Source organism: Brassica napus, chromosome C8, assembly GCF_020379485.1.
Source record: "Brassica napus cultivar Da-Ae chromosome C8, Da-Ae, whole genome shotgun sequence".
NCBI classification, from domain to species: domain Eukaryota; kingdom Viridiplantae; phylum Streptophyta; class Magnoliopsida; order Brassicales; family Brassicaceae; genus Brassica; species Brassica napus.
This window is the reverse complement of record NC_063451.1, coordinates 13,584,985-13,728,329: the sequence shown is the minus strand read 5'-3', so window position 1 is coordinate 13,728,329 and position 143,345 is coordinate 13,584,985. Positions and strand designations below refer to the sequence as shown.

The 143,345-nt window shown below is 38.5% G+C and overlaps 9 protein-coding genes, 1 long non-coding RNA gene, 2 other non-coding genes and 3 pseudogenes across 16 annotated transcripts; 4 read left to right on the top strand and 11 right to left on the bottom strand.

Moving 5' to 3' along the window:
• The first annotated feature begins 1,790 nt into the window (after window positions 1-1,790).
• Window positions 1,791-10,124, top strand: LOC111213238 (protein DETOXIFICATION 21). Its single transcript, XM_048765483.1, has 8 exons — window positions 1,791-2,245; window positions 7,744-8,285; window positions 8,717-8,803; window positions 8,969-9,025; window positions 9,117-9,355; window positions 9,447-9,565; window positions 9,655-9,741; window positions 9,874-10,124. The coding sequence occupies exons 1-8, from the start codon at window positions 1,976-1,978 to the stop codon at window positions 9,955-9,957; spliced, it is 1,485 nt and encodes a 494-aa protein (XP_048621440.1). The 5' UTR covers window positions 1,791-1,975; the 3' UTR covers window positions 9,958-10,124.
• A 6,036-nt stretch (window positions 10,125-16,160) lies between these two features.
• On the top strand, window positions 16,161-18,947 carry LOC106411362 (probable methyltransferase PMT18). Its single transcript, XM_013852113.3, has 5 exons — window positions 16,161-17,130; window positions 17,233-17,443; window positions 17,526-17,826; window positions 17,969-18,436; window positions 18,600-18,947. Exons 1-5 carry the CDS (start codon window positions 16,402-16,404, stop codon window positions 18,811-18,813), a joined length of 1,923 nt encoding a protein of 640 aa, XP_013707567.1. The 5' UTR covers window positions 16,161-16,401; the 3' UTR covers window positions 18,814-18,947.
• Window positions 18,948-26,165: 7,218 nt separating this feature from the next.
• On the bottom strand, window positions 26,166-39,092 carry LOC125591864. Its single transcript, XM_048766752.1, has 3 exons — window positions 38,158-39,092; window positions 37,284-38,047; window positions 26,166-26,293 (listed from the first exon to the last, which is right to left on the bottom strand). Exons 1-3 carry the CDS (start codon window positions 39,090-39,092, stop codon window positions 26,166-26,168), a joined length of 1,827 nt encoding a protein of 608 aa, XP_048622709.1.
• A 9,302-nt stretch (window positions 39,093-48,394) lies between these two features.
• On the bottom strand, window positions 48,395-50,531 carry LOC125591748. 2 transcript variants are annotated; one of them, XR_007327862.1, is made up of 3 exons: window positions 49,357-49,939; window positions 48,847-49,247; window positions 48,395-48,723 (listed from the first exon to the last, which is right to left on the bottom strand). It is a non-coding gene; the product is annotated as an uncharacterized LOC125591748 (long non-coding RNA). The 2 variants fall into 2 exon arrangements; XR_007327861.1 differs by having other exon boundaries at window positions 48,395-49,247; window positions 49,357-50,531.
• A 1,548-nt stretch (window positions 50,532-52,079) lies between these two features.
• LOC106411543 (transmembrane protein 120 homolog) lies at window positions 52,080-54,912 on the top strand. 2 transcript variants are annotated; one of them, XM_013852330.3, is made up of 10 exons: window positions 52,080-52,393; window positions 52,479-52,557; window positions 52,637-52,731; window positions 52,826-52,930; window positions 52,997-53,076; window positions 53,587-53,677; window positions 53,745-53,852; window positions 53,943-54,029; window positions 54,256-54,329; window positions 54,545-54,912. In XM_013852330.3, exons 1-9 carry the CDS (start codon window positions 52,196-52,198, stop codon window positions 54,304-54,306), a joined length of 894 nt encoding a protein of 297 aa, XP_013707784.1. In that variant the 5' UTR covers window positions 52,080-52,195; the 3' UTR covers window positions 54,307-54,329; window positions 54,545-54,912. The 2 variants fall into 2 exon arrangements, with proteins under 2 accessions (XP_013707784.1, XP_013707783.1); XM_013852329.3 differs by having other exon boundaries at window positions 52,082-52,393; window positions 54,261-54,329.
• Window positions 54,913-55,974: 1,062 nt separating this feature from the next.
• Window positions 55,975-57,454, bottom strand: LOC106408236. Its single transcript, XM_013849046.2, has 3 exons — window positions 57,436-57,454; window positions 57,017-57,065; window positions 55,975-56,914 (listed from the first exon to the last, which is right to left on the bottom strand). Exons 1-3 carry the CDS (start codon window positions 57,452-57,454, stop codon window positions 55,975-55,977), a joined length of 1,008 nt encoding a protein of 335 aa, XP_013704500.2.
• A 2,316-nt stretch (window positions 57,455-59,770) lies between these two features.
• Window positions 59,771-62,934, bottom strand: LOC106410311 (trihelix transcription factor GTL1-like). Of its 2 annotated transcripts, none has more exons than XM_013850806.3 (3): window positions 62,385-62,934; window positions 60,584-62,012; window positions 59,771-60,500 (listed from the first exon to the last, which is right to left on the bottom strand). In XM_013850806.3, exons 1-3 carry the CDS (start codon window positions 62,657-62,659, stop codon window positions 60,261-60,263), a joined length of 1,944 nt encoding a protein of 647 aa, XP_013706260.2. In that variant the 5' UTR covers window positions 62,660-62,934; the 3' UTR covers window positions 59,771-60,260. The 2 variants fall into 2 exon arrangements, with proteins under 2 accessions (XP_013706260.2, XP_013706261.2); XM_013850807.3 differs by having other exon boundaries at window positions 59,771-60,496.
• A 510-nt stretch (window positions 62,935-63,444) lies between these two features.
• On the top strand, window positions 63,445-71,836 carry LOC125591651 (glutathione S-transferase T3-like). The gene is made up of 2 exons (XM_048766226.1): window positions 63,445-71,381; window positions 71,466-71,836. The coding sequence occupies exon 1, from the start codon at window positions 66,879-66,881 to the stop codon at window positions 67,767-67,769; it is 891 nt and encodes a 296-aa protein (XP_048622183.1). The 5' UTR covers window positions 63,445-66,878; the 3' UTR covers window positions 67,770-71,381; window positions 71,466-71,836.
• A 2,833-nt stretch (window positions 71,837-74,669) lies between these two features.
• LOC106408238 lies at window positions 74,670-86,568 on the bottom strand (annotated as a pseudogene).
• A 14,975-nt stretch (window positions 86,569-101,543) lies between these two features.
• Window positions 101,544-105,756, bottom strand: LOC106408240 (annotated as a pseudogene).
• Window positions 105,757-107,776: 2,020 nt separating this feature from the next.
• On the bottom strand, window positions 107,777-111,887 carry LOC106409937. 2 transcript variants are annotated; one of them, XR_007327881.1, is made up of 5 exons: window positions 110,010-111,887; window positions 109,764-109,901; window positions 108,443-109,509; window positions 108,280-108,354; window positions 107,777-108,187 (listed from the first exon to the last, which is right to left on the bottom strand). It is a non-coding gene; the product is annotated as an uncharacterized LOC106409937 (transcript). The 2 variants fall into 2 exon arrangements; XR_007327880.1 differs by having other exon boundaries at window positions 109,764-111,887.
• Window positions 111,888-116,542: 4,655 nt separating this feature from the next.
• Window positions 116,543-118,825, bottom strand: LOC106411195 (patatin-like phospholipase domain-containing protein 4). Its single transcript, XM_013851905.2, has 7 exons — window positions 118,153-118,825; window positions 117,942-118,085; window positions 117,717-117,789; window positions 117,526-117,631; window positions 117,347-117,443; window positions 116,968-117,063; window positions 116,543-116,877 (listed from the first exon to the last, which is right to left on the bottom strand). Exons 1-7 carry the CDS (start codon window positions 118,591-118,593, stop codon window positions 116,722-116,724), a joined length of 1,113 nt encoding a protein of 370 aa, XP_013707359.1. The 5' UTR covers window positions 118,594-118,825; the 3' UTR covers window positions 116,543-116,721.
• Window positions 118,826-119,062: 237 nt separating this feature from the next.
• On the bottom strand, window positions 119,063-121,226 carry LOC111198446 (annotated as a pseudogene).
• Window positions 121,227-125,699: 4,473 nt separating this feature from the next.
• On the bottom strand, window positions 125,700-126,296 carry LOC106408241 (glutathione S-transferase T3-like). The gene has a single exon (XM_022708573.1). It carries the CDS (start codon window positions 126,294-126,296, stop codon window positions 125,700-125,702), a length of 597 nt encoding a protein of 198 aa, XP_022564294.1.
• Window positions 126,297-141,656: 15,360 nt separating this feature from the next.
• On the bottom strand, window positions 141,657-141,764 carry LOC125592178. The gene has a single exon (XR_007328025.1). It is a non-coding gene; the product is annotated as a small nucleolar RNA R71 (small nucleolar RNA).
• Between the last annotated feature and the right edge of the window lie 1,581 nt (window positions 141,765-143,345).

Sequence of the window (143,345 nt, the reverse complement as noted above, 5' to 3'; positions counted from 1 at the left end):
CGTTTATATGTTTTTCAATCTCGATTTAATTGTGTTTCATGTATGGATGTTTCTGTTACAGGTTGGTCTGTTCAAGTATGCAAGTTGTGGTGTTTGAAAGTGCAGTATTGCCTTGTCTCGTATGGTTTTTTCTTCTAAAAACAATCAACTTTGTTTTCATTTTGATTGTTATACTTTGGATAATTCTTGTATGGTTATTTTCTCAGTTTCATTGTTATATATTGACATTATTTTCTCATCACTTCTCTATCTCTCTGTTTGTTTAGTTATGTTATGTTCAACTATGCTTTTGAGTTTGAGTTTGAGTTTGAATTTGAGTTTGAGTTTGTTTGACAATAGCTGCTGCCCGATTTTTCAACAAGGAAGGTGGATTGTAAGAACAGAACACTGAGCAAAAAATATAAAGAACCACTAGACTGGTTAAGTCGACACAAACAATGTAACAACAAAACAGAAGTTGAAGCCAATACTAAGAACCAGTAGACTCGTAAAGACAACAAGAAAACACTAAGAAGAAGATACTTAGAACCAGTATACTGATTTCACTCATTCTTGGCTTCTTAATCTTCCAAAAAGCCATAGAATGCTTCCTAAGCAACCTAATTCGAGTGAATTTTTCTTCTTCCTAACTTCTTCTTCTATTGTCTGTGTGATACTACTTTTCAGATCTTCAATCTCTTCGACAATTCTCCCTTGCTCAGCCTCTACCCTTCGAATCTCATCAAGCAGGGCGTCATCAACCCACTTAAATAAATGATTTTCCTTCTTTCGCTACATAGAAACGAAAATCAAGTTAGCAGAAACAAAATGGAATGAAAAAACAGCATGTTTATCCTACACAATCGAATATCAAATCAGACAAAAAAAGAACATAACAAATCAAAAATCGAATCAGACTATGAATCTGTGCCCCTATTTCACATCTATAGAACCGTCGGTAAGGATTGTCATCAGTTCTCGAACCAAACCATATCAAACAAAATCAATTCACAAACACATAGACACATCAAACAATAACTGAATCGAGGAACATGAAATGAAGAAAGATAAAGTTCGGACATAATACCTTAGCTCAACACGATTTCAGAGAAAGAGAGTGGCGGAGAGGCGGAGAGAAGTGGAGATGCAGAGAGTAGCGGAGAGGCGGAGAGAAGGGGAGAGGCGGAGAGAAGCGGAGAGGCGGCGAGAGGCGGCGAGAGGCGGAGAGAGGCGGAGACAAGCGGAGAGACGGAGACAAGCGGAGAGACGGAGAGGTGGAGAGAAAAGCACTGAAATCTCCTTTGCGTTTGTCTAGAGAGAAAGAGATCCAGAGAAAAGTATTAGAACAAGAAGGAGAAAGGAACAAACTTTATGACTCAAATTGGATGGAGAACTTTGGTGTTTACCTTCGGTATGTAAAAGAAGAGAAAGGGGTTCCACCGGTGGCTGCAGTCGTCGTTGATTTCACCGGATAAAACACAAAGGAGAAGACAAAATCGCCATCTTGCTCGCCGTGGAAGAAAGAGTCGGAGAGATCGATGTTAGGGTTACGGGAGTTAGGGGAAGTTAAATGTTTAGATCATTTTTTTCTTTTTTTTTAATTTTTTTTCTCTTTTTGGCAACTATATTAAACCAACTTTTTTCCATTTTTTTAAAAAATCCAATTAATTATGTTTAATGTGATTAATCAAAGGAACTTTTGACATTATGGAAAACATTATACTATAGGGACAATTTAAAATTAGATTTATATTATAGAGATAACTATATTGTTTTTTTGTTCGTAGGCGGTTTTCGTTTCCCAATAAAAAGGAAAAATACTTCACTAAAAAAAACATAAATTATAAAGAGAACACGTTCTGCTTCTTACAAACCAAACCAATCCATCAAACTCTGTCCTCTCTCTACCTTCTCTGGTCTTTCTGTCAAGAACCAAATTTGACACTTTCATTTCCTCCTACCTCTCTTGTCCATCACATACAACCGAGATTCCACCATGTCTGGAGGAGCAGCAAATATCACGGTCGCTCTGTTGAATAAGCCGGCGGAGAACGGCAGAGAAGAGGATGAGCTGGGGATGAAGGAGAAGGTTTGGAATGAATCAAAGAAGCTATGGGTTGTGGCAGCGCCAGCGATATTCACGAGATTCTCTACGTTCGGAGTTTCGATGATAAGTCAAGCTTTCATCGGCCATCTTGGCCCTATCGAGTTAGCCGCTTACTCGATCACTTTCACCGTTCTCCTCCGTTTCAGTAATGGTATTTTGGTAAGACTTTTATTACTTCTCCATTTTGTTATATAATCTAGGTAATGATGATGGATTAAAGCATAAAGATTTCTTCCAAAAACACTAAGTTGATAAATCCATCTAGTCGTCGATACTAACCACTAATAAATGAAAACGCGGTTTTGATTCGTCATTAACGATTTATAACCATGAATATGCTTCAAGAGTTCTGATGATAAATTTATACGGATTGGATATCCGGGTTTTTGAAGGTATTTGTGATTTGCTTTATGTGACGGATATCTAATTTTTCGATTTGCTTTGTTTCGAAAAATACGGATATTCGGAAAAACAAATATCCAGAAAATGAATAGATATTTTCGGATATTTACGAATACTTACGAATATCTCATATGTTTTGATTAATACAAATAATTTTAAAATTTTGATACAAATTTGTTTTGTAAAATATTTTTTTGCATGATATATATGATAAAAATTAAAAGAAGTAGTGAATCTACATATTTTGTAAATTTTTCGAAGTTAGTTAACAATTATCATAAATAGATATTTGCGGATATTTACGAATACTTACGAATATATCATATGTTTTGATTAATACAAATAAACTTAAAATTTTGATACAAATTTGTTTTGTAAAATATTTTTTTGCATAATATATATAATAAAAATTTAAAAAAAAAGTAGTGAATCTACATATTTTGTAAAAATTTTAAACTTAGTTAACAATTATAATAACACAAAACTTAGGAAAAAAATTATAATTGTCATAAATGTGTTATCTTTCTTTTAAGTAATATTTTTATATAAGTAATAATGTAAATAGAATTTATCAAATCATATGTTAGAATAATAATTATATAATTGTATACATTAAAAGCTTTAAATATAATCAAGATATACTTGTATTTATATATTACCGGATCGGATATCCGCTTCCCAAAATTTTAATATTTGTGATTTGATTCGATTTTAACGGATATTGATTTTTAGTATTTGCTTTGTTCTGAAAGTTTACGGATATTCGAGATTTTCAGATCGAAACAAATAACGAATCGAATCAAATTTAAAGGATAAAATGTTCAGCCCTGTGATAAAACACTCTAGGCAATGTGTACTATTTTGGTTTTTAGTTTTTGTCATCGTGTTGTACTTTTTCAATAATTGAGATGCATTTTTAAAAATAAATTATTTTTTTCACAGAAAAAAAAAGAAAAAGATTTTGTTGTTTACTATTGAGGAAAAATGGGTTTTCAATTATATATTGTCTGGTCTTACTTGAAGACCAAAATGGTAAGCAGTGATGTCAGCTATTTTGACCCTCTACCTTATGTATAACATGATAATAAGTAGGGAGTATATTATTATTATAACAAATTTTACTATATATAGATGGAGAAGAAAAGATTTTTTTGGTACACTCGCAATTCTGAGAAACCTAAAGAATTCTCTTATTTTTATTTTTTGGTAGTCTAACTGATTTTAGAAAATAAAATATAGTAATGTAATAAAAATATAAATATTGTTTGTCTTTGAAAAAATACTGCACTTTCTAACCTATATGGATGGCCTTAGAAATAAATGTCTTTCAAACAATCACTTTGAATTCTTACCTACTCGCAGTTATGTGTACCAGCCATTTATTCACTAATAAAGTAAAAACGTGATTGACCAAAAAAAAAAAGAAGTAAAAAAACGTGTTTTCTTGTGGACTACTGATATTGTTTTTTGTGACCACCGACTAGGCATGTGACGGATCGGGTATCCGGGCAATTTTAAGGTATCTGGATTCGGATTCTTATCCGGCGGATCCATAATTTTACTATCGTTATTCGGATCCGGGGTTTTCGGATATCCGGATTTCAGATATCATTTTAAAAATTGTAATATCCGGCGGATATCCGTATCCGAATTTGGATCCTTAAATAAATAAAAAATAATATTAATATATATAAAATATTAACAATAATTTAAAAAATAAAAAAATATATAATCTCTTTAATTATTTCTATGTATAATATTACAAAATTTACATAAAATTTATATATACTATTATAAAAAAGAAAATATATTAAATAAAATTAATTTATATATATAGATATTACTATTTTTGAAATATTTATTAATAAAACTTACGGATACGGGTATCCGGACTTAAAAATTAAGATATCCGGATCCGAATCCGGCTTTGACGGATCCAATATTTTACTATCCGAATCTGGATTCGACCCCTCCGGATATCCGGATTTTCGGATCGGATCCGGATCGAATCCGGATCGAATCTCGGATCGAATCCGGATCTCGGATAAAAGTCTCAGGCCTACCACCGACTGCTGATAGTTATTTCCTCTCCCATGGAAATTTTTAAATAGCATAAATAATTTCGTGTTCTATATAATTGTTCTGATAACTTGTCGTAGAATGTGCTGGTTTCTTTTCTTGCGTGTCATTGGGTTGACAATTACATTCCAAAGACGAAAGTAGTATTTTTTTTTATTTTTTTTTTGTAACTTGAGACGAAAGTAGTATTATATTATGATATCCGGTATATTTTATACTAAAATAGAGTATATTTTATATTAAAATAGAATAACTCTATAATAAAGTTGATTCACTATTGCAATGTTTACTAGTTTTGTGTTTTAAAAAAAATATTTTTTATTTTACGAATAAAAAATGTTTTATGTTTACTATTTTTATTTTTGCTTAATTTCATTCATATATTGAAACTAATAATATTTGGATAAGTTTCTTTTGTGAAAACTATATACATATATTATGTCTAGTTTGTCCTATTTGGCTGCTATATTATATCTAGTTTGTTCTATTTCGCTGCTATAAACTAAGTAGTTGGCTTTAGGAGAAATCAAACCGCTAATCTGATGATAGTAACCAAAATATCGATATTATTAAAATTGAAATACATTTTAAAAATAACATGTACTTAACTTTAATATTTACCAATTTGTGCCAATGAATTAATACCTATTAGATTTTTGACCCGTGTATTATTATTTTTTTGAAGGATCACATTAAGTTTGATCATAGTTTTTATTTGTATTTGCGTTGTGTTAATATATTGTCTTAGATATTCAATCAAACAAATTTATATGCATTATTTTAAAAATTGAACCGACCGGTTGGATTCAACCATAACTCCGTCATTAAGTAGAGTTGGGGTTTTTTATAAAATCGGATTTGTGTTGACCCAAAAAGATTGCTAAAAGCTGTTAGAATTGATAACTTGAAAAACTCGGTTTATAAATTTAGTTATATTTCAACGATTTTTCTTTCAGTGGTTGTACATCAAATATTATTTCTTCTCTTTCAATTAGCCTTGATTTAGTTGGATTTATTAATAAATTGGATACAATGATGGATAAAATAAAGAAGAAAAATTATGTGTCAACGAAAATAAAAAAAAGTTAGAAAAATTTATACATGAAAATGTAAGATGAAAATGGAGACGAAGATGAAGAAGAAGCATGAACAGTTAAATATTGCTTTTAGAAAGAAAAAAAACAAGAGAAAATTGTCAAAACGGAACAAAATTCAACATGGTTGTTCTTTTGGTATAATACCATCGTTAAATTGTCCCTTTAGTATAATATTTTTCATAATCCCAAAACTAATTCTTGATTAATCAAATTAATCAAATAAATACATTTTTGAAGTATTTAAATATTAGAAAACGAATTAAAAATTAAAATTAAAATATATTTATATATATATATATATTTTTTAAGTCAATATTTTAGAATATATTAATAAAAATTAATAAAAATAATATATTTAACGTTTTTATATTAATATAGAATTCAAACTAATTATATAAATACATTAATAGAAAGAAATAATTTATTAATAAAACTTTAATCAACATAAAGAGCACACAAAAAAAATCATATTTTTTTATAAATTGTAAATTTAAATTTACAAACAGCTATTTCCATAATACCAATTAAAAGTTTTTAGTCGATATTCAACAATGTTTAGTGTATGTTAACTATTTTATAAATAATTTAAATATCTTACACTTTATTAAATATTTTAAATGTTTAATCATATTGGATAAATAATTTTATACTTTAAAATTTATAATAAGTAACATTTATATACTAATATTTTTATGATACTTGTATACTTAAATTAAATTATTAATTTTAATATATAATGTTAATTAAAATAAAATATTCTCATGCATAGCATTGAAAATAACATTTATATATTCCCCGTGATATACACAATTGAATTTTTAGATAATTCTATAAATAAATATATTAATAAAAATAAATATACATATATAATTTTAGTCGATATATGTTTGTAAATATATAAAAAAAATTGAATATATATATGTTTGTACTTATCAAAAAATCAGAAATGTTTGTAGTGTTTTAAACAAGCACATAGATTACAAATATTTTTAGATTTTTTTTGTGACCAAATATACACGTTTTAGGAAGTTAGAATATTTAAAATATTTTAAGAATATTTTCTTAACTGAAATTTCTTAAATTTTCGCAAAACTCAAGTTTTCTTATCTGTAGAATGCAGTTTCTACACTGCATAGAACAAAAACAAAAATTCCATAAGCAGATTCTACTACATGTAGCCATCAGAGTAATGTCTAGATTTCATATTCCGGAAATTGTAGAATACGTAATAAAAGTCGAAGCTAGCTGCATTTGACAGAAAAGTAGTTATCTTTACAATTAGTAGAATTTAAATTCCCCGTATTTAGAATTTGAAGTAAAAGTAGATTTTTCGTTCTAAAAAAGTAGACGAACTTGTTTAATCTAGAATTTACTTTCTACTAACCCATTTTCCGTAGAAGATGAATTATAATTTTAGTAGAACGTAATTTTAAAATTTAATATATCAAGTTTTTCAACCAAAAAAAATATCAGTTTGTGTATATGGATGTTTTATCAATTATTTCTATTTTTTACAATTTTTTGATTCATAAAACTATTTATTTCATTAAATTTTAGAATTGGAAAGAGTAAAAGAGAAAAAAAGTGGACAAATAATTTTTTTATACCAAAGGAATAATTTTGTTCCGTTTTAGCAATTTTTCCGAAAAAACAATTATTCATTATTATTTAATTTAGAATATTCTAATACTATCAATTGTAGAAAAATAAAATAAAATAGATCGATAATTGTATATATACATATTCAGGTGATATTACCATATATATTATAAAATATTATCATTAAAACCTATTTAAACTGGTTGACTCAAATTATAATTCATCTGGTTTGGTTTTTAAAACGTTTAGGATATGCTATAAAAATCATTTGTTATTCAGTTGAATTATTAAAGTAATATATTTTCTAGTGTATTTATTCATAAAGCATAATATTAATATGCTTTTAAAGGTTAATATATCTATTAAAAATACATGTGGTGATAGTATCGTTTTATAACTCGCTCATTAAATATTATCGTGTAAATTTGTTAAAAATATATATTAATCGTGTAAATTTGTTAAAAACATATTGTAATACAGTTAGGCATGGCCAGTGCACTAGAAACACTATGTGGTCAAGCTTACGGAGCAAAACAAAACCATATGCTCGGAATCTATCTTCAAAGATCATGGATCGTTCTCACAGGTTGTACAATTTGCCTCATGCCTGTTTACATCTTCTCGGGCCCTATTCTCTTAGCCTTAGGACAAGAGGAACGAATCGTCCGTGTGGCTCGGATCATAGCCCTATGGGTCATTGGCGTCAACTTCTCCTTCGTACCATCATTCACTTGCCAAATGTTTCTCCAAGCTCAGAGCAAGAACAAGATCATTGCCTACGTGGCTGCAGTCTCCTTAGCGGTCCACGTGTTCTTGTCATGGCTCCTAATGATTCATTTCGATTTTGGAATCACTGGTGCTATGACATCGACGCTAGTTGCGTTCTGGTTACCTAACATTGCTCAGCTTTTGTTCGTCACTTGCGGTGGGTGTAAGGACACGTGGAGAGGATTCTCTATGTTGGCTTTCAAAGATTTATGGCCCGTCTTCAAACTATCCATGTCTTCCGGTGGAATGCTTTGGTAAGCTTAGTTAGTTATTTATATATATATGAAGGAATGTCTCATCAACCAAACATTTGCATAGAAAAGTTTTACGAGTGATCCATCTAGTAGTTTTGTGGCTGGAAGATGGAGCCCATGTGATTATTAATTAGTTTAGAATTTGATTGAACATATTTGGTTGCAAGAAAACTTCATATAGAATAGCTTTATAGGAAATGAGACAAATGTCCGAAATAGTAAGAGAAAAGTAAAAAATTACAAGCTCTTCTATGAGGAGTGACATTGTCAAATATTATTAACTCAGTTAAAATAAGTCGAGTCTAGTTCTAAACTATAGTTACATTTACGCATTTAACCATAATACATATATATATATATATATACACATATAAATATTGAGAGTTTCGCAAGTTATTGTACTGGTTATTACTATGTGGTTATTTGGGCAGCTTGGAGTTATGGTATAACTCGATCTTGGTACTGCTCACTGGAAATTTGAAAAACGCAGAGGTGGCTCTAGATGCACTTGCAATCTGGTATGTAAACCACAATTAAGCTCTCTTCTCGGTCCATTCCGTTATCTTTTCAAATTTAATACATTTTACTTGATTCTTAAATTAAAACATGATCATGAATATTAATAGATATATAGTAGTATCCAAGCATTTATCGATCGACTCTTCTTTTCCAATTATTTGTAGTATCAACATAAATGGACTGGAGATGATGATAGCACTTGGTTTTCTGGCAGCAGCAAGGTACGTACATATACTTACACAAAATAATTGATGCTAATTTATGTCATCATCTGATTCTTTTCTTTTCTTTTTTTATTTATATATAACATAGTGTAAGAGTGTCCAACGAGCTCGGCAGAGGAAACTCAAAAGGAGCCAAGTTTGCAACATTGAACGCGGTTTTCACGTCTCTATCTATAGGATTTGTCCTATTCTTCGTCTTCTTGTTTTTAAGAGGAAGAGTTTCCTACATTTTCACTACAAGTGAAGCTGTCGCAGCAGAAGTTGCCGATCTTTCTCCACTTTTAGCATTTTCCATCCTCTTGAACAGTGTTCAGCCTGTTCTCTCAGGTATAATTTTGCTGTTTGACCTGTGATGGTTACTAATATCAAACCGATCTTTGAACTAACATGAGTTTTGAACCGTCTTAAACCGGAACAGGAGTTGCTGTTGGAGCAGGATGGCAAGGATATGTTACTTACGTTAACCTTGCTTGTTATTACCTTATCGGAATTCCTTCTGGTGTTATCCTTGGCTATGTCGTCGGTTTGGAAGTCAAAGCAAGTTTTCTTTTTCTTCCTCGATTTTTTCTCAATTTTCATCGATTCTCTTGGAAACATCACATCAGTTTATTTTCTCTAAATTTTAGGGTGTCTGGATCGGAATGCTCTTTGGAGTATTCGTTCAAACTTGCGTGCTTTGTATCATGACTCTGAGAACAGATTGGGATCAACAGGTTAGAAATTGATTACTATAATTTACTACAACATATATTACGAAATTTTTGACAAAAAAAAAAAATCATTCAGCTCCAGCTCGAGCAAAGTTCTGTTTTTGGAGCTTAAACTGTTTGTTACCAAAACTTCAGGTGTCTACATCGTTGAGACGTTTGAACCGGTGGGTTGTACCAGACGAATCTAGTGCCGTAAACAAAACTTCATCAGAGGAGTAATATTTATTTGGATTCTGAAATTCTCATATTCTAAGTTATAACTTAATATAATCAATGCAAACTCTTTAGCACAAGAGTGTAAAAATTATATCCAGCATGGTGTATCGTGGAATAAGAGGATGTCAAATATTATATTTTTCTTTTCCATAAAATTAGCATGCCTTAAACCTGGAATTTCGTAGGATGTTTATGTTAAAAGCGTTTGTTTCAAGGTATAATTCTGAAGCATATGTTTTTGGATCATGGTGTTCTATCACATTTTCACCAAATCATGATCCATCCATATCTTAAGTCTAAAAAACTACCATGTTCCAAGATTATAAGATGTGTGGTTTTGTTGTTTAGATGTAATTGATACTTCGGAAGCTTTTTCTTTGGAATTAGGCCTTTCATGATCTTTTGGAGAATTGGGTTGGTGTCATATATTTTAAAGTGAAGGTGGTGAATAATGACGCACCTACAGGATTTGATGGATAATGGGACAGTGAACGAGGTCCTAACAGACCTACAGGAAACTGAGGAGGATACAGGCAGTGCGGAAGGCAACTGGTTAAATGTTTCACCCTCTAAACAAAGAAGATCAGGCAGTTAGTCATTGGCTAAGCAAGCAACATTCTCCATCAAGGTTTGCGGTATTAACGGAGGATGAAAACAGAGGATGTAACAGAGAACAATGGGAATGTTGAGAAAGTTGAACAAAGCGAGAAGGACAAAGAGGAGGGGGAGATATTAGAAGAATCGCTAGAGCTGTATGATGATGATACAGAAGAGGAAACGGAAGCCGTTGACTCTGGTACTCAAAAGACAGAAGAAACGGAACAGGCTAGGCGAGGAGAGAGAGCCCTTCGTTCAACTATGCCTCAACTGTCAAAAACACAAGTTAAGCAAACAAAGGATGTCTTAGCTCCCAAGGAAGTTCTTCCTAGTGCTACAGGCAGAACAAGAGCAACCAAGAAGAAATAATCATGTCGGGTTTCTCTTGGAATATTAGAAGTTTTTATAAGCCTGTCAAACATACAGTAGTAAGGAAATGGATTCTTAATCATGGTTTTCAGTTTGGTGCTCTATTGGAAATGCGTGTAAAGGAAGGAATGAGTCAGAGAATTGTAACTCTGTTTTTAAAGATTGGTTCATGATATCTAACTATGAACACAATCACTTGGGAAGAATATGGTTCATATGGAGTCCGGAAGTTCGTGTCACTCCATTTTATAAAAGTGATCAACTGATCACAGTCTCAGTGCAGTTGAATAAAAGCGCTGAAGAGTTTTTCTACACTTGTGTTTACGCAAAAAACACAGAGCTGGAGAGGAGGGGAGCTCTGGAGTGATCTAAAAAGTCATAACAACTCGCCTATAATAAGACAACATGCTTGGACTGTTTCTGGAGATTTTAATGAAATTTTAGACGTAGAAGAACACTCGATGCATGAGCAGAGGACCACTGTTTCTCCTGGAATGCATGAGTTTCAAAGTGCAGTTCATCATAGCAATCTCTTAGACATTACGTCCCATGGTCCACTCTTCACATGGACAAACCAGAGAGAAGAAGGAATTATCTCCAAAACAACTGGATCATGTGATGGTTAATGACCAGTGGCTTCGGCTATTTCCTCAGTCGTATAATGTAGTTACAGAACTAGAAGGGTTCCGACCGATGGTAGAGCAGCACTGGCAGGAGACAGAACCTATTTTCTTGTCTACTTCCTCTGTTGAGATTCTCGAAGAAGTTAAAAGCCCTCAAGCCGAAAGTACGGCTGCTTGCAAAGGAAAAATGGGTAACTTGTCTGTTAAAGCAAAGGAGGTCTATGATGATCTTTGCGTAATAACGCAGAAACAGACTATCAGAAATCCATCAACACAAGATCTGTAACAGGAAAGTTTAGCTTATGCACGATGGGAGCATGTTTCTAGATTGGAGGAGGGTTTCTTGAAACAAAAATCCCAGCTGCATTGGTTAAAAGTGGGAGATAAGAACAATAAAACATTCCATAGAGCTGCAACGGCTAGAGAGGTAACTGATGATGACTTGAGGTAGTCATAAGCTGACAAAGGATTACAAACACCTTGGATCAAAGTGATGATCGATCCAACAAGAGGGGTGGTTCTTCTAATCAATCTAATCGACTATAAAACCGGCTGGATTGGAGTGATGATGATGATCTCGAACAGACCAGGGTGTCGACTGATTCCACAATCAACCACGAAGAAGAACAGCCTGATTCCACAAGCAGTCTCAATCGCCAATCACTAAGACAAGTGAATCCACACAAGGCTTGACGATCAAGATAACTCAAAGACACAAAGACTTTGAAGAAAAGAAACTGCAAAGTTTATTTTTTCTTAGGTAAAAGATTCGTGTCTTCCAATGAGGGACCTAATGAGCTTATATAATGCTCAGTACAAAGATTTAGAAAGCTAAACAAAATGGAAACATAATGAAAATATCAAAAACTAGCCGTGAGGCTTAAATGAGAGAATCTCAACCAAAATGGGAAATCTGTTGAGCTGCTTGTATCTGGACAACTTTGGGAAGATCCTAGGAGCCTTGGGGAGCTTCCGGTTGATGAAACAAATCGCCAAATCGCAGCCAAGAGTGTAGAAAACTAGCCGTTGGGATTTAAAGCAAATCGGCTCCAAAAATTGCAAGTTGAGATGGTGAAGAATCTGGCTGATCCAGTGAGGTTTAGTGCATGGTATCAACTATCCAAGTGGTCTTAGATGTAATGAATGATCTCCTGGTTTCCACACGTGAGTTTCAGTTGCACACTCCTTAAGCAAAGAATTACTTTCCTTAAATAGAACCAGTTCGGATGCAGTGTAGATAGTCTGACTTGTAATTGGCATATCTCCTAAACCACTACTCCTTTTGGTATGAAACCAATTCGCTGTGTGCTCTTGTTGAGTGTAGAATCCAGGAAAACCGGTTTCATTGATAAATTCCTCCTGGTTTATAAGATATGGCGTTTTGATTGAACCTATGTCCTGGTTGGCTTCTTTAGCTTTCCTTAGCTTCGTGTTCTTCACTGATTTACTGCTGGTTCCTTTCTCCTTTTCTGATGATGACTTGAGGTCCTCATCAGTAACAAAATCAATAAAATAAATCTTGTGAACTGATGGACGACTGGTAAGAGAGCCAGAAGAGATCAAATGTGAGACAAAATCTTTCTTCCGTGAGTTTCTACAACACAAGCCGGAGGACTTTGAGGGTATTGAGGTAAGCACTCTGCGGTCTCTGCTACCCTTTAGATTCTCCGCACCGGTCCAGACAGAACTGATCAAAGAAGTAACAGGAGATGTGATTACTAAAGTTTTGTTCACCATGCCAAATGATAAATCACCTGGACCTTATCCAGTTGAGTTCTTAAAATCGGCCTGGCCTATTATTGGGATGGAGTTCATTACGTCAATACAATCCTTTTTTGTCAAAGGATTTCTTCCTAAAGGTATCAATACTACCATTTTGGCTCTGATACCAAAGAAAACTGTGTCTCTGGAGATGAACGATTACAGACCGATATATTGCTGCAATTTTATCTACAAAGTGATCTCCAAAATTATTGCTAATAGGCTAAAGACCACACTACCAGAGTTCATAGCTCTCAACCAGTCGGCGTTTGTGAAGGATCGTTTACTGATTGAAAATCTCTTACTCGCTATGGAGCTTGTTAAAGATTACCACAAGGATAGCAAGGGTAGCATCTCATCTAGATGCGCTCTGAAAATCGACATATCAAAACCGTTTGACACTGTGCAGTGGAGTTTTCTTATCAAGATACTGGAAGCAATGGAGTTCCATGTACCTTTTATACATTGGATCTCTCTATGTATAACTACTGCATCATTTTCGGTTCAGGTGAACGGGGAGTTGGCTGGCTATTTTCAAAGTGAAAGAGGGCAGAGACAGGGTTGCGCATTGTCTCCATACCTATTTTTCATCTGTATGAACGTGCTGTCGAAGCTATTGGATAAGTCAGCAATGATAGCACACTGGGTTACCATCCTAAATGCAAAAATATGGGATTAACTCATTTGAATTTTGCGGATGATCTTCTGGTCTTTACTGATGGAAGAATAAGATCAATAGATAGTATCATTGAGGTCTTTAATTATTTTGGAAGAATCTCTGGACTAAAGATTAGTATGGAGAAGACAACCATCTTCTATGCAGGGATGCAAGATAATGTACACCAACAACTTGAACAAAGATTCAGTTTCACGTCAGGAACTTTGCATTTGTGTTATCTCGGGCTGCCTTTGCTCACAGAAAGAATGGGGAAAACAGATTATGGGATCTTGATAGAGAAGATTCGCTCCCGTATTAATCATTGGACAAATCGGTTTTTATCTCTAGCTGGGAGGTATATCAACTTATTTGCTCTGTTTTGGTCAGTATTGTTAGTTTCTGGATGTCTGGTTTCATTTTGCCAGGAGCATGCATCAAAGAAATAAACAATATTTGTTCTGTTTTCCTATGGTCGGGTCCTGCGCTAAACTCATCAAAAGCAAAGGTCGCCTGGACAGTTATCACCCAAGAGAAGAATGAATGAGGCTTAGGTTTTTGATCTTTAGAGGATGTAAACCAAGTCCGCTGTCTCAAGCTTGTATGGAGAATAGTATCATGACCCATCACTATGGGTGAAATGGCTTCAGACCAACATGGTGAAAGAGAGATCATTCTGGTCATTAAAAGAGTCAACAACAGGCTCATGGATGTGGCATAAGCTCCTGAAACTTCGGGATAAAGCTAAAGAATTTCAAAAAATGAAGATAGGAGATGGGAACAAGAGTTCATATTCTGGTATGATTTGTTTGGCTCCGGAGGCTTCATGATTTGTTTGGCTCCTGAGGTTGTATAGACATGGGAATTCCTTCTACCTCAACAGTAGTGATGGCTACAAGAAGACGACGACGGTACAGAGTTGAAATTTTCAACGAGCTAGAAGATATTATTGAGGATGAACGAGGGAAAAAGGTGGACGAGGATGATTTATCCATCTGGAAACAGACAGAAGACAAATACAAGCCGGTCTTTAGAACTAAAACCACATGGGAACTACTACGACAGCAAGCGCCAACAGTCTCCTGGTGGAAAGGAGTTTGGTTTAAACACCACACTCCAAAGTATGATTTCTTTCACTGGATTGTTATTCAGAACAGGCTCGCTACATGAGATAGAATGAGCTTTTGGAACAGAGGAATTAACCCCTCCTGTGTCCTTTGCCATGCACCTCAAGAAACAAGAGATCATTTCTTTTTCGGGTGCCTCCTTATGCGTGGTTTTCTCCAGTCTACATATACAAACAAATGGTCAGAACTTACGTCTATGATACTTGATAACAGCGGGGGTTTCCTCAGAAACTTCCTAGTGCCATACACGCTGCAGGCAACAGTGCATGCTCTGTGAGAGAGGAATGAAAGAAGACATGGTGCAATCGCAAGATTAGCAAGAGACATTGGTAAAAGTTCTGGATCGTCAAGTAAGGAACCGATGTCTTTCTTTACGCCAACTAGGAGAGCATAAGTATGCTGGAGGACTAACTTTCTGGTTAGCCACACGTTGATTAACGAGTTTCACACTTTGTAGTGTTCTTTAAACAATCAAAACATGTCACACTTGTTGTAAAAAAGTTGGGTTTTTAAAAAAAATAAATTTAACATATATTCAAAAACAAAATATTCAAATCATGGCACGTTCTCTTGCCCTCGAGTTAGCCTCTAATGTATCGTTTTCATTAAACACCCACGAACTGTCTCTCGATGTTTTCACATGTTTCTGAGTGTATATAAATATCTTTACTTATTAACTTTATTTGTATGTCACGCACGAAGAATTCTTGTGCCCAGTCGACAATTCTAGCATTGGTTTTGTGGGGCAAGAAAATTCTGACATTGTGCTTGCTTGTCTAGAATAATACCATGTATTACTTTACCATATGTTATCAAAATGGAATAAGAACAAGGGTCCAAAGTTATGGGTGCCACCACGTGAATTTTTTTGTAGTTTTTCTTATCTTGAGATTTTTTTACCTATCTTGAGTTTTTTACCCGTAAAAATTTCACATCTTTGAATATTATTACTTTTAGAAGCAGGGTGTGTATGCTATACATGGCAGAACGAAAAATGAGGCTAGTCATCCTCCAACTTTATCTCAAATTCTAATATATTGTCCTCCTCTTTGGACCACATCTGGGACCACATCTAATAAGTGCGGTTCTTGTCTTTTGCTAAATAATAGATAGCAAATGTCCTTTTTTATACAAACAAATTCAGACAGAGTTGTTTCTTTATCAGTATTTTTCTTGATGGTGGATCCCTTATCCTCGGTGTTTCGAGCTCCACTATAACCATTCGTACATGTTTTAACATTTTATGTTGATGATTAGCTTTTAGCTTTTAAAAAATCATATAAACGTCGCAAGTCTTTTGCTCAGCTCTACAGAAATGACGAAAGAGAACACTAGCCATCACCATGCAGAAGCAAAGAGAAAGAGACTTATTTGGATTCTCTTTGTAAGTGGATTCTGCATATTGTCGTACGTTCTTGGATCTTGGCAAACCAACACGGTCCCGTCTTCTTCCTCCGCGGTCTACAAAAGAATGGGATGTGATGAAACCAAGACTCAGACAAAACTTTCTTCTTCTGCTGATAATGATGATGGTAATCTCTCCTCTTCCTCTTCCTTGTCCTCCTCTTCATCTTCAGAACCAGTCAAGTTAGATTTCGAAAGCCATCACAAACTCGAGCTCAAGCAAAAGAACCAAACCATAAAGTATTTCGAGCCATGTGACATGTCTCTCAGCGAGTACACTCCATGTGAAGATCGAGAGAGAGGAAGAAGATTCGATAGGAACATGATGAAGTACAGAGAGAGACATTGTCCTTCAAAGGATGAGCTTCTCTATTGTCTGATTCCTCCTCCACCAAACTACAAGATTCCATTCAAATGGCCTCAGAGCAGAGACTATGCTTGGTACGATAACATCCCACACAAAGAGTTAAGTATTGAGAAAGCTATCCAGAATTGGATTCAAGTCGAAGGTGAACGGTTTAGATTCCCTGGTGGGGGTACCGGGTTTCCACGTGGTGCTGATGCTTACATTGATGACATCTCTAGACTCATCCCACTTACTGATGGAGCCGTGAGAACAGCTATTGATACAGGATGTGGTGTACGTTTTGCTTTCTACTACCTTTTTAGATGCACCCATCTTTCTTTCGACTTAAAACCGCTCAAGAAATTAATATTTTATATTATCTTAATTGGTTTATAGGTTGCAAGTTTTGGTGCTTACTTGTTGAAGAGGGATATCCTGGCTATGTCTTTTGCTCCAAGAGATACTCATGAAGCTCAGGTCCAGTTTGCGTTGGAACGTGGAGTTCCTGCCATTATAGGGATTATGGGATCTATAAGGCTTCCTTATCCAGCCAGAGCTTTCGATCTTGCTCATTGTTCTCGTTGCTTGATTCCTTGGTTTCAGAACGGTGAGAAAATATTCTGTGTTTTTTTCATTAGGTTTTTTGATTATTATTGGAACTTAACGAAAAACAAATTAGTTGCATATAGATGGTTTGTACTTAACTGAAGTGGACCGGGTTTTAAGACCGGGCGGTTATTGGATCCTCTCCGGCCCACCGATCAACTGGAAGCAACACTGGAAAGGCTGGGAAAGATCACAAGAGGATTTGAAGCAAGAACAAGATTCAATAGAAAATGCAGCAAGGAGCCTCTGTTGGAAGAAAGTTACAGAGAAGGGTGATTTTTCAATTTGGCAAAAGCCAATTAATCACATTGAGTGTAAGAAACTCAAACGAGTTCATAAATCTCCTCCCATATGCACCAAAGCAGTTCAACCTGATTCCGCTTGGTACACAACTCAACCCCTCCTAAAAGCTCAAAATCAATATATCTGAACATTTTGAATCATGAGTTTCCAACTCGAAACCAAAGGCAAATGTCCCGTTCCGGTATGATACACTTTAACATAATTCATGTTGGACCTTTGACAGGTATAAAGAATTAGAATCTTGTGTAATGCCGCTGCCAGAAGCAAAAAGTCCAGATGAATTTGCAGGAGGTGCATTGGAGAATTGGCCGGACCGGGCATTTGCGGTCCCACCTAGGATTATCCAGGGAACTATACTGGAGATCAGTGCTGAAAAATTCAGAGAAGACAATGAGTTTTGGAAGGATAGAGTAGCATATTACAAGCAGATAATGCCAGAGCTTTCAAGGGGAAGGTTCAGGAACATTATGGACATGAATGCATACCTCGGTGGATTTGCTGCAGCAATTGTGAAATATCCATCCTGGGTTATGAATGTGGTTCCTGTAGACGCAGAGAAGCAAACATTAGGTGTGATTTATGAGAGGGGATTTATAGGAACGTATCAAGACTGGTGCGAAGGATTCTCTACGTATCCAAGAACTTATGATCTTATTCACGCTGGTGGATTGTTCAGCATTTACGAGAACAGGTAAACGCCTATTACTAGACACTAATTAAGTTTATATTTTCAAAGTAAATCAACAAAATTAAGCATTTTATGCAAAAGTTGTTTGTTAATCCTAAACGTCAAATACAAAGAGAAAGATAAACACAAATGCAAATACTAATGTTGTTGTTGTTGTTGTTGAAAGGTGTGACGTGACGTTGATACTACTTGAGATGGATAGAATACTGAGACCAGAAGGAACAGTGGTGTTTAGGGACACTGTGGAAATGTTAACGAAGATACAAAGCATAACCAATGGAATGAAGTGGACAAGTCGAATTATGGATCACGAGAAAGGTCCTTTTATCCCTGAGAAGATCCTTCTCGCTGTAAAATCCTACTGGACCGGTCCTTCTTAAGCTAGTTTCAGTTTCCCTTAGACTCTTTACTTTGATCATCTTCATCCTCTGATTCTTTCTCATCTGTGCTTTTTTTCGATTTTTAAGACTACTATGATTATTTGAGAAAATACAGAGACAACTTTTCTGAGGTTTTTTCTTAGCTTTATTTCTTACAAGTGAAATAGCATCTTATATGTTTTCCAGAAAAAAATGTGCATGGAGCGTGGTCCTCTTTAAGAAAATATTCTTTTTTTTTTTTGACAGCTTAAAAAAATATATTATTTGAAAAAGTTTTTTTTGCAAGTCGCGTTCACGTTAATTCTAATGAAGGTTAATAACAATGGTACCATTAATGAATAAAATATATTTAGTCGCTATTACTAAAAATTCTATTTTATTTTATTTCTCTTTTTATTTAGGTTTTTTCCCTTATATTTTTCAAATAACCTTATAATAAATAACATTTATAAAATTTTAAAACGAAAATAGATTTTAAATGAAAAAGAAAAAAATAGATTTTCATAAAAATAAAGTTTACAAAATAATCTTGATATTAAATTAAAGAAGCAATCTTTCGTTTTAAAATCTATCAGTTATGTTTTTTATGCAACTTTATACCGATCATCACTTTATTTTCTAATTTTATTTTAAAAATTAACATATACAAAAATATTAAAAATAAAAATATACTTGCACATCTAAGATAAGAACCAAACTAATATAATGAATACAATTTACTCGATTTAGCAGAAAGAGACTAAAAATAGTTGTACTTTATTTTAAAAGAATATATGTAATACAATATACCCACAAAATTATTAGTTGGACAAGTCCAATTATTTATCTAAAATAAAAAGTTAAACTAAAAATAATATGTTGTTATCTATAGTAATATTTTCTATACATATAAACTATAGAACAACTCAACATATCAATAAATAAATATGAAATTATCAAATAACATTATAGAGATATTAACCAACTACTTCCATTAATTTATTTGCTATAATATATATATGCATGAGGTTTCAAAAAAATATTGTTGTTATATTCATTTTTGTAACTTTAAATCGATCAACTCAGTTTATTTTTATTTTTTTATTCTCAAAAAACTTATATTAAATTATATATAATCTTACGAAATACATTTACAGTCTAGTACAATAATCAAATTAAATGAAAATAAGAAAGTAATCAAAATTTTAATTCATGTAACAAAAATGTTATAGTTGACTTGAAAAATATATATTATCCAATATATCCAAATAATAACCAAACAAACGAGATATTATATATCCAAAATCACATGTATAATTAAAATAACATACTATTATTTAAAATAAATCATACATATTAATTATAATATAAATTACATATTTATTTAAGATTAAATAAATTATTAGTAAATTATTATAATATATTGATTTTATACTTATTTATACATGAGCACGAGAAAATCACCTTGTATGATTCATAAAGCTGAACAAAATAACAAAATTTATTGTAGAAAAACATTACATTTAAGTGATAACATAGTTTTCTTAGTTTCTAGTCTTGCTGCTAAGCTATCAGCTCTTTCATTTGTTTCATTTCTAACTCTTCGAAGAAACTAATTTTAAGAATGTATTACTCACATTTTGTCACCAATATCAAGTTGAGAAAAAAATGTCTGGTAGATTGTTAGAGCATGATTATTGGAGAGTTCTTAGGGTGAAGTTCTTACCGGAATATAAGAATATGTCTTTTAATTTTTAAATAAAAATGTTAAAAATCGGTTCTTATAACTCTTATTTAAGAGCTGGATTTTAACTTTTTTAGTTAAAAATTAAGAGACGAGTTCTTATATTTCACTAAAACCCCTACTTTAAGAACCCTCAATACTCTTAGAGCACAAGTAGCGTAGGTTTCTACCATCAGCTCTCTGCAAAAATATATATTAAATAATTGAAAAATGTAGAAAGATAGTGAATAAATGTAAGAGACGTCTTTTCTTAAAGAATCAATGCATGAGATTTTAGTGCTACATGTCAAAAAATAAGTGGCTCTTTTATTTTTATTTAAATTTAAATACATACCAAAATAATATAGATATTAAATTCACTAGATACTAAGGGGAGAGATTACAGAACTAATGATACTCTTATGACGTATTTAAGATCGATGATGCTAACAATTAGTTTTGATATCAAATGGGTTGACAGTGTAATGAGCTGTGTGTCTCCATTCACTTATTCAGTTTTGATTAGTGATCAACCGCATGGAATGATTGTGTCTCACTAAGGATTGAGACATGGTGACCCGCATCACCCTTCTTATTCATTCTTTATACAGAAGGATTGCTTCACTTTATGTCTAAAGTTGAATATGAAGAAAAGATCACATGAATCAGGTTTGGTGACCAAGGGCTCTCGGTTTCCAACTTTCTCTTCGCTCACGACAGTCTCTTCCTATGTGAAAATCAAAGTACTAACCTATGAAATATTTTAAAAGAATATGGAAATCTCACTGGTCAAACCATTAATGTGCTTAAATCTTTCATCACTTTTGGTGAGAAAGTTGTCTCAGTGATTAAAAGAAAAACCAAAGATATCTTTGGTATCTATGCTGAAAGAGGAGGAAGTACTTACCGAATACGAAAATGTCTCGGTGTGTTAAATGTGGAGCTTTTGAAGTACATAAAAAAAATAATGAAGGATATGATCTATGGTTGGTTTGCAAAGCTCTTATATTAAAGGAAAGAAATTATGATCAAGTCAGTGGCACCTGCAATGCCTATATATGCAATTTCCTGTTTTAAGTTTTCGAGAAACACATGCCGAAATTCAACTTCAGAAATTACCCAATTTAAGTGGAACTCCTCAGATCAGTCTCCCAAAATGAATTGGGTAAGTTGGGAAAGATTATGTCTACCTAAACATCTTGGAGGCTTGGGGTTTAGAGATTTGGAGGTTTTCAACCATGTGCTTCTAGCAAAGCAAGCTTGAAGAATCCTTACCATCTTGACTCTCTCTTTGTTAGACTTGTGAAGAGTAGCAATTTTCCTGAAAGTGATTTCTTGCAAGCTATAATAGGTGAAAGACCATCATTTGCATGGAGAAGTGTTTTGGATGGAAGAGAGTTAATGAAGGAGGGGATTCAACCTGGAATTGGGAATAATTCATCTTTGAAACTATGGATTGATCTTTGGATGGAAGACGATGAAGGGGTTAGAAGACCTCCTTGGAGGAAGAACTATACTTTTGATGTCAATTTAATGGTGTCTGATATTATTGACGTGGAAACATGATCATGGAGAAGAAAAAGGAGGAATGATTTGTTTTACCAGGTGATGTTGCTAACAAATTTATATGCAGGATGACTTCGAGATTTGGAAATATAATAAGAGTTGAGACCTTACAGTGAAGTAAACTTATTGGCTAGCAACTCAAAGAGCCAAATGAGATATACAAACAAAAGCTGAAGCCTTACCATCACTTAACTTATTAAAAGAACATGTGTGGAAGCTAAAAACAGAGCTGAAGATTAGAAGGTTTCTATGCATTGCCCGTGGAAGATTTCTTCAAAAACTAAGGTATGAAATCAGAGGAGATATGCCCAATTTGTGGTGCAGATATAGAAACAATCAACTATGTATTCTTCAAGTGTCATTTTGCAAGACAAGTGTGGGTTCATTTTAAACTCCTCTACAAGTGAATGGTTTTTGATGAGTTTTCTATTTTCTCTAATATCAATGCAATGTTGAGAAATGAAAACTATCAAGATATTGCTTGGCTCAAAGACAAATAGCGCTCTAGATTCTTTGGAATATTTGGAAAGATAGGAACAAATTTATTTTTGAAAGTGTGCCTATTTTGAGTCCGCTAATGGTCTAAAAAACTCGGAGGAAGCAAACAATGATTTTTTTCTCAAGCTTGTGACTTGAATATGTAGAAAGAACATAGGAAGATAGAAAAAGAATGGAAGAGAAGTTAGAATTTCCCTCCCAAAGAATGGCTAAAATGCGAAATCAGTTTCTTCGGGATGAAGAAGAAAAACAAAGTGGGTGTGGCTAAGATTTTAAGAAATGATGAAGGTTTTTTCCCTAATACATAGTAGAGTACCCTTCTCTCTGGTTCCGAATGAGTACATGTCTAAACTAAAAGTTCTTCTTTGGGATGTTGAAAGTAAGCAAGCGCATAGAATGAGTAAGGTGGTTTTAGATTTTTTAGATGTAGCTCTGGTGGAAGCCATAAACCGACCCAGCAAACGCCGTTGGTGGAAGAAAAAACTTTAAGACATCTTTTGTCTCAGAAGCAGGAGATGAAGTTTGTGGTGGAGAGACCTTTGGCTAACATAGGTGTTTTCGCATTGCACAAAGTGTGAGATGTGAGTGTTAGGGGACTTTTGTGTACGATCTTTGTGAGTACTACAGAACGATGGACAAAGATGGTATTCGTATAGATTTGAGAGAAATATACTTGAAGAGATGTTTTATTAGATAGAACAAGCTGGAACTACAATGTATTGAGTAAGAACCCTAGCTCTAGCTGCCTATCTTTAATCTCTAAGTCTTGAAGTGTTAATCCCTTGCTCTAGGGTATAGGCTCCCCTTATATAGTTGTTTTTAGGTCGGCCTTAGTCGGTTTGAGTAGGTTAAACTCTTCCATATTCGGAAATATGGAAGGTTCTCCTTATCGGAAGCTTTCTTTTTTCCGGAGGAAGGGGGTGGTCCCTGGGACCGGACCCGGAATACTTTCTAGCGGGGACCCGGAGCGTCTCCTAGCAGGGACCCAGAGGTCGGTGTCCTGCCTGGGGTCTGGAGGAATTCAATACCTGAGTATTTTTTTCCCCAACAGTTTGCCCCGTATTGCTCGATTCGTCATCGAACTCGGGGAATAACCTGTGCACTCAAGTCAACCGGAGTTGCTCATTCTCAGAAGGCTTCCCTAAGGCAGGACATCGTTCCAGTAATCCTGCTATCCTAGGTTCCTCTCAGGCCGGAGCCACACTCTGAACCTGGGGGAGGACCGATTCCCTTATAACAGACCGGGGTCTGACCCTATCTTCTTGAACCGCTGATTTCTTGTTGAAAATGGAGAAGCTCGGGGCTTTTGGCGATGCTTCAGAGATGGCGGAGCCTGGAGCTCAGGTGATTTCCGAAGAAGAGGCCTGAGCACTTGAGCATGATGCGTAGAGGCAGGTCTGGAGGCTGGTGCGAGACTTTGTCGGAGATTCCGGATGCTTCGAAGGATACTCGGGTTGACTCTTCTTTTGGAGGTACGTATTTTTTCCCGAAACTTCCCTTTTTTAAGGAGGATTTACCTTTCTCTTGCAAGGACCGAGTTTCCTTTTTTAATGCTTGTCGTTCATGCCAGGGACTCTCTGGAATATTTGGAAACATCCTTGTTTCCTTTTCCGGCTGTGCGAGGATGGGTGATCCGGATGTATATAAGAGCTCGCGATATCCTCTAATCGGCCTCAACCCAATTCCATCCCTGACTTCTGGTCGAGAAAGATGAATCCCGAACTGCTTGCATTTCCGACTCGTAGGTGGCCGTCCAAGGCCACGTCGTCTTTTCGCCTACCCTTTCTCATCTCCTATCCCTTCTTGGGGGAGATGTTCCAGAGGCTGACAGTGAGGCTGATCTGATGGCACCCCTGAGACGGCGCTGAGGCGGTTCGTTTTTATTGATGCTTGGTTCTTGCTATCAGATGTGTCTTGTCCGGTTTCCTTTGCTGGAGAAGCGGTATCGAAGCTTATAATGGGAGTTCCTCGGCGATTTCGATGGGTGACTTTTTTGGTGAGCGAGGAAGCCTTGCGTCATAGCCGCGTTTCGGGTAAGCCTTCTCCTTTTAGTTTTCACCCGATAGGACTCCGTTTTCTTACTTCCTACGTTTCTTTTTCCAGGGAACATGGTAAGGCTCACGGTGTCGGCCATCTATGATGAACACCAGAAGGCTAAAAAAACGGAAGGGGCGTCCTTTTTATACCCCTCCGCCAAGATTGGCAAGGGCTGCCTCATTGGCTAATGGCTTATCTTCCACCTCGTCAACAGGTGGTGAAGCCGTACCTAATCATGACCCATTGGTGGATGCTCACCGGAGGTTAATTGGCGAGGTGTTCTTTCTCCGAAGTCAGGCGCAGAACATGATGGCTCGCCGGAATCTGTTGGTTCAGCAGGTGAAGGCATCAGCCAGATGGGAGCTCATGAAGGAATGGCTGGAGAAGCGGGTGGAACATTGGGATCCTGAAGAAGAGTATCGTCGACATCTGTTCCTGTCCGGGGGGATAGACCAGCAGTCGGGGAGTTTCTCCCGGGTCGTCACCCTGAGATCCGTTGTGGGGTCGCGATTCTCGGAGGACCCTTCTTTCTGAATGATTTTCCTTTTTTTTTTGTTTCTGAAACTCTATCTTTTGTTGAATCTCCTTGTTTTGAATAATGGCTCTTCGTAGCCCCCTTTGGTTTTTGGAATAATCGCCTCTTCATAATTTTCTTTTGTGCACTCCTTCATATTGCTTTGCATGTTATGATGGTAGCACTTCAAATTTTCAGGATGATCTTCCCCGCCTGTTTCTCGGTTGAGGTGAGACTCATAGTATATGATCGCTCCTTATCATCCCCGTAGGTTAGATAATGGGATCTTGGGAGTGGATCACTTTTAAGTCTTTTCTTGTGATACGTCGTGAAAATTCGGAGGTTATGCAGAGACCAGAAGGTCGTCTAGGAACCCAGAGGTTACAGCTAGGACCTGAGAGATGGGCTCTGAACTCGGAGGTTTCAAGCTTTCTAGAACATAGACTCTTGGAGTCTGGAGATTGTTTCCGTAACCCAGAGGTCACGTAAGGACATAGAGGTCGTCTGGGAACCCGGAGGTTTCCTAGATCATCAGGTCATATTTGGGACCCGGAGGACGTAGGGGAACCCGGAGGTTCTCCTTTAGATCCTGAGATCGTGTTTGGGACCCGGAGGTCGTAGGGGAACCCGGAGGTTCTCCTTTAGATACTGGGATCATGACTGGAGCCCGAAGGCTGTATGGGAACCCGAAGATTCTTCGTTAGATCCTGAGATCATAGTTAGAACCCAGAAGTTCTTGAGATCATAATTGGACCCTGAGGTCGTTGTGAGAACCTATGATTTTCCCTTAGATCTTATACATAGGACCCAAGATCGTATGGGGAACCGTGGGTTTCCTCTTTAGATCGCGGGCTTGTATATGGGCCTGGAGTTCCCTTGAGAACTAGGAATATTTGTTTTCGCAGGGACCGTACTACCGGTACCTGTTCGGATTTTACATTCTGCAGCTCGGAAGCTGGCCACTATCGAGTTCCTATGATTTATTCTACTTCTGCAGGAAGTCACTGACAGGCTTAGAGGGTGCTGGTGTGGGTATTATGACCCAAGTGCCAGGCTTTGCTGCTTTCCACGTCTAGATAAGCAGAGATTATGAGGTGCTCCCAGACTTTTGCACTTTTTCTCCCTGTATTTCACAGTACTTTTGCAAGTATACCCAGTGTTTCCTGTATTGTATAGCACGTAGTGATTTAACATAGGTACTTTCACATGCGGTACTCTAGGGACCCCGATGCGCCTTAGGCTACACATGGGTTTTAGGTAGTTTTGACAGCATACTCAGGCATGCGCATACCCATTCCCGCTTTATGTCTCATACCCATTTTGATTTTCTGCTCAGACTTGACCATACCCATTCCTGCTTTATGTTTAATACCCATTTTTATTTTTAGTGGACGTGGCACTTTTTGATAAGGGCAGGAACGGAGGTCTCTGGAGACCTGATCCAGCTCGTATGCCCCTTTAAGTATAGTGATTTTCCTACTGTCCTTATAGTCGGAACTATTTTTATTATAAGCTTTGTCCGGAGACGTTTAGCATACATAGGAGTACGAAACCATAATGCCTAAATAGTATATAGTAAGATAGTAGAAATCATGGTTCGGAGACCATATTAAAAATAATAGGCTTTGAGGTGCAGGGCGTTTCAGCAGTTGGGTTGTCACTACAAGAAAACATCAAGGATTCTGAGGGAAAAAATCGTCGGAATTTCGTCGGAATATCGTTATTCCGACGACATACCGACGAAACACGTCGTCGGAAATAATTCCTCGGAATTTCTTTTTTCCTCGGAAATCCCTCGGAATTTTCCGACGGAATTCCGAGGAAATAAATTTCCGAGGAAATTCCGAGGATCACTAGTTTGTCGGAAATGTCCTCGGAATATACCGAGGGAGAACTTCGTCGGTATAATTCCTCGGAAGTTCATCGATCGATTCGTGTTTGGACATATATACATCGATCGATAGGAGTATACCGACGGACCTTTTCCTCGGTTTATTCCGAGGAACTTTTCCCTCGGTATATTCCGAGGGACCAGTTCCTCGGAATATACCGAGGGAACAGTTCCTCGGAATAAACAGAGGAACCTGTCCCTCGGTATAGCCCGAACGTTTTTTAAAAAACGCATCGATCGATGCTTTTTTGTTCAAAAACGCATTGATCGATCAAGTGAAAAATATAATTAATTTCCTCGGAATGTAAAAAATATTAATTTTTTTAAAAAAATAAAATTTCTGAAATTTAAATTCGAAAATATGAAATTAAAAGTAAAATTGAAATCATATTAATTAATATTCAAAGTTTCACAAATAAAAATAAAACATTCCGAGTTTGTGGAAAAAAAAAAACTACGGGTCTGGCACGTCTGGGAACACCTCGTTCGGGTACATCCTCTGCATCATCTCCATCATTTGCTGGTTCAGCCTCCTCTGTGCCTCATAGCCCGCCTGTTGAGCCGCCATCTGGGTCTCCAACAAAGATATACGATCATCTTTGTCCTTCAACTGGGCCGTAAGTACTTCTGGATCAACAAAGGGCGGTGGTGCAGAAGAAGAGGGAACCGACCGGGTGCGACGACCCAAACCGACCAAACGTCCCTTCTTCTTTGGAACCGACTGAATAGAAAAAAGCCAAATTTAGAAATTTAAACCAAGAAATTAATGAATTGAACTTTTAAAAACAAAGAACTTACGGATTCAACGATTTCGTTGATTCGAAACCGGGACAAGTTGGTCGAAGCCGTCGAAGCGTCATCCTCGGTTTGAAGCTGAGACACTTCGTCTACCACCTGAGTTTGGACCAGGTCGACCACGTCCCTCACAAGACCGTCATCAATCTGGCCGGTCTTCTTGTTGGTATACGCCCTCCTCATTAGGGCGAGATCATCAACCGGCTCGCCATCATTTTCTTCCGCCTTGAAAAAAAACATAAATTAAAGAAACATTAGAAATTAGAAGAAATGCACAATAAATTTAAATTCTGAAACTCAAATAATTGAAGAAAAAGCGGTTGAACTTACCATGCGATCTCCGAGAGTGGCAATAGATTGAGCACCCAAGTTATGCTTGTAGATGCCCTTCCCTTTACGGTCGCTCCTGCGGTTGGTGGAGTTGGTGGAAGAAGTTTCTTTCGTCTCTTCCTTATCCCAATGCGCACACAACTCCTTCCAGACCGTGTCGTTCATCGACTTTGGGACCTTTTAATAAAAAAAAAAGAAAAAGTTTAATAAATTAAAAAATAGTTTAATAAATTAAAAAATGGTTTAATAAATTAAATCGAACCTTATTGATTTCCCACTTCTTCTTCCACTCGTGGATCTGCTTCCCATAGTTGTCCATTACTTTATGGACGAAGTGGTGATAGATAAAGAGCGTCTCATCGGAATTCCAGTTGAACTCTTGCTGAAAAAAAAACACAATTAGTAGAAAATTTATATTAAAGATTAAAAATATAAGTAAAAAATTAGAATACTTACCGCAAACTGACGAAACCACAGAACCTGCTTGTCGGTTGGGAAGTGAGTGAAAGTCGGATGTCCACTGTCGAGGGCCGAGTACATCATACGGTTGATCCATGCGCTGATCCCGTTCCCGGATCGGTTGAACCTTATTAAAAGAACAAACGGTTAATAATGAATCCAAATTTAAAGAAAAAAAAATGTTTAATTACCATGTTTGACCCCGTCCATGTGGATACGGAGTGAGATACGGAAGATGGTCACGACCGGGCTGTTGAACCAACTCCGCAACACGCATCACTCCCGGAGGACCCGGAGGAACAGGAGCGGATGCAGCAGCGGGAGCGAGAGGAGCAGGAGCGGGTGCAGCAGAGGGAGATGTATGGTTGGAGCTGTGGGGCGAAGGGGAATCCTGAAAATGGCTGGAATCCCGAGACTGGCTCCCCGTACCACCACGACCACGACGCTGTCGAGGCCGGGTCTGATCATCATGAGACCTGTAAATTTAAAAAATATATTTAATAAATACAGAAATATATAAATTAATTTTTTTTAAAAAAAAATCCCAAATAATTTAATCACAAAAAAAGATTTATATATATTAAAATTTTTAATAAATATATAAAAATAGTTCTAATAAACAAAAAATAGTTGTAATAAATAAAAATATTTTAATAATTACAAAAAAATAGTTTTAATAATATATATATTAAAAATATTTTTAAATCCCAAATAATAGTTTTTAATCACAAAAAAAGTTTTATAGATATTTAAAATGTTTTGTAAAATCCAAAAAATCGAATTTATATAGAAAATTTTTTTTTGTAAAGTCCAAAAAATTGAATTTATATAGAAAAATCGTTTTGTAAAATACAAAAATCGATTTTATATACAAAAATCGATTTTATAAATACAAAAAAAAAATTATAAAAAAATTCTAAATCAATTCAACAAAACAAATCATTCAACCAAATCACAATTCTAAACCTATTATACAACCAAATCACAATCCTAACCAATCACCCTAAAAAAATCTATCAAAACCACACAAAAACATAACAAATAGAACCTAAGAGAGTGGGATAGGGTCCTTAAATGATTTGTGTAAAAGAAGAGGGAGATCGCCGGAGATATCGTCGGATTTCAGGGGGAAATCGCCGGAGAGAAGAGAGGATTTGCGCAGAGGAAGAAGAGAGAAATGGGGAAGAAGAAGGGCTCGTGGTTATAAAACCTAGGGTCCGACGGACATTATCCGTCGGAATTCCGTCGGAATTCTAATTTCAATTTTCGCGAAATATTTGCCCGGTAAAATGAAAATATTCCGAGGAAATTCCGACGAATAGTAAAATATCCGTCGGAATTTCCTCGAAATATTCCGAGGAAATACCGAGGAACTAGTGTTTGGGGTTTCAAAACATCAATTTTTTTTGCCGTATTTCATTTCTTATACAATTGTAATGCATACCATTGAGGATTCTTTGTATAGATGAGCATAAACCATGAAATAAAAAATTTTAAAACTAATTGAAAGTATTCCCTTTACCGTTCATTAAAAGGTATAAGTGTTTGTCTTATGTTGCGAGATTTCGTTCATACAATCGGAAAAGTGTTAATTATACGGTAAGGAACAAATTTTTGACTTCATAATGAACGTAAGACACTTAATAAGGGTTATATAGGTGTTATTCAAACGGCAAAACGTTGTTTTCGGTTTAAAAACCCTATTTCCTCGGAATTTCCTCGGATTATTCCGAGGAAACTCCGAGGAAACCCTCTTCTTCCTCGAAATTTCCTCGGAATATTCCGAGGAAATTCCGAGGAACTAGTGTTTGGGGTTTCAAAACGTAATTTTTTTTTAAATAAACGCATCGATCGATGCGTTTTTGAACAAAAACAAATCGATCGATTACTAAGATGGACCGGGCCATAAGATTGTGATCGATCGATGAGAGTATCCCATCGATCGATCGAGAATCTCAATTGTTCCTCGGAATGTCCTCGGAAAATCTTGTATGTTTTTTTAAAAACGCATCGATCGATGCGTTTTGAACAAAAACAAATCGATCGATTACAAAGATGGACCGGGCCGTAAGATTGTGATCGATCGATGAGAGTATCCCATCGATCGATCGAGAATCTCAATTGTTCCTCGGAATGTCCTCGGAAAATCTTGTATGTTTTTTTAAAAACGCATCGATCGATGCGTTTCTGAACAAAAACAAATCGATCGATTACAAAGATGGACCGGGCCGTAAGATTGTGATCGATCGATGAGAGTATCCCATCGATCGATCGAGAATCTCAATTGTTCCTCGGAATGTCCTCGGAAAATCTTGTATGTTTTTTTAAAAACGCATCGATCGATGCGTTATAGAACAAAAATGCATCGATCGATGCGTGTTCGGAAAACAGAATTATAAGGCAAAACCCGACCTTTTCTGGATCTAAACCTTAGAACTCTCATCCCCTCCGATTTCCCCTATAATTCGCCCCCCCCCCTTTCTCTCTCTATAATCATCCGATTTGAACAATTTTGGACTCCATTCCACTTGATTTTTCGAGCTCTACCTGATTCCTACACTCGTCTTCACCCTAAGACAGGTATACTCCGCGAATCTCCACATTCTGAAATCGTGTTCTTGAGCAATTTTTGGGTTTTGTGAATTTCTTATTTCCGTGTTGATTCCTTGATCAAATATGCATGAAACAGATGTTTAAACATGGAATAGAACACAATTGTCTGTGATCAACGAGTTTGGAACAGGATTTGAGATGATTTAGGGATTGAGAATTTTTTTCAATTTGGTTTTTTTTTATCACAACTCGATTTCGCTTTTCATTTTCATGTTGCTTTGAGTTCTTAATTGATTATAACCATGTTGAGAGCAATGATTCTATTTTGTAGAGAATGAAGCGCACGAAAATGTCAGCAAAGAAGAACACACAAGAAGAGGGTTCGTCTCAGCTGGAGAAGCAAAGGCCAAAGAAGTGGGATAAGTCTGATACCACCCACTACAACAACATGAAGAAGGTAGCCGTTCCGGCTACACAACTAGCATGTCCTGAGACGATGACAATATTGGGAATCCAAGCAGACATTGAAGGACTGTTCCAGAACATGGGTCTAGGCCAACTATGCAACCTCAACGAACCCACTTATCCGGAGTTGGTACGCCAGTTCATAGCATCCGCATACGTCACCCGTCCCGATGATAGCCATCAGGAAGGTTTTCTGGCATTCGTAGTGCAGAAAGTATACTATGAGGTATCTTTCACAGACCTCTGCGGACTATTTGGATTGAGTGCAGGGGAGAGGACATCTGGTCTTTATTGGACTTCAGAGCTGTTGAACTTCTGGGAAACGATTGGCACAGGGGTTTATAGATCTTCTCAGGCAAAGGAGTCACTTATCCGGAGCCCAGTACTGAGATATGCCACACGCCTCATTGGCTCATTGCTATACGGGACAACCACAGCCGCATCAGTCACGCAATGGGAGTTGTGCCTCCTGTACCAAGGTGTGAGGCATTTGCTACCGGCATTTGGAAACTCTACATTCCCACCTGCTACTGCCTTCAACATGGGAGCGGTGCTGGCCGCAAACTTAGCAGGATACAAGGGGAAAGTAACCAAATCCAAGAGCAATGCATGTGGATTTGGTGCAGTGATTACTCGGATCCTTAGACATGTGGGTGTAGACTGCAAGAACCAGCAGGTAGCACTGGACAGATCGAACAACATTGCTTGGAACTACCTGGATGTCATTTCTCTAGTAAGTAAGGAGTTCATAGCTGGTCCCCACTCGAGGATCCATCGGGATGGTCCTTACGTCTACGTATTCCAGGACCGAGCGAAGAAAACACTCTACTGCCACCTGCCTCAGATCGGTCTGACTTCTCTACTTTCAGAGGCTGCAGTTGAGTTCCTACCCCCTGCTACCGCACTAGTAGACAAGCCATCCTTCTTCACGCCAAAATATCAGACCAAAGGCAAGGGCGTGGTTGATGAAGAAGGAGAAGATGAGGCTGCACAAGCCATTCCAGATGATTCACAACCCCATCAGCTACTCCCATCAGACTCCAGCCAGTACAAGCTGCAAGAGCTTCCACCGAACGCCACTTCGCGCCAGCAACAACATTGGAGAGATCAGAGCATAAAGACAAACAACGACATGCTACACAAGATCTGGGCTGCCATTTCACGTATCAGGCCGTGTCGTTGCCAAAAGGATGATGTAGTTCATCGGGACAACTCTCCATCCAGCTCTGGTTCGGGTTCGAGTGGTACACACAGGGTAAGAAAGAGGTCCAAGAGACCCAACGATGCAGGAACATCTGGAGCAGGAGACGAGGAGTAGGAGCTATCACCGGCTATTTTATTTTCTTTTCTATTCTAACGTTTTATGGTCTTATTTTCTGTTAATTTTGAACTGAGTTTTTTTTGGGTTTCTTAATTATGAGTTCGTATTTCTTTTACATGGTTTCTTCGTTTTATTTGGTTGTGTTCTGAGTAGTTTTTAATTCGTATTCAGCTTTGCCTTGCTAGATAAACCAAATAACTATTATCCGAGGAAAGAGGTTATATCAAGTGTTCCTCGGAATTTCCTCGGTATTTTTAAAAAAAAAATAATAATAAGTTCAATGGTAGTCTGTTTCCGAGTCATCATCACCAGATGAATCTGAATCTGGATCTTGGTGAAACTCTCCAATCACTGGTTCATCCTCTACGTGAACGACGGCTTCCTCTCCAAAGTCGGTTAAATCGACTACAAGGCCAACTCCAGCTAAATCTTCTGCTACACTTAAGTTGCCGGATGTGCATGGTTGTAGTGGGTCTTCCAGCTCAGAACTTCCCTGAACTCGGCCTCTCGGGTTGAGTCTTGTAACAGTAACCCATGGATCATCTCTGTTCCTTACCCGGGGGTACTTGATATAACAAACCTGTAACATTTAGAAAAATTATAAATTAATACACATGATGATGAATCATTCTGAATAATTAACATTTAATTACCTGATCGGCCTGAGAAGCAAGAATGAAAGGATCATAATATTGCAGCTTTCGCCTCGAATTTACTGATGTAACACCAAATGCATCTGTTCTCACACCTCGATCTGGGGTGTTGTCGTGCCAATCACAATAGAAAACAGTACAGCGCAATCCAACCATGCCCAAATACTTAATTTCCAAAATCTCATGTATGTGTCCGTAGTATACATCATCTCCTGATGCAGAACAAACGCCAGCATCATAAGTCGTACTCGAACGTCTCCTCTTCTGAGTTGTGAATGCATATCCTCGAGTACAAAATCTCGGATATGACTTCACAACAAAGTTTGGTCCAACGACCATCTCACGTATCCAATCGTCAAATGTTTCACCTCTGGCCAAACCAGCAGACACCTATTAATAGCACATATATATATATTATATCAATAAATGTGAATTAGTATAAATATGTGATAAAATATATTTTAATTTGTTTAAAGCACTCACATAAGTAAACATCCATCCACTAAATTCTCTCTGCTTCATTTCTTCTAGTTCGTCCTCTGTGGCGTATCTATACTCGAACCGCTTTTCTGCCATGAAAATCCTGTATATGATGACAATAATGTAATTAATTAAGATTTAAATTTCAACTTGTTAAAATAAAAATTTGTAAGCTCATTTATTTACCTCTCATATTGAAGAACGTCTTCGCAGTTGGTGAGCAAATATGTTTGCAAATGACTGCGCTCCTGCTCAGTAAGTCGACGGTCCTTTGGTTTTCCGCTAAGTCGTCCAACATCTGTGAAAATGTCTGGAACCGTAACATGATATGTTGCCCGTTCGCCTCTATCATCATGCCGAGCAGGTCTTCTGTTTTTGGTCTGAACTTCTGCTGGAAAGTAGTACTCGGCAAAGTTTGAAGTTTCTTCATTGATCATCTGTGCGACTATAGAACCTTCCACCCTACTTAAATTTTTCACCATCTTCTTCAAATGGAACATATACCGCTCATACAGATACATCCATCTATACTGCACAGGACCACCAAGTTCCAATTCTCTTGCCAGGTGAATAACAAGATGCTCCATAACATCAAAAAATGAGGGAGGAAATATCTTCTCAAGGTTGCACTGAATCACGGCTATGTTAGTCTTCAAATTTTCAATACCTTCAAGAGTCACTGATCTCGTGCATAAATCGCGGAAGAAACCACTTATCCCTGCAATTGCTTCATGAACATTTCGTGGTAATAGTTCCTTGAAGGCGAACGGAAGGAGGCGCTGCATCATTACATGGCAATCGTGGCTTTTCAAGCCAGTAAACTTTCCTTCCTTTCTGTCGATACAGTTACGCAAATTTGATGCGTAACCGTCTGGAAATTCCACATCGTTTGAAATCCAATCAAAGAACGCATCTTTTCCCGCTGCATCAAGTCGGTATATGGGAAAAGGAGCCCTACCATTCTCATCAACATGAAGTTCTGAACGAGCACATATATCGACTAAATCCAGTCTTGACTTCAAATTATCCTTTGTTTTACCTTGAACATTAAGGATCGTGTTCATGAGATTGTCAAAAAAGTTCTTCTCAATATGCATGACATCTAAATTATGCCTTAGCAGATGATCCTCCCAGTATGGCAGATCCCAGAAAATACTTTTTTTGTGCCAGTTATGTAGTTCTCCAACAGCATCTACCGGAAAACGCTCATGTCCACCGACTTCTGGCGTCCTTTCTGCACCAAAATCTCTTAGTTGTATCTTCAAATCTTTCCCACAAATTTCCGGAGGTGGACTGTCAAACACCCTCTTGTTCTTCGTAAACAAATTCCTACTCCTACGATATGGATGATCAGGTGGTAGGAATCTCCTGTGACAGTCAAACCAACACGTTTTCCTTCCGTGTTTTAGTTGGAAAGCATCAGTGTTATCTTGACAATATGGACATGATAGCCTTCCATGCGTTGTCCATCCAGACAACATACCATATGCTGGAAAATCACTTATTGTCCACATTAGTACTGCCCGCATTTGAAAGTTTTCTTTACACGAAACATCGTATGTTTCAGCACCTTGAGCCCATAGTTGTTGCAACTCATATATTAGTGGCTGAAGAAACACATCAAGTGATCTCTTAGGATGCTCTGGTCCGGGAACGAGAATCGAGAGAAACAAAAACTCTCGTCGCAAGCACAAGTTTGGGGGGAGGTTGTATGGTGTAAGAATGACGGGCCATAGAGAATACTGTCTTCCACTCTTGCCAAACGGACTGAAACCATCAGTACATAATCCAAGGTAGACATTTCTTCTCTCATACGCAAAGTCGGGATACTTTGATTGGAAATGCTTCCACGCTTTTGCATCTGAAGGATGTCTGATCTCACCATCTGTTGAGTGCTCCGCATGCCATCTCATTGGTTGCGCTGTGCGTTCAGACAGATACAACCTCTGCAACCTTTCCGTCAAAGGTAAATACCACATCCTTTTATATGGCACTGGAACTCTTCCACTCGTATCTTTATAACGAGGCTTTCCACAAAATTTGCATGTAACCCGCTGTTCATCCGCCCTCCAATAAATCATGCAGTTGTCGCTGCATACATCTATTACCTGATACGATAAACCAAGACCAGCTACGAGTTTCTGAACCTCGTAGTATGAACCAGGAGCTACATTATCCTCGGGTAGAATACCTTTTACAAAATCAGCAATCGCATCCACACAGTCTTCAGCCAAATTATAATCTGTTTTAATGCCCATCAATCTTGTAGCAGATGATAAAGCTGAATGACCATCTCTGCAACCTTCGTACAATGGTTGCTTTCCAGCATCCAACATATCATAAAATCTCCTAGCTTCTGCATTGGGTAAATCTTCCCCTCTAAAATGATCATTTACCATCTGCTCAGTACCTACACCATAATCTACATCCGTTCTAATTGGTTCTTCTAATCTAACCGCTGGCTGAGGTTCGCTAGTACTACCATGTTCATAATCAGTTTCCCCATGATGATACCAAATTTTGTAACTTCGTGTAAACCCACTCAAATATAGATGAGTCCAAACATCCCACTCTTTAATAACCTTTCTATTTTTACAATTAGAGCAAGGACATCTTAACATACCTGTTTTTGCTTCCCGTTGTCGGTGAACTAACCCCATGAATTCGGTTATACCTCGTTGGTATTCTTCCGTAAGCAATCTCGTGTTCGGATCCAAATGAGGTCGATCGATCCAAGAACGAAAATAATTTGAAGAAGACATATTTTTTATGAATCAAATTCGTGTGTAAATAGAGTAAGAGGGAGGATGAAGATATGGAGTGAAAGAAGAGGAAGAGGAGTCCTTGTATTTATAGTTTAAATCCTGCCGACATACCGAGGAAATTCCGACGGAATTCTGACGGAAAAGGCTAGTTCGTCGGAATTTCCTCGGAATTTTGTAAAATCCCCCAACGGCTCTCCAACGGCTATAATATTTCCTCGGAATTCATCGGTTTTTTCCGAGGAACACATTGTTCCTCGGAATTTCCTCGGAATATTCCGACGGACTGAGGTTTCCTCGGAATTCCGTCGGTATATTCCGAGGAAATTCCGAGGAACCCCAATTTTGTGTTTCCTCGGAAATTCCTCGGTATATTCCGAGGATTTCATTTTCCGTCGGAATGTCCGTCAGAATACCGCTGTTTTCTTGTAGTGTGTATTTTACCTTTGCCATCTTGTAGCATGTGGGATCCTACTCTCCGCACCCCGATTACCTTATAGGGTCCTTCCCATCCGGGGGTGAGCTTCCCTGTCGTTTTTTCTGCTCGTCGTAGAACCCAATCCCCTTGCTGGAAGGTCCTGGTTCTGACTTTCTTGTTGTATGTCCTGGCGACGTCTTGCTGGTAGGACCAGTTTCTTAGCTGAGCGGCCTCTCTCTTTTCGTCGAGTAGGTCGAGGCTCAGCGTCATCAGCTCATCATTCTCTTCTCGAGAGGTAGAGCCTGAGACTGTTGTTCTCACATGCATCTCCGTGGGTATTATTACCTCAGAGCCGTAGACTAGCGAGTAAAGAGTTTCATGCGTCGCTGTCTTGGGAGTGGTCCTGTAGGCACAGAGAACTCTGTGCAGTTCTTCAGCCCACTTCTCGTGAGAACCCTCCAGTCGCTTTTTAAGCATGTTGACTACGGTCTTGTTCGTGGATTCGGCTTGTCCGTTAGACTGGGGTTGTTGGGGTGTGGTGAAGGTAAGCTTTATGCCCCGGTCCTTGCAGAACTCCTTGAAGTTGTGGCTCGTGAACTGGGGTCCATTGTCGGTGACGATCTCATGGGGGACCTCGAAGCGAGTGATTACGTTTGTGCACAGGAATTTGCGAATCTGGAGGTCTGTTATCCGGCTGAGTGCTTCTGCTTCGACCCATTTGAAGAAGTACTCAGTGACTACCAGAAGGAAGACCTTCTGCCCGGCGCCATAGGGAATTTCCCCACTATGTCTGTGCCCCACTTTCTGAAAGTCCACAGTGAGCTTGTGGACTTCAGGTTTTCTGGAGGGAGCTTAGAATCTGGAGCGTGCCTCTGACGCTGGTCGCAGTGTTTGGCTTGCCGGTTGGCGTCTGCGGCCATCGTGGGCCAATAGTAGCCTGCCCTTCTGCCCCAGAGCACCAGGCTCCTGCCGCTAGAGTGGGATCCACAATCTCGTTCATGTAGTTCTACAAGGATTCTAGCGGCTTCTCGAGGTGTAACACATCTCAAGTACAGGCCTGAGAAGGATCTCCGGTATAGCTTCTCCTTGAAGATATAATATCTTGCGGCTTGCTTCTTAATTTTTCTGGCCTCCTTGCGATCTTCCGGGAGAACGTCATTCTCTAGGTACCGGACTAGGGGGGTCATCCAGGTTTCGCCCTCTTTGATAGCAGAGACCTCTTCGGATTTGGGTTCTTCCAGGGTGGCTGGCTGTTGAAGCACAAGCAAGGGTATGCTCATCTGGCTGTTCGTTTCGAGGGCAGACCCTAGATTAGCCAGGGCATCGGCTTGCGAGTTCTGCTCCCTGGGGATTTGAGTGAGCTTGTAACTCTTGAATTTCTTGATGAGTCGATGGGCGACCGCCAGATACTGGATCATGCTATCGTCCTTTGCTTGGTACTCTCCCTGCACTTGGTTGATTATCCGCTGGGAGTCACCGAAGACCTGGATGTTTTCTGCCCCCATTTGATGGGCGAGTGTTAGCTCTGCAATTTCGGCCTTGTACTCGCTTTCGTTGTTGGTCACTTTGAAGTTGCGAATTGAGGCCCTTGAGGCCGTGTTCCCTGTCGGCGAGGTAAGCACTATTCCTACCCCGGCTCCTCTGATGTTGTTGGATCCATCGACATGCAGGACCCATTCTCCCTCTTTCTTTGTTTCGCTTCGTAGGAGCACTTCTTGCTCCAGAGCTGGGAGCAAGGTAGGGGAGAAGTCGGACACAAATCTGCCAGGACCTGTGACTTTATAGTTATGGGTAGTAAAAAAATCACATCGTATTCCCCTAGTTCCACAGCCCATTTCGCTAGGCGTCTAGAGACTTCAGGCTTGTGGAGGACCAATTTTATGGGGAAGGAGGTGACGACCACGATTGGGTGGGCCTGAAAGTAGAGCCGCAACTTGCGGGCAGCGACTATCAGGGCTAAGGCCAGCTTCTCTAGATGGCTGTAGCGGGTTTCTGCATCCAGGAGAGCCTTACTTACGTAGTAGATTAGTATATGCTTGCTTTTTTCCTTGCGTACTAGGACGGTGCTTACGGCGTGCTCCGAGACTGCTAGATATAGCAGCAGGACCTCACCGAGCAGTGGCTTGGATATGAGAGGAGGAGTGGTGAGATATGCCTTTAGCTTAGCAGGGCTGCCATTCTTCCCGTTAGCTTTCGGACTTCTGTGACGTTCTTCGGGGAAGGGATTGAATGAATGGCCCTAATTTTCTCCGGGTTGGCTTCAATGCTCCGGTGGGTTACAATGTACCCGAGGAACTTGCCGGAACTAACCCCAAATGAGCACTTAGCTGGGTTGAGCTTCATGATGTACTTCCAAAGAGTGGAGAAGGCTTGCTGCAGGTGAGATATGTGGTCTTCAGCCTCTAGGGATTTGACCAGCATGTCGTCGATGTAGACCTCCATGGTTCACCCTATCTGGTCCGCAAACATCATGTTCGCCGGTCGTTAGTAGGTTGATCTCGCGTTCTTTAGGCCAAAGGGCACAACTTTGTAGCAATAGATCCCTCTGGATGTCAGGAAGGATGTCTTCTCCTGGTCTTCCGGATGCATGAGTATTTTATTATCGCGGGAGAACACGTCCATGAAACTCATCAGCTGATGCCCAGGTGTGGCATCGACCAGCTTGTCGATGTGAGGGAGAGGAAAGGGTTCCTTTGGGCAGGACTTGTTGAGGTCTATGAAGTCTATGCAGACTCTCCACTTCCCGTTCTTCTTTTTGACTACGATCACGTTGGCTAGCCATTCTGGGTACTGTACCTCGTGAATGAACTTCGCGCCGAGCAGGCTTTTAACTTCGTCGTTGATGATTACATCCCTTTCGGGGGCAAACTTCCTCCTCTTTTGTCTGCCGGGTTGATGTAGGGGATCCACCTGCAGCTTGTGCATGATGATCTCCGGATCGATCCTGGGCATGTCTGCATGGGACCAAGCGAAGCAGTCAGAGTTAGACCGAAGGAAGTCTATTAACCTCCTCTTTAATTCTTCGGTCAGCTTGGAGCCTACCTTGAGATGTTGGGTCTGGCCCCCTTCGATCAATAGCACGTCATCATTTCTTTGACCTCCGGTTCCTCGGTGTTATGAGCCCGAGATTTGCTCTGTAATTGCTATAAGACCTTGGTCTTTCCCTTCAAAGTAGTCTGGTAGCAGGAGCGGGAATACTCTTGATCCCCTCTGATTCTTCTTATGCCCCAGGGTGTAGGGAATTTCACCATCTGGTGAAGAGTCGAAGGGACGGCTCCCATGCCGTGAATCCAGGGCCGTCCCAGGATCATGTTGTAGGATAAATCACAATTAACGACAAGGAACTTGGTTGACATGTTGATCCTTCAGCGTATACCGGGAGGGTCACCTCCCCGACGGTCTGCTTGACTTCTCCGCTAAATCTTATGAGTGGGGTTATCCTCTGAGTTAGAGCGCTTTCCTCCAGCCCCAGATCCTTGTATGCGGCCTGGAAGATGATGTTGCCGGAGCTTCCATTATCTACCAGTATCCTTTGCACCAGGCAATTCGCTACAGTGAGTGATATGACCAGGGCGTCGTGATGTGGAGTGAGAATTCTTTCATGTTCCTTGGCCGTGAAGCTTATTTCGTCCATACCCAGGAGTAGGCGTTTCGGCTTGGCTGTCTCTAGGCCGTGCTTGGCGTTCCAAGTGCTTTTCTTCACGGCTGCGTGGCTTATACTACTGATTTCCAAACCGCCAGATATGACATGGATCACTCGGTCCTATCGAGGTGGCGAGACGGGAGCAGGTTCAGTGGGCTTTCCCGTTGTCTCCTTGCTTAGATGGCTATTGGCCTTTTCGGAAAGGAACTCCTTGAGGTGTCATTTCTTAAGCAATTCGTTGACCTCGATCTTTACTGCGATGCAGTCCTCCGTTTTGTAACCGTGGTTACGGTGGAAGTCGCACCAGAGACCAGGGTTCTGGAAAGAATCGGGCGCTTTCATCTTCTGAGGCCACTTGTCTTGTTGGCCCATCTGCCTCAGAACATTGATCAGCTCCGGCCTTGAGACGGAGAGGTGAGAAATGTCTGGCCATGTGGACATTGTCATCCCTTCTGCCTTCTCGATCGGCCAGTTCTGGTATCTGCTCCGGTTTCTGTTCCCGGAATCCCTGGCTGGTCTTGAAGAGGGTTTCTCGTCTCAATCGGTTCGGTCTGGTCTGACCGCCTTGGGGTCTTGCTTTAGCTGCGCCTTAGCGCGACTGGCGACATCTTCTTCACATTTTATCTGTGCCCAGGCTCGGGACAGGACGTCTTCCATGGTCTTGCACTGGTACTTGGTCAGCTCCTTATAGAGGTCCCCGTCGGGGAGTAAGCCTCTCTTAAAGGCAGAGATGGCAGTGGGGATGCTGCCTTCGGGAATGGCCACCTTCCTTTGATTGAAGTGGGCTATGTAGCTTCGCAGGGGTTCCGCCCGATGCTGGAGGATTTCGTATTGACCATCAGAGGTTTTCTCCAAGTCTCTGCTGCTGGCGAATTGTTCCACGAACTTGTCGCTGAGGATAGCGAAGGAGGCTATGGACCTAGAGGGTAGGTTGATGTACCATTGCAGAGCGGGTCCGGTCAGGATTGAGCCGAATCCTTTGCACATGGTAGCTTCACGCGACTCCTTTGGGAGTGCTATAGCGAGCATCGTTTGTCTGTATTGGGCTACATGATCGTCCAGACCGCTGGTGCCGTCATACGCCTTTATGTTGGGAAAGGAGAACTTCCTGGGCATCTCGATCAGGGTGATCTCATCCGGGAAAGGAGTATCGGCGTAGGAATCGGGGTTGCTCTTCCGGATGGGGGGAGCTACCCCTGGGAGCCTTTCAACCATGGACTGCATGGCGTCGAGCCTCTTGGAGAACATCTGCTCCAGGTAAGCTACCATGGGAAACTCCGTCTTTGCTGCTCCCTCGAGTGCTTCCTTATCGGGTTCCGGCTCAGATTCAATGTCTTCTACGTCATAGGTCTGAGCACCCTTAGCCTTTTGTGCGTTGCTGCGTCTCCTTCCGACGTCGTAGGCGGGAGAGTCATGCCTGTTTAGGTGTCTCCAGAGTCGGCATGCGTCGGATCAGAGCCCGGAATCGATGCTTTTTGTTACTTGCCGTATTGAGGGCTTGGTTGTCGTCTTGGAGGTTTAGATTCTCTGATTCGAGCTGGCTGAGATTTTCGGTGCTCTGCTCTAGTTGCTTGGAGTGTTCGTCGAGCTTCTCCTTCAAGCTCTGGACTTCTAAGGAGAGCTCGGGATTCTTCGCAACTTCTATTTGTGCTCTGTTTAGCTCGGTTACTTGGCTTTGTATACCGTCGAGTTGCCTTTGGAGCTCTGCTTCTCTTGGAGTAGCTTTGGGTAGCTCGTTCTGCTCATCCCCCGTCATTATCACGCAGTTTAGATTACTCCCCTCCTTCTAGCGCCAAACTGTTAGGGGATTTTTGTGTAGGATCTTTGTGAGTACTACGGAACGATGGACAAAGCTGGTATTCATATAGATTTTGAGAGAAATAGACTTGAAGAGATTTTTTATTAGATAGAATAAGCTGGAACTACAATGTATTGAGTAAGAACCCTGGCTCTAGCCGCCTATCCTTAATCTCTAAGTCTTGAAGTGTCGATCCCCTGCTCTAGGGTTTAGGCTCCCCTTATGTAGTTGTTTTTAGGTCGGCCTTAGTCGTTTTGAGTAGCTTAAACTCTTCCATATTCAAAAATATGGAAGGTTCTCCTTATCAGAAGTTTTCTTTTTTCCCGGAGGAAGGGGGTGGTCCCTGGGACCGGACCCGGAATACTTTCTAGCGGAGACCCGGGGCGTCTCGTAGCGGGGACCCAGAGGCCGGTGTCGTGTCTGGGGTCTGGAGGAACTCAATATCTAAGTATTTTTCTCCAACAGTGAGACTTTCATGCAATCTTATAGCAATCTTATGTTGCAGCTGGTCACCTTTGGCTGCACGAACCGTTTGTCGATGAGAAATATATGGCCTCTTTCTAGTTAACGATTGTGATTTTTGATTATATGTAATCTTTGTGATTCTGTTGTTGGATTTGGTTGTTTTTAGTATGGGTTTTGGTATACAACCATTTTCTTGGTTTTGATATTTAGTCGTTGGTGGTCTTTGCGATTAGGGTTTTTGGTATATGACCATTCTCTTGGGCTTGGTCTTTAGTTGTTGGTGTTCCGACCTATGTAAATATCTGATGTTCAAGAATTTTTTGCCTTGTAGTTGAATGTCATGCGAGGCTTTCATATCTCTACATTCTGAATTTCTGATTTTAATATACATATTCATGTTGACCAAAACAAAAACCATGTGAGAGTACATTTTTTCCACATCTTTTATTTAAGATTTTGAATACACATAGGAACATAATTTTTTTCTTACACACTAGTTGTTCAACAAAAAAACAAACAGAACTTTTGGAAGACCTACTATTACAATTACATGAAAGAAAAAAGCATCATGAAAATCAAATTATTATCCAGTATAATTTATTTTCAAATTTATTGTATTTTTCGTTTTACATCAAAAATATACTCTAGAAAATTAATTTGCTAATGAAATATTGATAGTTTTATCAATTTAACATTAAACTAAACTGTTAACTATTTGTTACATGATAAAATAGAGATCACGATTATTTATCGATGTATCGATTAGTAAAAAAAATTACTATTCAGATTTCTGTTGAATTCTTTTGGGGTCAAAATCGGTTACGACAAAATCAAACTCAGAAACTTCCCGTGAAATGTCTTCTTTGTAAAAGAAGGATAAAATTCAAAAGAGTAGAGAAGTGTGAAAACCTAAAATCAAGTTCGCAACAATTCTGAAAAGGATTCACACGATAAGTCTTCGAGAAAGGTTACTCAAGGCCTCGGACAACGGATCCCAAACAGCGAAACACCCATTGTCCAACTCGTCGAAGGGGCGAGTTGGACCGAATGCACTGACCAGCTCGCCGAACGGGCGAGTTGGATCGAGCAAGCCGTCCAACTCACCGAACGGGCGAGTTGGACCGACAACGCCGTCCAACTTGCCCTTTCGGAGAGATGGAAATCAGCCTGCCTACGTCCCGTCCTCGTAGCTCTCCCCCCCCCCTTTGGGATTAGATCGAGCCTGCTCTTGTTTCATCTCGATCGGAGTCACCGTTGGAACTTTACGATTTAAAAACCGCAAGAACTCGTTCTCTCGAATAACATTAGGATTGATCGTATAAAATGGCAACGGTTAGCTGAACAACTCAAATTGCCAACGCTATACGAGGAATTTGAATGTTTTTTGGAATCGACTTCGTTTCGAAAGCGCTCTTTTTATAAAATCGTAAAAACGCCTAAGTCGGAAAACGGCCCGAACGGGTCCAAAACGCGGCTAAGAGCCCACTTACGATTTTATGTGAAATCAAGCCCAAATCATTACGACGGTTTATCTTTTGTTACCCAGGGGAAGATAAATGTCAAGTTCGGAGGATAAATGTGAAGTTTCCAAAGATAAACACAAAGATCGAAGTAAAATGGAATATTTCTGCAAAGCGATAAACTTGACCGAGGGCAGAAAGGGAAAGAGAAAATCGCCTCTAGAGGAGTATATAAGCATGTCAAGGTCAAAGATGCAGAGGGACACAATTTTCTACTCATAGCAAAACTTAGCACTTAGAGTAATAGGCAACTTTCCGTTTTTGTTATCGAGCTGCGACTCAACTAGGTTTTTGCAGTCTTAGGTTATTAAAATTAGGAAACTCGCCAGCAGCTCATGCAGCCAAGGCTCTTACCTTGTTGTAACGCTCATACGCAGATTCGGAAAATGACATCCTTTGCTTTCTTTTTTGATTCTCATATTTTATTTCGTTTGTGTATTTCATGTTCTGATTGCTTGGCGTGTGGTTTAGCAGATATTCGGGACCTCTGAGAAATTAGGATTTTCCTAACTTTCCTAAATCAACGAAAATCGACAGTGCGAATTTTGGTTCCCACAGTTTCGCACTAGAAGGAGGGGGGGGGGGGGGGGGTACGGATACGGATCAATCTAACTCTCAGCCACCAACGCTCAGTCAAACATGTCAGCTGAAGATCTCAACACCGCAGCGTTCGAGGAGGTCCAAAAGATGTTCTCGACTTTTGAGAAGAAGTCAGCAGAACGGGACAAGGTCATGAGTGTTCTCGCTAAACAGGTCAAAAACCTAACAGCAATAACCATGGTCGTTTTTCTGCACGGAACAACCCGAATCCGTGGAAGAAGACTCGATTTCGCGACTCCTTCGGACCGGTCCGACAACGTGCAGGGAAAACCGTGTGGGAAAAGTTCCGAAGAAATCACTCCCGCGCCAACACGGAAAAACCCGGGAGATCTTCCCCCTATCGCGAAAGAAAAAGGAGAAGGAGAAATCGGGCACATCGACGTGGATTCACCACTGTTAAGATAATCTCCAAGGATGTCTTCGGGAAAGCATTCCCCATTGGCCGCGTCATCATCGGGCACATCGACGCTGGAGCTTTGTACAGAACGAACCCCTCCAGCTCGATTCTTCTCCTTTTTCAACCGGCAAGCCCGGCTGGAATCGAGAACGGTGGAGAGCGACAGCATGACGAACCTGTTTCGGAGTGAACGAAGCCCAATATGATGGACCGCTGTGGAGTAAATCTCTAACGGTGCACAAGCCATCCGGAGTTGGGGAAAAAGGATTAGTCACTGCAAATCAAAAAACAAATGCGTGAAATTCAATATCGTCAAAACTGAAACTAACGTGTAACCAATCGAAAATACATTTCCGACCCCATCTGGTCCTAAGGATAGGAATGCAGCTCTCCTCCACAGATGCATGTCGATTCGGACGAAGAAGAAAAACTTCTTTCAATCATGATAGTTCGACACGAACGCCGCTATAATCGCCATGTGGTTTCGAGGACTCAATCGAACTGTGGCTGAACTTCCCACAGGCGTCACATGCCTTCAAGATGATTAACATCGAGGGTTAATCCCCGTTTGAAACTCAGCACCAGAATCCCAACAACGTGCTGCAAACCAGGCGGACTGATCTGACAGATCGCTAGCCCAAAGCAACTAAAGAGCCGCACAATGGCTTCTTGGAGAGGAAACTATAAGTGGCATTGCATTAGGTACGCTTTGAAATACGTGAAGTAACCATCTGGCGGGAACTCGCCGACTTCTCAAGATACTGGGAGACGAAATTCTACTGACTCTGGAACTCCGCAGAAACTCCGAATGGCGGCAAGCCCATTCAGACAGCTCCTGCTCGGACAATCCTCCCCGAGGTTGGCACGAAACGAGGCAGGATGCCATATCCCGGGTGTCGGGAGCTTTACGTTGCCCATAGCCGCCCAATATGCATTGGCCTCCACAAGATCTACCGAGTGTTCCACAAACTCCACCTTTGACACAACATTGTCGTGTTACGAGCTAGAGCCGTGGGAAAAAACGATCGCGACAGATTTGTTGGAAGTCTTTCTCCTTGATTTCATTATAAAAATAGAAATTCTTTCTTTTTTATCAAAGGGAAAAAGGAGAGGAAATGATATTTCTCTATCCTGAGAGAGAATATGTGGAAGTAAGCAAGTAAAGAATTAGAAAACATACTCCACATGCTTATAGGCAAGAAAATTCACTATTCATCTTTGGATTTTCAGACATTGGATTTCGCCTAACTTACTCGGCATGTCTAAACCGCTCGCAAGAACACCATGGTTCTAACGAGCTGGAGGGCTAACTGTTGGGGCCAAAATCGGTTACGACGAAATCAAAGTCAGAAACTTCCTGTGAAATGTCTTCTTTGTAAAAGAAGGATAAAATTCAAAATAATAGAGAAGTGTGAAAACCTAAAATCAAGTTCGTAACAATTCCGAAAAGGATTCACACGATAAGTCTTCGAGAAAGGTTACTCAAGGCCTCGAACAACAGATCCCGAACAGCAAAACACCCATCGTCCAACTCGCCAAAGGGGGGAGTTAGACCGGATGCACCGACCAACTCGCCCGTTCGGCGAGTTGGATCAGTCCAACTCGCCGAACGGGCGAGTTGGATCGAGCAAGCCGTCCAACTCGCCCGTCGGCGAGTTGGACCGAACGTGCAGTCTAACTCCCCTGTTCAGCGAGTTGGATCAATCAGCCTGCCTTCATCCTATCCTCGTAACTCTCCCCTTCGGGATTAGATTGAGCCTGCTCTTGTTTCATCTCAATCGGAGTCACCATTAGAACTTTACGATTTAAAAACCGCAAGAACTCGTTCTCTCGAATAACATTCGGATTGATCGTATAAAACGGCAATGGTTAGCTGAACACCTCGAATTGCCTACATTATACGAGGAATTTGAATGTTCTTCAGAATCGACGTCGTTTCGAAAGCGCTCTTTTTATAAAATCGTAAAAACGCCTAAGTGGGAAAACAGCCTGAAAGGGCCCAGAACGCAGCTAAGAGCCCACCTACGATTTTATGCGAAATCAAGCCCAAATCATTACGACAGTTTATCTTTTGTTACCCAGTGGAAGATAAATGTCAAGTTCGGAGGATAAATGTGAAGTTTCCAAAGATAAACACAAAGATCGAAGAAAAATGATATATTTCCGCGAAACGATAAACTCGACCGAGGACAGAAAGGGAAATAGCAAACCGCCTCTACAGGAGTATATAAGGATGTCAAGGTCGAAGATGCAGAGGGACCCAATTTTTCTATTCAGAGTAAAACTTAGCACTTAGAGCAATATACAACTTTCTGTTTTTGTTATCGAGCTGCGATTCAACTAGGGTTTTGCAGTCTTACGTTGTTAGAACTAGGAAACTCGCCGGTGGATCTTGCAGTCAAGGCTCTTACCTTGTTGTAACGCTCATACGCAGATTCGGAATAAGACATCCTTTGCTTTCTTTTTCGATTCTCATATTTTATTTCATCTGTGTATTTAGTGTTCTGATTACTTGGCGTGTGGTTTAGCAGATATCCGGGACCTCTGGGAAATTAGGGTTTTCCTAACTTTCCTAAATCAACGGAAATCGTCAGTGCGAATTTCGGTTCCCACAAAATCTACATTGATCCAACTCATCTATCAGTATCTTGGTCTATCCCACTAACTTATTACTTTAATTTTACTCATTTTATGGTTATTCAGTAACCTTTTTGTACACAAAATCTTCAATAATATATTTAAACAACTACATGAACAGTAGAAAATCGTACAAAACAAGATGTGTAAGCATAAAGACTAAATCCCAGACAAATAAGTTAACTAAAAACAAGGATAGAGCCGCAAACATATGGAAATTTGATAAAATTCCATGCAAGATTTTTAAAGTTGTCAACTGCGATCTAATCTATAAAATACTTAAACCACACTTCAAGTTTTTCAAATAACAGATCACTATAACCTATGATGTCACAACACCATCTACAACTTCGATTCTCACCTGGATGAGAATCATTGCATCTACTGACCCCAAGTGGACCTACACCTAAGATAACAAGCAGTTAAGAAACAAATAATTTAGACTGAATAATGAAAGATATCACCTCTTTCAAAGAGGAATTTTGGTGGAATATTTCTCTTTTGAAAAAGAGGAAGTGGAGAAGCATACCTCTTGCGTCTAGCGAAAGGAAATTTGACTAAATTTATCCAACAAGGACAAGTTTAAAGGGTTGTGTGTAATGATTTCTCCCAATAAGAGAAAGTTGCTAAAATTAGCATATCCAACGTCAAAAAAATTGTGCCAAGTGCGCCAGAAACACCAATAATGATGTAGAACTAATGGCAAAGCCAAAACTGACGCCAAGATTGAACATTATTGATCTGAAATTTGTTGGCCTACAAATTTGTGGGCAGAACTAATGGCAAAGCCCACTATATTAACTTTTTGGCCTACTTATGTTGTTGACATCACCGGCATATTTGAGATCGTCAGGATGAAGGGAGGAAACTGTGAGTGTTACGATTGGATGGCAAAGTGGCTTCAGAACTCCACTAGCAGGGTCGCCAGAGCTAATGATCAGGAAACATACCGCATAAGCAGTGTGACATACACTAGGTTTGCTCAACAAATATTTATCGGAGAGAAACATAAACACAGTAGAGACGAAATCCAGCATACCAAGGGGATGGGAGACCAGTAGCAAATTTGGAGAAGAAGATACGAATTGGGTAGGGAAGGGTTGATATGCCGGATCTCGGATCGGGAGGCTCCATAGAATGGAGGAGATTTGGTGAAAAGTCAGAACATGACGATAAGCAGAAGATGCTAGCACACTTGATAGATCTGGTGGCGCTACCCCAGAGAAAGGAGTTGTGGTCATCAAGAACTCATCAACCATGAGGAATCGAGATTAGGGAGAGGGGATCTCGCTGGTAAGACAAAGATCTGGCAGAAAGTGAGTAACGGTTCTTCAGGGGCACTTGGAGTTCCAAGAAAGAGGAGACGACCTGCTTAAATAGGAGGCAAATTGACGATGATGGAGTCCAAAAGAACCATCATGAATTGGGGTCGATAGCGGCTACCTTGATAAGTGTGCCTCGTTTCTCTAGGTCATTCACTAACTATGATCTAATTCTCCTCTTTAATGTGAAAATGGATGTTACATTATTACCATAGATTTTTAGGTTAATTTTGAAAAATATGAATAAATTGATATTTAAGAAAACATTTTCCTAAACGATGTAATAATTGCGAAAGCTCAAGGTCATGTTGCCAATCAATGGATGCATCTACAATATAAGTTTGATAAAACAGGTTGGCATCATTATCCTGCGGGTCCAAGTGAAGTCCTTTACTTATACCGTAGGTCCAAGTGAAGTCCATCCCACCGAAAGCCTAATACTGCGGGACACTTACTCGCGAGGTCCCCTTCTTTTCGAGCCTACAAAATGCCGGCTCAAATCCACCCCAGAGAAATCTTTTACGTGCCAAGTCTGCAGCCCAGGTTAGCAAATTGCTATCTCTATGCGTGGGTGTTATGGGACATAAAAGAGTTATCCTGCATAAGCATGGGAGCTTTCTCCAAGTGGTAGTGGAGGTTGATAAGAACAATAAATAGCTAGTCTTCGAAGAGCGTGCATGAGATTGTATCATCATATCAAAGTTTAGATTGGTTTAGATATTCTAATAAATGTATAAATTGGATGTTCGCTTCTTTTTCTTTGTGTGTCAACAAGTGGATGTTCGCTTTTAATATCTTTGATCGATACACACATAACCATTAACTGAAAATTGAAAATCTATGCATTCTCTAAGATAAGATACGATGCCATCGTCATGCCGACATGAAATAGTAATAGCATGGTTTTATCCTCTATATATTATTTGAGAAGCATTACAACTTCTTTTTGTAACCAAATGTCATCACTAGAATGATTTTTAGAATCATTAGAGAAATATGTTGGTCCATCTAATTATATAATAAATTTTTTATTAAACTACCAATAAATTCATCATTAATGTACTTTATTATTTCCTTAAATAAAATTTACGGAATTGCCTAATGTGGCTAAAGTATATATAGCAATTAATGATTTTGAATAATAAAGATTTGATAAAAAATAATGTATCTTCTATCATTTTTTTTTGTTTTTGTCATCAATGTATCTTCTATCATATTTGTTTAATTTTAAACTATTAAATAAATTAAACAACCACAATAACCATATAATAAAAATTTAGATTTTTATGTATATGTTATATTTTGAATTTTTACAAACGGCTATAAATTAATAAAACAATTAAAAGTCTCACAATCAAATTTTATGATCCATGGTTTAAAATTTTTGTTATGACAAAATACAAATGATTAAAAAAATTAAATAAGTAAAAAGTCTAATTTAATTAATTATTAAGATTAATATATATTTTTTAAAATTAAACTATAAACAATATAAAATACAATATTTTAGTTTAAAATTTTACTTTAAACAATTCTTTTAATAAAAATTTTGAACGATCACTGACAACTTATTTTTTTTAAATTATAAATTACTAAAACTATTAATCGCACAATTAAAAAGTCTAATTTAATTAATTATTAAGATTAATATATATTTTTTAAAATTAAACTATAAACAATATAAAATACAATATTTTAGTTTAAAATTTTACTTTAAACAATTCTTTTAATAAAAATTTTGAACGATCACTGACAACTTATTTTTTTTAAATTATAAATTACTAAAACTATTAATCGCACAATGAAAATTTTGTTATCAGTAATTAAATTTTTTTTCTATAAAATATACAAATGATCAAAAAAACTATAAGAGTAGAAATCATCATTTAATAGACATTAATATTAAAAATATACTAAAATATATTATCTATGTTAATATCATTTAAATTTAATAACATATCCTATCAAATATTAAAAAAAATATTTTTTGGATTGATAAAATTAATTTATATGTTCGCACCAATTTAATTATATATTTAATAGTTACTGATTTTTAATTATTTAATATATATTTATTATATTATAATATGTAAAAATATTTAATACATAAAATAATTTTTATATATAATGTTGATTCCGCGCAAGGCGCAGGTTTTAATCTAATTTATTATTATTTTCTTAGTAATCAAAGTTTAGAAAGAGGAAATTGAAAGAAGCGTGCGATTTGATGGGAATCAGTACTATTAAAAATTTATTGATATAAATGTGGTTTAACTATTTTAAAATAATTATTAAATTTTTTATTAATTATTTAAAATAAATATTATACAAAAAAACATATATACGAATAAAAACATAATTATAAAAATTAAATTTTAACAAAAATGTAAAACAAAAAATATAACATTTGTAAGGACGTCAAAATCTACTTAGACGATTAAACACCTTCTGTGGATTTAATTTAAGAAACACCGAAACAAACCCCAACCTCCTTCTTCTTCTTCTCTATCTCATTCCTTCCTTTATTTTGTCTTCGTGTGCTTCGGAATCGACGCCATGGAGGTTGAAGAAGAAGTGAGACGGATCGTGGAGCAGGTTAAGGAGCTTCACGACTCTGCGACCTCCTTCGTCTCTTCTTCTTCCCACGAAGAGCTCTCCCTCCGCAAGAGATCCTCCCTCGTTGACGCTTCAATCACCCGCCTACACTCCATCCTTCTCTCCGACAAACATCATGATCCCAAGCTTCTCGAAAAGGCATTCTTTTGATCTCTCTCTCTCTCTCTCTCTCTCTCTCTCGTTTTTGGAATCTTATAAATAAAGATTCCATCTTTCGCTGCAGCTAGAGGAGGATCTGCAACGGGCTAGGTGCATGCTTGCAGATGGAGACACTTCCTCTTTTCTCCCCTCCAAACCTCAAGGTTTCTTATTGAATCCAATCCCTGATTAAGTTTTGATTTTTACCCATCGTTGTGTATTGAGTACGATGATTTAACGCAGGACGCTTTGTGAGGATGTTCTTAGGGCCAGTCAATGTTCGAGCCTCGAGGAAAGATATACAGCTTAAAGTCAAAGAAGAATACAATAGCTACAGAGTTAGTATTTCCTCCCCCCCCCATTGATATTATTATTTCTTCAGTGTAGAATTTTTTATCTGTCAAGTAATCTGAGATCTTTCTGTTGAAACAGGATAGAACAGCTCTTCTTTTCCTTGTTTTCCCTGCAATACTTTTGACCCTAAGATCTTATGTATGGGAGGGATGTCTGCCTGCATTCCCTGTTCAGCTCTACCAGGTATTCATTCTACCGTTGCTTTTGAGTTGCTTTTATACTGTTATGAACTCCCTTTTCTTTTATCAGGCTTGGCTTCTGTTCCTTTATGCTGGTTTGGCTATGCGAGAGAACATTTTGAGAGCCAATGGGAGCGATATCCGTTCTTGGTACTCTAATCCCATCCCTTCATACTTGTGTTTGCTATGTCAGCGTTCCAACTTTCAATTTTATCTTAGGTTCATTTTTCATTTTGGTGGTCTTCCATTTGTTTGATTTTGTATGTTGCTGACTCTCCGTGTTTGTCTATCCGCTTTTTCCCTTATGGCTGCCCATGAAAAGTTACTATTAACTTTAAGAGTATAAGCTTTACTGTGCAAGCAACTCATTGAATTACTGGTCACTGGTTAATGTTTTGCCACCCTTGCTATATTGATTGACCACATTGCTAAATGAAGCAGGTTCAAGCTGTTTGATTTTCCTTTATAGTGTCAAGTGTCGAGTATTAGATAGAGAAATGGAATGGTTATTGTTGTGTGATTGAAGAGGTAGCTTATTCTTGTTGTCAAGTAGAAATTGATATGAAGTGAATTTATCGCGTGCGACTCTGATGATCTTATCAACATATCCCCTCGTGGGTTGGAGATGACTTTTATACCTCTGGGCTGATGTGCTTGCAGGTGGCTTTATCATCATTACTGTGCCATGGCTATGGCCCTTGTCAGTCTCACATGGGAGATCAGAGGTCAACCAAATTGCGTTCAGAAGCAGGTAGTGGTCATTTTCATATATGCAGAGTCAAATGTTATGGACCATTCTAAATCTAAATGCCTTTCAGAAAGGAGTCCGTCTTTTCCTCCAGTGGGCTATGATGCAAGGTGTTGCGATGCTTCTGCAAAACAGATATCAGCGCCAAAGATTATACACTCGCATTGCACTAGGAAAGGTACCATAACTATTTACATTTTTTCTCTGGTCGAAATCATATCCATAGCTATGAAATTGCTGTATAAAAGTCATTGTTGGTCACTTTCAGGCTAAGAGGATGGACGTTGTATGGGGAGAAACGGCTGGAGTAGACGGGCAATTATTGCTGTTGTGTCCTATTTTGTTCACTCTACAGGTAACAATTTTACTTATCTTACCGCAATAAATTTCAGAGAAGATTATGCAAAAGCTTGTGTGATTAGATGCTTCTAGCTACTATTCGTATTCATGGCTTCCATGGTCTAAACAATGGAAGACCTTTTCTCACTCAAGACACTCCAAAAGAAACCTCAGATAAATACTAGATCTGTAAGGTCGTTTATGGTATTGTTTGTAATGTATATGTGCTATACTTTGGCAAGCTTAGGGCTTTGAAGCATATGTTGGACTGCAGTTGCTCAGGACAGCACTAACTGGGGTAGTCGGCGAATGGCAGGTATTTAGACTCTCTCTTTTGGCAGCTTTTGTGCATTATCCCCACTGGTCAAGAACCAGCGTGACAAAGAAAACATTAGAATAGTTGAATGTCAATAATTTAAAATATTGAACTGGGTTTGTTTCTCAGTTCCAATCAAGTACATAATCTTAGAAATACCCGTGGAAGTGTTTTATCACAATGGTTTTCTGATGACAATGTGAATCCTTTGACAGGTATTGATTTGTGGAATACTTCTGGTTGTGATGGCAATTGGAAATTTCATAAACACGGTAGAAACGTTGATGGTGAAGTCAAGGTTCAAGGCTAAGATGAAGCGAAGTAAAAGCAGAGCAGAGCTCGATTAAACTATCAAACTTATATTTAACTACAGCTTCATAGTGCCCAACTTTGGAGCTTTCTCCCCATTATTTATTTTACTTGATAAATTTTTGTATACTTGGCGCACACGTGACCTAAGGTTCTGAAAAAAGCCCTTTCTTTGTGTAAATGGAAGTGGGAATTGATAGTTGATGGATTGGATTGAGTTTTGTATAACTTTAACATAACATTTGTTGGGTTTCTAATTATCACATTCTCCAAAGATGGTAGCTGAAAGATGTATCTTTGTGTTTCTGTTTTGAACTTTACACTTGTTTGAAAACGGTAGGTTCCTGGTTAAGTTTCACAATGGACGTTTATAATAGAACTTGATATCCGAACTGAGTTTGATTCGATAATTTAAATCTAACCGATTTGATCTACAAAAATATTCAAATGAATCTTGTAAGTGATAATTTGGGTATCAGATAATATAAACGAACCCGACCAAGATATTTGAAAATACTCAAAAACTTGGTTGTGAACGACATTCGGGAAAGTCGGGCCCATCGGGTTTCTTCGCGACGAAACAGAACGAACAACAAACGAAGTGAGAGGCTGGGGCAAAAATCTAAGACCATGTCCTAGTATCTCAAATGAGCATTGAAAATCAAAATAAGTAACTCAAATAGATTTCATATTTAATTTTGGTATTTGATCATAGAGTTACTCAAGTATATTAAGTTTCTTTTAGTTTTTAGATAATTTCAAATATATAATTAGTTTTCTTATAAAAATCTGAATCGATTCAAAAACTACTGAATGTGCACCCAAATCCGACTTCAATCCAAAAAATCTAAACCGAAAACGATAAAGATTTAGAAATACTGGAATGGGTTTACACTTCTTATCGTGAAAATTGAAAACACATAATCCGAAATACCCAAACCAAATTCCAAAAGTTATATTCGAGACATGAATTGTATATTAATGATATTTTTATATTTTTCATTACCAAAGAGTATGTTTAAGTTGTTATTTTAGTATTCTTTACGTCGACGATACTATAACTCGTAATCTTGGAAACTCTTTTTTTTTTTTTTTTTTGAAAATTGGCTTTCAAATTAACTGCAAAGAAAAATAAAAACGTTTACAAGCCCGTTGGACTTAAGTTAAAAATACAAACCCACTAAAAAACTCATAGTTTGGAACTGATATATGGCCCGTATTACCAAAATCAAAGTTGGAGTAAACCGAACGACAGTTTGTCTTCTTCTTCCAAAAGACGCAGAAAGAGTTGGGGTGAGGCGGAGATTTCAGAGGGAAGATCGGGACCTGATTTAAATCATGCAAGTCGGATCCAGGACTGTAGTAGTTGGGAAGACAGTCTTGGGTTAGTCACCCGGAAACTCTGAGTTCTGTTTCTAATCTGAAGATCAATAGTTTTGAAGAGAGAGTCGATGGAGCGATAGGTGTTAGAGTGCAACCGTGCGTTTCTCTCATTCCAGACCCAATAAATCGTAGATTGCCAAGCTAGGAGGACTAGAAGTCTATGAGGTCTCGATGAACGGTCCATTGGGAGGCTTTTCAGTTGCGTGATGGTGTCTGACCAGGAACGGTTTGGAGTGAGCCCACATCTCCTCGCGCTTATTGCCCATAAGTCGAAGGAGAAGTTACAGTCGAAATAGATGTGATCACGGCTCTCAGAAGCATTGTTACACAGCAAGCAGAGATGTGAAACTGAGATTCCCCAACGGAGCAAGCGGTCTCTCGTCGGGCACCTATCCAAAATCATTAGCCATGTGTGGAAGTTGTGACGAGAGATCCCATAAGAGTTCCAAACCACAGTAGCCCAGTCAACCTCATTCACTGTTCCTCTAAGATAGGTATAGACATCACCAGTTGAGAAGGTGGTGGTGACCCTACTATCAATTTCCCATTCGAAGTAGTCTTTATCTGAAGTTAAATTGACAGTCGTCAAGTGAATCTGAAGTTGGGTTTGTTGCTCTGATCTTGCAGGTGGGAGACGCCAGTTACCGTTCCTAGAGAGAGAAGCTACCGTTGCAGATAGTGGGATGCCAAGTCTTGAGCCAGTCAAGTTGAGATAGGTAGCAATGCTTTCAAAAGGCGACCAATTATCAAACCAGAACCGTGCCGACGTACCATTCTCCAGTCGAAGCTTGATGAGCGGGAAGACTACATCTTTGAGCTTGAGCAACTTGTTTGCGAGCCAGAAGGAAGCCTTCGGTTTGGTTGATGAGCGGGAACTCTTTTTCTTTTGACATCTGAAAACTCTCTTTTTTTAATGCTCAACTCAGTACCCCTTAAGTTACCGATGACGACAGGTTGGAGATATAATTAGATTTTTCATCTGAAGAGAAAGTTACAGAACAAGGAGATCGTTATGGTTTGTAGGCAAGAAAAGAGAAGCAAAGCCTAATCAAAAAGAAAACTACATGTGAGTGCATGACCTAAAAACAGATCTTAAACTTTTGAGTTTATGGTAGTGGGATCAGCATGTGACATTGTTGATCACATGTTGAGTTGTTTTCGTATTACCCTAAACATACGTAATTAAAAAATAAGATATGAAGTCTAATTAATTAATAAAACAACAAAGCACATGGGTAGGACAGGCTCGTTGGGTATTTTATACACTAGCATTACATTGTTATATATGTATAATTAGATACATACATACATAATACATACATTTATATATAATGATTGCACGTTGGGGCAGCTGTGTTAGACACAAAGAGGTGAAAGCAAGTTGGCAATGAAAGTGGTAGATACTCTTTCTTACCTGTACCCATTTCCTCCATTATTACTCTCCCTATCAAAAAGATACAGAATCTTAAAAAAAAAAAAAAAAAAAAAAAAAAAAAGATACAGAATCTTTTCTCTGTTCTTCCATTTTTTATTAAATCTTTTCTTGTTTGATCATGCTGTCTCACTCCATATTTGTATATTCTCTCCGTTCAAATAACCAGCTTATATATTTTTTCTGTGATTTGTGTTTTTTCTTTTACAGACGAGTAGTAGTTTTGCAGTAAATGTAATATATTCTAAAACAGTTTTTGAAGGTATTAAAAAGCAAAAAACAAGACAGGAGATGAACAATGAGAGTGGGACGAGTCTTGTCGTTGTAAGTACAAAAGCTGCACATGCTTTTGATTATAAGGAAAATAAATTTTAAAAAACAAGAAAGTTGAAACAAACGAACAAAACTTTGAGTGGCTCTATTTAACTGATCGTGGCACAAATGAATAATGGCTTATCGGTCAAAGTTTTCTGACGAGTTCGCCCTAGCCGCTTTCTCCCAGGCACGATTATCGAGGTTACTCGGTTCCCACTCCTCTCCGGCGTCGGAGGAGCTCGTGCTCGCCGGCGTCGGGACCTCTTGTCACATCTCAGCTCTATTTTCGTCAATCTCATGTTATGTCTTTTTCTTCTGTTGTCTCTGTTCCGTCCTGCTTGGCGTGACTCCATGGTGTCTCGACGGAGCTACAGTTTGATAGAGCTTTTCTCGGCATGGCTCTTCCTCCTGTGGCTGAACTCGCTGATTACTTCAGACACCGCCGCTCGCCGTTTCCAGGTTTCAAGCCCCGCTGCCAGCTTCACAAGAAAGACTCACCAGTCTTCACCAGTCACGATGGAGATGGTTCGTTCCGTCAATGCTGCTCCTCCCATCACCACCACGGGATCTGCTCAATCTGAGTGCAAGCTCACCGGATCTACAAGACTATCCACTGCCACTAACCATCCGCTTCCTTGGTTCAGCATTTCTCACCCGGTTCGTGTCAAACCCGAACGAGATGACCTTCCACCGCAACACTTTGCGTCTTATTCAGACGAAAGACCAGAAGCGGAGCTTCACTGTCTCACTACCGCACCCTCACCGACCAGTCTATGCAGCTCCGCCGCCGTTTCTGAGCTTGATCCCAACAGATCTCTTGATGTGAGCTTTCATTGTGTTGTTATGGACTTGCGGCCTAGCTCAGGTTTGGACGAGAGCTATGGATCCCGATACGGTAATATCGGAGTTCTTTTTCTCAGTTGGATCTCAGTTTATGCCCCTTTATGGATAATAGTCAAGAGAATCGTCTCACCTCTGCGTCGTCTCTACTATACACCCGACATCGCGGCAGCCCCATCTCACCAAGGTTTCTATGGAGCTAAGCTACATTGGTTAAATCTCTGTCTCCAAGTGACCGCCGGACCTATTGTGCAAGAGTGTTGTTTCGCCAGAATTGCTCATGACTATGTCACCGCTGCGTCTCTATCACACTATGCCGTCTCAAGCATCGACGGTTCTTCACAAAGCCGGAGTAGCTTTCCCAATCTCCTCGTCGCTGGAACTATTGTGCAAGAGTGTGGACTCGCCAGAATTACTAATTACATCACTGCTGCGAGTCCATCACATTACGCCGTCTCAAACATCGACGGTTCTTCACAGAGTCTACTATACCTCTTATCCGCTATTTGCTCACACATGTTGGGGTTAGACGAGTGTAATGACTGTATGCTTAGGTCTCTTTCGGTTTATTCGGCTCGACACGGTAGTGTCGAATTCCGAGGTTTGGAACCACTTATATCAACATCTATGTCATCAAACTTCATCCTTAGCGCCTCTTTGGAGGTAGGACTTCGGACTGTCAATGTTGCCTACGGTTCTAGAGCTTCTCACCTAAAGTTCTTGCCACTCAACATTCCAACTGCTTATAGGTGTATCAACGTCGTTTTCGACTATCAATTGTTCTTTCGAACAATCGCCATGGGAACAAAAGTGGAGTTTTCTTTTGGGTTTCTTCATTTCGCTGAGCATGACTCGCCCCTCGATGGTTCTATCTTTAGTTGTTTTGTACTATTTTCTAACTTCATTCTACCGTCGAGCGTGTTTCCGAGATCTTCTGGTTCAGTTGTAAACTTTGATGCTTTTGCTCTTTGAGCTTTAATATAAGTTTGGTGTTACAAAAAAAAAGAATAATGGCTTATCGGATTGTGTCTTTGTGGGCGCCGCAAAAAAGGATAAAACATAAAACACGAGTCTCTTCTCAGTAAAAAAATGAACAGAAGCAAAGTGAATATGATGAATAAGCCAATCTTTCTCGTATAGTAGTAGTAGTTCGGAACAGAAATACTTAAGTAAAGTTCTTGAAAACCTCATAAAGAAATAAAGATTTACAGTATGTTTCTTTTCTTGAGTCTTCCTCAAGGAATAAAAGACTCTTTTATTCCCCAATTAACCAATCAACAAATGTTTTAAGAAGAGAAAAAGTATGAGACTTGCTGATGAATTACAACTCCAAATAAACTAAAAGACCTTTAGCTAGAGTTTTTGTTTATGTGGGTGGTGGGTGGGGGGGGGGGGGGGGGGGGGGGTGCTGAAGAAGAAAACAATGAACAGAGAAACAAACAAGAGACTGAGAAAGAAAAGGAACAAGGGAAATAATGTGAAAGAAAGAATTGTATTCACTGGAAAATCAAGATTGATGAGACCTTGATTTTCAGTTTCTTGTGTCAGAGGTGTGTGTGTGTTTTGAGGTTTTTGGTGTTGTTTAGAAGCTATGCACACATAAGTACATTTTCTTGGTACAAGGGTATAATTTGAAGAACAGTGATTCTGATTTACTGAACCATTGTCAAGAAAGGTGGCTCAGAGTGGCCATTACCTCCTCTGTTTGCAGGGCTCTGAAATGCAATCTCATAAGCCGCGGATTTCTCATCGTCGTCTAGTTCTTCATCCATCTCTTCTTCTTCCATGTTATAGTTGTGAGACGCCTCAATCTTTTCATACTCACCTATCATTGAATCTTCTTCTTGTTGTTGTTTTTGTTGCATCAGCTCTCTCATCACAAGGTCTTCTGGCTTCAATTTCAACAAATCAAGATTTTTAGTTGTTAAGAAACAAAACCAATTCACATTTTGAAAATGATAAGCCAAGTTTGTACCTTCTCCGCTCCTTGTGGAGTTTCCTCTCTTGGTTCTTCTTCCTCACTTGAAGCTGAGCCGTGAGTTTGATGGACGTAAACATCCCCTTCTTGTGACGGCTTCATTGCAGAGACCGGACTCTGCTTTTGTATTGTTGATATTTGGTCTTGAGGTAGAGAAGAAGTGCTAGAACCGGCACCACTACCGAGTACTTTGCTGCTGTAAAGAAGATCAAGGCGGTGATAATAAGGACATGTCTTAGCATCTTGAGGACGTTTCTTGTTGCTTTCTTTAACTTTTTTGTAGTATTTGTTTATGTTTTCCCATTTCTCTTTGCATCTCTTTGCGTTTCTGTTGTATCCCATTCTCTTCATTGAAGTTGATATCTCTTCCCATAAAAGTCCTTTAGGGACATTATCTTGGTACCTTGGTTCCATTCCGCTCCTCAGGTTTATAAGAGCAAGAATCTCCTCCTTTGGCCATCTCGATGATGACGGTAACGATTGATCCGAGCTCATAATCATCTCTTGTTGTTGTTGTTGTTGTGGTTGATGCGGAGGAGGCGGAGGAAGAACTTGCTGTTGTGGAATCGCCATTATTGGTTGTGAAAGAGGTGGTTCGACAGCTTGTGATGAAGGACGTTTAGCGGCAGGAGGCGGCGGAGACGGTTGTGATGATAAAGAATGAGGTAACTGAATGGTATGGCCAGTAATTTTCTGGATCAATGAGATGATTGCAGCGTCACGGGAAGCAGAAGCCGCTCGTTCTTGAGCCATGATCTCGTGCTCTCGAGCTAACCGAGACATCTCTTGGCGTTTCCAAGCTTCTTCTCGAGCAAGACGTTCTTGTTCTCTCTTCTCAAGCGCCTCGAGAAAGCTCCGTTGCATCGCCGCTTGTTTCTGCATCACTTGTCTCACCAAACCTTCGAATAGTTCCATCATCTTGCCGCCTCCAGTGCCTCGGTTTTCACGTTTGCGTTTGTGGCTACTGGGACCCGCCTGATCCACGTCCATGTCGTCGTCATCATCAGACCCCATTCCTGAAGCCGTCGATGAGCTGTGAGAAGAGAAGGTACCTCCGGGAAATGGGGGATCTACTGAAGGAGGAGGAGGAGGAGGCAATGGATTGGGAGTAAAGGAGACTGTGTGCGGTGGAAGCGGTTGGGACGGTGGTGGCGTTTGGGTTAGAGAGAAAACGGGGAATTGAGAAGAAGAAGAAGAAGGCTGCTGAACTGGATTGGCGACGGAGAGAGGAGTGACGTCGAGAGAAGAGGGAGGAGCAGGAGTAGTACTAGTGTTGAGAGCTTCGAGCTGAGAGAAGAACTTGTATGTTTTACCTTCGTGGCGACCACCGCGCGTTTCTTTGGTGCGTTTGTGATATTTCTGAACGTTTTCAAACTTCTCTTTGCATTTCTTAGCATTGCGTTTGTAACCAAGCTCCAACAGCTTCCTGTCAGTGTGTGTCATTCAAACATCAAAACTCAGTTTCTGTCTGTTTTTTTTTTTTTAATTATGATTATTCATGGGTATTGTTCGATCGGAATTATTATAGAAAAAAGGAAAAATCTTGCGATTTACAAAATCGAAAGCGTCCCAGAAATTCATGAGACACTTCTGTGTAAACAAATAGTTATTTAATGTTCTCGGGGATGGTGAAGATGCTTGATCCCGAATATATTAATATTTAATAACAGAATTAAAAAAAAAGCCTTGGAAACACATGCAAATGGATCTCTAGTTATCTCAAGAAACACCATTGATGAAAATTTGAGAATTCAAGGATTGTAATGGATGAGAGAGAGAGAGAGAGAGAGAGAGAAACCTGGAAACGTGTTCCCAAAGAGGAGCTTTGAGAGTGGCGTCACGGAAAGTAGAGTCCATTTCAGATCGGATCCTAAGAAGTGCAAGTGTTTCTTCTCTTGGCCATCTATTTCCCGATGAAGAAGACGAGCTTCCTCCTCCTCCTCCAAATCCTCCACCGTCATCTGCCGCTGCTGAGAATCTCATAAGCTCTTCCATATTCGCCGGAGGTCTTGAGCTGATCGGTGAAGCTTCCTCCACCACTTCATTACCACCACCACCACCTCCTTGCTCCATCTCTAGATTCACCAATCTTGCTTTGAACCCACCACTCTTGTATTCTATCTACCCACTCTCTTTCTCTTTCTTTAAGCTTACGGGTTCTTCATAAAACCATTGACGATGGAGGAAGAGAAAGAAGCAGCCTTTTTTTTAGTGCAACTAGGTGTTAGAAAGGAGAGATGAGGATTACGAGGATGATGATGAAAGATAGAGAGAATGAAAGCAAAGAGAAGTTAATAAAGCTGAGAGCCTCTTCTAACTTTGCAGCAAATAATTGTTAAACCCACTTTTCTTCACCCTCTTTTTCTTTTCTTTTCTTTTTAATTTTGAAAAAGGGTCCACATATTTTATCGGACAAATCTCCAAAATAGCACATTTCTATGTTTATATCACAAAAATAGCACTCAAAAACTAAAATGACCAAAATAACACATTTCTAAATTTATCCTTTGAAAATTTTAATTTTTTTTATTTTTTCAAAATTTGAAATCTTATCCCCAAAACCTCATTTCTCAACTCTAAACCCAAAACTCTAAACCCTAAACTCTAAACCCTAAACCCTAAACCCTAAACTCTAAACCCTAAAATCTAAACCCTAAACCCTAAACTCTAAACCCTAAACCCTAAACCCTAAATCCTAAACCCCACCCTTTAACTCTAAACCCTAAGTTTGTGACTTTTGATAAAACATTAAGTGCTATTTTTGTGACTTTTGACCTTGAGTGCTAGTTTGGGAACATAAACTTGATTTAGTGTTATTTTTGTTTTTTTCTCTATTTTATTTCATCAAATTTTATAATTTTATATGTATTATTATTGTTACAGAAGGAAGGCTTTAAAAGTTAAATTTGGATCCGCGAACATCTCATTCCGAGTGATCTGTTTTTCATTTTATTTTAGGTTAAAACTGCATAATATAAAATCATGTGCATCCCATGTTGTCCTCTCCCACCACCATGTCTAAAGTTCCCACGTGGCATTGTCTAATTGGTAGGGTATGTGACAATCAGATTTTTGGGAGGGGAAGGACAAAGTTGGAATCGTATAGTTTTGCCCGATTTGAGCTGGACCAGCCTTGACATCTTTCCCCCACTCCATTTCCTCTCCAGTTCAACAGTCTCTCTCTCCTTTATAATTTTGATTTTTGTTGTGTAATAAAGTTATAGAAACAGACCAAACAATAGTGATGTAATAAAAAATCAGACAAAATAGTGATGTAACAAAAAGACTGACCAAGTAATAGTTAATTTTAACCTTCCAATGAATATATTTTATTATAATTTAAATAAATTATATAATGCATGACTGTGTTACCAACTCCAATCTATTGCAACTGATCAAATAATTAGTAAATATGCAGTGTATATATTATTTCTTTGGGATATATATATATATATATATATATATATATATAATTTTAGATTTATTTGATTTGAGTAAATCTAAAAAACTGACAGAACCAATAGTTTGACAAATTTTATGATACAATATTTTAAAATTTATTTAAATCAAATGTAATGCAAATCAAACCTCTAAAATATAATATTATTAAAATACTGGAGACAAGTACATTTGAGACACTAAAGTTGCGGTGAAGAAATATAGGAAGGATGAAGTTTTAATGAGTAAAGGAATAAATAATATCTAAATTTAGCTGCAAACTGAAACGTCGATGCAGACACTGCCACTGTCGACATTATACACTCCTAATAAATAGCCTCAACTTATAACTGTTTGTTACAACATTTCATTTTCATCACCAAATGACGCTGTGCACATATACACCGCAGGTTCTTAAGCTATCTAAAAAAGGAAAATACTTTACAGGAAAAGTTCGTGAATGTTAAGGAGAACAATTGGGTAATACATAATTGAGAAGATACATAATATAGCCAGTTACAAAAAAAATAAAATAATAATAATAATATAGCAGATAATAAATAAATAATAAAAAGAGAGATGAAGAAGAAGAAGAAGGTATGAAGAGAGAAGGTGGGCGGTGGAAGTGGAGAACTTTCTTGATGGGGAAAGAAAAAGAGAGAGAGAGAGAGAGAGAGAGAGAGAGAGAGAGAGAGAGAGAGCGGCGTATACAGCTGTATTCTCTTCTCCTTTCCCACTTTCACATGCCCTCTCCTTAACCCCTCTTAGCACTTACTCCATTACATTATTACTTATTACATGTGATGTGTTCTTTTTTAACTCTACGTAATTATTAGTATTCTTTTAATTTAAAAACTCAAAATTAAAACGAAAGACAATAATACACAATCAAAAGAGGTGGTAACAACATGCTCGCGGAATGAGTTCTGTGATTTCTGAATCTCTCTAAACTAACTAACCGTCTCCTTCATCTCCTTGCGTTTGATCTTTAAACTAATCATATTTTATATCTTTAATCTTAAAACCAACTAGTAATTTGGTATTTCCAAAAGAACGTCTCGCTCTCTAGTCTCTACCAATAGAAACTAACTCCAAATCTGATCTCGTTAGGACGCAACTTGTCAAACTCATTACTTTCCCAACTTGTGTCATACAATGTCCCAATAAAACAAGTCAACATCAATGTTGACGACTCAGAAACTAGTTAAAAATGAGACATCCACACCCACTTAATCCAGAATCCTGCAAAAAACATTTCTTCTAACGTTTGAGTGGCAGCCCATACACACCTAAAGGTCCATAAGACCAACCGCAACGGAAGCCCTTAGCGATTCCTAAGGGTCATTACCAAAGTTAATGGTAATATAAAAACTATATTTCAGCATAATTATCTAAGGATCAACCCGTAAGTAAGGGGTCGAGGGAGCTGAACCTTGGGCGACGTGGCAGGTGGGTATTGGCGGAAGATTCATTCGTCTTTGGTGTAGACGGAAAAAAAAATTCATTTTCGACGAAGGAGAGAAAAAAAAAGAAAGCTGTCGAGAAAAAGCGATAAAAGCGATTTCCAATCGATTTTGACGAAGGTAAATTGAAGCTTTCTTTTGCTGTTTTTTTCGATTTAGATTAGGTTACATGTTGTTTTCCTCTGAAATTAGGGTTCTGATTTGTGTTTTCAATCGATTTGTGGACAAAAACGTTTGAAATTAGGGTTTCAAAGATGGGGGTTTTCAATCGATTTGGGGTTTAAGGTCGTTTGAAATTAGGGTTTCAAAGAAGGGGGTTTTAGATCGGTTTGTAGTTTGAGTTTGAAAACGATTTTCGTTTCAAACAATTTGTCTTGTTTTCTTAAATCAGTTCTTACCCTAATGATCTTTGATTTCTTCCTCACTTTATCTTCCTCGCTTAATCTTACATGATTTCTTTCATGTTTACAGAGACATAATGGGACAAGATTATTCGTATACACAGCCTTCTTCTTCAGCAGAGTCGCTTGACTTGACGTCCCTTCTTGAAGCAGAATGTGAACTGTACAAGGATGAAGATGACAGTAGGATCTTGCATCAAGTGTATGGAGACGAAACTGATGATGGAATGCCTTCGACATGCTACTGTGGTTCTGATGCAGTAGTTGGAACATCTTACACGCGTAAAGATCCAGGGCGCTTGTATCTAACGTGCGAGAATGTAAACGATGGGGACTGCCACATCTGGAAGTGGTGGGATGTAGCTGTTACGGAGGAGCTCAGAGACGTTCAGACACAGCTTAGGCTGGTGAAGGAGCAAGCATTTGAGTGTGACCAGAAGCTGATGAAGCTACAAAAGGTGGTGTGTTAGTTATCTAAGAAGAATGCAGTGCTTAGAAATGGCTTTGCGTTGCGCGTCTGTGTAATGGTCGCTACACTACTCTTGGTTGGTTTGGCGGTGATGTTTCAGTCTGGTAAGTTTCAATATTTGAAATTGTTGTTCTTCTTTATTCAATTTTGAAAAACTATTGAATTAAACCATAGCCCCTTCCGTGTCTGTATAATTAAGGTACTACAGCTACGTCTCTCTGTTTTATCCTAGTGTATTTTGTTAGTCTAATAATAAATATAACTTTAAAAATAGTAGTACTCTGTCGGAGCAATTGTGAATGTAATTAACTTTTTAAAAATATTAGCTTGGTTAAATGCTAGTTCTAGTTTGATTGGTTAAATTCTAGTTATAGTTAGCTTTTTTAAATGCTAGTTTGCTTTTTACCTTCCTACCGCCAAGGATTTGATTGTTTTAAATGTTTTAGAGGTGTTATTAGTCTGATTTGATTGGTGTTGAATGCAAGTACTTTGCTTTCCACCTTCCTAACTGCTCGGTTGAAATGTATCTTAGGTTAAAGGTCGCCCACTTGAGGCTATGTGTTGCTATTAGAGCGACACAGAACATTCTCAAAACCATGGATCCTAAAACTAGTTATACAAACCTCTTGTTTAGTCAATCTCAGACTACAGTGGACCTTGATTTACCCGAACCTTTTTGGTTGGGTAGCCAAGGTCCTAATGAGTCAGTTGTCGAGCCTGTTGTCGAGTCTGGTGGCAACCCTAAGGAGAGGAGGAAATGGTGTCCGAAGGAGGATAAAATCCTTATTGGTGCTTGGCTTAACACTAGTAAGGATGTTGTCGTAAGTAATGACCAGAGGGCTGGTGCATTCTGGAAGCGCATTGTCGACTACTACAACGCAAGTCCGCAATTGGCTGGGACAATTCCGAGAGAGGTTTGTTCCTGCAAGAAGCGTTGGGGTAGGATCAACGCTGACGTATCCAAGTTTGCTGGATGCTATGACGCCGCTCTGAGGGAGCAGAGGAGTGGCCAAAATGATGATGATGTGATGAAAGCCGCCATAGACATTTTCTTCAAAACTAACGACTACAAGTTCATCATGGATCACTGCTGGAGGGAGCTGAGGCATGACCAGAAATGGTGCTCCACCTATGGGCCTAAAGAATGTGGAAAGGAAAAGCGCAAAGGAGACGTGGAGGCTGATGGAGGAGATGAAGCAGAGGGCATACCTATTGGGGTCAAGACTGCTAAAGCTGCATCTAAGAAGAAGAAGAGTGGTAAAGAAGAGTCTTTGGCAAAGATACACGCAATCATGGAAATCAAAGAAAAGCTGTCTAAACAGAAGGTCCTTGAACGTCTTCTTGGCAAAAAAGAGCCACTCACTGAGATGGAAACATCTCTTCAACTAAAACTCATGGCTGAGATGTTATGAGGTTATGTCTTTGATTGTGAGTAATTACATGTCCTTGGTTCTGAGTAGTTACATCTTGTTGGTATTTCACATGTGTTTCTTTCCACTTCAACACTAAAAACTCTTGTCTTTCTTTTCAGGTTCAGCAGTAGTCAGGTCCAGCGTAGTCACGGGTTGTGAAGATGGTCACGGGTTGTGAAGTTGTTTGAAGTCACGGGCCCTTCTTTTATCTAGTTTCTGTAGTATAAAGTAGTAGTCTCTTTGTTGTTGCTATGTATCTCGTTCTCCTACTCTCCCTCATCATCAAACATCTTCTGTAATATTTGCCCACCTACTTCTTGTAATATTTGGAGGAAAGACCTTGCTTCTGTAATATTCGACTTGCTTCTGGAAACATCTTCTGTAATATTCGACTTGATCAGTTTATCTTTTGGTAACATTTCAAGTTCTATTTACTTACTTCTCTTTATAATTTTGTCCGTTTAACATTTTATTAGCCAGTTTGATAACAGATGTTGCTTCTCTTTATAATGAGAAATACATAAATAGGTTTCATAACCTCTTAACATATACTCAAACTTGACATATACATAAATAGGTTTGGCATTTGTTTATCCTTATCTAGTGAACAAACTTGATTTTTATTCATGTGTTTTAAGAATAGATGTAGCTTTTATAAAGTTGCTATATTGTCTAAAATTATTACATTTTTAGAAGTGTATTAAATTTTCATAATTCAAATGTTTTTTAAAAAATAGCAGTTGTTGTTGATTTTAGATTAACTTATTGAATGTTTTTAGATATGTCGTCATCTTCATCTGATGAAGTGGAGGAAAGACTGGAAGAAATTTTGGAGGAATACACAAAAGATATATTTAACGAGATTGTGGAGGATCAAACCATCCCGCAAAGGAGACGTACTTATAGAGAACGACACCGTGAAGGAGGACACGCGCGCTTATGGAATGACTACTTCAGCGAAGCTGCGACATTCTCGTCTGATCAATTTAGACGCCGTTTCCGCATGAATAAGGAATTATTCTTGCGTCTTGTTCATAGCCTATCAGAGTGCTTTTCATTCTTTCAGCAACGAAGAGATGCAACCGGGAGGCTCGGTCTTTCTACACTTCAAAAATGCACGGCAGAATTCGTCTGCTTGCTTATGGTACTGCGGCTGACGCTGTTGACGAATATCTCCGACTTGGTGAGACCACCGCACTTTCATGTTTACATAATTTCACTGACGGAATAATACATATATTTGGAGAGGAGTATCTACGACGACCCACACCGGAAGATCTTCAACGACTACTCGATATTGGAGAGACACGAGGGTTTCCTGGGATGGTCGGGAGCATTGACTGTATGCATTGGGAGTGGAAAAATTGCCCAACTGCTTGGAAAGGACAGTACTCACGTGGATCAGGAAAACCGACAATTGTCTTAGAGGCTGTAGCTTCACACGATCTTTGGATATGGCACGCTTTCTTCGGTCCTCCAGGTACCTTAAACGATATTAATGTCCTCGATCGCTCTCATGTTTTTGATGACATTTTACAAGGTAAAGCTCCGAGGGTAAAGCACATGGTCAACGGACACATGTATAAGTTGGCGTACTACCTCACAGACGGTATATATCCAAAATGGTCAACATTTATCCAATCTATCACCCTCCCTAAAAGTCCTCAGGAACAGTTATTTGCTAAATTTCAAGAAACTACCCGAAAAGATGTAGAACGGGCTTTTGGAGTATTACAAGCTCGATTTGCGATTGTGAGAAACTTTGGATAAGGAAAATATAGGAAAGATTATGATAGCATGTATCATCCTACACAATATGATAGTCGAAAATGAACGGGACGGATACACTCGTATCGATATATCTGAATTTGAAGAAGGAGACAGCACTAGAACTTCACAGGTGGAAACAGAGAGACCTACAAATCTGAATAATATGTTTCCCAATCGGAATGATCTTCGTGATAGGAATATGCATGTCCAATTGAAACATGACTTAATTCAAAATGCCTGGAACAAATTTGGTGATGAATATTAATAATTGTTGTATCTTTATTTTTAATTATTGTGATTTTTAATTTATTCATGCTATATTATTGAAACATTTGGTAATTCACTTTTTTTAAAAAAAAATAATTTTATTCTAAGGACTTCTTATTAAGACTCACCATTGTAAACACTTATTTGGTTTGGATCCTTACCTATTTAACAAAAAAAAAATTATTTTTAAATTTCTAAAGATTCCACAATGGGTGCCATCATCGTGGATGCTTTGACAAAGTCAAGAAGCCAAAATAAAACTTTTTTTTTACTTAAACCAAGTCTATAAAAAATACTAACTTTGTGATCACTGCATTAACTATTTGACCCCTTAAATAGACACAATGATGCAACTGCACTCTCATCATAATGTCAATTTCAGGGTTTACGACAAACAAGTAGCAAACCTGGGCTCACTAGCCAGTGTGTCAGAGAGTTCAGGACAAGTCAACTCACACCCTGATTAAACCCGCAGTTTTACTACACACAGGCCACATCCTAAAAATCTATCCAACCAAGGGACCACTCTGCTAGTGGATATATATATATCTCTTTTAAAACGGCATAAAACAAAGTAAACCCACAAATATTATGTGGCTATCAAGATTGACAATATAGTAGATAGGGAGAAATAAAATGACTATTTTTTCACAGAAGAGTATCATTTTTTTTTTTTTTTTTTTGAAAAGAAACAGAAGAGTATCATGAAAACAGAAACAATGCACTCTTTTTCTTAACAGATACGAAGTTTTATGGTGTGCTAAGCTAAAATGTTGTACACAATGTACTCTTTTTCTTAACAGGAAAAGTTGAGTTCTTGTAAATCTCAGATGTACAAAAATGTGAAAAAGGAATAAAAAACAGTGAGAAAAGGAAAAAAAAATCAAATTTGGGCATTAGCATTCTAGGGCAGATAACAATTAAGGTCTTGGATCTTACCTATCAACAAGCCACAATGATCTTTACACACCGTCCAACTGTTAGTCTGAGAGGCTCATTAGTATTTGGGTTTTGTCTGCAACACAGCCGTCCGTGTCGCCTGATAGGAGTAATAAAAAAGTAAGGGTTGCCTGCCTATTCCCCCCCTAGATACACTGACCCTATTTATTCCCCCCAAACTTCATAAGCTCTTCATAAACCCGCCAGATCATATACTTTCTCTTTAAGTCTCCCCCCAAACCTTTTTAATCTCCTTTTCTAATCAATTTCGAAATTGCAATTAGATAAATTAAAAACGCGTTTAGAAAACAGCGATTGCCCAATTAAAAAAAACCCAGACCCGACCCGACAATTAAAAACGAGTTTAAAAAAAAAAAACAGATTGGCGATCTAATTGAAATTAGGGCTCGTGTCTCTGCTTCACGACACTTACGAAGAAGATGACAGAAAAAGAGAGAGAGAAACGAGAGAAGAGAATGCTGAGGAGAGAGAGACAGTGAGGAACGACGAAGATGCAGAGGAGAGAGAGACAGTGAGGAACGACGAAGATGCAGAGGGGAGAGAGACCGTGAGGAACAAGGAAGATGTGGAGGAGAGAGAGACAGTGAGGAATGTTGAAGGGGCTGTTGTTTTTAGGTATGGAGAATTTTTAAGCTTGTTTAACCTAGATTTCGTTATTGTTTACGTCTGGATTTGAGTTTGAATTTTTTTTTTTTACAGAGATGAAAGAGGTGAAAAGGAAAGTTCTGACACCATGGTTGAAACAGAGAAGAAAGACTTAGGAGGTTATGAGAGAGTACGTGGAAGATATGAAATCTGGAAAACGAGATAAGATGGATGAAGCTGAGGATACTCTTGGTCGATTTGAGTATGAGATCGAGTCCACGAAGAGATCAGACTTACACAACCTACTCAATCTTCTCAAGCTCAAGACTAGTTAACACTTGATGTGGCTTTTGTTGTCGTTTAAAACACTAAGTGGTTGTACTTGTGTGGCTTTTGTTATTCTTTAAAACTCTAAGTAGGGTCTGTACTCCGTGGCTTTTGTTTTGGTAAAACCTGCTCTTAAAATTCTGTGTTTTTATCTTCTACTACTCTATTTCTAATGATGCAGCTAAAATATAAGTTAAAAAAAAATATTTACCAAAACAAGCCAGCAACGTCATTTAGTGTTCTTAGCTTTCTTGCAAGAAGATAATCGTTGTGATCATGATTATCAACATACTTTCACGATTCTGAGTTACTTGAACTTACAAGTTCTCCAGCAAAAAAAAATCCGATGAGAAAGGCATGAAGAACAGGAAAAACAAACACTGTATTCTTTAAAACTTTTAAGCATAAAAATGCAAAATCAAGCATAATTTTCGATCATAACAAGTCAAACTCATGTTCTAAACTTAGCATCACAAATCCACATAAAGAACATGACCATTTTCGACACTAAACACATAAGAGTCTTTCATAAGTCTAAACACATAAGAGAATGTGATCATTTCAGTTAGCAGACCCCTTTCCAAAAAAACATATCCTATCATAGCTTTCAATCATCTCTTCATTCATCTCAGTTCTCAATTTCTCATAGCTTCTTCTTCCATCTTCTCAAGCCTTGTTTCTTGAAACTCAAAGCGCTTCATCACACTCTGTCGCAGATCATGAACATCATTCACAAGTCATCATGTTTTGCATCCACCTTTCCAATCTCATCTATCACAGCCTCACCTCCCATTGTTCTCTGTCGCCAAGAAGATGAGGCTGAGCTGCTCATGATCAGTGGAGAAGTTCTTTGTCACTCTTTCTGATCGTTTCTCTCTCTGTTTTTCGTCTATCTCTCTCCTCCGTACTTGGTCATTCTTCTCTTTGCCTCTCTCCCTTTCTTCTCTGTTCTTAGTCGTCGTCGTCGTCTCTCTCTCTATTTCACGTCGTCGTCGTTGTCTCTCTCTCTCTCTCTGTTTCTCGTCGTCATCTATTTCTCTCTCTCTCTCTTTTCTTCGTTGTTTGTCTGTGTTGTGAGTGAAGAACACAGAAACCCTTATTTTAATTTTATCCCCAATACAATTTTTTTTTAAATTTAACCCGGGTCCGGTTTTTTTTTAATTGGGCAATTTTCTTAACGCGTTTTTAATTTATCTAATTGCGATTTCGAAATTGATTAGAGAGGGGGATTAAAAAAGTTTGGGGGGAGATTTAAAGAGAAAGTATATGATCAGATAGGTTTACGAAGAGCTTGATAGTTTGGGGGGGAAATAGGGACAGTGTATCTAGGACTTAGGTGTTATTGGTAACTGAATTCTCATGAACTATTTTGAGATTCAATTGTTATTAGTTTTTGGATTTCAAAAATGTTAATAGAATCAATTATTATTGGTTTAAAAAAAAATTTAAAATTCATTCAAATCCCCTGTTATTCAAAAAAGTTTAGTAATTATTGATTCTTTAATTCTAATTAAATCTAGTGTTACTGAGAGCTGAATTTTATTCATTTTTACACATAAGACTTAACTTTCAAAATATTATATATATCCATGTGATTTTCAAAATTCATGTGATAAAAAACTAGAAAACAAAATAATTCTTACCAAATATCTATTGCACCTTAAATCCAAATTATATGTCCAAACTATAATTCATTACATTTTTATACTTTACATTTTTGAATATATAATTATTTTTATAAATATTATCTTTTTGAATATAAATATTAATAATTTTAAAATAATTTTTTTAAATAGTTTCAAAAAGCATTTTCTAATTAGTGAATATGTCAAAAAAACTTTTACTTAGAAAAAAAATCTAAGCAGGATGCAATAAAATCGCATCATTAAAAAAATTCCAATTTGCATGAAAAAATGAATGAGCTTGGGAATCAAGTTTTTTCCTTAATTGGTCAAATTCTTTTTATTGAAATTTCGAATACTTCTAATAGAGAGCAAATTAAATACATCATTGAAGTTTCTGTTATATGAGTTGACCTTAAAGACTTAGTTTTTAAATTAATACAACACTAGGTTAAGATCCGTTTCTTGCGCGGGATGAATATTATATATAAATTATTTTTACGTATTATATTTTATTTTTACATTGTATGTAATAAAAATATATATTGAATAATTAAAAATTCAGTAACTATTATATATACAATTAAATTGGTGCGAACACATAAATATATAACACTTTTTTTATTTTATATGGTATAAAATTAAATTTAAATAATATTAACATAAATATATAATATATTTTTAATATTGATATATATTAAATAATTTTTTCTGCTCATTTTTTTGATCATTTGTATCTTTTTATAACAAAACCTTTAAATCACTAACAACAAAATTTTCATTGTGAAATGCTTAATAGTTTAGCAATTTATAATTTTGCAAAAAAACTCAATGCAAAGTTAAAATTTAAATATTAAGTTGTCAATATTTTTTCAAATCTTTTGTCAAAAAAAAATTGTTCAAAGAAAATCTCAAAATTAAAATATTTATCTATTTTTTATCTGGTACATTGTTTAATTTAATATATATCTTAATATTTATTAAATAAGACATCCTGCTTATATGATTTTGTAATCATTTGTTTCTTGTCAGAATAAAAATTTTAAATCATGGATCATAAATTTTTTTAAACAATATATATTAGTAATTATAATCGTTTTTAAAATTTCAAAATATAACATAAACATAAAAGTCTAAATTTTTATTATATGGTTAATGTGGTTGTTTAATTTATTTTAATAAATGAAAAATAATAGATGATACAATAATTTTTATCAAATTTTTATTATTCAAAATCATTAACTGTCATATATACTTTAGCCACACATTAAACAATTATGTAGTTTTTATTTAAGAAAAGAATGAAGAACATTAATAATTAATTTATGGTTAGTTTAATAAAACCTTATTATATATTTAGGTGGACTAATTTATTTCTTTAAGTATTCTATAAATCATTGTAGTGATGATACATGCTTACCTCAAAAGTTATAATGCTTATCTTTTAAATACAAGGGATTTCCAATTTTGAATATTATATATAATCTTTATTCTTTAGAATGAATTTTAACATGGTTGAAAAAGACCCTCCTTATAAATAAGAGGATTCCAGCATTTTAGCTCTCTGTCCTGCATTCCGAGCCTCTGCATCACCTTCCATGGCATAGCTCTTCTCCTGGCACCAAAAGTATGACATGGTTTTCTCATCACTAAAACTCATTGACACATGAACAAAACTCAGTGAGATCCTACTTGTAGAATTCATATTGTGTTTACCAGCAAACGCCACGTGAAAGGAGAACCTTCTCTGACCTTTATCCTCTTTCTGATCACTTCTTTGGCTGCACACATCAGAGCCGAGAGCATTCATTGATATAGTAAACAAGATGTATATTTAATGAAAATTTTAATACTCTACAACAAGTACCAGTGGACGATTGGCCTGTCTTTAGCAGCAGCTGGCACCATACTTCATTGAAAACATCTATCTGTTCATCTGATGCCGCAATGATCTGTTATTAACGACCAAACAGTTTAAAAAGGAATCCATTGTGTTTGATCCAGAGAGTCTTTGAGTTAGTAGCTTGAGATTTATTTTACCTTATAGTCAATGGCATTAAAATCTGAACCAAGTAAACATAGAGCCTGTTTGTAGTTACCCTTAGCGTATTCGCACACAGCTTCTCCCAGCTAATAAAAAAGAAAATAAGACTGATATTGACTGTTAGAACAGAGAAGACGGTCAAGAACGGAGAACAAACCTGAATCCCTTTCTGCATCACTTGTTGTTTCTTCTTGTTCATCTTTGATAGTCTGCAAGAACAACATAGTTTCACAACACACCCAGTTTCAGTTATAGAAACTCTAGAAGATTATAAGTTCTTACTAACCGAAACTTCAGACCCTCAAGTAATTCACGAGCCATTGAAGTCTCTCCAACCTTCGCCAGCGCCCAAACTATCAGTATATCTAGCTGCCAGTCCAAATACCAGTTTGCCTGAAATGTTAAACCACACATGTGGCCGAGAAAAAAACTAATCATTTCCACATATCAATAAAAACCCTATGGAGAAAAAGAACACATGTCATCGTACTAGTGCATGGCTTACCTGATCAGTTAAACGAGCAGCAAGGAGTTCCAGACGGTCTTTAAAACCATCAAGAACATCTCTTACATCCAAACGCAAGAACAAACCCAGAGCATTGAGATAAACCTAAAGAGTTGCATATAGTTGAATATTGGATAAAAGGAAATGAAAGCATAAAAATTTTCTAACCCAAAAGAGAATTTACCTCTGGAGGAATGGCGTCCTCTTTCTCCAGTTCTTTCCAGATGTGATTATCATAAATCTCCTCCACTTTACTCATTGGTGACCCTCCTTCCAAGTAACAGAGGGCAACATGCCACCAATTGTGTGTATACCTTATAATTTTATATATATTATTATTATCAGGGTTCTATCTAAATGATAAGAGTTGAGCTTTATAATATTCAAGTAGGAAAAGCTCTACAAGAATGATGTGCAAGAAAGCCAATATTCTGCCACTCCACTGCTTCTTTAAACTGACATTTATGTTGAAGAACATGACACAACTGCAACAAACAAAGTTAAATCTTTACAAGAAAAAAAAAAGCCCATAAATGCTGAATGAGATGTCAACTTGTTTGAAACAACTCACGCAGTGATGTGCCAAGGCGTCTTCTTTGTTTATCCCATAGCCTTTTCTGGAAGCAGCTGCGGCTTCTTCCATTCGACCAAGTTCTAACAATGGGAACGCAAGCATACCGTGTATATAACTTTCATCTTGATTCTCAGGTAGAACCTACAGCGTGAAGCAGATAAAATAATAGCCTTAGGCTAAGTGTAAATCATATTAAGTGACCATCAACTTGAAGAGAGATAAAGTACCTGCTGAACAAGATTCAAAAAGGGAACAGGCTTAGCCATCTGGAAACTTAAAACCTGAGCTCTCTTCAGAGAGACCAAGTCCTTTGGGAATCTTTTAAGTAGCTGCAGACCATATATATAACTTACGACCGATTTATTGGTGCCGGATTCATGTAAAATAACAATGGAAGTGAGAACTGAACCTCGATGTGCATTTCAAAAGCCAAGTCGTCATCCTTGTCCTCTGAAATCAAGTAAGTAACAGTCTCGAAAACGGCTTTCTCATAAGGTGTAGAGCGTTCCTGAAGAAGAAGAAAACAAACGAATTATACCAAGAATCTTCCTCGAAACTAGAATTAAGTGAATATAAAAAGAAGACTCACAAGATTACAAGACGCAGATTCAACGTAGAGATTAACTTTGGAAGGATCACATGAGGAAAGGTAATGAGCAGCTAAAATGTTCCCCAAAACACAATCTTTGTCGTGTAGTGATGCTTCAAGAATCACTTTCATGTTCCTCCCATAACAAAGAACCTGAACACGACCAAACAAGAATTAATGAGTACAGTTACAAAGAGTCCAAGATCAAAACTTCATAAGAAATTAACAAAAAAACAGAGAAAAGCACAGCATGAAAACAGAACACAAAAAGAAAGAGAGAGAAAATGGAAGAGGAACCTGTTGAAAATAGGAGTCAATTGCGTTCATGCAATCATCGGAAGAGCCATTAACCTCATAACCCCACCGGACGTGTAACGACCCGGTTCCTGGCCCATAAAAATTTCCTTGAGAATATGGCTTCTCTACGGCCCATATGACAAAGACCTAGGGTTCCCTTCCCCTTTCCTATAAAAAGAGATGCAGCCTCCCTTTTGCCTCATACAGAAACTAAAGCGAAGCTCTGTAGAGAATTCCCGGAGACCAGAAACCCTAGCCGTCGAGCTCTCCCTTTCTCTCTTGCGCCGTCTCTCTCTCTCTCTCTCTCCTCGCCGTCGCTCTCTCTCTCCTCGCCGTCGCACGCTCTCTCTCTCCTCGCCGGCGCCGTGTGGTGGTGGTGGTGACCAGATCCCAATCTCCTCTCCCTTGTCTCTTGTTTCCAGATCCGGATCCAGATCTAGGCTAAGGTGGAGTGTCTTGAACCCATCTTGTTCTCATGTACTGTATACTCCTTTATGTTGGAGTTAGGGTTGATTAGACCCTGTTTGAAAGCTAGGATGATAGATCATGATTATTGCTAGGATGTTAGATGAATGGAACACGATGCATAAGAACCCTCATATTGTTAAATGGGACTTAGTAAACTGAAATGGAGTTGTGGTAGCGATGATTGATTGGTAATTTATGCTTGTATGTTTGGATGTGTAGTCCCATGAGTGGTTTGTGATTAAAGCTAGGATGCTAGAGAGAAATGAATGCTAAGCTGATAGATGAGTAATGATTGTTAATGTTATTGAAGTAGAACTTGAGTGTAATGTGTATTGTGTGTGGCACCGATAACGGGTGGCGTCTAGTGAATGAGTCCAAGAACAAGTTTAAATGAAAAGGAAAGCGAATGAGAATGGGAAGGGATAAGTGAAAATGATAAGGATGTGAAAGGATAAGTGAAAGTATGAAAGAATAAAGTTACAGTTAAGCATGGGTGGGGAGAGCATATAGAGTCTAAGGAAAGTATGTGTGGCAGTAGTTCACGCTAGGTATCCATAGGAGATGTGGCGAATCCACAAGAATATGGAAGCACCCATAGTAGATGTGGCGAATCCACATGAATATGGGATATAAGCCTAGTGGGAGCTACCTACTGATGATAAGAACGAAGTGCCAACCGCGAGAGGCGGGATATAAAAACGTGCATCATGGTCGGGTAACGGGGAGTTAAAGGTGTCATAGGATCGAGTCGGTCTGGTATGATGAGTCAGTTAAGTCTATGGTTTGACATGTGTGACAATGAGTGAGATCATTGTACTGATTGATCACTAGGTTGTTAGAAATATATAGAATTGAATGTGTGGAAATAAATGATGATGATATGGAATGTTAAGATGCATCAACTGATTGTAGTGGCTAGTCAGCCCTAGTTCCCGCATAGAGTAGTATAGAGTGTCATGCGAGCAGGCTGGTATAGAGTCACTTCACTGAGTAACTTGTTGCTCATCCCTCCCTTTCCATTTCCCTATGCGCAGGACTGTAAGTAGAAGTATATAGATGTGGGTGGGACGGTATTTCAAAGAAGGTTATGCGTCCGCCGACTCTTGGGACTAGTAACGGGACACGTAGGGTTGTCTAAATGAGTATACACGTGTCCATAACGCCCTTTCGATAACCCCGGTCGGACGCCGGGGAATCGGGCCGTTACAATTGGTATCAGAGCGGGTTAAGATCCCTTAGTTCTGTCCTAAGGGATCAGAATCTCCGACGTTTAAAAAAAAAAAAAAAAAAAAACTTGTTTTCATAAAAAGAAAAGAGTTTGTGAAAGTTTTGATTCTCCTAAAAGTTCTGAAAACGATTTCAAAACCACCCACTATATCTATAAGTCTATTAAGGTTTTGATCAGATCCATTTTACTTGCAGAATTTCTTTCTGAGCTTAATTCATTTATTGGTTTTTAAAAAAAAATCTCGAGCAAAGTTGTTCTCGCCTTGTATGCCTCCCTTGATTGTTGTGTGAATGCGTGAATCCATTTCGGTAACGAACGATTAGTCCGAAAGATGTGGGCCTTGGAATTCGGGGACGAATTCCGATTAACGGAGGAGGATTGTAACGGCCCGGTTCCTCGCCCATAAAAATTTCCTTGAGAATATGGGCTTCTCTACGGCCCATATGGCAAAGACCTAGGGTTCCCTTCCCCTTTCCTATAAAAAGAGATGCAGCCTCCCTTTTGCCTCATACAGAAACTAAAGCGAAGCTCTGCAGAGAATTCCCGGAGACCAGAAACCCTAGCCGTCGAGCTCTCCCTTTCTCTCTTGCGCCGTCTCTCTCTCTCTCTCTCCTCGCCGTCGCTCTCTCTCTCCTCGCCGTCGCACGCTCTCTCTCTCCTTGCCGGTGCCGTGTGGTGGTGGTGGTGACCAGATCCCAATCTCCTCTCCCTTGTCTCTTGTTTCCAGATCCGGATCCAGATCTAGGCTAAGGTGGAGTTTCTTGAACCCATCTTGTTCTCATGTACTGTATACTCCTTTATGTTGGAGTTAGGGTTGATTAGACCCTGTTTGAAAGCTAGGATGATAGATCATGATTATTGCTAGGATGTTAGATGAATGGAACACGATGCATAAGAACCCTCATATTGTTAAATGGGACTTAGTAAACTGAAATGGAGTTGTGGTAGCGATGATTGATTGGTAATTTATGCTTGTATGTTTGGATGTGTAGTCCCATGAGTGGTTTGTGATTAAAGCTAGGATGCTAGAGAGAAATGAATGCTAAGCTGATAGATGAGTAATGATTGTTAATGTTATTGAAGTAGAACTTGAGTGTAATGTGTATTTTGTGTGGCACCGATAACGGGTGGCGTCTAGTGAATGAGTCCAAGTACAAGTTTAAATGAAAAGGAAAGCGAATGAGAATGGGAAGGGATAAGTGAAAATGATAAGGATGTGAAAGGATAAGTGAAAGTATGAAAGAATAAAGTTACGGTTAAGCATGGGTGGGGAGAGCATATAGAGTCTAAGGAAAGTATGTGTGGCAGTAGTTCACGCTAGGTATCCATAGGAGATGTGGCGAATCCACAAGAATATGGAAGCACCCATAGTAGATGTGGCGAATCCACATGAATATGGGGTAGAAGCCTAGTGGGAGCTACCTACTGATGATAAGAACGAAGTGCCAACCGCGAGAGGCGGGATATAAAAACGTGCATCATGGTCGGGTAACGGGGAGTTAAAGGTGTCATAGGATCGAGTCGGTCTGGTATGATGAGTCAGTTAAGTCTATGGTTTGACATGTGTGACAATGAGTGAGATCATTGTACTGATTGATCACTAGGTTGTTAGAAATATATAGAATTGAATGTGTGGAAATAAATGATGATGATATGGAATGTTAAGATGCATCAACTGATTGTAGTGGCTAGTCAGCCCTAGTTCCCGCATAGAGTAGTATAGAGTGTCATGCGAGCAGGCTGGTCTAGAGTCACTTCACTGAGTAACTTGTTGCTCATCCCTCCCTTTCCATTTCCCTATGCGCAGGACTGTAAGTAGAAGTATATGGATGTGGGTGGGACGGTATTTCAAAGAAGGTTATGCGTCCGCCGACTCTTGGGACTAGTAACGGGACACGTAGGGTTGTCTAAATGAGTATACACGTGTCCATAACGCCCTTTCGATAACCCCGGTCGGACGCCGGGGAATCGGGCCGTTACAATTGGTATCAGAGCGGGTTAAGATCCCTTAGTTCTGTCCTAAGGGATCAGCATCTCCGACGTTTAAAAAAAAAAAAAAAAAAAAAACTTGTTTTCATAAAAAGAAAAGAGTTTGTGAAAGTTTTGATTCTCCTAAAAGTTCTGAAAACGATTTCAAAACCACCCACTATATCTATAAGTCTATTAAGGTTTTGATCAGATCCATTTTACTTGCAGAATTTCTTTCTGAGCTTAATTCATTTATTGGTTTTTAAAAAAAAATCTCGAGCAAAGTTGTTCTCGCCTTGTATGCCTCCCTTGATTGTTGTGTGAATGCGTGAATCCATTTCAGTAATGAACGATTAGTCCGAAAGATGTGGGCCTTGGAATTCGGGGACGAATTCCGATTAACGGAGTAGGATTGTAACGGCCCGGTTCCTCGTCCATAAAAATTTCCTTGAGAATATGGGCTTCTCTACGGCCCATATGGCAAAGACCTAGGGTTCCCTTCCCCTTTCCTATAAAAAGAGATGCAGCCTCCCTTTTGCCTCATACAGAAACTAAAGCGAAGCTCTGCAGAGAATTCCCGGAGACCAGAAACCCTAGCCGTCGAGCTCTCCCTTTCTCTCTTGCGCTGTCTCTCTCTCTCTCTTCTCTCTCTCTCTCCTCGCCGTCGCTCTCTCTCTCCTCGCCGTCGCACGCTCTCTCTCTCCTCGCCGGTGCCGTGTGGTGGTGGTGGTGACCGGATCCCAATCTCCTCTCCCTTGTCTCTTGTTTCCTGTTCCGGATCCAGATCTAGGCTAAGGTGGAGTGTCTTGAACCCATCTTGTTCTCATGTACTGTATACTCCTTTATGTTGGAGTTGGGGTTGATTAGACCCTGTTTGAAAGCTAGGATGATAGATCATGATTATTGCTAGGATGTTAGATGAATGGAACACGATGCATAAGAACCCTCATATTGTTAAATGGGACTTAGTAAACTGAAATGGAGTTGTGGTAGCGATGATTGATAGGTAATTTATGCTTGTATGTTTGGATGTGTAGTCCCATGAGTGGTTTGTGATTAAAGCTAGGATGCTAGAGAGAAATGAATGCTAAGCTGATAGATGAGTAATGATTGTTAGTGTTATTGAAGTAGAACTTGAGTGTAATGTGTATTGTGTGTGGCACCGATAACGGGTGGCGTCTAGTGAATGAGTCCAAGTACAAGTCTAAATGAAAAGAAAAGCGAATGAGAATGGGAAGGGATAAGTGAAAATGATAAGGATGTGAAAGGATAAGTGAAAGTATGAAAGAATAAAGTTACGGTTAAGCATGGGTGGGGAGAGCATATAGAGTCTAAGGAAAGTATGTGTGGCAGTAGTTCACGCTAGGTATCCATAGGAGATGTGGCGAATCCACAAGAATATGGAAGCACCCATAGGAGAGGAAGCACCCATAGGAGATGTGGCGAATCCACATGAATATGGGGTAGAAGCCTAGTGGGAGCTACCTACTGATGATAAGAACGAAGTGCCAACCACGAGAGGCGGGATATAAAAACGTGCATCATGGTCGGGTAACGGGGAGTTAAAGGTGTCATAGGATCGAGTCGGTCTGGTATGATGAGTCAGTTAAGTCTATGGTTTGACATGTGTGACAATGAGTGAGATCATTGTACTGATTGATCACTAGGTTGTTAGAAATATATATAATTGAATGTGTGGAAATAAATGATGATGATATGGAATGTTAAGATGCATCAACTGATTGTAGTGGCTAGTCAGCCCTGTTCCCGCATAGAGTAGTATAGAGTGTCATGCGGGCAGACTGGTCTAGAGTCACTTCACTGAGTAACTTGTTGCTCATCCCTCCCCTTCCATTTCCTTATGCGCAGGACTGTAAGTAGAAGTATATGGATGTGGGTGGGACGGTATTTCAAAGAAGGTTATGCGTCCGCCGACTCTTGGGACTAGTAACGGGACACGTAGGGTTGTCTAAATGAATTGACACATGTCCATAACGCCCTTTCGATAATCCCGGTCGGACGCTGGGGAATCGGGCCGTTACAGGACGCATCTCGCTATCTTCTCCATTATCACAACAAAAAAATCAACAACAACAGAGCCTAAAACTCACAGCTTTCTACAAGCGCAGTTCTGTCTTTCTTCAGTGTTGGAAGATGTTTTGACTTTTGAGAGAGAGAGACAATTATAGCTTGAAAAGCGACAGCTAGACTTGCATGTTCCTTGTAGTCATCAATCATTCAAGTTATTTAAATAAATAAAAAAACACGAGGTCGTCCTCTCTTGTGATCATGTGACGTGTTCGTCCGTTATTGTTTTTGGAAAAATTTACACCGGAAACACATTTCATGTTTTCAATTAGCCACAGAAACACATTGAATCTAGAAAGCACTTTCACATGTTGAATTGACCAATAAACCCCTTAACTAGTGTGAAATCAGGTTTCATTACGCTTTGTAATTGTAACTAGAGATGAAATCTTAGCAAATAAACCAACTAGACAAACTCGGACAAACTCTCCTCTTTATTGTTTTTTTTTCTTTTTTTTTTGCTTTAAACAATAGATTGTAATTCCCAAATTCGAACATCTCCTATTTTTTACGAACCTTAATCATTATCTATGCTCTTCTCTTTTTCTCGATCCAGAAATTGAAAACTCTAGAACTGTGGATCTAAATCACAAATTCCAGCAACCTCTCACAATCCTTACGAAATCTAATCCCTTTCTCTCTTCTTCTATTTCGATCTTCCGAACTATTGCATCATATTCCGCCGCTGGGTTTCACAGTCAATAGTCGACATGGAAAATACGTTTTTTGATTGAAAAACAACTACTTATTCTCGTTTTTGTTCTCTGCGTTAACGCCAACTCTCAGCCTCTTGTTTATACAATTTGAAGAGAGCAGAAAAGACCACCATCTCCCCCAAGAGGCTTTTCACAACTAATAGATTTTCATGTGTGAATAATTATTCACGGCCTAATATTCTGCTGCAGTCAGCCTATATGGGATCCAATAATATGTCCCTCTCAGCAATGATCAGAACAAAACGCATGTGACACCCATTCTTGATTTCCCACTCCGGAACGCCCTTTGCGTCTCTCCACCACCACTTCACAACTCGTATGACCACATCTCATCGTCTGACCACACAACACCCGTCCACACTTCGAGTGACCACACACCTCCCATCCACTCATCACCTGACCACAATACTCTCGTTTTATCATATCTCTTCTGACCACAACTCACTTACTTTCTCAACCTTCGTACCCCATTAGTTACACTCTAAAAGGCATGCTCTCATTCTTGATTCCCCATTCCGGAAAACCTCCTTACATCTCTCCACCACCACGTTAAAACTCTTCTGACCACATCTCATCGCCCAACCACACAACACCCGTCCACGCATCGAGTGACCACACACCTCCCATCCATTCATCACCTGACCACAATACTCCCCGTACAACTAGGGTCTGACCATATATCTGCTAACCAAACTTCGTTTGGCCATATCTCTTCTGACCGTGACTCACCTACTTTATCAACCTTCGAAACTCATTAATTACACTCTAAAAGGCATATTTCTTTGTAACCGTTAGATGTTCTATCTTTAAATTGATCTCACGCCTACAAACCATTCATATAAACCCATATACCTACCTTTATGGTTCACAACTTTATTATTAAATGCAACCAAACACTAACTAAATTTCATTACGTTGTCTTCTTAAAAAAAACATTTTTCTCTTAAGCAAAAAGCAAGGTTATTTTCGTCCTCAATAAAACATCTATCACCGTAAAGTGTGGCAAAACAATATTGTGTCTTTTAGTGTAAAAATAACTCATAAAGTGTCCTTCAATGTAAGTCTCTCTTGTTTTTGTCTCCTTTTGGATAACCTAATTATTAGGCGTGAGATGGATCGGGTATCCGGGAAATTTTAAGATATTCAGATCCGGATCCTCATCCGGCGAATCCATAATTTTACTATCCTTATCCGGATCCGGGGTTCTCGGATATCCGGATCCGAGGTTCTCAGATATCCGGGTGTCGGATATCCTTCTAAAAATTGTAATATCCGGCGGATATCCGGATCCGGATTTGGATCCTTAAAATAAATAAAAAATAATATTAATATATATAAAATATTAACAATAATTTAAAAATAAAAATATGTATAATGTTTTTAATTATTTCTATGTATAATATTACAAAATTTGCATAAAATTTATATATACTATTATAAAAATGAAATATATTAAATAAAATTAGTTTATATATATATATATTACTATTTTTAAATAGTTATTAATAAAACTTACGGATCCGGATATCTAGACTAAAAAATTAAAATATCCGTATCCGGATCCGACTTTGACGGATCCAACACTTTATTATCCGGATCCGGATTCGACCCCTCTGGATATCCGGATTTTCGGATCGAATCTCGGATCGAATCCGGATCTCGGATAAAAGTCACAGGCCTACTAATTATCCGTTGACTCTTCCTACCAGTGAGTCCGTCCTCAACAGAACTATTAGAGTCAACAAAATGGTCCAATCACAATTGTATAAAATGGTTCATACAACCGGAGTTCCAACAAAAAATAGTTCCAACAATTGTTAGTTTTTCTTATTTGATTAAATTTTTTCAAAAATTGTTTGTTCATGGAAAAAAATTGTGTATGAAAAAGAAAAAAAAACTCCATTCTTGGAGAGAAAACGAACATTTTGAATTTAATCACATATATTTGTGTTCTTTAAAATATGTTCAAAATACGAAACTTGGAAAATATAATTTCTAAAAAATGCCGGGGGGGGGGGGGGGGGGGGGGGGGTAAGTAAATCTTACCACACAAGTAATTCAGTTAATAAATACTAAAAAGCTATAACTATAGTATTGTTATAAACAAAATGATGATCGACCATGGACCAGCCCGTACTGCAGGCCCAATCCGGGACATGATAAAAACAACCAGAGACTATGTGTTTATCTAGTATATATTCCATGTATATCTGTAACATAGTGTGTATTCTTATCCTTATCTTGTTAGGATAAAGATGACCTTATGACGGTCTAATACCTTGTATATATATGGACCTTCTGGTCGACAGTAATGACAACACAAGTTCCCCTCTTCATTCACAATACGTTATCAGCACGACGTTGCTCTCATAAACCCTAACCCTAAAAACCAGAAATAAATCCGAGCAGTAAAAACCCTAATTCCCGACAAACTTCAAACAGCTCTATCCCTAAACTCCGGTGGATCCAGACGACGAGCCAGATACCAAATTAAAGCTCTTGACGAGACGAAGCCAACGCCGCTAACCCCGCATCAATCGGAGTTCGGACGCGCGCCCACGCTCAGCTACAATACAGGCGGAAAATTTGTTCCAAAAACCAAAATCTCTCTCAACCATATACCAGTCTCCTATTCCAACAAGCAGCAACAAAAACAATAATTCCGAGCAATCCATCAGCTAACCAGGAAGATTTCTAACTGATAGACCGATCAACCCATCAAAAGTTTTCAGGTATCATCGAAAACTCATCTAAAACCCATAAAGTATTAAATACCCCCATCCGCAGCCATGTAGCTATATTTAGCAACATGTCTCTGCAAATAAAATAAAACCAGAAACCATAAACTCTTTAAAATCTCAAACCTGAACTTGTTTTGAACCTGTTCTTAATCTGAAACTGATTTTAAAATTGTTTAAAACTTTTCCTGATGATAGTTTCACATTAAAACTGTTTAGGATTGAAAGTTAAACATTTTTTTTTTAAAAATCTGACTGCTATATGTTGAAAGAAACCGACTGTTACTTGCTTAAACTTATCATTATTGTCCTGTTTAATGTTCTTATCTGATATGAATCAACTAGAACTGTTAAGGACTGCATGTTACATAATTTTTTTTGAAAATCTGATCATGGTTTCATAAATTAATCCGAGGTTTTACCTCCTGTTCTTGTCTGATAAATTTGTTTTCCTGATGATTGATAACGACTAGAACTTGATTAGGATTGAAAAAAATATTTTTTTTAATATTTAAAATCGAAATATCAGAGATATATCTGAGAAAATATATTTAAATCGAAAAGTATATAATAAATTGCTTGAATAAATCAAATCTTCCTGATTTATTTTTTTTAAGTCACAATAATTTCTGATTTGATTATTTTTTGAAAAAAAAATAATAATAAATATATGGTCTATTTTTCGAAAACCCTAACCTGATTTCATGATTGAATTAGTTTGCTTGATTGCATATTGTTTGCATACTAATATTGCATACTGAACATGAAATCTCGACTGTTAGGGATATAGATCATTCATAGTTTTCAAGCAATCTGATCTGAACTGAAAAAAAAAATCATTATACTAAATGATCCGATCCAATGGGATGAAGAAAATATGGAACATTTTCCTGATCATCTAAGATAGAATCCCTAAAGGCCTTGAAACCTTGTGTTTGAAATAAGAGGACCTTAAATCTGAAAAATACATTGATCCACACCTTAAACCGTATGGTTTTAAGAAAATGCATCATTTAGAAAAAAAATTTCTTTTGGTCCGTGTGTGGCATTGATATGAAGCATGAAAAATTTCAAAAAGATTACTTGATTAAGACCTGTTTTGAATAATGATTTCAGATGTCGAGTTTCATACCCTCAGATTACAAAGCCCTTGATCTCTCTGGAGATAATTATCTTGATTGGGCTATAAACACTTCAGCCGTCTTGAAGTCTAGAGGACTTGGGAAGTGCATCAAGTATGGCAATGACACCCTTGCGTGTGAAAGACACAGAGCCATAATGATTATGCGACACCATCTCTGTGAGGACCTAAGAGACGAGTTTGGATATGTTAATGATCCTCATAATCTCTGGTCATTTTTGAATTCTAGATTCTGTGAGCCATTGTTGCACGAATCCAAGAAAAAATGGAAAGCTCTAAGGTTCCAGGATTATGAATCCGTGGACAATTATCACTCTGATCTTATGAGAATCACCTATAGTCTTAGACTATGTGGTGAATTGGTAACAAACGAGGATTTGTTAAACAAATCTCGTGACACATTCCATTCAGAGGAAGTGTTGTATCACATCAGGCCAAAGGTTTCACCACCTATTATGACCTGTTCTCATATTTATTAGACATTGAGCAAAAGAATCAGAAAAGGATGGATAACATCAGACGGTTTAATGACATCATGGAGATATATTATGAAGTACTAGACAGTGAGATGAAAATCTCTGAAGCTAATAAAGCCACATTTGATAAGAAGAGATCTGAGGAGGATTCCGAGTGGACACTCATGGACCATGAGGTCGGATTATACATTGAATAATTTTCCGACCTTCTGATTTTATGTTTTCATATCTGATTTGATTTATTTGTTATTCATTTATGTTATTGAAATAATAAAAACGATTTTGTTTTTATATATTATCTTGCTTGGTCTTGCTTGATGATTCTTGATTAAATAACAAATAAAACCTTAATAAAAGGATAATCAGTCCACTGATAGTTGATTTCATGCATGGTTTAACTTTACCTTGATTGTATAGGTTTAACTTTACCTTCCTGCAATCACATAAAATCAATTGTTGGGTGTAGACTAATGAGTCAGTTCACTGATAGATTGATTTCTCGCATAGATTTAACTTCATCTTGATTGTATAGGTTCAACTTTACCTTCCTACAATCACTTGAAATCAATTAATTGGTACTGACAATGGCAAAAGACACGACATTATTCAGACCCATTGAGTTATAAAGATTTAACAAAGAAAATACGATTCCTTTCAGATTTTTGAAAAATCGCCTAAAAGCATTATGAATGCCTATACCCATATTTTCTACTGATTTATTCTATGCTAAGGATCAGTATGAAAGAGGCATAAAGCCATGGTAACCAGTATGGTTCACCACGAAATAAACACTTATGGCATGACCAGATTAGCCATCTTGATCCAAAACATGATGAAAAATTAATTAAGGCACAAAAGTGATCCCATAAAATCTCACAATGTGTTATAAGTACACAAAAGGGAAAATCACTAAAATAACTAAGGCTCCACTGTCCTAAGCACTACGAAATTATGAGTATGTTCATGAGGGGGAGAGAGGACTAAAACCCACAGTCCATGATCATATCATAAATTCGGATTCCATAGTTTACAACAATAATATACACGGCTGGAAAGCTTTAAAGCTCTCACTAATGGTACATCACCCACGTCCAGCCTAAAGCTTAAGGACATTATGTATATAAATATTGATTTACATCAGACCATACATGTAAGCATAGACATTCCCACCTCTGAATGATTAAGGGTCATAAACCAGACATATACACAAACCATCTTAAGAAAATACGAATATTCCACCACATATATGTGTGCCATTTAAGATGGAACCTCAGATGAGGATTGATAATATATATTAGATAAATAAGACTTCCTCCACGAAACTATAATGTATCTTGTGCCAAACATGGATGATTTAATCAAATGGCCAAGAACACAAATTACAAAAGATAGTAATCTGATTATCCAACTTTGAAAGGAGAAAGTTATCAGGCTGATAAAGAGTAAAAAGTAAAAGAGAAATATAATGGTATCAACCATAGTTGTCTTGGCAAGATCCTCAGACCAAAGATTATGATCTAGACGTTCTAAAAGAATATGATCAAAAGATATAAAAGCTAGCAGAAATATATGCCAGACACACTGACCCGAAAAGAAAAAATGACTATGTCATACCAGCTTAAGCACCACGAATTAGATGTCTAAGAGACACAATCAAGCTGCTACAATGTCTATTTGAGATAGACAAATAAGTTCCAAATAATAAGGAACCTCGGAAAGTAATGAAAGGTGCTCAGAATCGTACAAATCCGAGTTCATAACAGAAACCAGTTCAGACAGAGAAATAAGGTTGCGCAACCACACATCTAAGGTACCAGACCATCTAGTTTGGGACGCCAAACTGCAAGGTATAAAGGTCTTGGATAATAAGATCTCAAAATCTAATTAGATCATGTCTGGAACAGTATGAAACTAAAGATAAAGAGTGTTAACACCAAAGATGTATTTACATACATAAAAGCTCATAAAAGATTGTAGTACTTGGGATTTGAAGGATATAACCTGAGGATCATGAACCCACGTAGAGTACTCATAAAACATATATAGGGACGTGGGGTGTTCAAACAATTCAAAGTAATTATAAGACAGATGGGCGTAGTAACCATGTACATACAGAAAAGCCATCTAAGAAATAAACCAGTGAATGGATCTTGTGAGATAAGAAATTCCGTGAGATTAAAGGACATGACCACATGGTATAGTGTGTCCATGTTCCTTCTAAATAACATTCAAGTATAGCTTGATTACACAAGGATACTCACAAGGACCAAGGAACAATTTATAAAGAGATATGCTCCTATATGGTGGATGCTACTACAGAAAATCAAGTTTGATTTTGTCTGGATATTTACTAAAGAAATAATGGTGTAGTAAGCAGCAAATGGATCACTGGATAAAGGTATCAACGTACCATAGAAATATGAGAAAGAAATTCTCATAGAACAAGCTTTGTTCCTAAGTTGTTTATGGATTGTAATATACAACAGCTGTAAGTAATATGAAAGACTAAGTATTTACTTAGTTCAGTCAGTCCATACAGAAAATATTATAATTCCTTGTGATCATAATAAAGACCAACTGAGAGAAAAAAGTTTAATGGTTCAAAGGTTCAATATTACAAGTTATCGATTGATTAAACAGGCTATGTTTTACATATGGAAAGTCTGTAGAAAAATCATAGCTGTGTGTGTGTGTGTGTATGATTAAGTCAGCACGTCTAAGTGTGAACCATAAACCAGGATAGTGACCAGAAGGATGTCTTGTCGGATCCCCGATCCTGAATAGGATCGTTGGGACGGCCATGGATCGAGGAAACGTACTAGCCAGTCTTAAGACATGAAGGCAGGCGTTCCATGGCCAAGAAAGAAGGTTAAGAACATAAGGAAACTTAGACTTAACCTTGTAAGAGCAAAGAGACAGCTAGGACGAGCAAGACAGTAGCTGGAAGAAGTTTGCGAGAAGCTCGACCAGCTCATCGGAGCTAGGCCAAGTTCACTCCAGCTCAACCACTACTAAGTCAGCTCCACTAGCTGGATTACTAGCTCACTCAGCTGAAGCAGCTGGGAGTCAGCTCATCTCAGCTAGACAGACTGTTCGGGTTTCGGGCCGATGGACCGAGTTCGGGTCAGTGGTGGGCTGTGAGGTCCAGCCATGAGGCCATGGACTGTTGGGTCTTTGGACAAGGCCGTGGGCTAAGTCTAGAAGGCTTGGGGCGTGGGTTGGGCTAGTGACCGACCCCAAACCCAATCAGAAAGGGGCGATGGGATGCAAGTGGCCAAAAGGGCACAACCCTTGGCCGATGGTGCCCATCCGCTAGCAAGTCGTGCCTGTTCGTGGGGCAAGACTTACCCCCTCGTTTTCTATAAATATGGGGGCCCTCCTGTTGATTTCAGTATCCAATTCCAGAGTAAAATACTTAGAGAAAAACGTAGAGAGAGAGAAAGAGAGAGAGAGAGTTCCGGCGAAGGAAAGGCCGAGTTTAGGGTGGTTAGGTTTCCGGCGACTCTGATCGTTTGTGAAGCAACCTCCGACCAAGATGGGAGATCAAGACAAGGAGAAGAACGTGGAGAACCCAGAGGTGGTTCAGAAGGTATGTGATGGGCCGTGGCTCCATCAGACCAAACGGACGATCCATGTGATCGCACCGCGGCTCTGTCGGTTCCTAAGTCTCATCCGGCTTCCCTTACTTGTGTTCTATCCGATCTCTTTCTGTTCTTTCTGTTTACACACGAAAGGTTGTGTTGGTTCAGTCCAAGGGACACGTCCCTAGACTTGGCCATTCATAACTGAACCGCTAGCCTTGACACAGGTCGGCTATGCGGATGGTTCGAATCACACCATGGACTGGGCGGTTGGAATAAACGGTTGGACATGTCCCAAAAGGCCCGAGTTGCCAAAGGTCACGAGTTACCAAAGGTTGTGAGTTACCAAAGGTCACGAGTTACCAAAGGTTGTGAGTTACCAAAGGGTGTAAGTAACCAAAGGGTACAAGTTGCCAAGGGTTACGAACATCAAGAGGTACGAGGACCAAGAGGTACGAGGATCAAGAGGTACGAGGACCAAGAGGTACCAAGGACCGAAGGGGTGCATGTTCCAAACGGTGTCTATTGAGACAGGTTGTGTCCGATCCTTCTGGATCAGTCTATGACTTGCTAAGTCAAGACATGGTTCACGGTTTGTCTAAGCCTAGGAAGAGTCGCATGGTCCGATCGGTTGCTAAGCCTACCGGTTTGGGCTTGAGGCTTACTCGGCCATTTGGATCCAGGCCCAAGGCCGGATCAGGTAAGGAAGTCTGTGGGGCCATTGAGCCGGACTTCATGGACCGGTCGCACCTAGATTCTTTCCGGTTAGACGGATTGGTCTTTGGGGACGATCCAGACCTGTTCATGTGTTCTGCTTATCTATTCTGGACCGTCTATCTGATTCTAAGTCAAGGGGTGGTTGGTTGTATGACTTAGGATACGGTAGATGGGTTCATATCTTTTTTTATTATTATATTGTCTGAGGTTTATCTATGTTCTAGGAACCAAGCCAAGCATTGTAGAATCGTCCAGTTCTACTCTCGGTTATGATTAATGCTTATCTGGTTGTGGTTTCAGGAACTAAGGATGGTTCTGGTCAAGCCAAGGAACCGTGAAGGCTCGATCAGTGAGAGGCTGTGTAACGTGTGGTTAGATGATACTAGGGATGAACTAGTGATTGTCTATGAAACTGTTAAGAAGTTGTGTATTGGATCTCATGTTTCTAAGTAATACAATTTATACACATTTATATTCCGCTGTGCTATATGTTTGGTTGTTTAAGAACCTCATATTCGAATATGACTTAGTAAATAAAGGCTTAAGATGAATCAAACAAGCAGAGAAATTAATAAGTAAGCATTCGTATCCAGTTGGGTCGAGAGACCAGGAACGGGTCTTACAAGTTGGTATCAGAGCATGCTTGATTCTAGGATAGTTGGGTTATGTAGTCCACACACACACGCAGCCAGCTGATTAGGTCTCACGGTGAGGTTTGATTGTTTAGTCTAGGGATTATTCTGTTGTGTCTATGTTGAGTATATTTTGTACTAACAATGTTTGGAATCCTTAGGCTGGAAAAAGCAAATCGGGAAAGGCCCGAAGGAGTAAGAAAACGGCTGGTCAATCTAGTCAAGGGGCAGCGGACGGAGCTGGTCTGTCCGAGTTACCAACCGATCAGGTTGAGACTAACACCGGAGGTGTGTTACCGTCTGACCCAGCTAACCTTACCAGGACGCAACAGGACGGTCAGCAACATCAGGAAGGTGATGAAGAGGAAGTGGAATCCTCGAACGCTAACCGTGATGGTGACCAGCGTGAGAAAGTGGCCGATGGTACGGCTAATGCGCCTGCGGCACTGTCCAAGAAGGACTTAATAGAGGCCATGAAGGTGATGGGTAACTAGGTGGCGGCTATGACTCAACTATTCACGCCACTAGTGAATTCATCAGTTGGTCAAGCTACACCTGTAGCTACGGCTACACCTATTGCTACTGATCCAGCTGTGGACGCGGTTAAGGTGATCGAGATCGATCCACCGGAAAAGTCTGTAAGAAAGGTTGATTATCTGAGTCTGCTTCAACATCTATCCAGATTGGGTACGAAGCATTTCTCAGGTAGCACCGACCCCATTGTGGCAGACGAGTGGAGGAGTAGGATACTCCGAAACTTTCAGTCAACTCGCTGTCCAGAGGATTACAGAAGAGACATTGCGGTTCACTTCCTAGAAGGGGACGCGCATAATTGGTGGCTTGCAGTGGACAAGCGCACCAATGGAAGTCTCGAAAGTTTTGCGGAGTTTGAAGTTGAGTTCAACCGCAAATACTTTCCTGCTGAGGCTTGGGACCGACTGGAAACTAAGTTTCTAGATTTGGTCCAAGGTCGCAGATCCGTACGAGAGTACGAAGAGGAGTTCAACCGACTCAGACGGTTCGTTGGAAGGGAGCTGGAGGACGAGGCAGTCCAGGTTCGTAGGTTCATCCGAGGCCTAAGGCCGGAACTGAAAACCCACTGCTCAATCCGCACCTTCAACACCGTCGGGGAACTGGTTGAACGAGTGGCTTTGCTGGAGTCTAACTTGGCTGAAGAAGCTAAGCTTAAGGCTAAGCCACAGCCTGGCCCGTCGGGCAAGACAAACGATAAGAAGAGAAAGTGGGATCAGGTGGACGGAGGTAAGACCTCTAGGGGCCGACCTGAATGTTCCAAGTGCGGTAAGAATCATCCCGGTGAGTGCTGGAAGGCCATGGGGGCTTGTGTACGATGTGGCAGCATGGATCATACGATTCAAAATTGCACTCGTCCAAACCGATTCTCAGACCAGTCCAGTGGCAGCGGCTCCGTGACTTGCTTCCTATGTGGCAAGACGGGACACTACAAGCCGGACTGTCCTAAGCTGCAAGGAGGACAAGGGAAGGGTCGTGGAGACACAGGCAAGTCGACCCAGAACAGGCCGACCACCACACCAAGGGTGTATGAGCTGTCCCGCGACGAAGGCGCATCTGGATCGTTTGATTCAATCTCTGGAACCCTCATGGTTGGTGGTGTGGAAACCCACGTACTTTTCGACACAGGGGCTACGCATAGTTTTGTGAGTCCGGGACTGGTCGGAAAGGGTCTGTTCTGTCTAGACGCTGGAGATAATTTTGGGATAGTGAGGGCCGCCGGAGGGCAAGCCATGAACTCACTAGGTCTCGTGTCAAATATCCCAGTGTCAATTCAGGGAAAGGTATTCCCTGTGAATTTGGTATGTGTCCACCTAAAGAATCATGAAGTGATCCTAGGTATGGACTGGTTGGGAAAGTATCGGGCCACTCTCGATTGCCATAGAGGTCGTGTGCAATTGGAGACTGGGCTTCAACCGATCCAGTACCAATGTCTGTGTCCGGCTCAGGAGAAAGTGGTGGTTTCAGCAGTTCGAGCGATTCGGATGCTGGAACAGGGTTGTCAGTCCTTTTTGGCTACAATTACAACTACAGAGCCGGGCAGTTCTGTCTGTCTGAAAGACCTTTCAGAGGACTCGTTGGTGTCGAAGTTCCCAGATGTGTTCCAGTCGCCATAGGGTGTCCCCCCTGATAGGTCGGATCCATTTACGATTGAACTAGAGCCAGGGACAGCTCCGCTGTCCAAGAGTCCGTATCGAATGGCATCAGCCGAGATGGCCGAGCTAAAGAAGCAATTAGAAGAATTGCTAGACAAGGGGTTCATACGCCCAAGTAGCTCCCCTTGGGGTGCACCAGTCCTCTTTGTGAAAAAGAAGGATGGTAGCATGCGTCTGTGCATCGACTATCGGGGGTTGAACAGGGTTACTGTGAAAAACAAGTACCCGTTGCCCAGGATAGACGAGCTGTTGGATCAACTCAAAGGAGCCAAGTGGTTTTCTAAGATCGATTTGGCCTCAGGGTATCATCAGATTCCTTTGGAGCCAAATGATATTAGGAAGACGGCATTTAGGACCAGGTACGGTCATTACGAGTTCGTAGTGATGCCGTTCGGTCTGACCAATGCACCTGCTGCATTCATGAAAATGATGAACAGCGTGTTCCGAGATTTCTTGGATGAGTTTGTGATCATCTTCATTGATGATATCCTAATTTATTCTAAGGATGAGGAATCTCATCGGAAACACTTGAGAGCCGTGCTGGAACGATTACGAGAACACAAACTTTATGCTAAACTCAGTAAATGCAGTTTTTGGCAGAAGAGTATTGGGTTCCTCGGCCATATTGTGTCCGACCAAGGCATCTCAGTGGATCCAGAGAAGATCAGGGCAATCAAGGATTGACCCCGACCACGCAGTGCCACGGAAGTCAGGAGCTTCCTAGGGCTGGCAGGTTACTATAGAAAGTTTGTGAAAGGATTCGCAAGCTTGGCTCAGCCTATGACACGGTTGACTGGGAAGGACGTCAAGTTCACATGGTCTGAAGAATGTGAGGGATGTTTCTCCGCACTTAAAGACATGTTGACTAGCGCTCCCGTCCTGGTTCTTCCGGAGGCTGATCAACCATATGTGGTTTATACGGACGCGTCCATCACTGGACTAGGTTGCGTATTGACCCAGCATGGGAAGGTCATCGCCTACGCGTCAAGGCAGTTGAGAAAACATGAGGGAAACTACCCCACCCATGATCTAGAAATGGCTGCGGTAGTATTCGCCTTAAAGATTTGGCGCTCATACTTGTATGGTGCCAAAGTTCAGATACTTACGGACCATAAAAGTCTGAAGTATATTTTCACCCAGCCTGAGTTAAACTTAAGGCAGAGGAGGTGGATGGAATTCGTAGCTGACTACGATCTAGACATCACTTATTACCCGGGAAAAGCTAATCTGGTAGCAGACGCTTTGAGCCGGAGAAGGGTTGCTGTATCGGCTGAACGAGAGGCGGACGACCTAGACGGTATGGTCCGAGCTCTACGGCTGAACGTACTGACCAAGGCGACCGAATCATTAGGGTTGGAGGCGGTTAACCAAGCCGACCTGTTTACTCGAATTCGTTTAGCCCAAGGTCAGGACGAGAACCTCCAGAAGGTTGCTCAAAATGACAGGACGGAGTACCAGACTGCGAAGGATGGTACCATCCTAGTCAATGGTCGGATCAGTGTTCCTAATGATAGAAGTCTTAAGGAAGAGATTATGAGCGAAGCTCACAAGTCTAGGTTCTCGGTTCATCCTGGTGCTACCAAGATGTATCAAAACCTTAAGAAGTTCTATCATTGGATCCGTATGAAGGCAGATGTTGCCGAATGGGTGGCAAAGTGTTCCACTTGCCAACTCGTTAAAGCAGAACATCAAGTGCCTAGTGGCTTACTACAAAACTTGCCTATTCCAGAATGGAAATGGGACCACATCACAATGGATTTTGTGACTGGCTTCCCTACCACCAGGAATAAGAAAGACGCGGTTTGGGTTGTGGTGGATCGCCTAACCAAATCAGCACACTTTCTGGCCATCCAGAAGATGGACGGGGTCGATCAGATTGTACGCAAGTACATAGACGAAATCGTCCGACTACATGGTGTTCCGGCAAGCATTGTATCAGATAGGGACCCAAGGTTCACATCTTATTTCTGGAGAGCTTTCCAAAAGGCTTTAGGAACTAGAGTGAACATGAGTACTGCCTATCACCCACAAACGGATGGACAATCTGAACGGACGATCCAGACATTGGAGGATATGTTGCGTGCATGTGTCTTGGACTGGGGTGACTCCTGGGAAAGACATTTACCCTTAGTGGAATTTGCTTACAACAATAGCTTCCATAGGAGCATTGGCATGTCGCCATATGAAGCTCTGTATGGACGGCCGTGCAGGACCCCGTTATGCTGGACCCAAGTGGGGGAGCGTAGCATGATCGGTCCAGAGATAGTCGAAGAAACAACTGAAAAGATAAAATTCTTGAAGGAAAAGATGAAAGAGGCACAAGATCGAGCCAAGACCTACGCAGACAAAAGGAGAAAGGATCTGGAGTTCGCGGTCGATGACTTGGTATACCTCAAGATGATAACCTTCAAGGGACGGGTGAGAATTTCCGGGAGAAGGAAACTCGACCCGAGATACTTAGGTCCATTCAAGATAATTGAACGGGTTGGTAAGGTGGCATACAAGTTGGATTTGCCAACAGCAATGGATGCATTCCACAACGTGTTCCATGTCTCCCAACTCAAGAAATGTCTAACGGATCAAGATGTCATTGTACCAGAAATTCCTTCTGATCTGGGTACGAACTTGACCTTAGAAACAAGGCCGGTTCGAATCTTAGATAGGATGGAAAAAGCAATGAGAATGAAAACAATACAGATGGTCAAGATCGTTTGAGATTGTAGTGGACGTGAGGAAATCACTTGGGAGACCGAGGCTAGAATGAAAGCCGACTATCCTGAGTGGTTCAATCAGTTCATGGACGAGGATGCACTTGATTCGGATTCGAGGACGAATCCCTTGCAAGTGGGGGAGACTTGTCGCATCCCCGATCCTGAAAAGGATCGTTGGGACGGCCATGGATCGAGGAAACGTACTAGCCAGTCTTAAGACATGAAGGCAGGCGTTCCATGGCCAAGAAAGAAGGTTAAGAACATAAGGAAACTTAGACTTAACCTTGTAAGAGCAAAGAGACAGCTAGGACGAGCAAGACAGTAGCTGGAAGAAGTTTGCGAGAAGCTCGACCAGCTCATCGGAGCTAGGCCAAGTTCACTCCAGCTCAACCACTACTAAGTCAGCTCCACTAGCTGGATTACTAGCTCACTCAGCTGAAGCAGCTGGGAGTCAGCTCATCTCAGCTAGACAGACTGTTCGGGTTTCGGGCCGATGGACCGAGTCCGGGTCAGTGGTGGGCTGTGAGGTCCAGTCATGAGGCCATGGACTGTTGGGTCTTTGGACAAGGCCGTGGGCTAAGTCTAGAAGGCTTGGGGCGTGGGTTGGGCTAGTGACCGACCCCAAACCCAATCAGAAAGGGGCGATGGGATGCAAGTGGCCAAAAGGGCACAACCCTTGGCCGATGGTGCCCATCCGCTAGCAAGTCGTGCCTGTTCGTGGGGCAAGACTTACCCCCTCGTTTTCTATAAATATGGGGGCCCTCCTGTTGATTTCAGTATCCAATTCCAGAGTAAAATACTCAGAGAAAAACGTAGAGAGAGAGAAAGAGAGAGAGAGAGAGTTCCGGACAAGGAAAGGCCGAGTTTAGGGTGGTTAGGTTTCCGGCGACTCTGATCGTTTGTGAAGCAACCTCCGACCAAGATGGGAGATCAAGACAAGGAGAAGAACGTGGAGAACCCAGAGGTGGTTCAGAAGGTATGTGATGGGCCGTGGCTCCATCAGACCGAACGGACGATCCATGTGATCGCACCGCGGCTCTGTCGGTTCCTAAGTCTCATCCAGCTTCCCTTACTTGTGTTCTATCCGATCTCTTTTTGTTCTTTCTGTTTACACACGAAAGGTTGTGTTGGTTCAGTCCAAGGGACACGTCCCTAGACTTGGCCATTCATAACTGAACCGCTAGCCTTGACACAGGTCGGCTATGCGGATGGTTCGAATCGCACCATGGACTGGGCGGTTGGAATAAACGGTTGGACATGTCCCAAAAGGCCCGAGTTGCCAAAGGTCACGAGTTACCAAAGGTTGTGAGTTACCAAAGGTCACGAGTTACCAAAGGTTGTGAGTTACCAAAGGGTGTAAGTAACCAAAGGGTACAAGTTGCCAAGGGTTACGAACATCAAGAGGTACGAGGACCAAGAGGTACGAGGATCAAGAGGTACGAGGACCAAGAGGTACCAAGGACCGAAGGGGTGCATGTTCCAAACGGTGTCTATTGAGACAGGTTGTGTCCGATCCTTCTGGATCAGTCTATGACTTGCTAAGTCAAGACATGGTTCACGGTTTGTCTAAGCCTAGGAAGAGTCGCATGGTCCGATCGGTTGCTAAGCCTACCAGTTTGGGCTTGAGGCTTACTCGGCCATTTGGATCCAGGCCCAAGGCCGGATCAGGTAAGGAAGTCCGTGGGGCCATTGAGCCGGACTTCATGGACCGGTCGCACCTAGATTCTTTCCGGTTAGACGGATTGGTCTTTGGGGACGATCCGGACCTGTTCATGTGTTCTGCTTATCTATTCTGGACCGTCTATCTGATTCTAAGTCAAGGGGTGGTTGGTTGTATGACTTAGGATACGGTAGATGGGTTCATATCTTTGTTTCTATTATTATATTGTCTGAGGTTTATCTATGTTCTAGGAACCAAGCCAAGCATTGTAGAATCGTCCAGTTCTACTCTCGGTTATGATTAATGCTTATCTGGTTGTGGTTTCAGGAACTAAGGATGGTTCTGGTCAAGCCAAGGAACCGTGAAGGCTCGATCAGTGAGAGGCTGTGTAACGTGTGGTTAGATGATACTAGGGATGAACTAGTGATTGTCTATGAAACTGTTAAGAAGTTGTGTATTGGATCTCATGTTTCTAAGTAATACAATTTATACACATTTATATTCCGCTGTGCTATATGTTTGGTTGTTTAAGAACCTCATATTCGAATATGACTTAGTAAATAAAGGCTTAAGATGAATCAAACAAGCAAAGAAATTAATAAGTAAGCATTCGTATCCAGTTGGGTCGAGAGACCAGGAACGGGTCTTACATGTCTGGTCATGGTTTAATGATTATAAGCATTGCTAAAGCAAGAAAAGATCGATAACCATGTACAAAGGACTTGAGTGTATGACTGCGAATTCATTGTGTGATGAGTTTCATTGCAGCAAATAATTATTGATGGTATGACCTTAGACACTCATGATTATGAACGAATATAGACAAGTTCTATAGCTCAACATGGATCGACAAAAGAAAATAAAGAATGATTGGTTACAATGGATAAAGCCATTGGCACATACGAAGAGATATAAGTCCGAATGAACGAAAGATATGAAGTAAAGTTGTTCGTATGTGTTCTGGGTCTATGACTCAATATATATTGAATGTCCACGTTTTGGGAAAGCCATATAACCAAAGAGAATCCGTGGGACATGAAAAAGGACCTGCAAGTAAAGTTTTATTGCAGATTATAAAGTCCATCCGAGCACCGTTTGAAGCACCATCAGTTCAACCAAAACATGGAGTGATCAGCAGCATAGATGTACATCCTGACCACATCTTAATGGAGTTCCAAAAGACATACCAACGTCCAAGACTTACAAGTTCATTCAAGGAGAATCCAGCTGATCATCTTCACCAAGTCATAGGCAACTTCAACGTTCAAGAAGACTCGGATACCAGATGGGAATGCGTCTACTGCAGTGATGCATTCATCTGGGGGAGTTCATGTGTTGTACTCTTTTTCCTGTCCTTGGTTTCCCATTTTGCCACATTGGTTTTGGGGTTTTTCAGGAGAGGTTTTAATGAGGCAACATTAAGCATGCAACGAACCTGTACCGGATGTGTCGATCAAGGGGGAGTGTTATAAACCAAATGATGATCGACCATGGACCAGCCCGTACTGCAGGCCCAATCCGGGACATGATAAAGACAACCAGAGACTATGTGTTTATCTAGTATATATTCCATGTATATCTGTAACATAGTGTTTATCCTTATCCTTATCTTGTTAGGATAAAGATGACCTTATGACGGTTTAATACCTTGTATATATATGGACCTTCTGGTCGACAGTAATGATAACAGAAGTATTTCCCCAACACTTCATTTACAACAAGTATTGAGTTATGTACTTAAAAGTTATGGGCTGCTTCCAACAATTGATCTCGACTAATCTCAAGAGATTATGTTCACTACGATGACAACCTAGGATCCTTTAATTAAAGGTGTATCATGAGATCAAATTGTTATATCATCAAAAGAAATGGGTCGCTTGTGAATTAAGATGAGGTTTGGCGGTAACTCTACCTAACTGACTGGAGATCCCAAAGAATAGGTTCAAGGAGACAACTAATTCAAGCTAAATCTGCCCAAAGCACTGTAAGACTTCGGTCTATACCCAGTTCCTATGATGATTAAACAGTGCTACATGTAAGGAATACAGGATAAACATTAGCTTTTAATGATTTGTGTCCATTGTTTTGAGATATAAATGGAGTAGTACATGATACTCCTCTAAACAAAACTAATGGCAAATCACCTTGTGAGTGTGAAATGGGGCCGTTTCTAGGAGAATGAAGGAAAGGCTATATTCTCCAAATTCACTCATGATTAACCAGGACTGTTCACGACCAAAATGAACACAATAGAGAACCTAGTTCTGTGAGAGAATGAAGCTGTGTTATAGCTATTGTCTAGGTTTACACCAAAGCCCGGGAGGTTCAAGACATCATGGCCACCTCCTGGCCGAGTAAATCCGATAGCTATTAACAATGACTGGTTCAAGGCTGAAAAATTGCTACCAACTCATCATGCAGTGGATTTTTCGTTTGTACTTGCAAAAGTCCTTAGTTGAGTCTTGTCGAGTCTTGTTTAGGAAGTCAAGTCTTTCGAGTCATCTAGTGTATAGAGTCATTTCTATTCATGTGGGGGATTGTTGGAACTATTTTTTGAACATTATGAATAATGTATTCATATGTCAAAATAAAGTTTTATTTGAATGAGAAATGAAGGTCTAATGTGTGTGATTTGAGAATCTTGTATAAAGTAGCAAATACATACATTAGATATTTGATCTTGGATTTGGGTTTTGATTCGTTAGTTGGACTTCATGTTCATTAACTTAAATCAAATATATGTTGATCTTTTATATTGATAAAATATAAAAAAGAAATCCATTTTAAAGTATATTATTTTGTTTGAATTGGTCAAAACAATAATAATTATACTCTTTAATTTCTTGGCCAAAATGTGAAATAAATTCACTTAATAATTGACAAGGAATAAAGACTCCATTAGTGCACCATGGGAGGTTTCATTTTATGTTGAAAAATGAAACTTGTGCTTCTCATTTTTTTCTATAAAAGGGCTTGTTAGCATTATAGAAAAGATAGACATTGAACAACAAATCATTTTCTCATACTTTGAATAGTTATGTTAGTATTTTTTTTTTTTTTTGAGTCTGAGAGTACAACACAGAAATAAGTTCGATAGATTCTGTTTTTCGGTGATGGTAAACAGAAACAATGCTGCAGTTGTATCCTGGGAATCTGAGAGCTATGAAACCGTCACACTACGGGTCGTTTAAAGATCTAAGGAAAGAGATTAACCATCTCGACTCTGCAATTCTTCTTTATTCTTATATTTCGGTATTGTAATTTTAATTTACGTTCTTATTATTCTTTACAAATATCACTTGACCTATGGTAGTAAAATAAGGTTCCCACATGAGGATACTAAACCAATTCAATTTACAGATCATGATTCAATTGGTTTAGAAGACCGGGATTCTTGTTATGTTAATCACTTTGATCCTTTCTCTTCTCTGACAAAATATTCGGCGAAGCAGTGTCGTCTTTTGCTCTAACGTTACATGTTCCTCCGGTGGTCTCTGCTGTAAGGTGGAGCTAGCTCCAGCCGTAGCTTCTGGTTATGGTGTTCTTCTTCTTGGAGGCGGCCTCTTAGCATGTAAGTTATTCATCTTACAATACAGACTTTTACTTTGGATTTGCTTTTTTCCTTACTTCACTAAATTTCGATCTTTTTCCCAACTATAGATAGCATGTAAGTGATAGATACAAGCACACTTATGAGAGAAGGAGGTTTAAGAAGAATGAAGTAAAGAGTGGAGTGGTAGAAACGAGGGAATAAGCTTGAAGTCTTTTAAAACAAATAAGCAGATGACACGTGCTTGTATAAGAAAGAAGTATAAATACTAGTATTGTTTCTGTTATACGGTTATGGTTATCGACGATTACAATTGTAAAACTTAGCATATGAACTAGGATCTACTCAGGTGATGAGAGTAGAGTGATACTCAGGTGAAAGAGTATCAATACAGTTGTAATTCTCGAGTTGATTCATCAATATACTCTGTTACTCCATAGATCCGATCTTTGATCTTAATAGTAAGCTAACCCCGCCTTCTTCCAAAACTTATCCCAGGAAGCATCAGTCTTGCATGTGATCGGTTCTTGTTCCAAGATGAGCTTGACCAAGGTTCCTTTACCTCTCAGGTATTGTATGAGTACACTTTGGTTTTTGTCCTTGTACTTGAGCCCGATTATATTGACAAAATTATAGACTACATCACTTAAAAAGCACTTTTAATTTCCTCATAAATAAGCTTGTTATAAACAATATGCGTCTCATATAAAGTGGATTATGTTTTCAGCGGTATTTTTATTCTATTTGTTTTTGTAAATTTGTTTATATCCAAAGAACATGAATTGAATCGGTAGAAAGAAAAGACCTGAAACTAGTCACTGCTTTAACATTTAAAAAAAAAACTTGTATAACCTATTATAAATTTAGATGATTATTATAATTTATAAAAACACTTTAGAATAAAAATAATAATTTATTTTTATTTGGTAATAATTGTAAGATATTAAAATATAATTGACTTATATAGATTTTTTATAAAAATGTATTCAAAATATGATTTATTATTTATTATATTTTCTCGATTTTGTAATCTAAACAATTTTAGGTTTAGTTTTGTATAAAATTAAGAATCAAATCGAATTAGAACCTGATAGGCAATGTTTTCATTTCAGTAAAACCTGATAGGGTGCGTTGAAATTCACGAAAACCTGTTTTCATTTCAATTTTGGACTTTAACCAGCAAATAGTAATGGAATTAACCGAACCGAACCTATCAAACCGAACCGAACCTATCAAACCAAACCGACCCAAATATGATGCTATTCTACCATATGAATCTATATGCAAGTGTCATCAAAAAGCTATGTATAGAAAGCCATATAAATATGAGAGCTGACTAGTTACATAAAGTAGAGAATAAACTCTCGAAATAATAAACAGAACCAGTGAGTCCGTTAGGTTGGAAGAGTAACTCATAAGATTGGGTATGGGGATCATGTATCACCAGTGGGTCAATGCAAGCACCGCTTTGAGGCAAAATCCGACCCTTGTCCAGATTTGCTATTGGTAAAAGCGCGAAGTAAGAACTCCACCAAGAAGAAATTGGGTTGAGGTCAAGCGAACACATTGTCTTCCATGTCTTGCCTGAAGAATCAAACGACTATATTACTTGGGTGTTCTCTTTTCTCTCAGACACGCACAAGCGGTTATCAAGGATGCACATGGTGAGGAGGTGAGGATCACAAGGGTGGGCAAAGGGAGCTTTACAGATGACTTGGAAAGTCTCTGTGTGAAGAACAAAAGATAGTACCATGGGTTCTTCACACGCGGTGAACCAATAAAGAGACCCATCTAAATGGACGGGTTTATGGTAACAATTGATCGGATAAGGAGAAGCAGGGATAACGTACGTACCTCCAAGTGTTGGTGCTAAAATCAAAAACTTCGCAGTGAGTAACAACCTTTGGTACAAACCCGGATGAATTATACAACCAAACCGGCTTGTAAGTGCCTCTTAGTTTATCTCTACCAAATCCAAGCCTAGGGATTGGGCATTCCATAAATCCATTCTCGTCCCCCTGAATGATGAGGTGTTGATAGTTGGAAAGAGGAAGAATCCGATGCCATCCAGTGGCGGGATTGGCCACGACCCTCAGTTCGAACATACAGAAGACGCATATTAGACCATCACAACTACCATAGCAGAACATGCTACACGTAATAGGGAACTTGAACGTCCAAGCTATTGATGACCCAAACACAAATGTTCGATCATAATCTAGGTCCTCATGGTCTTCATAGCAGAGATTTAAGATAAGGACATCGGGACCACGTAATTGCTTGCGACGGATCAAGTGTCGTTCCTTGAAACGTTGGGAGTCGATTGTGAATTTCCACTTCATGGATACAGATCTGAATCTCAGCAGAGGCTCCGCGGGCACGAGGATGAGCTCTACCAGATCGTGGGGTAGCAATTCCGCTCTAGATGAGTTATGTCTTTTCAGTTTTCAGCAACATTCTACCTCGGTTCTACAGAAACTACTCATGTCAGTTCTATAATTATAAGTATATATAGGCACACAATTTTATTCAGAAAAAAGAAAAAAGGAAAGTTTCCATTGAATAACACGGAAACAAACATATTCATATTGAACAAAACTTAGGTTCAACTTTTAAACTCACTTCCCTTCTTAGAGCACCTCCAATGGGGTTCTATCCATTAGAGTTCTAAACTTGGCATATATGTATATATATAGAAGTTTAGAACACCAATGGGTAGAACCCCCATTGGAAGTGCTCTTATTACCAATCAAAATGCCACCTAGATTAATAATAAAATAGAATAATTTTTGTAAAGCTAAAATAATTGAAAAAATAATAATAACACCAGTTTTATTGACGCTATCGCAACTAACTAAACTATAAATCCTAAATTCTAAACCTTAAATCTTAAATTTTAACCCTAAACCCTAAATTCTAAGCTCTATGCCTTAAATCCAAACCCTAAACCCTAAACCCTAAACCCAAACCCTATATCCTAAACCCAAATCTTAGACATCGTAAACCTTAAATCCAAAGCCTAGACTCTAAATCATTAATCCAAAGCTTTAGAGTATATAATTTGGGTTTAGGATTTACGATTTGAGTTTAGGGTCTAGGGATTGGGTTTGGGTATATGGTTTGAGTTTAGAGTCTAGGTCTTGGGTTAAAGATTTAGAGTCTAGGATTTGGGTTTAGGGTTTGGATTTAGGGTTTACGATTTGGGTTTATGGTCTAGGATTTGGGTTTAGGATATAAGGTTTGGGTTTAGGGTTTACGGTTTGTGTTTAAGGGGAGTATATTCAACTGAGAGTTTTAAGTGATTTGTATTAAAATGACAAATCCACTGTTATTCAAACATGAATTTTAAAAACTCATTTAAAATCCACTGTTATTGAACTTAACATTTCGTAGAGTACTCTAAAATCCACTGTTGTTGAAAATATTTTAAGTTGTGGAGTTTTAAAGTTTTCAGGTGATTTTAGGGTGTTTTGGTGGAGTTTCTTAGTTAAAAAAATTAAAACTCAAATCCCATGGTTTTAGGTTTTATCTAGTGGTTTAAAAAAAATCGCCTAAATCTCTGCAACTTATTAAAATCATCTAAAACTCCATTAAAAGTCAAATAAGGTCAAATGTTATATTGAATGCACCCCGTTAGAGTTTAGGATATAAAATTTAGAATTTAGGTTTAGAATTTAGGGTTTAGAGTTTAAATTTAAGATTTAAGGTTTAAAATTTAGGATTAGGGTTTAGTTAGTGGCGTTAGCGTCACTAAAATTGGCATTATTATTCTTTTTCAATTATTTCAGCTTTTTTTGGGAAAAAATTAATTTATTTTTTATTAATCTATGTGGCATTTTGACTGGTAATAAGAAGGGATGTGAATTTAAAAGTTCACCCCCACAGGATAAACTTAAGTTTTGTTATACAAATATTCAACACCAGAGGAAGCACGCGGGATTTAATGTATCTTTTTATTGAAGTCATATACTATATATTTTGAAATAAATTTATTTATTTTTTCAAGCAGTTTTTGTTTGTTCGAATTTGCATTAGGAAGTTTTGTTTGTTATTATATATTTTGCGACTGCTTCCAATTTGGTGTCTTTTTAGGTTACATTAAGATACCAATACTACATATTTTTAGGCGTGAAGTTACATTATAGCTTGTGATTTATTCTTCTTGGTCTTTAATATACGTTGTGTTATAATCCTAAACTTCTGTAGGTATTGTAAATTTTGTTAAGATAGTTTTTTTCATTTTGTTAGTTGAGAATTTGTGCTAGCATATAATTTAGACAAAATATATTAGTAAATGAATTAAAATTGAAAAATCATATATTAACTGAAACAAACTTAAATTGCATCAAGCAGAAAGTACAAAAAAAACAAAACAATATGAGCTTGGTGTCAAGAAGTTTGCTAAAACAATTCAAGTAGACAGCCGGGTCATGTTTAATATCATAACGATGAAACCAGTGTCATATTTCTTTTTTTTTATTTTTGTTAATTGTGATACATCTCGGTCTGTTGTGGGTAAAATTGTGTGCATTTTTTTTTAGTGGGGAATATTTGAGAAGACCATGTAATTCTTAAGTACAGAAGATCAGTGTGTTGTCTGTATAGAATCGTGGAAAAAAAGTATCAATTAAAAATAAGAAAAGTTTTATGCATGTCTAATGCATATGTCTTAGAGACTATAATATTGATCCTCTACTCTACCATAATTTTTTTCGAAGCTGAAAAAATGTTACATAGTTTCATTAGTAAACAATTAATGCATTTCTTCAGGTTTGTGTGGTAAGGTCTCTTACTGTATAGACAACTTTTTCTTTATGTCGTCGACACAATTCTCCCCAAAATAACTCAAGACACCATGCATGAAGTCAATGGGAAAATAATTAGTAACTAAAAAGGAACAAAAATGTATTTAATATCCATGGAACTCACCAGTTAACGAACTCTACACCTCTAGCTGCAACTTCGTCTGAGGTCTCTCTTGGACTGGGCTTCCACAAAATATCATTGTCACCTACAATCTAATACAACATAGGCAAGCATAAGAATCTTTCTAACAATTTATTATCAGTAAAGATATATTGATCAGAAGTAACCAATATAATGTTCTTACAGTTGAAAAATCGATTGCGGGAAACAAAGACTTGTATTTTGTAAGGCTTCTTCGCATGACACATGGATGATCACCCTGCGTTCATAAAAAGGCCTCAAATATTGATCAATCTTTGGTCACTACTAAGAGCTAAATAGTAGTGTACCATAGTTTCTCTGAGTACCTCAGCAGGAAGAAAAGGTGGGCTGTTTAAGCCTGGAATGGCAGGACGGTCGCTGCTCCCAGCTTTAACCACCATAAGCGCTGTTGCATACACTCCATTAGTATATTCTCCGCCTCCAAAAGCACCAACAGCAGTTCTACATTCAGTGAGTTTTACTTGCCTCTGCTTCCTGCACCACATCTACTACAGTTTTTGTGAAAGACATGAGCTCCATCTTCTTCCACTTGCAGTGCATGTTTCCATTCAGAACTTAAGAATCAAAGCGTAATAATAGAGACTCTTTGGGTGATATCATCACATATGAATTAACAAATAACAGTTAGCAGTGTTCAAACTTATCGCTTCATGTGAAAGTGAAATCGGCCAAGAGATATATAATGTTGAAGGAAAAAACAGTAACATCTAATGGCAGCATATGAAGCACACACATATGAAACCGTAGTTTCTAATACTTTTCATATTTTCAATTCAAAATTTAAGAATCAAAGTGTAACAAAGCAACTCTTTGGATGATATCATCAAGAAAGGCTCACTACAAAATTAAAGGTAGCAGTGTTCAAACCGTAGCTTCTAATAGCAACTGGCAGCACATAGATGAAAAAAAATACTCGAGACATACACAACTACCTCAAAGCTTTAATGGTAGAATCTTCACCGGACTCTTTGCTTTTATCGGAGACAACCTTTGGCGGCTGAGGCAACCAATCATCATCACCAGCTACAATCACTTTCACATCCAGGACCGGCGGTGTCATGGGCCTTAGGGCAAAAAAAAAATTAATTTCTAAACTATTATTTTTGTTTAAAAAATCTGATAGATATATGTTTTTTTTCAAAATACCAGTAGTATTTTTAAAAATAAATCTATGGAAATAAAAAAAACTTTCATATAAAAAAAATTTAGATCTCTTTTCTTATTTTTAATATAAAAATACATGTATTTTTTAAAATAATCGGGCTCTTATCTATTAAGAAATAGGGGGACAACGGATTGGACCCGGGACGGTCGCACCGCTCGCCCCCCTATCTAAGCCGGCCTTGTTCACATCTTCATCTTTCTTTACCACCTATATAAAAGAAATCTTAAATTTTTTAGAAAATTACAAAAGAAAGGTGTGATTTTTACAGAGCCATACAAAATTCAAGTTCCAATAAGGTTAATGATAGAACCAAAACTAAGACGACATATAAACAGAACAAAGAACATCTCCAAGAATCAAACAGCAGTTTCAGCTCATCTAGAGCCCTAAGCATATCGACTTTGTTCTCAATATACACAAAGAAATCAGTGAGCTAGCAAATCATAAAGATCAATGCTTACTGTGAGAAACCTCTGGCCCTCTTCTTTATCAGTACCTCTGAGACATCAGAATAATAGTTTGTAAGATATTCAAACCGAGAAGAAGAATTCGATCTCTATATTCTCGTGCTCCGTTGCCAAATCAATAACGGAAACTCACTGTCAATGCAAACAAAATTTGAGGGTTGAAGACGATACAATCCCGATAAAATAAGTTTCTAGTGTTTTTAGGAATTGTGAGGACGATGTCCAGTGAATGAAGACGACCTTTTATAGGTGGATATACACCGTCTGGAAGAGAAATACAAAGCATTAAATGATTAATCGTGCTGGTTGTGGATTGAAGAATTAAAGATAGTTCTTAATGGCGTTGAATCCCGTAACGTTATGGAAGAGAAGAATCTCAAACGAAACGACACAAACGAAGCTCGACCCAAATATTCTGCATGAAGATTCGCCTCACACAACCTCCTGAAACTCCATTAATGGCGATAGATTCGTTTGAAGATGAACCCTGGATGCCAAAGTCAGATTGACGAAGACGATGAACGAATCCTACCTGCTTTCCTTTCATTTGGGTTGGGCTTTGATTTTTAACAAATAAAATAACTAAAGGCCAAGTCCAACTAATTTAATCATAATGGCCCATATAAAATCGAAACAGAAATATAAAAAACGAAGAGGACACGTGAAAGGCTACCCTTAATTTACTTAATGACGTGTCTCTCTCAGGAGACAGATCACTGCCTTAGTGATCGGTGAATTAACAGTTTTCCTTAATTTACTTAGTGACGTGTCTCTCTAACACAACTTTGGTAGTGATTGGTGAATTAACAAAAAGCGGATTTCAAAAAGCCGTACCGGAAACCGCACATGGTTACCAATCAGTTATTCTTTCTGAAAAACTGTTATATATATCTACCAAATCAGTTTACAATTTCATCATATCAGAAAAAAAAGGAACGTGAGTTCACTTGACTAAGCATTCATTCACACAACATTCAAAGTGACTTATTCATATTCACAAAATATGTAAGTTTGTTGATTTAAATTGATTACGTTACATTTAAAATAATTAATTAATCCACATAATAAATCTTAAAATAAAATAACTACAAACTAATAAGTGTATTTCGTTATCCAATTAATTGAAGGTTAACAAAGAAATGATATTTACTTACAATATAGTGTTTAAAATTATAGTTTATTTAATATAAATTACCAAAATGGTTATTGTTAGTTTAATTTAACTGAATTGCTAAAGTAATAGTTTGTTTATGAAAAAGCCAAATTCTAAAACAATTGTTAGTTTAATTTAAGTAAATTGCTAAAGTAATAATTTTGTTGGATATATAGAAGCGTAAATCTTAAAATTTTAGTTTACGATGCTGACTAAATGATAACATAATATTCATAGAAACCATAGTTCATTCAGAAAATATTAAATAATCAGGACCGTATCTATATATTTAATTTAAGTTCTTGTCAATTTTCAAAAGATCAGTATTCCTTCTTTATCATAAATATGCATATCTGTTTTTTTTCCTCTAAAATCTAGATAAGTTTCAAATAAAGCGCACTACTTCTTTTATGTATGTTAACACTTTATTCGCATCATAATTAAAATATAAAAACTAACCAATCAACCAAACGAAATGATACCAATGAACATAGACATTTATTAAAAATAGAGTGGTTCCAAACCTAAGAGAATGGGTTACTGAGCTTACTGAATTCATATATTAGTTAAGTTTTTTTTAACAGCTTACTAGTTAACTATTTGAAATTTGATTATAATGCAGCTAAAGAGTTGGTAATCTTTATGTGAAATTAAATTGCCTAGTCAACCTTTTTGTGTTGGTCATAATTACAAATATATTTGATACCATACGTGTCTTAAATTAAATTTAATCTTTTATAATAACTATTTATATTATTTTAAATAAATATTAGTTTTGAAATATGTTATATTCTTGTATATTTAAAATTAAATATAATTTAATGAAATGTAGTATTCTAACGGGCGAATGGATACAAATTCTGGAAGAACAACAAATTCAAGTCTGTCTTACAAAAGCATCGATTCCTCCTACGGAAACAACTTTAAGAGTAAGTTTTAACTATATTTTCAAAATTTTAATAGTTATAGATTTTAAATTATATTCATTAACTAATCTTATAATTTTAAAATTTGTAGACCAAATACAAATACAAATGAGAAAAAGACAAAATAGCACTAAATCAAGTTTTTGTTCTCAAACTAGTACTTAAAGTCAAAAGTCACAAAAATAGCACTTAATGTTTTATCAAAAGTCACAAACTTAGGGTTTAGAGTTAAAGGGTGGGGTTTAGGATTTAGGGTTTAGGGTTTAGGGTTTAGAGTTTAGGGTTTAGGGTTTAGGGTTTAGAGTTTAGGGTTTAGGGTTTATGGTTTAGGGTTTAGGGTTTAGAGTTTAGGGTTTAGGGTTTAGAGTTGAGAAATGAGGTTTTGGGGATAAGATTTCAAATTTTGAAAAATAAAATAATTAAAATTTTCAAAGGATAAACTTAGAAATGTGCTATTTTGGTCATTTTAGTTTTTGAGTGCTATTTTTGTGATATAAATTTAGAAAGGTGCTATTTTGGAGATTTGCCTAATACAAATGGTCATATATATATAAGGAAAAACTTTAATTCAATTGTTCGACGAAGCACTTTCGAGGGATAATTATACTCTTAAAAATCCAAGTGCAAGTGTTAGAGAGTATATGGTAGATAAATTCAACCGAGCCTTCAACAATGAATATAACTTATGTGTTTTTTAAAAACAAGATCAATGAATTTGATCTCCACTCAAATTACTCTAATGAGTGAATTACTCTTTCAAATAAGAGGTTCAGTTATAGTACTTAGGGATCGAATCCACGAGGAGCTAGAGAACCTAATAAATATAATCAGAGTGATTAAACTAGGTTGATTATGATTAAATGTAAAAACAGGTTTGTGAGCAAGACAATTTCTCGATTGATTTGATTGGATTTTTGGTGTTTTAGATGAAATAACTAGACTTAGGGTTTCTATTCAGGTAATCAGGATTATAATCCTACAGATGCCTAACAAGTTGTATGCATGATATTGTAGAGCTCAAACACTTATAAACAAACCGATCGGCGTTCGCTTTCTAGGTTTGTCTATTGACCAGATATAAGTGTCGATCGATGACTCTAGAGGAATATCGATCGATACACTTAATCGATCGATACACTTGTTGTACCGTCGATCAATTATTATATAGGAATATCGATCGACACGTTCTTAGTCAAGCTTTACGCGCGGGTTGAATTATGCTCACTAGGCTTCCTAGATAAGATTTCACCTTACTCTAGCAATCCTAACTCAATTAGGACGGATTCAGGGTGAAATGCAAGTGATGACTTGAGTCAACAACTCCTAGGGCAAGTTCTAGCTAGCTAAACTAGAAACATGCATTAATGACAATCCTAGTGATGAATACACAACTTAGAAATCTATAGTTGGGGCTAACCCCTCGTAACCTATTTAAACCGTAAACCTAACAATAGAACTACTCAGACATGGCTAAGCAATTCATAACATCAATTAGGTATAAAAACTGCACAAATAAATAGATAGATATTAATGGAGTTCCAATCACAAGTCTTTTTGGATCTTCTCTCCAACTCTACTAAAATCTTAGAAAACGTTTGCTGTGAAAATAAAAAAACAAGAAAGCACCCTTTGCCTCTAACATGTTGGCAAACTATAAATATTAGGTTAAAACTCGTAAGGGGTAATCTTGTAAATTGGTGAAGTCTTGGGCTCTAAGTCGGCTGGAACCAAACGGGCTTCTGCGCACTTCGCCGTCGATCGATGTCACGGGATGTGCATCGATCGATTATTGTCTCTGAATGTCGGCCATTGGTCTTGCTCGATGGTCAGCTCGGATGTTTTCTTCAATTATCTCCAAAATGCTCCAAAATCATCATTTTCTTCCAAATCACTCCTGATCCTATAAATATACTAAATAGACTCTAAAACATAATAATTAGTTATTAAAACACTTATAAACCATGGCTAAAAGTGGGTATAATCCATGGCCTATAAACTCCCTCAGACTTACCCTTTTGCTTGTCCTCAATCAAAAAATACAGGCAGTCTCTCTGAAATAGGTTTGAAAATAGCAGGGGCTTACAGATTTAAAACTCATAATCATCACCTTAGGAAATACTAGTCTCAGAAGCACACTATGCCATATCCTAGTCTAGCAACCAAATTCTCCCGGTCAACAACTTAGCAAATCCTGTCTGACAATCTCCTTTACCAACCTCAATTCTTGCATAAATAAAAGTGTAGGCTTTGCCTTGGGGGTATCGATCACAGGATACAAGGATGCTCAAACAAGTATTTAAACCTAGATGTAAATAAAAGTTTCTTTCCTCTCTCTCTACTAATTTCTCTCTCAGTCAAAGTCTGCTTTATTGCAAGAACATTGACCAAGATTGGACATGCTTCCATGAATCAAGCTTTAATGGTTTTAGCCACCAAATCTTGTTCACTTCTTTTTGACCTATATCCTAGGATTATTTGTGAATCAAACCTTAATGGTTGTAGCCACCAAGTCATGTTCTAATCCTTTACCTATAAAATTCTTATGAATCAAGTCTTAATGGTTATAGCCACCAAGTCATGTTCGAATTCTTTTCTTAAATTACCATCTATAATTATTATATATATATATATATATATATTTTTTTTTTTTATTTATCTATATTTCGAAATAGAGAGAGAGGGTGTTAAATTTACACAAGGCTTTACCTTCTAGACTTGTTTGAAGAATCCAATCCCATACGAAGCCCCAAGACAAGCAGAGTTGAGCTCAATTAGGTTGGAGGTCAGCTTTGATTCCTTCGAACATTCTCAGCAAGTGTAACATAGTTGACAGGTTGATCCACTTTAGTATCTTTAGTGTTATCTGCAACTAGTAAATCTAGAATGGCGTGGTTAGATAATAAGCAAAATCAATAAGTTCATTGTCCCCTTCTTGACTCAATAAAAACTTATTATTGAAAACATTTTAATAAGACTCATGAAATAAACTAATATTAGTAAACCTCCCCCAGACTTAAACTACACTGTCCCCAGTGTAATTTCAGTCGGAGTTATGGTGAAAACTAAAGCATAAGGACATAATTTAACAAGTAAGAACGATATACCAGACCGGAATAGATGTCGATCAATGTTAAGATGTTGTCATCGGTCGCGGCAGGTGATGTTTTGTCGATCGATGTCCGCAGAGTCTCGTCGGTCGATATTCTGGGCAATCGTCTACTCGGATCTCTTTTTTGTTTTTTTATGACCTGCAAAAATTTTTAAAACTAACATAAGTACTAAACTAATAAAAACCAATTAGAAATTACCTAATAGTGGGTTGCCTCACAGGCTCACACTCAGCGCTTTGTTATAGTCATTTAGCTTGACTTTGGAGGTGATTTGGCTAGTAATGTGGAAAGCTGGTACTTTCTGGAAGCAAGTTTCCATCTCTTCTCTGCTCTTGTGGAACCATGTACCAGTGAAGTCTCTCATTGCCTTGTCTCCTCTGCGCCATTTGTCTTTCATTGTTGCAGTTGTATTCTCTATCTTCTGCAATCTGTCTCCAAGACATTCAAATTTCAACTGATGTCTCACAAGTGTGGCCTATGTGTCAGCTGAGATCTCCTCTCCACGGTTGTTTATATCAGACATCTAATTTCACCTTTGGTACTAGCCCTCGTCAGTTTGTAACTTCGTCGATCGATGTCCTTCTGGGACTGTCGGTCGGTATGTCGATGCGTCCGTCGATCGATGTCGATGCCTCTGGTCGACGAGCGATGAATCTCTGAATCTCCACTATCTTCCTCTACATTGCCTCTGTCTGAGAAGTCAAAGAACTGATGGTGATGTCCCATGGGAAATAAATGTCATCACATCTCCCAGAGTTCTGTAGATCTCTTCTACCATCTGATCAATCTCTGCTCTGGTGTAAGAATCTGGTTGAGACTTCATCGGATTTGATTGTGACGGGTCAGCGTCGATCGATGTTGTAAGGTCTCTGTCGATCAATGCTGGTGTAGTTGCTTCGGCCGCACGCTGTGTCTGCATTCTGGCTATGTCTTGCCTCATCTCCTCCATGCATGTAGTCAACCAACTGATGCTATCATTCAGTGGGTAGTAGACACCATCAAGCTTCATCTGAAAGTCATCTTCATTCTTCTCTTGGGCTCCACAGATTCCATAAAGCATCTCATTTATCTCATCCTGGGTGTAGATTTCTGGTACCAGCTTTGTCAGTGTGAATGACCTAGCATGTTCTGGAAGACATAGGTAGCTGGGCTCGTCCATTGAAGCCCTTTCCAGAAGATTTCTGATATCATCCTTGGATATACGGATGATGTGTCCATCTACATCTCAGGCATGTCCATGATCATCTCTATAGACTCCATACTTATCCTTGTGGAATCTCCTAGTTCCATCACGGTCATAGGCTCTTTTTCAAACTCGGGACGTCTGTCGATTGATGTTGGGTCTCCAATGTCGATCGATGGTCGAGTATGTTGTTGATACTCCTGCAGCTCAAATCAAATCAAAACAAAAATATTACCTCGGCCAATGATTGCATCCCATCCTCCCTCTTCATGCTTTTCCAAATCCCTACTAGGAGCCGATTGCTCTCTTTCACTTTTACAGACAATGTTGTGGCGACAAATCTCCAAGTACCAAAGCTTTGTGGAGTGACTAATGTTTGTTGGTTGTTGCTATAAATCAAACGCATGAAAGTTTGTAGTTTTTTGATGAATAAAAGAGGCCAACGTTGAACTCTTATCTACCACTGGATTTTGTTTTGAATACAAAAGTCTCTCCTTGTGAGAAAAGTATTAATCTATTATAGCGCAATAAACAGACTATTTTTAGTTAAAAGAAATTAAGTACTGAATTCTTGTAATTTCTAACTAGCTTGAATCGCTTGAGCTGCAGGAGAATCATCATAGACCAGTTCATCCACTGGACTTATCTCAGACCACGTAGCTGCATCGGCATATCCTAGCTCAAACAGCCTATCCAACACCTCGTCCTCTGCTGGCTCCAGTGCCCATTTCAATAGCTATGTATCAGAAAGAAAAAAAAAACGAAAGATTAACACACTTACTCTCAAAGGACAATGATATCCACTAGAAGGAACTGATCATTTAACCTGTCTTGCGGTTGCCCTGTTTAGAGGGTTGCAGTCTGGGCTGATCCCAATACCCTTTAGTTTGAAGCTACTAGCGGAAAACGCACAAACTCGAACCTGTGAGAAAGATTTGAAACAGAAAGTTCATTGAGCTCCAAGGAACAGCTGCTATAACATGTGACCTAAAGCGAAAATCACAAAGCAATGGTTGGTCTTGTTTCAGTCATTTACTCTATTTTTCATAATGCTCTTATGATAGTTTAACATATGAAAGGGCTTCCAAAATAGTGACAAAGCCATCCACGCTTTTAGTTGATCTTAAAGATATGGAATCAACAGACAACAGAAGCAACAACTACTCAAGATAAAGAATAGAGAAACAAAACAAGAAGCGTCTTACTGTTTTAGCAGCAGCAGATGGTGGCATAAACAAAGTCAAACCTCCATCAACACAAACTCGATTCCGGAACATCGTTACAGGCCTTGGTGCAAGATATCTGCATTTGTTCTTACATAATATAAGTTAAAAAGTTGGTGTAAAATTCAAAAGCAAGCACCAGTAAACCTCTAGGTATTTACCCTGGAATAAATGAAGATGTATGAACTGCATTTATAAGGTCACTTTTGGAGTCGAATTGATCCACCAGTAAACCTCTAGGTTTCCAGAGCACCTGTGTGATAGCAACTAAAATACCAGTAGAATGATGATCAGAGAAGTCAAATCGAAAGAGAAATCCTTTAGGATTGAAGGGAAAAGCTGCTTCTTTTACCACGAACTCTGCCATTGGACCTAATATGAATATCATCCGGTAGTAATTTCTCCATAGACTCTCTGAGGACAGCCTAAAATCACATTGACTTGGATCAACAATATCACCACCTTGCGTTTCACTCATAAACTCTTATATTGCATACAAAATCATGCTATAAAAGAAATGACAGAACAAACATAAAGTCAACTGTCTGAAACAGAGAGCAAGAAGAAAACTAATTACCCCAAGACGAAAAGCAGTGCCATTGCGTCGACAATCATCAGCAAGAACCTTGGTAGCTTCAAGGGCTTCCCACATAGAGGATCCTGAGGTTATCACAGCACAGACTACAGCACCAGCAGAAGCTCCTGCCAAAGGAGTAGTGTCCTGAATCAAACAACATAACCATCAACAACCTTTTCTTGAATTAAGACAGAGAGAATTCAAGAAGCACCTTGATGTAACCCTTCTCGATGAGAAGCTGAGCAACACCAAGATGATAAGGGAACAAAAGACCAGCAGCAGAGAAGCTAAAACCCGGGCTTGTAATGACCCTCCTCTCTTTCTCAGCCTCTACGTCTTTAACCCTTTGTTCCCATATCATCTCTGGATCAACCTCATCTTCAATTACTGTTCCTATTCTATCTCCGTCATCACTCGGAGGCGTCCGTTGATTGGACCTTTTCAAAAGCCTCGACGCGACTCCGATGAACATATCACCGGTGGCAGCAGCGAAAGATCTCTTCTCTGGATTCGAAGAAACCTGCTGGTTTCCGGCAGACCCATTAGAAGAAGAGGAGCATGATAGCCTAAGGGAGAAAACCCTCGGTGAAAGGTCGAAGCTTTTGCTTGTACGGAGCGATATGAAGGGTCTGGGAAGAAGAGAGATCGCCATGGATATAAGGGTCACAATCAGATTATTATTTCGCAATCTCGAAAGTTCGAGATTTGATCATCGCAGTTCACCAGAGAGAGAGTCGTGAGAATGAATGAGACTGTGTTACGTGGCGAAATTGGCTGCTATAACACTATCTACAATCATAAAATTATCCTTCACCCTCTGTTTCTCTTTTTTAACAGTCCACTGCGGCAATCTTCTTTCTCTTCCAGATGCTTATTCAACACCCAGTTCAATTTTAACTTCTAGAAATGTTTTGTTTAATAAAATTCAACACCCTACCCCACTATTTCCAATTCATCTTTTTTATATATTTTATAATTTAATAGCTTTTTATTAAATAATAATTTTGAATATAATTAACTTAAATAATTTAAATGACATATTTTAATAATTTTTATTATTTAATATTTTTTTTAAAAAATATAATATAAAACATAATATTATTAAAATAAATAAAATGACGAAATTTCAAATACACATGATATAACATACAAAACAACAAATAAAAACACACAACTTATTTGGTACAATAAACTCAAATAAAAACATACAACTTATTTGGTACAATAAGAACAATCACACACGAAAATTTTAAGATTTTTTAATCAAGAAACATTCTGAATTGCGTTCATATGTGTTTGACTAGATCTGCTTGCAGTTCGTGATGTACATTTGAATCACGTAATTCAGATCTAGCTCGGACATGATTTGCAAATACGGGTAACACCTCAGTCGAAAATAGATGTGATGTGCTTGAACCACTTGCCTCAGATTGATCATAATCGGTACAGTGTTGAGCATATGTATCTCGTTCATCCTCAACAATCATATTATGCAATATGATTCATGACCGCATGATGATAGCCAAAACAGATATGTCCCACATGCGAGCTGGTTCACAAATGATTTTGAATCGAGCCTGTAACACTCCAAATGCACGTTCGATATCCTTCCGGCATCCTTCTTGATGTTTTGCAAATAACTTGTCTGGTTCACTCTGAGGAAGTCGGATTGATTTGATTTGGATAAGAAGGATATATACCATCAGCTAGAAAGTATGCCATGTCATACGGACGTTGGTTGACGAAAAAGTTCACTCTCGGAGGATTTCCTTGTTCAACATCATCAAACACCGGCGAACGAGAACGTTTATATCGTTTAGTGTGCCCGGACATCCGAAAAATGCATGTCAAATCCATAGATCATGAGATGCAACTGCTTCAAGTATAATAGGGGTGGTTCCCTTATCTCCCCTAGTAAATTGACCTTCCCACGCCGTTGGACAATTTTTCCATTCCCAATGCATGCAATCAATACTCCCGATCATCCCAGGAAACCCTCGCATTTCACTAACATGGAGAATTCTTTGTAGGTCCTCTTGAGTTGGAGCTCTGAGATACTCTTGCTCATAAAGTTGGATGATTCCTTTACAGAATCGACGCAAGCACTCCAATGCTGTAGTACCTCCTATTTTGATATATTTATCGACTGCATCGGCAGCAACACCATACGCTAGCATTCGCATGGCGGTTGTACATTTTGCCAAAGGAGATATACCTTCTTTATTGGTTGCGTCAACTCGTTGAGTGAAGTAGTTGTCACTGCTTGATAGGTCTCCAACTATCCGAAGAAAAACATGTTTTCGCATCCGGAATCGTCGACGAAATATTGCATCATCATATGTTGGTTGATTTGCAAAGTAATCTTCAATAAGCCTTTGATTTGCCGCTACATGATCTCTTTTGAAGTATTTTATTTTGCTACGAGGCGCCTGATCTTCAACAATTTTTTGTCGACGCTCTCTAAACCGATTAACGATATACCTCTCTTCAATTTCAGACTGTTTTTTGTAAGCTTCAATATCAAAAGAAAATTCGAATGAATCCATTGGTATTTTTGGTAAGCTAAGATTTGTGTTGTTGGTAAATCTTTAGAAAAATGAGTCTCCATTTATTAAAAAATAAGTGGCTGTAATTTTTGGACGTCAAACAAATATCAAATTGACATAAATAACATATAAGATTGGATTCTCCAACAATAACTGAAAGTCACAGATTGCATACAAACACAATTCGTAAAGTAGACATAGACATACAAATTATTAAAGTAGAATGAAACAAAAACACATTATTAAAGTAGAAAAAAACAAACACACATTATTAAAGGAAAAAAACAAACACATATAATTAAAACATAAAAATACACACAAAAACATGAAATCAACTAATTTCCAAATAGATCGTGGCTTAGCTTCTCCAACAGTTGTTTGTTCTTGTCATCGAGATGCTCTTTTTCACTTAGCTTCATGATAATCTTCATCTTTTTAGCTTGAGTCTTTTCTTTCATCAATTGGTTTGCTTCTTCTTGTCTCTTGGCTATTGTGTCCAATCGTTCCAATTCTTGTTCTTTGAATTGTTTGAATTCATTCTACTCTTCGTTCACTGATATCACTCAAATTACCCTAAGGAGTGATTTATACTCTCTCAAATAAAATGTCGAGTTATAGTACTTAGGGATCGAATTCACAGGGAGCTAGTGAACCAATTAAATCTAATCAGTTTGATTAAGCTAGGCTAATAGGTTTAAAAGTAGTAAATAAATATAGCAAAGCAGTAAACAAGTTGAACAAGACAATTGTTCAGCTTGGCAGGGAGTTGTTTGATGGAAGGATGGTTGCTAGATCTAGGGTTTCTATTCAGGTGTTCGAGATTATAATCATATAGATGCCTAACAGTTGCATGCATGATATACAAGAGCTCAACTCCTTAATCACAGTGATAAGCGATGACAATGTTTCACTGGTTAACTAACTAGATCTTGGATCTCAACTGTCATCTTTTGATCACAAGAAAGTGTCGATCGATGATCCTATAGGGATATCGATCGATACACCTTTCGCAATATCGATCGATTGTCAGAAGACAATATCGATCGATAGCTTCTAGCTAAGCCCTAGGCGCGGATTGATAATGCTCACTAGTCTCCTAGATCAGCGGTTAGCTCTCTCTAGCAGTCCTAACATGACATATTAGATTCAGGACTTGATGATCAAGGATGCTTGACACATGCAAATTTCTAGGTTCATGTTCTAGTTAGCAAGGCTAAAACAAGAATTAAGAACAATCTAACAATGAATATCAAAACTCAGCAAATCTATAGTTGGGGCTAATCCCTCTAACCTATTTGAACCCTAAACCTAACAGGTGGATCTATTCAGACATGAAGTTTGTCACAGAAATCACAGATGAATAGATGAAAAACATAAATAATATAAAACCAAAACCAATGGAGTTCCAGGAGGACTCTGAAGGAGTTCCTCCTTTCTCTCCTAACTAAAAACAAGAATAAAAGAAAGCTTAGATAGATGTAGCCGTCAACAATCGCTTATAAATAACACAAACAGGGTTTCTGGTCTTCCAAGGGTATTCTGGTAATTTGGGGTTGCTTCTGGGCTTCAGTAGGTCATATAATATGCTCGACCCGCATTCTGGCATCCATATCGATCGATGTCAAGAGTTCTGCATCGATCGACATACGTTCCTCTTCTCGACAGCTTCCTCTCGCGAGGCAGACTGACCACTCTTGAGTAAAACAGACATAACCTCTGCTACAAGATGCTGATTGACCTCAAACCGGTGGCATTAGAAAGCTAACTCAAAGTTATATATTATGTAAAAAGATGAGCTTAATCTAACGGTCAAAAAGTCTCCATCCATAGCTAGACATCTGAGGCGTCTGTGCAGCTGTGTACCTCAAAAGACTCCAAAATCACCATATTTCTCCAGAACGTACCTGAACCTGTAAATACTCTAAATAGACTCTATATAGTATTAAATATATAAGTATTAAATATATTTTAAAACGCTTATAGACCATGGCTAAAAGTCGGTAAAATCCATGGTCTATGAACTCCCCCAGACTTACCCTTTTGCTTGTCCTTAAGCAAAACAGACGGGCAGTCTCTCTAAAAGAGGTTTAGAAACAGCAGGGACTCACATGATTTAAAACTTAGAATCATCACCTCTACGATATTGCAATCTACATCTAAGAAGTCCAAATCACAAAAGCACATTATACCATATCCTACCTTACCAACCAAATTCACCTAGCCAACAACTTAGCAAATATTGTCTGACATTCCCCTATACAAACCTCATTTCTTAACATAAATAAAAGTGCAGGCTTTATCTTGGGAGTATCGATCACATGATGCAAGGATTTTCAAACAAGTATCTGGACCTGCAGGTAAAAGTTAGTTCCTATCTTTTCTCTCTACTAATTTCTCTCTTTAGTCAAAGTCCGCTTATATTGCAAGATCATTGACCAAGATTGGACATGCTTCAATGAATCAAGCCTTAATGGTGGTTGCCACCAAGTCCTGTTCACTTCTTTTTGACCTATATCCAAAAATTCATGTGAATCGAACCTTGATGATTGCCGCCACCAAGTCCCGTTCGAATTCTTTTTGGTGGAATCCTTATGAAGCAAGCCTTAATAGTTGTAGCCACCAAGTCCTGTTCGGATTCCACCTAACTAACACCTATATATATAACTTATATTTTTCTTTCCTTTTCTTTTCTTTTCTTTCTTTTTCGTTTTTTTTTTTTTTTGAAAATAAATATTTCTACCTATAAATCTAGAGTTGAAATAGAGAGAGAAAAGATGATAAATCTACAAAAGCCTTTACCTTCCAGATTTGTTTGAAGAATCCAATCCCATGTATACCAAGCCCCAAGGCAAGCAGTTGTGTCAGGTTTAGTGTTGGAGGTCAACTTTGGTTCCTTCAAACAATCTCAGCAAATGTGAACAGTTGACAGCTTGATCCACTTTAGTATCTTTAGTACTATCTGCTATCAATAAGTCTAGAATGGTGCTAAAAAGTGGTTAGATAACAAGCAAAATTCTAATAAGTTCATTATCCCCTTCTTGACTCAATAAAACTCTTTTGAAAACATTTTGATAAGACTCATGAACACACTAATATCGGTAAAATAGATCGACACGGGATGAACACTGTCGATCGACGCGGGATTAACAGTGTCGATTGACGGGTGATGAACAGTGTCGATCGACGGGGGATGAATATTGTTGAGATGAACAGTACCTCAATGAACAGTATCTCAATAAACAGTACCAGAATGAACAGTGTTCGGATGAGCATGGTTTAGATGAACAATGTTCGGATTAACGGTGTTCGGATGAACAGTGTTTTTTTACGGTTGATTGGCTCTGTCGATCACTGTTGTTTGTTGGGTGGCGATCGATTGATGTATGCTGTCAATCGATTTCTGGTTCACGCTGTCGATCGCTGTTGCTTGGAGGGTGTCAATCGATTCTTCCCTCGTAGACTTACGGATCTTGCGCGACTCAGCAGGCTCCTTCTTTGAAGGACCTAGAAATCCTCTCTTCATTGTTGTTCCTGGTACTAAGATGTATGTACCTAAAGCAGAAGAAAAAAATTTATCACTTTTTTTTTAGAACAATAGTAAAACATAGACTAAATCTAACTAGACAAGATCTAATGGCGATCAAAGCTCCCCCGCAACGGCACCAAATTTGATATCACTCAAATTATCCTAAGGAGTGATTTATACTCTCTCAAATAAGAGGTCGAGTTGTAGTACTTAGGGATCGAATTCATAGGGAGCTAGGAAACCAATTAAATCTAATCAGTTTGATTAAGCTAGACTAATAGGTTTAAAAGCAGTAAATAAATATAGCAAAGCAGTAAACAAGTTGAATAAGACAATTGTTCAGCTTGGCAAGGAGTTGTTTGATGGAAGGTTGGTTCCTAGATCTAGGGTTTCTATTCAGGTGTTGGAGATTATAATCATGTAGATGCCTAACAGTTGCATGCATGATATATTAGAGCTCAACTCCTTAATCACAGTGATCAGCGATGGCAATGTTTCACTGGTTAACTAACTAGATCTTGGATCTCAACTGTCGTCTTTTGATCACAAGAAAGTGTCGATCGATGATCCTATAGGGATATCGATCGATACACCTTTCGCAACATCGATCGATTGTCAGAAGACAATATCGATCGATAGCTTCAAGCTAAGCCCTAGGCGCGGGTTGATAATGCTCACTAGTCTCCTAGATCAGCGGTTAGCTCTCTCCAGCAGTCCTAGCATGACATATTAGATTCAGGACATGATGATCAAGGATGCTTGACACATGCAAATTTCTAGGTTCATGTTCTAGTTAGCAAGGCTAAAACAAGCATTAAGAACAATTAATCAATGAATATCACAACTCAGGAAATCTATAGTTGGGGCTAATCCCTCTAACCAATTTGAACCCTAAACCTAACAGGTGGATCTATTCAGACATGAAGTTTATCACAGAAATCATAGATGAATAGATGAAAAGCATAAATAATATAAAACCAAAGCCAATGGAATTCCAGGAGGACTCTAAAGGAGTTCCTCCTTTCTCTCCTAACTAAGAACAAGAATAAAAGAAAGCTTAGATAGATGTAGCCGTCAACAATGGCTTATAAATAACATAAATAGGGTTTCTGGTCGTCCAAGGGTATTCTGATAATTTGGGGTTGCTTCTGGGCTTCAGTCGGTCATAAAATATGCTCGACCCGTATTCTGGCATCCATATCGATTGATGTCGATTTCTGCATCGATCGACATATGTTCCTCTTCTCGACAGCTTCCTCTCGCGAGGCAGACTGACCACTCTTCAGTAAAACGGGCATAACTTCTGCTACAGGATGCTGATTGACCTCAAACCGGTGGCATTAGAAAGATAAATCAAATCGATATCTTGTATCAAAAGATGAGCTTAATCTAACGGTCGAAAGGTCTCCATCCGTAGCTAGACATCTGACGCGTTTGTGCAGCTCTGCACCTCAAAAGACTCCAAAATCACCATATTTCTCCAGAGCGTACCTGAACCTGTAAATACTCTAAATAGACTCTATATAGTATTAAATATTTATTAAAACACTTATAGACCATGGCTGAAAGTCGTTAAAATCCATGGTCTATCATTGACCATTTCCAAAGTTACGCCCTTGATTTTCTTTCTACCTTTTCTTTTGATGCGTCCCTCCCCATTGGACGAACGTTAGATCCTACAGAGTTTTATCTGATAGAGTTGGAGTCACTTGCATCATTCTCGCGGGATCTCTTAGATCCACTACTTGAGCCGCTGTTTCCTCCTACGTGACTACCGTAACGTGGTTGATCACGGAGAGCATTCCATTCTAACATTAAATTGAAATGTTCATTCTTACCACCTGAATATATTTCCTGCGCTTTTGCCAAGACAACATTCTCCGACCACCCACTTTGTTGCATACGCTTAGCATTATCGTACGCGCCAACCCATTTGCTCAACTTTTTGTTCATATAGTTGTAATGGTTTTTACACGAAGCTCCATCTCGCGGAGGATCAAATGAGCAATGCTCATTACAGTACTCAGCAATTTTTCCCCAAAATGCTTCACTTTTTTTGTTCCTGCCAACAACACTGTCAGTTCCATATTTAATCCAACCACTTATTAGAACCAAATTTTGACCAGTGGTCCATTTTGGACTTTTCCGGTGAGCATGAGTTGAATCCTCTTCATTTTCCTTTTGAGTGCCTTCATTGACACCACTTGTATCACCAAGACCTATTTGTGTAAAAAATTCTGGAAATTCCGTTGTTCCAATATTTGGAACAAATTGATTACCCATTGAAGTTGAAGAAATAGGAGGTCTTGGAGTTAAATATGGCATCATCGATCCATAATATGGAGGAAAATTTGGAACAGATGATGGCATAAAGAAATTTGGTGCAAAACCAAAATTTGGTATATTTTGGGGTGTGTTTGAAGACTGGTTTTGAAACTGATAATTGCCGAGATTTGGATAGTTAAAAGGAAAATTACTCAAATTTTGAATGTTAAAGGGATCATTATTGTGATCCATTTAACTAAAAAAAGAAGTTTAAACACAAAAAAAGGAAATTTGCTTGGAGACTAATAGAAAATTTATCTGAAATTGGCGTTTTTTTTCTGTATCTAAATGAAACAAACCTAGATTCTATTTGTAGACCATAAAAAATTATGAATTTTGATATAAATTTTAATTTAAAAAAAATTTCTTATTATAAAATAATTGAGTTACAATGATTTCTTATTAGAAAAAAATCTCCAAAACTTAGAATAGCCAATAGGATGAGAGTAGTTCTTTTTACAAGATAGAGTTTTCAACATGTGATCACTCTCTTCCTTTTTCTTCCTCTTAAATTTCGACATGTGTATTTGTGGGTCCCATAATCAATGTATTCAACTAGTTGAACTGATTCAAGTCCAATTAATCCACTTTTGATTTTTTGAAAATTCAACTACTCCATTGGGGAGTTCAACGCATTGAATTTATTATTCAACTATCCCATTGCTCCTAGTCTAAATGCAAATTTTACATAATCTCTTTTCCGAACAACAAACACCAACTCTTTAATTCCATCAAATGCTGGAACGTGACTGCTTGATAAATTCTCTATCATTTCCTTTACAATACTATTTTTTTTTTTTTTTCTAAAATAAGATTGAGGAATTTTGGGTATTCAGTATTTAGGAGGAATGGGTTCTTATCTTGGTTTACCAGAAGATTTGGGGGATCTAAGATACAAGTTTTTAGCTTTGTCCAGGATCGGTTAAATTCCAGAGTCACCGGATGAGCCTTTCGGTTTTTTACAAAAGGAGGAAAGGAGGTGATCATTAAATCAGTGGTCACGGCATTACTGAATCATGTGATGTCATGCTATCGTCTACCTAAGGTAACTGCGAAAAAACTGACGAGTGCGGTAGTGCGGTAGCACAATTCTGGTGGAGTCCAGGGGGAGCACCAGAGGCCTGCACTAGAAATCATGGGACAAAGTATGTGTTTATAAAGAAGAAGGAGGTTTGGGGTTTAAAGACAACACTGATTTTAATACAGCGATGGTTGGTAAACAGCTTTGGCGTCTCATAGAGAAGCCAAACACTTTATTTGCTCGAGTTTTTAAAGATCGTATTACAGGAATGCTTCACCTCTGGAACCGATTCATTCATATTCTCCGTCATATGCCTGGCAGAGTATTGTATCTGCTAGATGGGTAAGCAAATGACTAATCAAAAGGGTGGGAACTGGGTCTTTTATATCTGTATGGAATGATCCATGGCTCCCAACCACTCGCCCGAGACCTGCCAATAAAAATCAACACAATTTATACTCGGACTTTACAGTGGATTCTCTCTCATTGATTCCACTTCGCATACTTGGAATTCACAGGCAATTTGGGCTTTGGTGGACCCACAGGATGCAACACTTATAAAAAGTATACCACTGGGTAGGATTCAGAGGACATACAGTGATGGATGACACTTTACCAAAAGTGGGAAATATACAGTTAAATCAGGATATCAGGTAGAACGGATTTACCTAGATAGGGCACGGCCACCACTTTTGATTGGCCCCACAATTGATGTATTGAAAGCTTTTTGTTGGAAAATAAGGTGCCCACCAAAGTTAAAACACTTCCTATGGCAGCTCGTGACAGGATGTATAGCAGTTAAGAAGAATTTACAAGAGAGAGGGATTCAAGGAGATATTTGCTGTGCCAGGTGTAAAGCTCAGGAGGAATCGACAAACCATGTATTTTCCGAATGTCCTCCAGCACTTCAGGTTTGGGCTCTCTCGAAGATACCATCGAACCCAAATATTTTTCTAACAAAGTCTCTATTCACATATATGGATCGTCTCTTCTGGAGAGTTCTACCACAAATGGAGGACCATCAGTTTGCTTGGATTCTATGGTACATATGGAAAGGCCGTAATAACAAAGTTTTTAGTAATTTGGATATTGATCCCATGGATACGCTTAAGTTGGCTGAAACAAAATCTACACTCTGGGCAGAGGCACAGATTTTCCACGAGCAGAGAATAGTACCACAAGATGTGGTCACGTCCCTGCCACCAATTTCTGGAAGATGCTGTTTCACAGATGGTTCTTGGAAAGAGGGTGATATTTTTTCCATACAGGGATGGCTTAGTACGCTAGAAGGATTTGATGGACTGTTGGGGGCGAGGAATGTTCGGGCTAGCCTATCTCCTCTTCATGCGGAGATGGAAGCGCTATTATGGACAATGGAATGTATGAGAAACTTACGTCAATTTCAGGTTACGTTTGCAACGGATTGTTCTCAATTGTTGAAGATGGTTTCGGAACCAGAAGAATGACCAGCTTTTGCAAATTATTTGGAAGATATCAAGATCCTGAAATAAAGTTTCATTCGATCAGAAATTATCCATGTTCCAAGCACGCACAATGCAATGGCGGATAGTCTAGCCCGTAGAGCTAGGATTCAACCGTCTTTCGTCGTCCACATGGATGCAGATTACCCAGTTATGTTATCCACAACAATAACATAATTAAAAAGAAATATAATGTTGTTTGAAAATATATATAGCAGTATATTAAAAAAGGGCTTCTGTTATTAAAAAAAATTGAAGTCCATTATATTTTTATAAATTATCTGTTTGGACAAGATTTAAAATATACAAAAATGACTTAATCTAATTACTTTTTTGTGCAACTGGTCCAATATAATTAACTAAAAACATATTTTTTCTAAATTAATCATTAAAAAAAAATTCAAAACAAAAATTGATTCAAAAATATACATGTATTCAAAAATTGATTTTTACTAATGTATTTTCCAATAACCATTATAAAATTGTTTTCAATATATATAAAAAATACAATACAAAGGAACTAATAGATTGAGTAAACCATCTTTCTAATTTTTTTATGGACCACCGAAATAGAATTAGATATACAATACTATAAATTAGGCCTGGGCAATAAATCCGACCACCGAACAACCGATCCGAACCCGGTCCGATAAAACCGGTTTGGGTGGGTTTTGGATCTTCTTAATAAACCAAACGGGTCTTGTTTTGTGTTATAATGGGTGTCGGGTCGGATCAGGTAAAAACCCGAGATCCGATTGATTACCTCCGCAACCCGAAAGAAACTCAACCCTAGCCCCTCTTTTTTTTCATTTTCGAATCGACTATAGATACACCAAGATTCTCTGCGAAAAATCTCAACCAAACCTTTCCCAAATCTCAACTTCCGTATATGCTATCCGAAATCCTTTCTATAACCCGAAAATCAAATATCTTCAATGATTCTATCGTCGATTCCAACTTGAAACCCTTAATCCAGCTTCTATATAATGTCTACGCGAATCCTTAGACTTGACAAGCCAATCCACCTCTTTAGTCAGAAAGTAATCAATCCTAGGTGCTTAGTTTTCTTCCTTTTTTGTTTGTTTAAACTGCTTAGTTTTCTTCTAAGTACTCGATGCATAATTGGTTGTATCTTTTTTCAATTTTAGATTTTGGTAGGGTAAATAAAATTATTGGTCATCAATTCGGGTTAAGCCGTGTGATTTTATTCTTAATCTGAAAAGAATTTGACATGAAGCTTGAATTATCGTTTATAGTTGTGATGAGACTTGATTCAGGTTAAGTCTTGTGCTATAAATGTTTTGAAAACAAACTGATGTTAGTTCTTCTATTGTTCTCATATATTGCGATCTTAGTATGTTTTACTAATTCTTTTTCTCTTGCAGATGACATCCTCATCTTTTAATATCCAACAAACTGATGTTGAGATGCAATGTGAAGACCAGAAGTACCAAAAGACAAGTGCTTATGCACCACCAACATCTGAAGCATCCTCTCAGGCGAAGGAGGTGAAGAAGCTGGTTGTACCAAAGGTCTCGTGTGTGGGAGAATTTCACCCGAACCAAAGAGACTCGAGACAAGTGTAGTTGTCACCATTTCCACAAGATATTTTCATGTGCATCCAAGTCAGGAACTTCTAACCTGAAGCAGCATCTGCAAATCTGCAAAGAACACCAATCATGGTTAACTGGTCAGAAAAAGAATCAACAACAGATTGGTAATGAAGGAATTCTGAAGCCATCTAAAGTTTCTGAGACGGTTTTCAAAGTAGCGTGTAATGAATTGGTGGTGTTAGGAGAGTTGCCACTTTCATTCATTGAAAGTGCAGCTTGGAAACACTTCTGCGATAAGGTAGACCTTGTATAATTTTGCATTTGTAATTTTCATTGTAAAGTCATCTCAATTTACTTACAGTTTTATTCTTTTAAATTGCAAGGTTAACCTCTACAAGCCTCACTCAAGAAGGACTGCGACCAGGAACATTGTGGAGATGTTTGTGAAGAAGAAACCTGCCTTGAAGAACTTACTCTGCACAAGCAAACAAAGGGTTTCCCTTACCAGTGATATTTGGGTATCTCAAGTGACAGGTAATGTGTTTTGACTCAATACAATTCATATTTCAGACGATGTCATACGTACATTCTAATTCTTGTGTTTAATGCATTTCAAGTGCAAGTTACATGGTTATTACTGCACATTTCACTGACGGATCATGGCAGCTGAAGAAGTTAATCATTGGCTTCAAGTATGTCATTGATCATAAAGGTCAGACCATTGCTACTGTTCTTTTAGAGTGTTTAGCAGACTGGGGAATTGAGAAACTGTTCTGCATCACAGTAGATAATACAACTGCCAATACTTCTGATGTTAGGAGGTTCCATAGGGTCTTTAGCTCAATTTCTCCTCATGCTTTGGTCTTAGATGTGAATTTTTTACACATGAGGTGTGCTGCTCATATTATAAATTTGATTGCTAAGGAGGGTTTGAGTGATTTAGGAGATAATGTGTTAGCTATCAGGAATGCTGTTCAGTATATTCGGTCTTCTACCAGTAGGCTGAATGCTTTTGATCAAAGAGTCACAATTGGTAAGATGACTCGTGATAGCTTGCCTTTAGATATAAATACTAGGTGGAATTCTACTTTTCTTATGCTATCTAGAGCATTACAGTTCAAAGTAACGTTTGATAGGATGGAAGCAGAAGATAGACTGTACAATGACTACTTTTTGGAAGTAGATAATGGGGTTAAGACGCGTGGACCACCTGCTGCTAGTGAATGGAGTGGTGTTGAGAAGGTGATTCGATTTCTGGTCATCTTCTACAACAACACTTTGATTGTCTCTGCCTCATCTAAGGTCAATGCACACAACTGCTTTGGTGAGATAGTGACAATTGAGAGAAATCTCACCGGTTTAGCTAATAGCTTGGACTCTGAGTTGAAGTTGATAGCATCATATATGTAGAAGAAGTTTTTGAAGTACTGGGAAGGTATCAAGGGGGATAATAAAATGTTGATCCTAGCGACAATCTTTGATCCTAGGAATAAAATGCATTTTGCTAAGCTATGTTTTGAGAAACTGTATGGGAAAGATAGTTTTGAGGCTAAGGAAATGCTAGGATCAGTGACTGATCTTCTCCAATGCATGTTCAATGAGTACAGCTTGCGTTTCAGAGAGTCTTCTGGGCAAGCATCACAGTCAACTCAAGCGCCTAGTGTCCCTGGTCCAGAGTCTCAGGGGAAAGCATCAGAAAGAATGGACTGGTAGTTGATGATTTTGGCTATGAAAGGATGGATGTTGTGTACAAGGAACTTGTAGCTGAAACAGGTGAATACACAAGGGATGAACTTGAGGTCTATTTGAAGGAAGCTGTTGAGACTCCTAAACTCTTAGTGGGACACGAGTTTGACATTCTGTGATGGTGGAAGGTGCACAAAATCAAGTATCCGGTTCTTGCAGAAATGGCCGGAGATCTCCTTGCTATGCAGGTTTCATCTGTGACTTAAGAAAGTGCATTTAGCACAAGTGGCATGATATTAGCACCGCACAGAAGCTGCTTAACTCACTTGATGATAGAGGTTCTTCTGTGTAGTGAGCAATGTATGCATGCTGATATTAAACTGAGTGAGAGCATCATCACAAATGAACAAATTCTTGCTGATGTGGAGCAGCTTGATAAACTTGAGAAAGGTATGTTTCTTCAGCTTAAGCTCTCTTCATTAAAATTTGTATATGGGTTAATTTACTAATTCATTCGTTTGCTCTTCTTTTGTCAGAGTTTGAGGTACACAACCTTGGTGATTGAAGTCTGTGTTTTGAAGTTTGAGGGTTGAAGATTGAAGTTTCAAGTTTGAACGATTTGGTTTTATCATTTCATTGAATAATGTTGGCTTTTGTTTGGTTTTGGATCACGAATCTTGTTTAGTTTTGCATTTCAATAATTGTGACCTTTATTTGGTTTCAGTTTCAATAAAGTTATCTGTTTGGTTTTTACGTTTGTGTTTCATCTATATTATTAAAACTGAAGTAGTACTTTTTAGTACTGTTTGGAAACATGGATAACAATTAAAACAAGAACAGTTTGGAAACATAAATAGCAGATTAACTACTTTTTAAATTTACATATTTAGCCATTGCATTTACAATAATTAAGTACTTCCTTTTTGTATTTTTTTTATTTACAGATTCTGCCACTACATTTAAAATCAATTTAAAATAATTAGTTATAATAGTTGTTGTTTCTTTATGGTGAAAATAAAAACACAAACTGAAATATATAGTATATAACTATATATTATATAAAACACTTTTTAAACCCTATTTAATTTAGTCAATATAAAAATTTTGAGTGTTCAATTTTTAAGAAAAAACAATATCATAAAATTAATAATAATTCTTAGAAAACTAATGAAAAAATTAAAAATTTTAATATGTAGTTTCATTTTAAAATAAATTAACAAATAAATAACATATTAATATATGAATAGTACAATTACATCAAATTGTATCAAATTATAAAAAAATTAATATAATATTATGCACAAATAAAAAAAATTATTATCAAACATTTATATTATAAAATAATATATTTCGGAAACTCAATCATCATTTGTTGCGGGACGGTTGATCTCTGATAATATTCTTATCGCTCAGGAGATGTTTCATGGATTGAGAACCAATAAGGCATGTCAGGGAAAGTTTATGGCGATTAAAACGGATATGAGTAAAGCGTATGATAGAGTGAAATGGGATTTTATCAAAGCCTTACTACAGAAGATGGGGTTTGATCTACACTGGATTAAGTTAATGATGGAGTGTATATCATCGGTTCAATATCGGGTTCTACTAAATGGTCAACCACGTGGACTCATTATTCCACATCGTGGCTTACGTCAAGGGGATCCTTTATCTTCTTATTTATTCATTCTTTGTACTGAGGCTTTAATTGCAAACATAAAAAAGGCAGAGAGAGGGCAACAACTAACGGGAATGAAGGTAGCTTGGGCATGTCCGGCAGTATCTCATTTGCTATTTGCGGACGATAGCCTCTTTTTTTGTAAAGCTCAGAAAGAGGAGTGCCAAACTATTCTCAGGATATTAAAGGAGTATGAGGCATTATCAGGTCAACTTATAAATTTTGATAAGTCGTCCATTCAATTTGGCCATAAAATTGAGAAATCGGCCAGACAGGAGTTAAGGGATATTTTGGGTATCCAGAATTTACGAGGAATGGGATCTTATTTAGGTTTACCGGAAAATCTTGGAGGTTCCAAGATACAAGTTTTTAGCTTTGTACAAGACCGACTAAATAACAGAGTCAACGGGTGGACATTTAGGTTTTTCACTAAGGGAGGAAAGGAAGTGATCATTAAATCAATGGTTACGGCATTACCAAATCACGTGATGTCTTTTTATCGTTTACCTAAGGCAACCGTGAAAAAGCTAACGAGTGCGGTAGCACAATTTTGGTGGAGCCCATGGGGAAGTACAAGAGGTATGCACTGGAAATCATGGGACAAAGTATGTGTTGATAAGGATGAAGGAGGTTTGGGGTTCAAAGATATCACTGATTTCAACACAGCGATGCTTGCTTAGTAGTTGTGGCGGCTGATAGAGAAGCCAAATACTTTATTTTCTCGTGTCTTCAAAGGTCGGTACTTTAGGAATGCCTCACCCCTGGAACTGATTCGTTCATATTCTCCATCATATGGCTGGCGGAGTATAATATCTGCTAGATCTCTGGTAAGCAAAGGACTAATCAAAAGGGTGGGATCAGGATCCCCTATCTCTGTATGGAACGATCCATGGCTCCCAACCACTCGCCCGAGACCAGCAAATAAAAATCAACACAATTTCTACCCAGACCTTACAGTGGATTCCCTCATTAATACCACTTCGCGAACTTGGAACTTACAGGCAATTAGGGATTTGGTGGATCCACAGGATGTGAAAATTAAGAAAGTATACCACTGAGCAGGACTCAGATGATAGACAGAGATGGATGGCACTTCACAAAAAACGGGAAATATACAGTTAAATCTGGATATCAGGCATAACGAGTTTATCCAGACAAGGTAAGACCACCATTACTCATTGGACCTACAGTCGATGTACTAAAGGCTTTCTGTTGGAAAATAGGGTGTCTACCAAAGTTAAAACATTTTCTATGGCAATTGGTGATCGGCTGTATAGCAGTTAAGAAGAATTTGCATGCAAGAGGAATACAAGGAGACACATGTTGTGCAAGATGTGGAGCCTCTGAGGAATCAATAAACCATGTGTTCTTCGAATGTCCTCCAGCACTTCAAGTTTGGGCTCTCTCGAAGATACCACCAAACCCATATATTTTCCCAACCTCTTCTCTCTTCACAAACATGGATCATCTTTTTTGGAGAGTCTTTCCTCATATAGATGATCATCAATTTGCTTGGATATTATGGTACATCTGGAAAGGAAGGAATAATAAAGTATTTAGCAACCTGGATATTGATCCTAGGGAAACTCTTAAATTGGCAGCACTGGAATCAACACATTGGGCTGAGGCACAGATTTTGAACGAACAACGGACATCACAAAATGTGGAGGATAGGACACTCCCGGCGATTCCAGACAGATGGTGTTTCACAGATGGTTCTTGGAAAGAGAATGATACTTTTTCCGGACAAGGTTGGTATAGTACGCTAGTAGGATTTGATGGGTTGATGGGGGCGGGAAATGTTAGAGCTAGTCTCTCTCCTCTCCACGCAGAGATGGAAGCACTAATATGGGCAATGGAATGTATGAGGAACTTACGGCAATTCCAGGTCACGTTTGCAACAGATAGTTCTCAATTGGTGAAGATGGTTTCGGAACCAGATGAATGGCCAGCTTTTGCAAGTTATTTGGAAGATTTGAAAACCCTGAAAGCAAGTTTCCTCCGATCAGAGATTATCTATGTACCAAGAACGCAAAATACCAAGGCGGATAGCCTCGCACGCAGTGCAATGCAAGGACACAACCGTCTTTCGTTGTTCACATGAATGCATATCTCCCGATGTGGTTTAAATAGTCAATATGAGTCTGTAAAAGTCGATGACAAAAAAATAATAATATATTTTACCTTATATGTAAATTACAAAACATAAAAAACATACATGTGATATTTTTATAAAACCAGCGGTTTATGAATTTACATAGAACATAAGTTAAATCAACCATCCGCGCGGGGGCGCGGAGCAAGTTCTAGTTATAACTTATAAGTTCGTCTTGAATACAATTCTGAGTTGTATACATTTTTGTCTTGTATACATTTTTAGACTTATAAGTTTGTCTTGTATACATTTTTGTGACCTTAGCTCACGAATGTGTGAAACAAATATAATTGCTTCAAAGTTCAAATATAATCACATACAATAAAAATAGTAAGTGATTAGTGTCTAACCAAGTATAAATTAGTGTTTCTTAACCCAAAACCCGATTAATAAACGAAACTCGATAGAATATCGGATTTAACCGGTATTTTGGTATGGTACGAAACCCAAACCGAACCCGCCAAAACCCGAACCCGCCAAAACCCGAACCGAAACCAACCCGAACTTTTATAAAATCCGAATGGGGATGATTTTTCCAAAACCGGAAACCTGACACCCGATTGCACCCGAACCGAAACCCGAATGGAGCACCGAATGCCGAAGCCTACTTGAAATAACTATAATATTTGGGTTACAATATCAAATAAACAATGAAACAAAAAAATTAATATATGAATGTATTAGTATTCCTTTATTCGTATTACAAATATAATAATAGTCAAACAATAATATATAACGGGACCATAATTTTAAAATCCAATAATTACCAATTAGTTTTGAATTTATCATGTTCTTACAAATTAAAGCAAACGCCAGTGCAGACGTACGGATCAAGATCTAGTCTATTTTTTAAGTTGTTGTGTTTTTCTTTTTAAAATTATTTTGTGACCCCATTAAAAAAATCAAATGACCCGACCTCACAAAAAAAAAAACGTGAAACACAAACATGGTTAAAACATTAATAATTATCATTACTTTTGAGCTTAGTTTTGGACTAAATATTGATTTTGGGTTTAATTTTAGTTTAACCCACTTAATTAAATAAGAGAATAATTCATTTATAAATTTTCATTAATTATTATTAACTGACGTTTGGTAATCTTGTTTTCGTGTTTTAGTGTTCACTAAAACTAAAAAAGGTTTTCATTAGATGTTTTCCAATATACCTTTATCCCTATAGATTATATATTAAAGTACATAAAATAATGTAAATTCACAGATAAATTTATCGTTTATATTTATAGTTTAATTTTCAATTTTAACTTTATTAGATAACGCCTTAATTTGCAAAAAAGATATTTTTATATTTCTTATTTATTTAATTAAATAAATTTAAATTATAATAAAAATTGTTGTTAAAATATTTAAATATGAATAAATATAAAATATTTTTTATATTATAATTGTTTTAAAAAATAATTTGACCACGGTAGAAAATTCTGTCTCCGCCACTGTACTCTACCAACCCACCCATAAGAAAATTTGTTTTGACTAGAAAGAAAAGCAAAACCACCCAGATGCGATTTATTCATAAAAAAATATAATATATACACGGATCAACCACAAGGCCTCCCACTTCAAGATAGTTTTACTCGACTTTCTTCAACCGGTAGCAGAGGATACAGCATCCACTGAGTCCACCTTCAGCTGCAATCAAATCAAACCCCACCAAAAATTAACAGCGTTTATTAGACTGATAAAAAATCACACGACATGACTTGCACACGTCTATAGCCTAATCATTATTGTTATTGCAAATGTACCAGCTTTAAGTGATTGAGTAATGCTTGATGGAGTTGTCCCTTGAGCTTCTGGCAATGCTCTACCATCCGTCCTGAGTTAATCGTTTTCTCTAGAGCCCACCCATAGTCTTTCCACTATTGTGTAACGAAACCAAACCCCTGATACCTTTTTCCTTTTCAATATCTCTGCTGGTTTCTATTTTCAAAAGAGAGCAAAACAAGACACTTCAATCCTCTAACATATGAATAATGCTCTCCACAGTCTATTGACAAGAAAATGTCAATGCGAATGCAATATCATGCTCAGTCATAAGAGCGTCTAAAGGGTAAAATCTGCTGAAGATGCAAGTAGAGCTCGTAGATGGCATATCAAGTGTGGAAGTTAGGTGAAGAAACGTGGTTGTTGAACCATAAGGATATTTTCCAGGTGAGGAAACGTGGTTGTTGAACCATAAGGATATTGTGCTTGATCGGCACACAAAGCTAAAAGGGGAAGATTGAATATGCAAGTAGAGCTTTTAGATGTCAATAGTCTTCCGTAACTATTGACATCACTGATGCTGGATGCATTAGTCGTTACTACGTAAGGCATGCGGAGTGGTGGGTTACTATATGAATGCAAGATATGCTGAGATAGAGAAAGATAAACTGAGGGTTTATGTCTTGACGTAGCCGTTGAAGTAGTTCCTGATGAAGTGTGTGTGAGAGAGTGAACATATGTTAGAGTTGATTATATTCAATTCAACAATGAGAAACTACATCTATCATACTACGGAAAAACGTATGTTAGGCGGTTTGTATATAATTCAAGAATGAGTCCCTACACCTGACAGCCATAGATAATAAAACTCACCGAAGATGCAAATGCTTCCATGTATTCCAACAGCAAATTAGTGGCCTCTGTAAGACGCCCATAGTCAACAAATAACTGAAACAAGGAAGCAGGACTTGCTTCTTGCCTAATCATTCCCAAACCTTTCTCCTTCTGGCGGTCCTGTTGAACACACAATAAATCGGTCAAGACTAGCATGCAACTAGAAGAGAACAAACATACAAAATGATTCGTTCTTTCCATGGTTTAAATAAAAGCAACCTATCTAGCTGATATACCATGGATTTGACCCATTTTCATCCATGGTATATAAGTATTTTACTATCTATATATTATATATTCTATCCTATTAGGTATGTTTTCAGGTTCAGGAGTATTTTAGAATAAATTGATAATTATGGAGCATTTAGGAGCTTAAAAGAGATTTCATCCGAGCTGACCATTAGAGGTCGATACGAAGAAGAATCAATAGATCAATGCACATCCAGTGCCGTCGATCGATACAGAAGAGAGACCTCGACGATTGAAGATTATGATCGATCGATGTACATCCTGTACCATCGATCGATGTCGAGACGCGTGACTTGGTTCCATCCGACTTTAAACCCAAGACTTCACCAAATTACAAGATTACCCCTGACGAGTTTTTAACCTAATAGTTATATACATGCCTAAGTGTTAGGAGGCAAGAGAGTTTTTGGCCACCATTGTATTCCTATTTTCAGCAGAGAGTTTTAGGAGAAAAAATCATAGAGAGATTTATGATTGGAACTCTATTGATTCATCTATTCTTTTCTATTCAGTTTTTATCTACATTTTGTGTCATGAATTGCTTAGCTATGTCTGAGTAGTTCACTTGTTAGATTCAGGGTTCAAATAGGTTAGAGGGATTAGCCCCAACTATAGAATTGCTGAGTTGTGATATTCATTGATTGATTGTTCTTAATGCTTGTTTTAGCCTTGCTAATTAGAACATGAACCTAGGAATCTGCATGTGTCAAGCATCCTTGATCATCCAGTCCTGAATCTAATCTGTCATGCTAGGACTGCTACAGAGATGCTTACCGCTGATCTAGGAGACTAGTGAGCATTATCAACCTGCGCCTAGGGCTTAACTAGAAGCATCGATCGTTATTGTCTTCTGACAATCGATCGATATTTGCGAAAGGTGTATCGATCGATATCCCTATAGGACCATCGATCGACACTTTCTTGTGATCAAATGACGACAGTTGAGATCCAAGATCTAGGTAGTTAACCAGTAAAACATTGCCATCGCTGATCACTGTGATTAAAGAGTTGAGCTCTAATATATCATGCATGCAACTGTTAGGCATCTATTGGATTATAATCTCCAACGCCTGAATAGAAACCCTGCATCTAATATCTTCCAATAAGTTACACCCCCAATCATCTTGTTAGTCGAGCAATATATTTGCTCAATTAGGATTGCTATTTACTTTTAAACTATAAAACAACAAACACTTAGAATTAATAATTTAGTAGATTTAATAGGTTCCCTAGCTCCTTGTGGATTCGATCCCTAAGTACTGCAACTAAACCTCTTATTTGAGAGGGTAATTCACTCCTTAGGGTAATTTGAGTGGTATCAAATTTGGCGCTGTTGCCGGGGAGCTTTGATCGCCATTAGATTTTGTATTATTGATTCTTACTCTTTTCTGTACCCCCATTCTGACACAAAATGTTTTCTTGTCTTTTCAGGTGCATGCCCAGCAATACCAGAAGCAACAAGGACAAACACCTGCTATTCTCAGAAGATCCTGCTCACCTGGAACACACGATCCGCAAAGACCAACGTTCAACATCGCTCGACGCATCAGCTTTTACATCGATTGATTCTCGCACCCAACCGTCGACCGACACCCGACCTACAACATTGACCGATCTACATCGTTCGACATCGATCGATACTACACCGCGTACATCGATCGATCATCAGTCGCGAAACATGGTTGCGATTGTTATTCTCAGACAGGATGAGAATGGAAACCTGTATGACAAGGATGGTCATCTGCGTAATGCAACAGGTCAGAAACTAGACGCTCAGGGGAATGTAATCCCTGATGCTGATGCTACATGAGATGCTCAACCTGTAGAAGAGGCTGCTCAACCAAGGGCATTGGCTGACTACATTTGTCCAGATGAGTACTACACCAACAGATCAGCTATTCGACTTCCAGAGATTCAGAAGGAGAATTTCGAGCTGAAGCCTCAGTACTACACACTCGTGTCGCAGCTACCCTACTCTGGGTTACCGCACGAGCATCCTATGGACCATCTGGAGAGGTTCGAGGATTTTATTGCTGCTATTCGTATGGATGGAGTGTTGGGAATGTCCTAAAATCATTTGTACTTACTCTTGTTAAAGTCGCAACGTCAAGGTTTGACAATCATATAAAATTAGGTGGTTATAATGTTTAGCTAAAAACCGCTTATAATCTATCTGTTACTAATTTTATATGATCCTAAATGGTCACACACCTAAGCAAACTAGATCAATAATATTTAAGGTTTAAAGTAATATGTTATATACAATATAAAATGTTATATGTATATATACATATGTGTTATGCTCGTCTGCACATATATGAGAAGAATGATTAATGTAATCACTTCTTAAATTGGGCTGAGCCCATTAACCTTTAATTAGGTTATTGTACGTTCATTATATAATGACACAAGGTGTTGTGTTGATGATTGAGTTTGGTCGTAACCTAAATATTAAATCAAAGGAGACGAATTGTTCGTTGAGAAGATCTTGCGGCACTAGCATCCCGTTCCGATCTAGTCTGTGTGCGTGTGAATACCGGTAGAGTTACGATATTTGGAGTGCTTGAAACCTTGGCTGTTTTATTTATTGTTCCACTGCAAAACTTCCAGGTATATTCGAGATTCTAAGATCTAGATTTATTTCAGTATTGACATGAGATTCTAGGCAAACCGAATTCAAAGATTGATTTATAAATAGTTATAAACCGGTATGAATTCCAACATGGAGTCCCCGAGGACTACCTATTGTGCAAGCTCTTCAAGTATACTCTGACTGGAGAAGCGATGCACTGGCTTAAGCAGCTACCCACAGGATCTCTAACATCCTGGGCCGACATCAAGAATGCTTTCTTGCGAAACTTCTTCGATGAGGCACGTGCTGAAGACTTGAGAAGCAAAATTGCTACATTCACGCATGAGACTGGAGAGTCTTTCAAAGATGCGTGGATCAGATTCAAGTTCTTTCAGCGAGACTGTCCACACCACGGATTCAACGAAGTGCAACTGCTGAGCACTTTCTTCAGAGGTATCGCCTTGAGGTATCAGATGGCTCTTGATACAGCTAGCGAGGAAAACTTCAACACCAGGAATCCGGTGGAAGCTGTGAGACTGACAGAAAATCTAGCAAATAGCAGCAGCACCAAGAACACTGGCTTTGAGAGGAAGAAGTCTGTTGCATCCCTAGGGAAGGAGCAGATGGACGAAGTTAGAGCAACGTTAGATGTGGTTCATGAGCTTCTAAGGAAGCAAGTCTGCTCAGCTGAAGGAGAAGTAGCTGTAGACATGGAAGGAGAAGAAAATGTGAACTACATTGGAGGTACTGGATTTCAGAGGTCTGGAAACCAGGGTGGAAACAAAAACTTCTATGGCAATGGTCAGAGGAGTATCCAGAGTTCACAGTTCCAGAAACCTTTTAGCAACAACAGCAGAAGTTATGGAAACTCACTCTACCAGAATCCACCACCACAGACTCAGGAAAGCAAGATTGAAGCAATGCTCGACAGAGTTCTGGAAGAACAGCAAAACCTCACTGTGGATTTCAATGGGAAGATAGATTCCGCCTACAACAGTCTGAACACAAGAATTGAGACCATAGGGACTCAGGTGAGGAAGCTTGAAATGCAATTGGTTGAGACTGGAGACACTGTAAAGAGTCAAGAAGCCTTGGCTAGAGAGGCAGGAGTTGAGAAAGAAAAACACCACGTAAATGCCATCTTAGATGATGATTTTTGGCAAGTGGTGAAGCATGAGAAGCTTGGAGAAGGAGACTTCGAAGTCGAAAGCTCCATGAGTTTTGGCGGATCACAGTGGTGTCGACCGATGTCAATGGATACACATCGATCGACAGACCATGACGAAGATCGATCGACGGATTACTCTAAACATCGATCGACGTCATCTGCTGAATCGACTACGGAGTGTAGTGCAGTTCGAATCATGACTCATGAGGAATTCGCAGAAAAACATCCTCACCCACCCTCCCCTTTCTACGTCAAAATCGATCGACCGCATGAGCCAGCTGACGACCGACAGAGAGAGACCGATATCGATCGACCCCCATCACCTCCCATCGATCGACCGACACCTCTCACCTACCGAGTGCTGTTACCTTCTATTGATAGTGACCGAATCAACGCACTCAGACCACCACCTAAACCTTTAGCAAACCCACCAGAACCTACAACCAACCTTTCAGACACTAAACCAGAGCCTATGCGAGTTGATGAGGCAACTGAAGGAAGAAGGTTAAGAAAAAGGAAGGAGAAGATTCCTAAGAACCTTAAGAGGGAAGCTAATGAGAAGGAGATGAATGGTTTCACTAAGAGAGTCCTCAGAATCCTAGTGGAGAAACATTTTGATGAATTTTATTACACACACCGGTTATGGATGTTCTTCAGAGAGACTAAGGAGACTGAGAAGGACATTAGAAAAGTGTTTCATTACGTCAGGGAAAGGATGAAACTAAGGATCACATTGAAGAAGAAGAGTGATCCTGGGAAGTTTGCAATACCATGTGTGGTGAAGGGTATTGAATTTCGCCATGCACTTTGTGACACAGGAGCATCAGTCAG

Excerpts from the sequence above, each read along its gene's own strand:
- LOC106408241 (XM_022708573.1), bottom strand. The coding sequence starts at position 126,296 with ATGGGTAATCAATTTGTTCCAAATATTGGAACAACGGAATTTCCAGAA.
- LOC106410311 (XM_013850806.3), bottom strand. The coding sequence starts at position 62,659 with ATGGAGCAAGGAGGTGGTGGTGGTGGTAATGAAGTGGTGGAGGAAGCT. Across the intron at positions 62,013-62,384 it reads CTTTGGGAACACGTTTCCAG|GAAGCTGTTGGAGCTTGGTT; the intron begins GTTTCTCTCTCT and ends ACACACTGACAG. Across the intron at positions 60,501-60,583 it reads CTCCACAAGGAGCGGAGAAG|CCAGAAGACCTTGTGATGAG; the intron begins GTACAAACTTGG and ends TTGAAATTGAAG.
- LOC106411195 (XM_013851905.2), bottom strand. The coding sequence starts at position 118,593 with ATGGCGATCTCTCTTCTTCCCAGACCCTTCATATCGCTCCGTACAAGC. Across the intron at positions 117,444-117,525 it reads ACATCTTCATTTATTCCAGG|ATATCTTGCACCAAGGCCTG; the intron begins GTAAATACCTAG and ends GAACAAATGCAG. Across the intron at positions 117,064-117,346 it reads CATCTGCTGCTGCTAAAACA|GTTCGAGTTTGTGCGTTTTC; the intron begins GTAAGACGCTTC and ends TCTTTCTCACAG.
- LOC106408236 (XM_013849046.2), bottom strand. Across the intron at positions 56,915-57,016 it reads CATAACGATCTCCTTGTTCT|ATGTCAAAAGAAAAAGAGTT; the intron begins GTAACTTTCTCT and ends GAGAGTTTTCAG.
- LOC106411543 (XM_013852329.3), top strand. The coding sequence starts at position 52,196 with ATGGAGGTTGAAGAAGAAGTGAGACGGATCGTGGAGCAGGTTAAGGAG. Across the intron at positions 53,678-53,744 it reads CAAATTGCGTTCAGAAGCAG|AAAGGAGTCCGTCTTTTCCT; the intron begins GTAGTGGTCATT and ends AATGCCTTTCAG. Across the intron at positions 53,853-53,942 it reads CTCGCATTGCACTAGGAAAG|GCTAAGAGGATGGACGTTGT; the intron begins GTACCATAACTA and ends GGTCACTTTCAG.
- LOC125591864 (XM_048766752.1), bottom strand. The coding sequence starts at position 39,092 with ATGGGCTGTGGAACTAGGGGAATACGATGTGATTTTTTTACTACCCAT. Across the intron at positions 38,048-38,157 it reads ATGGCCGCAGACGCCAACCG|ACATAGTGGGGAAATTCCCT; the intron begins GCAAGCCAAACA and ends AGTGGGGCACAG. Across the intron at positions 26,294-37,283 it reads CATGCTACAAGATGGCAAAG|GAAACACTGGGTATACTTGC; the intron begins GTAAAATACACA and ends TATACAATACAG.
- LOC111213238 (XM_048765483.1), top strand. The coding sequence starts at position 1,976 with ATGTCTGGAGGAGCAGCAAATATCACGGTCGCTCTGTTGAATAAGCCG. Across the intron at positions 2,246-7,743 it reads GTTTCAGTAATGGTATTTTG|TTAGGCATGGCCAGTGCACT; the intron begins GTAAGACTTTTA and ends ATTGTAATACAG. Across the intron at positions 9,566-9,654 it reads TCGTCGGTTTGGAAGTCAAA|GGTGTCTGGATCGGAATGCT; the intron begins GCAAGTTTTCTT and ends TCTAAATTTTAG.
- LOC125591651 (XM_048766226.1), top strand. The coding sequence starts at position 66,879 with ATGTATCTTAGGTTAAAGGTCGCCCACTTGAGGCTATGTGTTGCTATT.
- LOC106411362 (XM_013852113.3), top strand. The coding sequence starts at position 16,402 with ATGACGAAAGAGAACACTAGCCATCACCATGCAGAAGCAAAGAGAAAG. Across the intron at positions 17,131-17,232 it reads CTATTGATACAGGATGTGGT|GTTGCAAGTTTTGGTGCTTA; the intron begins GTACGTTTTGCT and ends ATTGGTTTATAG. Across the intron at positions 17,827-17,968 it reads GTTCAACCTGATTCCGCTTG|GTATAAAGAATTAGAATCTT; the intron begins GTACACAACTCA and ends GACCTTTGACAG.